The sequence below is a fragment of the Cheilinus undulatus genome, linkage group 10 (assembly GCF_018320785.1).
Source record: "Cheilinus undulatus linkage group 10, ASM1832078v1, whole genome shotgun sequence".
In the NCBI taxonomy this organism is placed as follows: Eukaryota; Metazoa; Chordata; class Actinopteri; order Labriformes; family Labridae; genus Cheilinus; species Cheilinus undulatus.
In genome coordinates this window covers 35,252,115-35,396,293 of record NC_054874.1, presented here as the reverse complement: position 1 = coordinate 35,396,293, position 144,179 = coordinate 35,252,115, and the positions used below count along the sequence as shown (strand labels likewise).

Below are 144,179 nucleotides of genomic sequence, written 5' to 3'. Positions count from 1 at the left end.
TCATGACATTGCTAAATCAGCAGGTCTAATGAAGACAAACTGGTCCCAAATAAAGAGCCAGCTCATTTTGTTGGGCTTAACAAAATAAAATAAGGTTTGCCACTTTTCAGTTCTACCCGTAATTACATTGACCTAGCAAAGAAGATGGATTGGCCAGATTCCATGTCTATCATCAGGCAAATCCATCTTGCAAAGCTCCAATCTGAAATAAATGTGCCATGTCTGAAAACGGGCCTGACCAATCTGTGTGATTTTAGGAGCATTAGGCAGCTACAGGCAGGGTTTGGTTGTGCTTGAAGCCAATAGCAACGGCTGCCACTGATGTACCATTTAGCTCAGATGTAGTTTAAGTATGGTGGCAGTTTTATCAGAACTGGACCAAATTTTTTTTTTATTAAATAAAGAGCAAGAACAACACTGAAAGCTTTTCATGACAGAAAGGATTTTTTCTCTTTTCTCATGACCAGAGGTTGCGTTAACTGAAAATTCTCTGTCATTGACATATTTTTTTGAAGGATGCCAGAGAATTTTGGAGGCTGTCCGTCATTTGACAGACTAGAATGATGAGGATGGGCCTGCATGTCAGTGCACACACAGACAGATGCATAGACCGTTTCCATTTTGCACACATGGACTATCAAGGAGGTTATATAATCTATTAAAAAATCTTGTAGCCAATGGGCTCTCTCACTGATCTCGACCGTGTGGATTAGTGAAAGCACGTCAGTCCCTGTGCTGACAGCACATTGAGAAGCCGCTGCAGGTGCCTCAGTACGTCACAGCAGAGATGGGGACTCAAGTCCGCAACTTGGACTCGAGGCGCACACATCAGTGACTTGAGACTTGACTTAGACTCAGGATTTGGGACTCGTGCACAATCTTCAGTTTTTGATTTTTCAAACATGATCTCTTGTCCCCCTGTCTTTCTTTTCCCCTTTCCTCCCCTTCGGTTTGACGGTTCGTGCGTCTTTTACGCAGTACCAACGGCTGCTCTCCTCTCTTCCTCATCTTCTTTCATGCTGCATAACAATGACACACATACGCGATAATCACGCACACACCTACTCTGAAATGCATGCTAAAATGTTGGTAGTGCAGACTTCAGGCTTCAGTCTGTTGAGGGCAGAGAGCTCCTTTCTGATCACGGAGGATCAGCGTCAGCGCTGTTTGTGTGTGCGCTCCAGCTGTGTGTGTCTCTGTGTTGCCTGCGTGAGCCATGGGTGTGCACAATGTTAAAATGCTATTTGGTTAATATTCCCTTAATATCATATGTTTATGGGGAACAAATTCAATAAAGTAAGTAAATTAAGGAACTAATAATAAATAAAGTAAATTTAGCTTAATTTTACCCATAAAAAGAAATTTACACCATAAGTGACACAAGTTTTGAAGGAGAATAGGGGGAGACATACTCAGCATGCTCTTGTGGAAGATCTGTCTGAGTGAGAATTATTATTATTAATTGCTCATTGAGTTTTTATTTTCTTTCAGAATAAACAGTTTATTAACAGTTAGTGTTTTTTTGTTAGTATAAAATAACTACCATTAAAGAAAAATATCTGACAAATAACAAGAACATTTAATCTCCAATGTCTCAGTGTCTGTATCAGTGAAGTATAACTCATGTCTCTGTGGTGTTTCATATGCACACAGAGAGGAGCTTTATTAGGGGGAGCTGATATTGATCATGTTGATGAGGGAAAAAAGAGAGAGCACGTGTTTCATCTTAAAGCAGAGGTGCATATGATATATAGCACATACATTCCCAACAACAGAACTGTGGCTTGTGGAAACACTGAGTGCCTAGTAATTATCAGTCACAGTGGCTGTTGTGAAAAAAGTTAATGTCAAGCCCTGTTCATATGTAAAGGCCCGAACATACTCGAGCGTACTGTGAGTGGAGCGGACTCTGCGCGGAATGTCCGCAGTCATCAGAGCTTCAATAATCGGGTGCACTGCCCATAGACTGTAGAAAGAATTAGACTAACCCCGTGTGATATCAGCCGTCTGCTTACAATAGGTGGACACAAACGGCTCTTGAAGCCAATCTGTGGAGGCTTCCATGTCTCAACCAAACTTTGGATCAACCTAATGGCCCGCCCACTAAGCTTGACTTCCTGTCAACCTGCTAGCTAGCATTCCGGTTTACAGAAACAGAGCCCCTGCATGACGAGCTATCTGTCAGTCAAATGAGACGCGCCAATCAGCTTTCATCCTAAATATAATCCAAATGATCGTGGTACAAAAAAATTCACCGCCTGTACAGTGGGAGCACAATAAGACACTAGCTAATGAGACACGTTTAGTGTTTTGAACCAGGCTGCAAACCAGTTTATTTTGTGTGTCAAAACTGGCTGTTTAACATGTGGGCGGACGGAACTTCCGGTGTTCCTGCAGCCAGCCTCAAGAGGACACTTGTGGTATAGCAATTTTTTGCACTTCTGCATTGGCTTCATTTTTCTGGACTGAAGGTTGCCGCTTGGCACTGCCGCGTAGTAGTTTCCTGTGAAATTTCTATGAAATCCTACATTTTGCACAATCCTTGCTCATTGTTTACATTTTTCTGTCATGGTGTCCTACACTGATGACGAGGAAGAGGAGCTGCTCTGCCTGCTAGCTTTGCAAAGCAATAAAATTAAGAGACGGTGGTATGTATGGCCATTAAATGCCACAAGAGACGAGGAAGGGGAGTATGCCATGTTGGTGAAGGACATGCGAAGTATTGACGTGGAAAACAAGTGCAAAATGCAGGTCGGAGTCACATTTAATGAGGGTTGATGTAAAAAATACATGCCAGGCAGTGTTTTGTGTGACACCAGTACACGGAGCAGAGTCTGTGCAGTCGTATAATTTGAGTTTTGCATGCACGGGCCTTGCTGACGTCTACTTTGAGTCCACGCAGACCTCCGCGGAATCCATTCCCCCCGAGTATGTTTAGGCCTCAAGTGTTCAGATGCACACACCACGGCGAGCTGGGAACAGACAATACCCCACCCTGCTGATGGTGATAATACTGTACAAGATTTAAATTCCTATAGAACAATGCAGTGGTCTAAGCAGACTGGACATCAGAGGCAGATCAGAGAATGCTCATTACAACCTTCAGAGACTTGAGAATTGGCTTGGACTCGTGACCAAAGACTTGAGACTTGACTTGGACTCGTGACCTAAGACTTGACTTGGACTTGCAAAAAATGACTGTACATCTCTGCGTCACAGAGGGATACAGGTCGGCATGCAGAGTGTTAAGGTCTTTGCATACTGAGCCCCTTTAATGTTGTTCTTATCATGTCTCCGAAATTGTCGTTTTTTTTGTCGTTCTATTTTTTCAGAACAGGTTCAATTCTATGCAAAATTTCCAGGGCTGACAGCCTCAAGTTGATTGGTCGATTAATTGGTCGATGACCTAATGTCCAACCAAAATCCAACTGGTCGAACAATTGCATGTGCTACTTTAATTGGAAGAATCCATTTTTTGCAGGGGTGAGAAGGGAGACGTCATGTGTTTTTATTTTTTCAGTTATCTAGTGTTACAAAATCATGAAACACGGGACGTGATGTTAAACTGTCCGTTGTGCCAATAGGTGGTATGCACTTTACCTGAGGGTTTCCTTAATGTTAAGAGTGATTGGGAGTCTTCCTGGTGATTCCTCCTGGTGGCTCCTCCTGGTGGTTCCTCGATGCCAAGAGCATCACCGGAGGTGCATTTCCAATGATGCTCCCAACATCAAGAGCATCACCAGAGATGCACCTAACTTACCTGAGGGTTTCCTTGATGTTAAGAGTGACAGGAAGTCCTCCTAGTAGTTCCTCCTGGTCGTTCCCTGATGTTGAGAGCGGACACCTCCAGAGGGCTGAACAGTGTTCATAGTGTCCCAGAGCCGCCCCCCTCCATGCCGGCTCTCATGGTAGTGTTCCATTGAGTCCTCCCATGGTACTGTGAGTTCTATGATGTACACAGACTTGAGAGAAGGGGACCAGAGGACCATGTCTGGTCTAAGGGTGGTGGATGCAATCTCATGGATATAATTTACAAAAAAAAAAACTATGACTATAACTATTCAAATACAATTTACTCATGCCTTTAAGGTTTTACAGGTTAAATACCCAGAAAGTCAAAACAACATCACTAGGACCTCCCCACCTCAGAGGAGAGCAAAGCCCGTGAAGCAGGTTTATACTCCATTTCTCGTTAATTGACAACATGTTGAAAAAGTCAGTGGTGTGGCAACATTTTGTTAAAAAGGATTGTTATTTAATTACATCAGGTGGTTTTACTGTATAAATCGTAAGATTTTTAAGTTCATTTTGAATTTCAATTACCACCTAAATGCACTGACTACTACATTGTTAGTGGTAAGTTTGATGTAAAAATAACATAAAGGATTTTTTTTTTTTTTTTTTTTTTTTTTGGTTCCGTCCCATGACCAATCGATTAATTGATGATCTGGTGTGCTTTTAGTCAACCAAGTTTTTCTTTGGTTGACTACAGCCCTAAAATTTTGTATCCGTGCAAGTCATTTAAATGAGTGATTGATGATTCAAAAAATGTTCCAGATGTTTCCACCTCGCTTGCTCACCATCTACCACTAGATGGTAGATGGCAAGACTAACCACTACTAATAGAGTCCTATTGAATTGCATTATATTACAGATATTAAAGTAAACATTATAATGACGGATTGTAAAATGGTATGACAGAATTTTTACGACCCTTTCTGTCAAAATGATGGAACAACAAAAAAGTCCAGCACATCTTCTGCTCCCAACATGCTTTGGCCCTAGTTTGTAACAGTTACAGGCAGGGTTTAGTTGTACAATAATCTGATATGTACAATGGCTGCCACCGGTTTAGCAATTAGCTTGGATGTAGCAATAATTTTGTGGCAAGTTTATCAGAACTGGGCCACATTTCTTTATTGAAATAAGAGCAACAAACTGCACTGAAAGTTTCTCTTTGCAGACAACATGTTTTTGCATTTCCCCGTACTTGCTTCTGCATTAGTTTCATCCTCCACTAAGTTCCACTGTAACCTGCAAAGATCTGTTGAGCTCAGGTTACTACTGGAGCTGTGTGATTAACTGGTGCATAATGAATGTATGTATAATGAATGAATAAAATGCTTTTTACCGGCGGTTTCCCAGATTTCCAATGCAATGGAAATATGAAACAGTCTATCAGGTTATAAGTATTATAACACAGATATTATTCTATAATATATAAATGGTAATTTGTCAGACTACTCAAAGCCATTTTTACACCACAGGTTACCAATTCACTCCACATTCACACATTGATGGTGAAGAATGCTTTGTAAAGAGACCATCATTACTGTCTAATCCCATACATACATCACTGAAGCAGCCCTCAAAGCAATTCTTGCCCAAGGACAGATTGAAATGTTACAGCAGGCGCTGGAGACTAAACCCTTGACCTTCCAACTGAGTCGCAGCCACTCCAAAGCTCACAGAATTTGCAGGTGATCTCCTATACAAGTACAAACCAGGACCAACCCTGCTCAGCAGACTGGTTGTGTGCGTAGTGTAGTGGCCATAAGTATATGGTATCAAAAATATCAACAATTTTGACAACTTTACAATGCATGTAACTTATGTGCAGCATTTAAAGAGAACACACAGGTACTGTACTGTGAGTGTGCATGAGTATGTGGCACATGTGTATCTTCTGCTGGAGAACATAATAGTGTGATAAGTTGATCCATTACATCAACAACATAGAGGTTAAAACACCTCACACCACAGGAAAATATGGCAATATGATGCATATATATATATAAAACACCTATGTAATTTTAAGTTAATATGGAATATAACAGAACAGAATAATACTATTAATAAAAGTGTTTTTAAATTATATATATATAGTAATATGTAATATACATAAAAAAATATACAGTGTATTATAAAATATATGGTCCTGCATCATCTAGCGTTTTAACTCTTTATGCAATCTGAAGATGAGGATTTTTCCCATTTGTTGTAATGAGTTAAAATGCTTTCAGAATTTTCAAAAGAAAAGGGGAAAAATAAGTCAGTATAGAGTACTCAGTCTTTTGTATTTCATGGTACATCAGCTTGTCCGTCTTTAGGTAATGATGAGGTGCTTGTGGAGGGATAGTATAGGAGACAAGCTGATCCTCATGTCCAGATTTAAGGACTGATGGACTGTGTATTGTGAGGAGGGCATGACGTGACAGGCCAGTGTTTTGATTGTATCACGGAAGCCGTCAGTCTTAACGACACTACACAGGTCCTTACAAATAAAAACAAAGTATTGACTGTGTAATTAAAGTTGCATGAGGAAAAATCATCGAATGTTGAAAGAACTTGACAAAGCCTGTGTGATATCAGCCGTCTGCTTACAATAGGTGGACACAAACAGCTCTTGAAGCCAATCTGCGACGGCTTCCATGTCTCAACCAAACTTTGGATCAACCTAATGGCCCACCCACTAAGCTTGACTTCCTGTCAGCTAGCTAGCTAGCATTCTGGTCGACAGAAATGTAGCTTCTGCCTGTCGAGCTATCTGTCAATCAAATGAGACGCGCCAATCAGTGCGCAGTAGGGGTGTGACGAGACTCTTATCTCACGAGACGAGACAAGATCTGGGCCCACGAGACGAGACGAGATTTTACACTTCTTTTTTAATTTTGGAAAAACATAGACAGTGCTTAACAAGTTTATTAGACCACCTGTCTCAGAGACCATCGAGCTTCATGAAGTGCTTTAATGCTTTTATTATCAGTTAGCTCTCCACATTTTACCATTTTGAACAGGAATGAGGAATTTCAAACTGAGTTCACCTTTTTTATAACCAAATTTGAGCCGGCTCACTGGGATTCTCTGAAAAGTCAGAAATTAATCAAGCATAACATTCGACCACTAAAACAAATGTTTCTCTTCAAGAATGCAAGTCAATAACTATAATTTGACATATTAATCAAGAAATAATAATGTGCTTTACTATTTTTTCAGTTTTTTTGTAAATCAGTAAATTTGAAAATTCACGGATAACAATAATAATTATATCTTAGCAATAAAAATACCATTTTGGTTAAAGAGCTTCTACATATTGGTGTAATAACCATTGCAGATACATAAAAAATGATTTTGGTTTTACCAGTTTTTACCAATGCTGTTAATTTAGGGCAGCTGTGGCATAAACCTTACTTTGGGTGGTGTTCTAATAAATTTGTTAAGCACTGTATAAGTGGAAAAAATTTCCTTTATATGGCTGAAAGTCATAATTGCAAAGCATTCAGATCTATTCAGAAATGTTTAAACTAACTCCTCTTGTACTGAATAGGCCATCAATGCTTACACACAGTTTATCTTGTCTCACTCTGATTCAAACTGTACATTATAATGCTCTTCAAATCAAACCTTTCATTTTAATATTCTACCACATCTTTATTTCACTACACTGTGCACCCATTGCTTCAGTTATAGTAATAATAATAAAAGCATTTTGGTTATTTGGAAAGTAATTTAAAAACTATTTACAGCAGACTGAAATATAAAGAGCTGCATCAGTAAAATTAAACTATTTTTCATTCTCTTTAAGGACATCCATATTTACACTCAAAAGAAATATTTCTGTCAATAACACTTTTGTTTGTTTTTACAGTAATTTAGAGAAATAGCTTTAATTATCGTTTTGTGGTCTTTTCTTCTGATAAGAGCTTTGACAGTGTTGGACACGACACACAGATGAGGGTGTATGTTAATGTGTGTGCGTTGGTGAGAGAGTGTTTGTCTCTGCTCTGTCTGCTGTCACACAACAAACAGGGCGCGTTTAACTGGAGCTAGTACTTAGCTTTTTGGAGCTAACAGTGGACTCTGACGTTCAGACTGAGTTTGTTTTGCTAAGTTTACTCCTGCAGTATACAACGGTCCGTTGCGCTACATGTTAAGATTCTGACTGATGATACGCACAGCCAACAACTGATGGATGTGTGACTAACAGACGGTGAGATGAGAAGGATACATGAAGACGCTGCGACTGAACCAAAGTTACAAAGTCACAAATAGCGACACTATAAGTGAGTATGCGTGCATACAAGAACTCATGGAGACTGCACAGCAGCAGCACTCAACAGTACAGTGAAAGGACATGAAAACATTACCTAATGAGACACATTTGGTTTTTTGAACCTGGCTGTAAACCAGTTTATTTCTGTGTAAAAAAACAGCTTTTTAACATGTGCTCAGACAGGACTTCCAGTGTTCTGCAGCCAGCCTCAAGTGGACATTCACTGTGTTGCATTTTTTTTGCACTTCCACATTGACTTCATTTTTCAGGACGGGAGGTTGCCACTTTGTAAAAATTAGCGGCAGCTTTAACAGGTTTCTTTAGCCGTTAGTTGTAATGCTATCACTATGATGTCTAGGTCTCAGGTTCATTGTGTTGTCTAAGTATTTCACTCTGCCTTTGGCAAATCTTAAAAATGACTTGACTACTGTCTAAGTTTGTACTGTCTTCAATGTTCTGGAAGCTAAAATAAGTCCACATATCCACTATGAATGCAGCAGAAGCCGCTCTGCTGGGTAGGCATGAGTGACCGGCTTGCTCAGACTGGAAGGCTAGTGTGATCTCGTTGTTAAGCAGAGGAGAAGAGGGAAGAGTCAAATGCCTGCCGCCAACTAGTGGGCAGGGGGTGAAATTACACCACAAACTACCGCACCAACAATGTCAATTATTCATTAATAAAATATCGATACTGCATTTTAAATGATCAATACAGTATTATGCTGCAAAATATGACAATATTTCAGTGTATCTGTATTTTCTAATACCCCTATTTAAAACCATTTGATAATTTGGCTTTTGTTGCCTTCAGTCAGAAAGGGGTTGTCTGGGGATGCAGATGGCCTGGTGGTTTAAGGTGCGTCCCATGTACATGGTTGGCTCGCTTGTTTCTCCCCCAGCTCTCTCATCCCTGTTTCCGATTCTGTCCACTGTCCTCATCTGACAACAAAAGCATAAAAATGCCCAAAATAAATCTTTAAAAAACAAGGGGGTTATCTGACTTAAAATTTGCAGGATTATCTTGTTGTGTGTGAAGTGCTCACACAGTGTTCTTGAAGTGTTCTTTCTGTACTTGTTTTCACTTGAATAAATATAATAAATGAATTCTCTTGGCAGAGAGCACCTATACATTCGATAATTGATTCTCCCACTCTACCATTATGTTCTGCTGACAATACCTTTACATTCTGGTTCAGTTTGAGTTGTTTCAAGAATCCTATTGTGGCTATTGTAACCAAATAACATTGCAAATATAGATCTCTGAAGAATGTATGAAAAGTCAGTCAAACATGATGAAGTGGCTGATAATAGGGATGTAATTCTACAAGAATGGCAGTAAAAATTGTTGGTATATTCAGCTTTTTTGGCCAAATGGTAGGGAAATTTATCACATTAACAGCCTTAGTCTTTATTTTAAAAAAAGGTCAGAGCAGACTCTATCTGCTCAGGAAGCTGAGGTCTTTTGGTGTGCGGGGGGCACTCCTGAAGACCTTCTATAACTCTGTTGTGGCCTTGGCCATCTTACATGGCATGGTCTGCTGGGGGAGCAGCATCACTGCAGCTGACAGGAAGAGACTGAACAAACTTATAAAGAAAGCCAGCTCTGTCCTGGGATGCCCTCTGGAACCTGTGGAAGAGGTGGAGGAGAGGAGGATGACAGCCAAGCTGTCCTCCATGATGGACAATGATTCCCAACCCCTCCAACACACACTCACTGCACTAAGGAGCTCCATTAGTGATAGGATGCTCCACCCAAAGTGTGTGAAGGAGAGGTATCACGAACTTTTCTTTCCTGCAGCTGTTAGGCTTTACAACAGAAACTGCTCCAAGTAATTCTGCAATAAACCATATTTATATGTATAATCTGTACATGTTTATATATATATATATATAGAGAGAGAGAGAGAGAGAGAGAGAGAGAGAGAGAGATAAAATTGTGTATGTATATATGTGCATTTATGTGTATATAGATGTACATATAAATACTTCTGCCACACCCAGTCTGTAATATTTCCAACCTGTACATAACTGTTTGTAAATACTATTTATAATTTGTAAGTTGATGTTTTTATTTTCCATAATTTTGTATTTTTTTATTCATTAGTGCTCTTTTAACACTACTTTTATTTGTCCTCTATCTCTATTGTGTTTCTGTCGCCAATGGCCTGCTTTGTCTAAGATCCTTTTTGCTGCTGTAAATTGAAATTTCCCCTCGTGGGACTAATAAAGGAATATCTTACCTTGTCTTAGTCAGTATTTGGGAACATTGATGCAGAACCTTCAGGGTGGCTCAGCTGCTCAGTCTTCTGCACCTGTCATCTTTGCATAATGAAGGACACTTAACCTTTTGAAATGACATTTTTCAATCTCCATAAATCCTTAGACAAACAATCGTCTCTTTGTTTTAACCCGCACTGGTCATTGAACTTTCTGTAAGACATTCGTCGAGAAGCAAAGAGGCACTTGAATTTCTATTATGTCCTGCCACAATCACTATGATACATTAACCATGAGCAGTTATGCTGATGAGGCTGAACATAACCTGTTATGTCAATGATGTCATTAATTAGGCCTATTAATTTAAATTTTAATTAGCCGATATTTCAGTCAATGTACTCGTCTTCACCTGGGTGGTGATAAAATGAGCTGGAGGGAGAAAACTCCTGCTGAGTGACATCACCCGCTGTCTTATATTAACTCTGTGTGTTATCAGCTCCTCATTCTCTGCTTCACATGCATGCATACAACTTAACTTTCTATTTCCTATTATTGTTTTGAATGCCACTTTCCCCTATTTAGTTGCTTGGCAACCAAGATCTCATAGTGTATACTGCATTATGCTCCTTGTATACCAGATGAGCTGTCTCTATTATTACCATTGATCCTTTCATGTACATCTTGCATTTGCAAGAGAAAGATTGAGTTCTGTAGATCACAGCTTTGGTTTAAACTGAGCATTGTTGTAGCTTCTGTCCTTTTTCTTGTTACTGCTGGCTTTCAACTCCATTAGGCCGGGTCAGAGAGAAGAATCTTAGAGGGAGAGCCTTCTAAATTGAACATCAAGAGCCCAGTCACAATCCATAAACCACAGGGCCGAGATGTCATGGAGTATGTTTCACTGTGATGGATGAGTGCTCAACCTGCTCATCTCAGCCATATAAAGGCATTAAAAACACTGGAGTGGACCAGATCTCCTGCCTGTTCTCAATTAGCCGTAGCAGCACATGTCAGGATACTGCTGTCTGGTACAAGCTGCCCACCCACCACTGCCCCAAACCTGCCGCCATATGTCAGGTGTTGCCCTGCACGTCCACGCCAGACCAGCGTATCTCCACTTCCACCCAAGAGCACAGGAGTCTTCGGACAAAGGTTTAATCCACACTGCTGTCCAAATGCAGAATAGCCTCCTAGAGGAATGTGTTGGACAGATAACAGACACGGGTCTCCCAAGCCTTGAATGAAAAACCTCCTGACCTTAACAGAATTTGACTTTAGAGCGTCACTCAACCATGTGATTGGTCAGCCAATGGACTGTATGTGTGCAGTTCACTTCACTATTGATCACAATCGCAATCAATTAAAGAGAGAACTCCCAATCACACTGTATGAGCTTATCTCAGAGTATGTTTGGCAGCCTCTGCAAATTTGAAACCGATAAATGCATTAGAAATACAATATTTTCCTCTAGCACATTAGAAAATTAAAGCATTTTGCCGTCAGTGGAAATACCCAGTAGTGCAAACTTGCACTTTAAGAAACCCTGAGCAAACATTTTACAGTAGGAAAAAGTTAAAAAGATCTAAACAACTTCAAATCCTCAATGAAGGTTAAACTGACATCAGGATTTTCTTGTTAGTCTTATGACATGTAGTAACCATAAAACAGCTAAGTTCATTTGATTCCACATATTTCTGTGAAAACTGAATGATTTTAAACTTTCATACAGACGGGATAAATGAGTGAAATGAAGGAGGATGACATTGACAGGAAAAGTGTTAGCAAACATGACCCGATATCTGGCCTGTGCTCCAGATGGCAGTTGACAGATTAAATAGCAATGACTGAAGGACAGAAAATCATGCAAACATCCAAAGGTGGGAGCAGTTCTTTCTTTTTATTTCAATATAGTTTTGGTTTTTCTTAATGATATTATAGCTCTAAAATATCTTCACATTCCCACAAAACATGCCCTGTCTTATTCTGTCGTATTTAAGAGTAAGAGACATATGTGAAAAAATCAAGTGAACAAAGATAGTTTACAAACAGATGTTTAAGACTCTTTCTAGGGTTTCTGCAGCACCGTCTGATTTAAACTCTCACCACTAAATTAATGAACATCTTCATCTTAGCTATTATTTTGCATAGTGTATCACTAATAGACCTCTATTTTTTAATGCTAACATTTAGTTAACATGGACACATATAACACTGATGCTGTGACACTCATCAGACACAGGCCGGATGCACTGCTGGAAGTGTTTATAGCAAAGTGCTCATTTTCAACACCTGTTCAGGCTTTTACAGGTTAAAGTTAGAAATAAAGGAATGTGATAAAAGACAGATACCTAAAAACACAGTGCATTAGCAAACACAGGGAATGTAGAATATTCAAGACAGATAAAATCAAATACTGTAAAATAGAGGGCTGTATTGGAAATACTTCCTTCAGATAAACACACTTTTTTATGTGAGGGAACAATATTGCCACTTCTTCAGCCATGGTTTAAAACCTTTTTAAAATCTTTACGATTATTTTGCATTTTTAGCTCTGTTACAGTACCTGTAACAGAGAAGGCTGATGACAGTTACTTTTCACTGAAGCCTGTGTGTTGGCTCTATTGGAGTCCTGCAGGGGTGGACCGGCAATCTTGCATATGGGGCCTTTTCCCGGTGGGCTGCAGCACTTTGGGGATGGTATGATTTATTTATGTTTTTTTCTGCTAATCAACAGCTCATAGAGCAGAGGCAGCAGCCCATTGGTTGTTTTCTTTATAATGACGGTTGACTGTCATTAAGTCTAATTTGGTAAGGAGGCAATGGAATGGTGTCTATATTTTCACCATATTCGACCCATTGTGAGGGGCCAGTTCAAGTCAAAAATGCCAGGGTCAAATTTTTCTTCCCAGTCCAGCCCTGGAGTCCTGACATCTTGCAACAAATTCACCAAACAGAGATGGAGCCAGACCATTTAAACATTTAGAAATCAGCTTACGATTGCAGTAACCAATGAAGCGGTCAAGCTAAACATGTTGTGTTTCTCTAAGTAAAGACAACAGTGCCTTTGTACAGGTTTTTTGTCCATGATTTTTATTGTCTAGTTACATAATACATGATTGGTTTCAAAGTTGTTTGTAAGGTTTGGGACCAGGGAGTAGGGCATTATGACAGATCTGAAAAATATCATAGCATGCCCAGAGCCTGGCTGTGTTAGAGATACAATCACATGATTCTGAAACTGTTTAACTTTTTAGTCTAGAATGATTCCTAGGTACTTAGAATCACATTAATTATTGATTTTAATCAAAGAATCATTTATCTGATCAGCGACTTTCCTTGCTGATCTAGCAGATGTGTACATAACTGTACCATCATCACCATTTGGCAGCTGACTACAGGGCATATCCCATGTAGGTCACTGATATGCTGTACCTGCTAAAAAGCAATGGACTAAGAACTGACCCCTGGGGTGTCTCTTGCCATTGGGGTGGGACACAGACTTTTGCCCACTGACTCTGCCATATGCCTACTCATGCCATGTCATTAAAAGCATCCACTCACTTTCCACAGCTGGTTTTAAATTAGTGATGTAAAAAGACATAAAAATGGAAGCATCAGGGAGTGGCTAGGGGGCCAAGTACTTAGTGGAATAAGGCATCAACTTATTATATCGTGTAAACATAGAATATTATGGGGTTTTTTTTATACTTGAAAGATATAATCCACCCCTAATTGAGGTGGTTTGCCATCTGGCTTTTATTGCAAAAACTAGTTGTGACTTGTTAAAACAAATAATCCTATTTATTATGGATGTTGAGAGCGTAGAGCTACATGAATCTAAGGCACCGGGAGAGTGGGTTGAGTGAGGGTTTTTCTTCTACTGTCACAGGTAAAAGAAAAAAACACTTCATAGAAAATGATCAATCCATGTCAGAATGCAGAGAAAACCTCTCCCTTTATTAATAAATGGCTTTATTAATAAATGGCAATGGACAGTGAAAGTACAGTGAAGGCCAAGAGGAAGAGCCTGAGTGGACATTTGTGCAAATGTGGAGAAAAAAAGATGCAGGGAAAAAAAGAGGTTGTGAGGGGAAACGCTGCTCGAACATTGAGTGGTCATGCCCACACCTTGGGACTGCAGCCTACATGATCTATTTAGGATCATTGAACACTGGCCTAATTGCCAAAATACCACCCCAGTCAACCATGAATTCTCCCGGTTCTCCTGAATAGCTACTCTTGGCCTGGTAGGGGGCATAAAAACCCAGAGGAAGGCAGGTTAGCTGATGTTTATCTATGTTTGTTTGACAGAAATGTAATTTTAAGGGGTTGTAAAAGACCCCACAGGACTTATTTAAGAAAAAGTATTGTTTGCATCTCAACACTGTGGAAATGCTGCAATTTTGTAGATATGATAGTATAATTAACATGTTTGCAAAAACAGCTTTTTCCATCATTTTTTTTCTCTTTCAACATATTTTCTGGTGTTAAACTCATTTTACCATGTTTCTATTCTTGTAATGAAATGTCGCATGTAGAAAAAGATTTTTCTGTTCAGTGAAATTAGAGGTTTTGAACACATGCAGGAGACCTAATAGTTACAATTTCTTTTAGAGCTGAAAGGTCTTATTCAAAGTCATCTAGCAAAATTAAAGTCATTTCAACCCTTTTTATACAAGAGGTTGTGTCACTGGTCTGCCATCAAAGCCCTGGCTGTCGCTGATAAAATGTTTCTGAGGTTGGCTGCAAAAAGGGATAAAAATTAGTGAAGAAAAACACTTAAGATACAGTAAATGACAATAGCATTGATGTCCCACCATGGCAGATGGATAAAAAGTCGGAAAAATGAAAGACAATACCCTGTAGAGTTAACTAGTCATGTTTTAGACTTCTAAGCCTCACAAGATGAAACCCAGCATCAAAGTGAACTTCAGCATGGTGCCACTTCCTAATTACTGCACACTCACACTGAGCTGAGGGGTCAAACACAATCCTGCTCGGGACATCTGAATGAACAAAAGCTCCAAAAGGCAAAAGTCACAGTTTGTACATGAGGAAATGCACATCTAGTAGCCTGTGTAATTTTTGCCCTTGTTTCACTGTTAATGACTCCAATCTGAACAATACAGGCTGAGTCTCTCAGAGACTGAGACTGTCTTGTTACTCCTCATCAAAAGAAGTCGTGACAGACTGAATCCTACTAATCCATCTTCACAAGGGTTCAGAGGAGTTGTGCTGCCATATGCAGGGCACTGTGTCCTCACTGGGGAATTAGAGAGCTGAGTGAGTATGTGGTGATTAGGATGTAAAGGAAACTGTAGAGGTAAAGGCCCCCTCCCTGGAGCCAGATCTGTGAAACCCGAGCTTTTCTGACAATGAAACAATCCAATATATTATACATCATAAAGGTGGATGCAAGAATCATAAGATCTTTTCTTTTTGCTTCATTTAATTACTCATAAAGAGTGCCTAGAGGCTGAGCAGTGTTCATTACTTTAAAATTATGAAAAAGGAATCAGAACAATTAGACTTGATAAAATATCTCTAGATTAGATTCCATGTTCCATTAACCCTCCACGGACTGATCCCCTCTTGGGTCCTAAACTTGAACATCTTACCTTATGCTTGAAACACTGCCTAGTCTTCTCAGTGCAGTATTAAAAGAAATAAACCACCTGTACCATTTGTTGCATAGATGAATGCTTTAAAGAGGAAATACCCACCTCCCACTCACAGCCTCATCCAAACAGCATATTTTTAGGTTAGCTTTTAAGGTTGTTAATCCAAATCCTCATATTCATTTAGAAATCCTTTGGTCTTTTCATTATTTCCACTCTGTTGGCTCCTGCGCGTTTGTTTTAACACCTGCAACAATGATGTAAAATGTGAAAAAACATGATAAAATAAGCAAGTGAATTTAAAAAAGGCAGCTGTTTCCCTTATGCATCAGAATCTGGTCGATCAACTTTGACATCTATCAGTGAAGTGATGATATCTGCTGCTGTACAGGTGAGAGGTTGTGATCGGGTTATTTAAGTTTGCTCCTAATTAATGAAAAAGATGCGGACAATCAGCTGCTGGTTTTGGCAGAACACCTGCAACCAAACAGCATGTTTATTTCTGAATGAATAAAAATAACCTTTTTTAATACTGAGCTGCTTTTGAATACTTAAAAAGAACGCTGTATTCAAATTCTGAGGCACACCTAATGTACCCAGAGCTCACATCCACTCTTTCAAGTCTATAATCGAGTTAGCACAGACGTAATCATGTTAGCATGCATTCTCTTTCCTGGTTTATTTACATGCCAGGCTGTTGCTGCATACGTTACATATACAGTAGGACACTCTTGTTTCCTATTGGACAGTGTTAAAGGAGAGAATAGTTTCAATCCAGCTGCTATTATATTCCTCCTACACATGCACAGACATTGATTATGATTATATAGTGATTATACATTCTGCATGCCAGCCACGCAGCCGAGGAGTGAAGGGGAAGCATTAAGGGGCTTGGCGACTGTGGGACCTCCTGCTGAGATGAGAGGGGAGGTAAGAGCCAAGGAGAGGGGAGTGTGGAGAAGGCTAACCAATCGGCTGTACGCTGGGAACGGGACCAATCATGGCTACGGCTCGAGGGGCTCTGTTGCTCCCGCTTTCTGTGTAATTCTGCCTTTTTTTTCCTACACATCTCCATCTTATTTACTTCTCTCATCCTAAATCGCACTCTCTCTCCTAATGTTCCCCTTCCTTTTCACTGCCTCATGAAATGTTTGATTGGGCCTAAAACACCTCCCTGAGTCTTACCTAGGGCTGGGAAATATGGGACAAATATCATATCTTAATACTTTCAAGATGAATGTAGGTACAGGATGTATATAAAGATGTTTTTTTTCTGTAAGGAAACAAGTGTTAGTTACAATATCAAATTTATAAAATTTTTCATGATTTTGGGGAAAATCAAACAATACTGAAAGCTATCAAAAAGCATATCAACAAAAAACAGAAGTTAATTAATTAAAAAAAAAACTGTATCCAAACTCCAGCACATTACTGGGGCTTTTCCACTACGGCTTTTGGCCGTGCCGAGCCAAACCAAGCGATGCTGATTTGCATTTCCATAACCAGTTTGGCTGCACCGAGCCGCGCAAAAGCAGGCCTGCCCCACCTTCAAGTGCGCCGCGCTGATGTCGAAGCGCTTTGCAGGGTCTGATTTGCTGGGGGGATTTACCCCCTCGGCTACTGATAACCCCTCCATGATCAGTTTTCAGCCCACGGGCAGAATAAGGGGTGATACGTTTTATCCCTGCCTCTGCTTCGGCTGTCCATGACTCTATTACAGTGGTGTCAGCATTCACTGTATGACTTAAGTATTAAGCCACAAGACCAAAATCTGAGATTTTTGTGCATACTACGGTCAGATAGTTGCACACGGCTTCTCACACTTATGAGTGAAATCAGGAAGGACCAGGCGCAGATCCAGAATACACCTTTTTTTTGCACCTACTAATAACCAAAGTTTGACTCTGTCCCCTTCTTATAGACAGTTCTAGACTTAAAAAAAAAAAAATACTGGAGATGTTGAAGCATTTAGCCCTTGACGGAGCCCGTCTTTAATTCGTTAACTGGCGCTAGTAAAGCATGCTGTTGTCACTGCCCAATCCAAAAATATGATTGCGTTCATTTTCTGCTCTTTAGCGACCCACAAATCAATAAAAAGGGGACTGTTATTAACTTTTATGCAAGAGAATCCTCTCGTTTTGATGGTAAGCGTGAATTATTGTTTGTTTACTGATCGCGGAGAAAGAGAGAGAGAGAGACGGGGAGAGAAGATTTAGATTTAGAATTAGATTGGCATATTACCAAAGGTCATGGAAAAAAACTCTTCTAAAATAGTTTATCCAAAAGTCATTTGGTATGATACCCATGCAGAGGTCTGGTTTCTTAGGGTTTTGTCAATGAAACAATTGAAATTGATGTTCAGCAATCTATCACTTTTTTAAAATTTCTTTTGGTTTAGTAGGGGGCTTGATTTTCTCAGATGCAATGGCATACAGGTCTAAATTGTATGACAACAACAATACTATAAGGTGAAAATTTCTTTTACTCTCGACATCTAAGTGTTTCATGGACAGATGTTTACAAAAGTAAGAAAGCTTAAGCTTGATAAATTTTGCTTTGGCAGCAAGAGTTTTGACCATTTATGCCAATAAAGCACTTTAGAAACTTGACCTCTTTGATCTATGGTCATATTTTTGACCAAAAGAGAACCAGCAATATCTAAATTGCACAAATATGTTGGCAATACATGGGATAGTGGGTCGAATCAGCAATAAGTGAGGGTTTCCCCCACTTTTGCATAAGCACCTTGCACTCTGAAAGATGTTGTTCAGTGTTTGCTGAAGTAATGTAATATTTTGCATGGATCTAATCCAGACTTGTGCTCCAGTAGCTGTAGTGCACTTTTGTGGAATACTTCACCTTGAAACTGTGAGTTGTTCCTTTTATGTAGAACTATGAGCTCAGGTAAAGCACACCAGGGTTACCTGTTATGAAGTACATGGTGTCAGATCCACCCCGCCTGTTCGATGGCCATTTCAGGCCCACATATTTCAAACACAAGAAGACTGTGTGGATTTCATGGTTTCGTTCTCCCAGTCACAGCAAAAATGTCTAACTGGGGTGCAGATGGCCTAGCTGTTAGATCAAGCCCAGTTACATGTCTGATCTGTGGCTTCTTTCCCACATGTCATTCCTCTCTCCCTCATCTCTGTTTCTGACTCTATCCACTGACCTCTTTGACAAAAAAGGCACAAAAAGCTCTCCCAAAAAACAAAAACAAATAAAAAAACAAAAACAATGTCTAAAGCTTTGTCCACACGGAGACGAAAATATTATATTTCCATTTCGTTTTGAAAAAGTTTTTGGTAAATACTGGATTGTTTCAGGAAATGTCCGCATAAGCACAGAAACACTGAAAATGACTGAAAACACTGTAGTATACATGCCAGCCTGTGTGTGGCACTGTAACGCTGCCACGGAAATGCACCAAAATAGAGAAGAAGATTACAGAAAACTGCCAAAAACGTTCTCCTAGATGCCCTTCTGGTTGTTCTCCACAGTGGATCTAGGATCATCTGGTGTATGTTGTTCACCATGGTGGTAAAGGAGCATCAGATTTGGCTGTAAAAGCCAAAATAAGCTCAATAGCTTGTTTTCAACATGTGCATGTGCCGTAAGTGGGCTACACCATGTGTGATGTAGTGGTTTCAAGAAAGATGCAGTTGGCTTTCCACATGTTTATGTGTTGATGTTTTTATATATATATTGTGTGTGTGGGTGTGTGTTTGTGGAGGGGGGTTCTTATAAATCTTTTTACAACTGTAACTGCCACTGCTGTCAGTTCAAAATAAATAGTTTCCTAGATTTATGCATCGACTTGCTTGACCCCTAAACCAAGGTATAAACCATGACCATGATCCATGCTGGGAAATCAGTATGGTGGATGGTTACACCCCTCATAAAAAAAGAAATTGATATATCTAAACGGGATAAATTTCCCAGCCCTAGTCTTACCTCAGTCTCTATACTCCTGAGTACAAGCCTCCAATTTTCCCTCCTTCAACCCCACCCCACTGAATGCTTACCTTCCCCTCTTTAGGCTTCTCATTCAGCGGCCACCCTGCTTTTACACAGTCCACTCCCTCTTTGTCAGATTATTATTCCGTCTGCAGTCACTAAGGAGATGCACACACCATCCATCACAATGTACAAATTCTCAGCGCGCGGATTCGGTCGGGTCCTAATTAAAAAGCCTTTCCAGTCGTTTTCTTCAGAGATAATTAGACTTTCATCTCACCAGGATGCCACATCCATAGATCCATTCTTTTCTTCCAGAAAGCCTATAGGAGAAAAAAAAATAAATTCAAGGGTCTTTAACCACCTCCCTTCAGGGCACTGAGTCAATAATTAAAGATATCTTGCATTACAAAAAGTCTGCTTTGAGTTTAAAAAAAGAAAAAGGACTAATATCTTCAATTCTTGGAGAAAATGAGTTAAATCAAATGGGAATTGTTCTCTCTGAGAGCTCTTATTTTAAATAAATGTTGAGGTTATACCAAGGCTTCAGTAAGCAGTTTAGGACATTGATTTTTAAGTAACAACTCTGGTGCAAAGGTTCACATATACTTAGTCCAGCCCTCTGCCTGGAGTGTGTCTCTGATGTGAGCTTGGAGGCCGTGGAGCTCAGGGCTTGATATGAGACAGCTGGAAGGGTTGAATTATTGAAGAGCACGGACCGGCTCTGAAACATGGGCCATGTCCTCCCAGCTGCTCCGTGTGCTGAAGCCGACACTTCAGCAGTCGTCAGACGTGTGCAGTTAACGGGGTCCATCTGTTATTGAGGCGTAATGAACACAGTCAGAGCGGCGGAGGGAATGAATCACTGCCACTTTATTAACACGCCACAATAGCAATGATTGTGCCACGCGTACAGTCGCAATGGTAATAATTATGATATCTCTGATTATAATGATGATTAGGATGCAGATGATGGCAGTGGAGATGATGATGATGATGATGATGATGATAATGAAGGTGATGTGTTTCTGCTATGATGATGACGGTGCACAAAAAAATGGCAGGCTTGGAAAAAATCGACATGGTGACAAATTTCGCATTTATGCTCATTATGCATGCATGAAACACAAATGATTTGCATATCTGCACCGGACGTGGGGACCTGCAGGGACCGGAGGAGAAAAAACAACAAAACATTGAAGTTATCATTGCTGTAATTGTTGACATTTGCATGCAAACACCTGCCACATTGAAAACTCATCATTCTAATGTAGAACAGGCGGGCGATGAAAGGCGTGCAGGAGTGTAACCTCCAAAATCAATAACCAGCCTGCTTTTCATTACATAAGTGAAATTTGTATTCATCTCAGAGATATATATTTATCCCACTTATACCCTTGGCTCAGCAGCAAATTCATTTAGTAATGATTACCTGACTCAGGTAAAACCAATTTCCATTCACTTGTTACCCCGAGTCGGTGACAAGGGCACAGCCAGGGTCACTTTTCAGCAAATTTTGGTCGCAGGCGCACTATCAGCACTTGATGTCATTGACTTATGTGTGTTGGGGGTGTGTGTTTGTTTGCATGTGTGCAAGATGAAGGGTGGGGATGCACTTTCTATAAGACTGTCAAAGTAGGTACGTTGCAATGACACAAACTGAGGAAGTGCATCTTGGCTTCAGTGCTTAGTTTGAAGGCTGTCAGAGAGGCTGTGTGGGCGTTCGGCAGTCTCACTCCCCTTGAGAACTGCATTCAGATAAAAATACTGGAACCGCTCCTCCGTGCCGAAGGGGTTGTGGTGTATATACAATATGTTTCCACGTGAAACTTGGGTAATCTGTAGAAAAGTATCATTTTCTTTAAAAGGACAGAAAAGGGAGCATGATTTAAGAATCCACATTAACACTTCACAGCCAGGAAAAGCTCAAGTTATTTCTGTCAACATGAAATATCTCAGCCAAAAGGTAGACACCATGGCTTTATGTCATTTTGAAGGAACCTTTCTTCCTCTAGGATACCTAAGACAAGTTATGTGTCTGCAGGTAGAGCAGATAAACAGTTTGAGATATAATGCCATCCTGGGTAAAATCATGGGGTTGCAGTTTTATGCCAAACTTGGACGAAGTTGCTTCCATCAAACCAATAAAAAGAACTGGTGATGAATGTGTTCCGCACATGGAACAAGTATGAGGAGTTTTTACAGGGACATTACTGTTTTCCAAGCTTCTTTTTCTCTTATTGAAAGAAACATCAGAGTAAATGTACTTGGTATACTCCTACAGTATGTCTTTGCCTTGGACTTATTCATGCAAAAACAATGAACAGAGCTGGAAAAAGAGTTGAAGGATAATTAACAGCAGTACACATATGGTCAAAGACAAAAATAAATAGATAAAAACACTATATTGCCAAAAGTATTCGCTCACCTGCCTTGACTCGCATGTGAACTTAAGTGACATTCCATTTTTAATCCATAGGGTTTAATATGACATCGGTCCACCATTTGCAGCTCTAACAGCTTCAACTCTTCTGAGAAGGCTTGCCGCAAGGTTTGGGAGTGTGTTTATGGGAATTTTTGACCATTCTTCCAGAGAACATTTGTGAGGTCACACACTGATGTTGGATGAGAAGGCCTGGCTCTCAGTCTCTGCTCTAATTCATCCCAAAGGTGTTCTATTGGGTTGAGGTCAGGACTCTGTGCAGGCCAGTCAAGTTCATCCACACCAAACTCTCTCATCCATGTCTTTATGGACCTTGCTTTGTGCACTGGTGCACAGTCATGTTGGAACAGGAAGGGGCCATCCTCAAACTGTTCCCACAAAGTTGGGGGCATGGAATTGTCCAAAATCTCTTGGTATGCTGAAGCATTCAGGGTTCCTTTCACTGGAACAAAGGGGCCAAGCCCAACTCTTGAAAAACAACCCCACACCATAATCTCCCCTCCACCAAACTTTACACTAGGCACAATGCAGTCAGACAAGTACCGTTCTCCTGGTAACTGCCAAATCCAGCCTCGTCCATCAGATTGCCAGATGGAGAAGTGTGATTGGTCACTCCAGAGAACGCTTCTCCACTGCTCTAGAGTCCAGTTGTGGCGTGCTTTACACCACTGCATCCAACGCTCTGCATTGCACTTGGTGATGTATGGCTTGGATGCAGCTGCTCGGCCATGGAGACCCATTCCATGAAGCTCTCAACGCACTATTCTTGAGCTAATCTGAAGGCCACATGAAGTCTGGAGGTTTGTAGCGATTGACTCTGCAGAAAGTTGGCGACCTCTGTGCACCATGCGCCTCAGCATCTGCTGACCCCGCTCCATCATTTTACGTGGCTGACCACTTCGTGGCTGAGTTGCTGTCATTCCCAATTGCTTCCACTTTGTTATAATACCACTGACAGTTGACTGTTGAATATTTAGGAGTGAGGAAATTTCATGACTGGACTTGTTGCACAGGTGGCATCCTATCACAGTACCATGCTGGATTTCACTGAGCTCCTGAGAGCGACTCATTCTTTCACAAATGTTTGTAGAAACAGTCTGCTTGCCTAGGTGCTTGATTTTATACACCTGTGGCCATGGAAGTGATTGGACCACCTGGTTTCAATTATTTGGATGGGTGAGGAATACTTTTGGCATTATTGTGTAAATAGGACTGTCAGCATTAATGCATTTATTGTGGTGTGATTGATCAGCTAACATTTTAAAAACGGATTTGCTACAAGTCTTTTTGGGGAAACATCTTTATTTTTAACATACCAGTGCAGTGATATTAGGAATATCAGCAATAACGCAATAATAAGGGTCTGAAATGAACACTTTCATTTTTAGTCACATTACTCATCTTGTCTTTTTATATACAGATGTACTGTAGTTGAGCTACTGTAACTGAACAGATGGAGACTACTCATCACAGTATCTTCCTGCTCACATATCACGAAGAGGTAAATCAGGACACCACTGCTCCTTTGAATGAGTGAGATTTTAAAAAATCACATCAAAAATAATATTCACCATGCGCTATCAAACATTTCACTCTTTTACCATCCATTTATCTATTTTCACTTACTTTTCTTTCCATAGCAGATCTGTCTCCACTGTTAAGCTAATACCCATTAGAAGTTCCTTATGTTCTTTAAAAATTAAAGGTTTAAACAGAACAGGAAGTAAAGTTCTCTTACTTTAAGACATGACAAATTAGAAGGTATGACTAAGAAGAAATTCTTTGTTTTTAATGTAAATATAAACATTAACTGGGTTTCTGACACAGATACACTGGAATTTCTAAAAGTGTAAATGATGTCACATTAAAGGGATATTTTGGTATTTTTGAAGTTGATTTGTATAAGGCACTTGGCAATAGTATTGGCATTAGCCTTCAGTGATTTCAGTAAGCGCTGCCCCTTTAAGAGGACTTACTGGTCGTTCCTGCAGGGAAGATAGGCTAAATAACAAGGCAGACGGGTACACTTCACACAGAAAGACTCTGAGTTTGGCTACCTGTTTCCACCTCAGTGTATCAGCTATTGGGTCTGTGCCTTAGACAGAGATGATAACAACAAACTAATACTACTTATTTCAGCTCAGTTTTTCTACTTCAATGGTAGGCACAATGCTTTTATAAAGTAAACTTATTGTTTCAACTGTCGCTTGTCTAATTATCAGCCATTAGGAGAAGTGACAGCCATAAACTTACCTAGATGACAAATTTCCATCCAGCTTTTCTGGTTGGGCTCAATTTCTCCAATTTATCTTTGGAAAGTTAAAGGTCTGTAAAACATTGGCATACAGTAGGAACTGTGGCAGGCAGGGGACACTGGATGAAGAGTGATGCAGACTGCAGGTGTCTGTGAGCCACTATCCTCTGATCAGAAATGACTAAAAGACTAAAAAGTCTTGTGGAGGCCCATTTTGAGAGCAATAGCCCTCCATGATTATGGGCATGGCCAGACAGTTTCCACACCTACACCACACAGTAACTAACTCTCCAGTTTTCACTGTTTCACTCCTCTCTCTTTCCTTCCTGCTGACTCTCCATCTGTAAAAGTTGTTCCTCTTTATACTCCAGCTCAATGGAACGTCATCATCACTTGATGCTAAAAGACTAATTTTTACTTTTGTTTTAGCTTAGTTTGCTCTTGTTGCCTCTGTCAAAGCTGCATAACAAACTGGCAAATCAGGAGATGATATACTGAGGCAGAGGAACATGTAGCCAGTAACTGCAGTACAAAATAGTGCCGAACACAGAGACTTTCTGTGTGAAGGATAAAACACTTAATGTTGAGCCAACATTGTATTTTTGCCTATTTTCGACTTTAACTCACTAAATTACACAGAGAAAGTGTACCTGTCTGCTACACTGTATAACCTAGCTCTTTTTACTAGAACGACCAGTGAGTCCTCTTTAAGGGGCAATGCTCTGAAATCACTAGAGGCTAATGCCACGACTATAGGCAACTACAAAATGACCCAACTTCAAAAACACTGAAATATCTCTATAATGGAGATCATTGAACATCAGTGAGTCATTGTGTACATGCACTCTTGCATATTTAATGAATAACAGTGTCAGACAGTCTCTCAGAATAACAACTTTGAGGATGTCTGCATCTGTAATTTAGAGTAGTAGATCTAAAAGTCAAGCTCATAACACAGATTGGACATTTTTACGTTTTTTGCTTTCATTAGACAAGGGGCATCATGGCCACATTTAATTACGATTACATTACCCTGTATTTCTAAGCAGCATGCCTTTTTACAAAAGATGACTCCATAACATAGTTACATTGCTTTTTTAGAGGAAATAGAACAGGAACAGGGTTAAAAGTCTGTTATAAACTACAACAAATGAGAGTCAGTCAGTTTAAGGACCTTTAGATGATTTATTTAAGAAGTCCCTGTGAACATAAAACACTTCACAAAGCTAAACACATAACTGTTTTCCAAAAACTCAAGGCTAGAGCATAATAGTAATGTTAAGTTTTGAGTCAGGATCAGGGCAGACTGGCTGATGGAAGGTTTGAGTACCCACTCTCACTCAGCACTCAGAGGTTTTGAAGGGCAGTAGCTGTAGCAGACCCTCCGCAAGATCACGCAAATGGAGTGGAAGTGGGTAGGAGGAGAGTGAAGGAAATAGTTTTAGAAAGGCTCTCTGCACTGTGGCAGAGTGAGCATGTGTTACGCAGGGGAAGTGACGTAAAGGGGGACAGGGAGGGGGCAAACTGAAGCAAAGGTGCAACATTTTTGGATTTTAGAGAAAATTTGTACACATTCATGATTTTGTTATGGCACCAGTTTTTAACCAGTACACCTAAGAAGTCTTCCGAGAGGAATCAAGGACAATTGGAGCAATGATGTGGTGTACAGACACGTCACCAATTAGAGTATGATTCCCAAACCATGAGACCGACAAGCATGTTTCACATTGTTGATAAAGGCTTCTAAAACGTGTGTTGAATAAAAAAATATTTAAATTCTGAATATGTGACCAAAAGCAATTGAATACTGAAATTTTGTATGGAATATCTGGCATGACCTCTATGGGACTGTGTACAGCCCACTCTGAAAATGTTTTTCAAAAAGAAAGAAAAAGACTGCATATCTGTCAAGGAGGAGGAGAGCAAAGTTAGGATCAGTTTTTGACCAAGGCTAACAAGCATTTTCTGCCTTGTCTCTTTCAGTCAGTTTTATCTTCTTGTCTTCAATCTTTAGCCAGTTCTCTTCTTTTTATCTCTTAGTCAGACCTATCCTTTAAGTGTGTATTCACTCTGGGAAACCTCCTCCTAATTTATCACTTAATACCAAACTTTGCCAATGTACGTTTAAACCTGTTTCTTGACATTCATTGCTTTGTCTTCATAAACAGGCAATAAACATGGCTGTAACAGCGCTTCACTTTGCTGATTACTTCGTTGGCATTTAGAGGTAATTAAGTGTTATCCGTTTTTTGCCTTGAGACCAGTTAGAGGCAGCTCAAAATAGATATACATGAGTAGATACACAAACCAGTGGGAAACTCAGCCATTGTTTTCTATTACAAGTATTAACCCTTAGAGCTCACAGCTATTTTTTCAACATCTTGTCTCGAAAGGCCTTTTTGTCTTAAAAAGCTTCTAACACATGAAGTCTGTGATGCACAGGCAAGCTCTAAACATCCTTTTTTTTCAGGACAACCTGGGCTTTAAGAATATATCTACTACAGTAATGTCACTTGATTTTTTTAAAAAAAGTTATAGGACTCGAAAGACAAATTAAAAAAAACAAATAGGAATTTGAAACTCAGAGATTTCTATTTATAACACACAGAAAGCGTGAGTGACTAAGCCTTTTCTTTGTACAGACTTGTTCTCTTATCTCTTTGGGACACAACAGTGAAAAAATAAACATTCTGCGACTAACGGTTTTCATAATATCCACATAGAAAAAGTCCATGTGCTTTCTATGCAGTTCCATTCATTTGTGCCATTTCTCAAAGCAGTAGAGGCGCAACTGGTCAACTACACCTCCCACAATGCATTGCTGTAAACATCAGGGTGATGCCCTGGACAAAAAGCCGAAGTAAGTGACCGAAAGTGGATTAAAAATTGATAAAAAGACGCTTTTTTTTGGATCTAACTATTTGGATTCCATCTGTAAAGACCCTGGAAAAATCACCGAAGTTCTGGGCTTGCTAAAACAACGTCCTTTAGGACTATGGAGACATCAAGGGTAGCAAACGAATGACAAGAATGTCAGCTTTCAGAGGGAAAAAAAAGTGTCAATGACCTATGGTTCAAAAGTTATCAATGTTTTTTTAAACTAGTCAGTTCTTGTTATTTATGACAACACCGTCCCAGGAGACCCCGGAAAGTCAGCCAAGTTCAGGGCTCACTAGAAAATGTTCTGTAAGAGCTATGAATGCATGGAGGACATGATAATGTTTGTGTCTACGACTTACGGTTCAAACTGACCAAGTGATTTATAAAGGGATGTGCCTGTGGTACAGATCCGGCATGAGTTCTTAGGGTTAAACAAAGAACAAAGAACAAAGAATTAGAATAAAAAGCAAAACACATCTTGGAAGGTGAAAATTTTTCACATGGATTGAGTTGTTTTCACACAAGCATTCCGTTTAATGTGCAGAAAATTTCAGGACTTCTTATCCCTGAAATCTTCCTGAATTATTCTCCCCATGCAGCTAGGTCTCTGGAGACAATACATAAAAAGATGCAGGGGAAAACCAAGATGTGGACAAAGCCACCCAGCCTGACACAGCAGTGACAGTGTTTTGTTTTTATCAGTGCTATGTGGGATTGGATTCAGTTTATTAACAAGTGTAGAAGAACAAACTGGTAAGCAGAAAGAAATAGGAAGCTGTTTGCACAGGTTGGGCATCTGTTGCATGATACACGTGCCATCACCCCCATCATCTCACTCAATTTGAATTTTCCAAAATATCTCCTGCTGCGTTCACACGTCAGATAATCACAACTTCACACTGAAGTTTTTTTGGGTGGGGAGCTACCAGGAAAAAGTCACTGTGTTGTGGTGATAAATTAGGCTGTTTGCATTCACACATACAGCTCACTCTTGAAAATGTGGGGAAACTTGATTGAAATTTATGCATGATTGAAAACAATGATGGCTCAATAATATTAGATAGATGTAAAAGCTTTGGCTCCACTTTCCATAAATGCAGAAACTGTAGGATGTGTTTCATTCTCTGGCTAATGGACCTTATAAAGACCCTCTATGTCTGTGTGAGTGTGTTTAAGAAACAGATCATGAGTCAGGTCAGCGATGTCAAGATGTTATCATCAGGCCAACTCTTACATGTAAATGTACAGTCCTTAGTGTACTGTTTGACTGAAAGGTTAAGTGGTATTATATGGGCATTAACCTCTGTCCAGCTGGTGTCAAAGAGGTCTTCAAGCTACTCTTAAGAATACAAAGGTTATTTTTGTTCTTGAAATAACCAGTTTTTACACTCTTTTTTATATTTTCACAGGAGAAAACACCTGAAAAAGTAATGTGGACCTCGTTCTATTAATGATGGTTCCTGAAAACAAGCTGACAAGTTCACATTTATTACATTAACAAAGACTAGTTAGACACAAGGCAATTTTCATATTTTAAATTATTTTAAATTAACACATGAGACCACAAACATAAGGACTGTTTCAACTGTTTTTAGAGTATAGTTCTGTGAATAGACAATACATTGGAACACATACATGAGATCTCCCTGAAACCTGTAAGATCAATGTGACAAAAACAAACAAAAATAAACGGGGGGGTCATCACTGCTGTGCACGTTCACAGAATAAGCAACATCTGGTTAGTGATGCTAACTTCCTTTAGCACAGTGCTGTGTAATGCATTGATATGTATGCCCCTGTAACCATGCACCATCACAATGAATGTTGTGTAGGCAAATTAGGACAATGAGCTGACAAGAAGTAAACTTCTATTTCAATAGTTTGATTATTCACGAGTTACATTAGACAACTGAGAGTACTACAAAAACATGAATAAATCTTTCTAGAATGTGAACTTGTGGATATTAAATCAATGTAATATTTAAGAAGATAATTTAAGACACTCACCATAAAAAGTAAACAAGAATACAGGAAATGAAGGGTGTGGCACACACTTTTCTAGGGGAGATGAGTTTGAGTTAAATTGAGAGATGTTCATGTGACCTGATGCAGTTTCAAAAAGTTATTTAACATCTATTTTTTAAGTTATGTGCATGAAATTTAATTTCATCAGATTAAAGGCAAGGTGCAAAAATAATTCATTTTGCTGTCATTAATTGTGTTTTGAAGAAAGTAAACTGGTATTGACAGGGAAAAATCTGCAAAATTAAATTTTATCAATACATTTCTAAAAATCAATATTTATCCATGCATCCATCCATCCACTGTACACTGCACTGCTTATCCCCTTCAGGGTCAAGGGGAGCTGGACCCAATCCCAGCTGCCTTGAAGGAAAGGCAAGACATCACCCCACACACACACACACACACACACACACACACACACACACACACACACACTCCCCCAAGTGGTCCCAAGTAGTAGTCTGATTAAGGCCTCAGAGTTCCTCCCACTTAATTAGAAATTTTATGTAAAATGACTTGTGACCTCATTGACACCCATTACATTCTGTGCTCATTTTCCCCTTAAACAATACAAATCTAAACAAAAGACCAGACCAGTGAAGACTATGGCTGCTAGGCTCAACACCAACCCCAGGAAACCTGAAGTCTCATTTAATCCAAACAAATTCTCCAAACAGAACAGGAGTGGGCCAAAGGGAATTCACATTTAAATACAGATTCTGTTTTTTTTATTTTATTTTAACTGGGGCGCTGATTTTATTGCAGGGTAAAAGTGTGCAGGGGAGCAACTTTCTGCTCCTGTAGAAGTTAAAAAAGGGCTTAATGAAGTTTACTTAACTCCTCGGGCTCATGGAGATAAAAACTGTTAGCAGCTGCACCCCGCAAGGCTACATTTGGAATTTCACAGATCATAAGCTTTGCTCAGAGTTATATTTATACTTTTCTATTCAGTTTGTTTCTCTCCTTTACATAGCATGGACGCCATTGTAGCTGATGTTATCAGTTATCTTTGGGCCCATTGAAAGAATGCATCTTTTTTTCAATAAATAGCACAACTTTGCTGTCAAGTTCATGTGACTATCATCTGAATTAATGGTTCTTAAGCCTACTATCAGATTGCCATCATGTATTGCAGTCATTGAACTCACCATGCTGCCAAAATTATACATTTTACATTCTTGCCGACAGAGCAGAAGTATACCCCGACATTTCTCGCTCCCACACAATTACCCGAGATCTTAGCCCTGTTCATTCAGCAAGGCAAGTGTTTACATGTGTTCAACAAACTTTCATCCTCAGATGTTGGGATCTCATTAGTGTTGACATCAGTAGAAGTAGCTAAGAATCATATGCTTGATCTCTATCAGTTTACCTTTATGAGGAGTCTGCCTCATACACTTTGACTTTAACATCACTTCCTTTGCTTTAATGCCTCTGTGTATTCTTTGAAGCATACACTGTGTTTACAAGTTGACTGAAATGGATGGACATGCTTTTGCATTATTATTAAAACTACCTATGGCAATGTATTGGTTCTCTTAAATCTTATCTCCCTCTAATTAGCGACTGCGGGCATCTGACAAGAACAGCAACATCTTTGTTGCTCTGCAGGGGGTAGAGCAGGAGGTTGGCCAGTGCTGAGCTGCAGAACAACAGAATCATATTCCACATGAACAGAAAACTCAGCTTTTACACTAAATCAACGCAAATGTGGACTCTGGTTTAATTGTGACACATTTTTGTAATAATCTAGAAATGAGCATGTTTCTCCTTATTAGGAACCCCAAGAATCTGCCTGTTGCTGTGTCAGACATGCACCTTTTGTGCAGAGAACATGTTATGAATAATGAACAGTCAAAGACAATTTTGGATATGGAACACTGCGGTGCATACGGTGCATTAGCCTCTGCTTTTGATTCCTGTCCTGCTTTAGGGAGACATGTTCAAAGCTCTTCCACGGCAAAATGCCGCCTGCTTTCAAAGACCCCCTGCTGCTCATGTCAGAGCACCAGCTCTCTCTGTACTCCATAAATTAAAGTTATCCCAAATGTCTTGTGGCATAAATGGAAGCCTCAATCCTCTGCACGCATTAATTAGGACTGTAACACAAGGCTGCTGTACACTCCTAAACAGCAAGGGGTTTTTGTAACAACTGCAATGTCCTTTACCAACAACAAAAGTGTGTTGACCTCAGTTATCTATATTGCAATGTGTGGAAAAGAGCAGGTCTGTTGCTATGAACCAGCTGTAAAGGCAAGTGCACTTAAAATAAAAAGCACTGGGAAAATATGGCAGTTACATCTGGTAGTGGTAAACCTCCATGTCACTGTCTTTAGACCAAAGATTTTTAAAATATTTTTATTCTCTAGTAATACGACAAAACTTCTTAAGTGATGCTGCTCTTTAGAAATCAACATTTCAATAAATGGTCAGATTCAGGCCAATCAGCGCTGAAGCCTGGGTGGCACTGACAGAGGGACTGTACAGCATCACTGCCTAATTCCTGATGTGACTGCATTGGTGAAGCTAGAGCTAAATTATTTTTTACCCACGCTGATGAAATCGGCAGGGGGTTATGTAAAGGGTTCTGTATCTTTTTGTTTGTTTCTATGTGTACAAGATAACTCACGAACAGAAAGTATAAATATCCCAGATATCTGCAGTTTGAGTAAATTTGAGCTCATAAACTCACCAGGAGGCTGCCATGTTTTGGTCCGTGTGATGTCACAGTGCGCAGCGATCTTCGCTGTTGTTATTAACCGTTTTTCAGACGGTTTTTCTGCTTGCAGCTGTTGCTGCCATAACAGCTTTCATACCAGACACGAGTTTACTGCGTGTTGTTTGGTCTCCCTGCTGTCAAAGCTCTGTGACTCTCTTGGTCATTCCTCCTACGTTTTACCTCAATAAAACTCCCTACAAGTGAGATACAGTGTATAGTGGAAGCTTGCCAGGGGCTTTTCAAAATAAAAGTAGTATGTACATACAAGTGGACTTTTACTTTGAAAAGCACAAACCATGAAGAGTAGAAGTTCGGGGAACAACTTTATTAAACAGACGCGTTTAGCTCGCGGCCTTCATCTGGTTCATTAAGAAACTGATTTCAAACAGATTCTGCAGATGTGGACTTAAATATTTGCTACAACAAGGTAAATATGGCTCTGTATTTATTATTTTCCTGTCTAGATGGACAGATAACAGCTCTTGGAGCAAATAAAAAATAAATGAGATCTCAAATTTTAGAATTCTCTGTGCGTGAGACCCGTCTCTGAGATGCAGCCGTAACTCTGGCTGCCAGTCTGCGACAGCAGTTACTACACAGGAACAGTGAGCTCTGTGGAACTGTGACGTCACAGCGCATGGCGGCCTCCTGGTGAATTTATAAACTCAACTTACTCAAAATGCAGATATCTAGTGAGGTTTTTAGTTCAATATTATATGAGAGATAAAAATATATATCCAACAAGATGAACTGGTCTGATCATGCAGAGTTCCTTTTAAGAACCATCTGAACGGCTCTTCTTTGGCCCGCAGACCAAAGCCATAAGACCGAGGACTGAGATTTGAAGACTGATGCGCAGAGACAAATGAGAGCAGACTTCCTGGAACCCTTTTTACTCAAAAGCACGCCCCCTTATTGGATATCACTATCTGATTGGACACTGCTACACAGTGGATGTCAGTAAAACTTCACAACACCAGCAGAGATAACTAATAGAGGAGAAACAGAGTTACTAATAGGCGACTAACGGACTCTCAAGAGAATATAAACATCAGAAGTTTTAAAAAGCTCAATAACTGATGGGCTGGGATTTAAAAAAGTGTTTGAAATAAGCATTAAAAATCAAATATTGAGAATTCATTTAATGAAATTAATAATAAAGAGTGAATTAGTATGGAGTTTAATATTTGATTTGTTTTCTGATTCATCTTCAAACATAAAACATGTTAAAAACTCATGAAATCAAAAGATTCAGATATAAATTTTCCCTTTCCCACCAAACACCTGACATCATTTGGACTTTTTTTTCCGGTTAGATTCTGTCCATCATATTTTAGTCAAAACAGGTCATCGAAAATTGGGCCATGTTTTGTCCATCTGATTTGGTCCAAATTTAGTCCAATAATAGTCATTTAAAATATGACCATATTACAACAACGTCTTTATAGAGATGTCTTTTCAATGATCCGAAAATAACGGTTTTTCACCTTTTACTTTTTCAGTTAAATCTAGACATTGTTAGACATAGTGGAGACATTTTACAAGCAATTTTTGCTGGGTGGGTTAGTATCAGTTATTTCCATTTATTAGATTATGAAGAGAATTAAAGTCAGACATCACCAGGCTGTCTGTCACTAAGAAACACGTTTGAAATCATTGCAGGGTCAATAAAGTTTCTGTCAGTCTGATCGTTAGTGCATCAGGTCGATCATTAGCCTTCACACTGAATAACAAGGATAATAAATAATTTCATAATATAGCATTTGCTGGAAGAAAACGTCTGCTTTTTTTTTTAAAGACTGCAGGTTTTTCTTCATGCAGGTGTTTTCTGATCCCACACTGAGACCAAACAGTGTAAATGTGGATATTTGTTTAGAATAAATACAGTACAAATTTATGTAGAAACAATCAGCTGTTTTGCCTCCTGACAGCTGATTGATGATCAGCTGATTGATGATCAGCCTACACCATCATCATAAACTGATATCGCTTTATGTGACACTGCAGAGTCTCTGGTGGGACGGACTAAGACTCAAGGAAAAGACTCAAGCCAGAGACCCAAACCATATAAAAGTCAAAGTGAGACGCAGCCTCAGAGCAGGCCTGGAGTGGCTAATCTGGAGAACCAGGAGAGATCCTGGTGGGCAGGGCTGCTTTCAGGGCCAGTAGGGCTGCCATACAGCAGCATTAAACAGGCTACCCTACCTAGGATGGACACAGGCAGGAGCAATTATTGTTTGAGTTATGTTTTCTCAAACACCCCCCCCCCCCCCCCCCCCCAAAAAAAAATTTAAAATGCAAATGTATTTTTGTTATCACAAACTCACAGCTCGATGTAAATGACCAGGTGGAGATGACACAGGTAAGGTAGCAGAACCAGGTGTTCAACACATAACAGCATAAACTGTGCAAACCCCTGTCAAGCATCAAGCATGAGAATGGAAAGGTAGGATTCAGTCAATGTTAATGTAAAAAAAAGAGCAAATGAAACTAACTTGACTAACAAATGATTAGAAAAAAGTTCTTTATGAAGGGAAGAATTTTAAAACAACAGAAAACTCATACAACTATGAAACCTGTACATAGAAGTCGTGTCATAGATCATAATGATGAAACAGTGAAAATTATGAAATAAAAATATAGATTTGTATTTTTTCTCATTTAGAAATCTAGTCCAGGAAATATTTCCTACGTTTTTAAATATACATTTTTGTATCAGCAGTAAGACCAGGCCCCATTATGAAGCTCAGTATGATTGTTGCTGTCAGTAACACACAAAGCCCAGGCTAGCTGTAGTATAGAATCCTTTAAAAAAATCCTGAAACCAGATGGTGCTCTGGATCAAAATCTAATCAGTTCTTCCTTGAGCCATTTCTGACATTTCCTGAAAATTTCATCAAAATCCATCCACAACTTTTTGAGTTATGTTGCAAACAAACAACCAAACAAACTAACAAACAAACTAACTAACAAACGATCAAACCCTCCCGATCACATAACCTCCTTGGTGCAGGTAATAAATAATATCCTAATTAAAAAACAACATAATCAGCCTAATTGGCTATACTCAATTCACAATTTAATAACTTTAGTGAAAGGTTGTGAACTAAAGTGGGCCGGTCTGAGCTGAAAATGACTCCTGCTCCGGCCCTGACTCAGAGCAACAGACAGCTTCTCAGGCTTCAGGTGTAAACAGCATGAAGTTATACCCGTTTTTACGCCTCGTCTATGTACAGTCGACTAATTACTTGAGAAAAAAGAACTTAGATAATTTTGAGACAACTCGAAGGAGCAAATGGTTGGCTGCACTTGTAGAATTTTTTTTTGTAGATAAATAATGGTTGGATCATTGCAAATTAGAAACACAGGGATCTGTGGATGCATTAAAACTGTTGGATTGCATCAGTTTTGCTTCCAACATTGAATGTTTTCCTGTGAAGAAGTAACACTCACTAAAGATGCTGACAAAACTTCAACAATTAACTTCAACAGTTAACAGAGATTTTAACACTTTCACCATCCAAAGAAAGTCATACTCCAGCAGACTATTCTGTCTTACACTGTATCTATTTATAGAAACAAAGCTGGTTTGATCATGCCTAGGCTTGGGGCCTCATGCACCAAGGGCCTCAGGTATAGGCAAAGGTGTGCACCAAACATGTGGTACATATCAAAAATGGTTTTAAGTAGTAAGATAAGTACTTAGAATGTAGATAAGGTGCCCGGAGTGAAAAATACCATCAAAATAGTTTTCAGTCCAAAAATATTCACAGGGAAAGACCCCTGGACCCCCTTCTGATTCACACCCTTCAAAAAGCCTTGCTATATCCTCATACTAATCAAATTTTAGCAAAGAAGATCCATACAGATGTATAAAATCAATTAAAAAGGCACTAACTGGCAAAATGGCATTAAATACATTGAAAATCAGGATTTGTGGCAGAAGAACTGTTATCCCACCTGTGCACTTGTACTGTTTATTTCTGTTACACCACAAGACATTTTAACTAGCGAGATGTAAAGACTTTGAGTTACAGTTTTACAAACAGAGGTGATGAACAGGGATCAACAAGTGCTGGTATTCTAGTCAGTGGTGGACTTAACCATTTTGGGACCTAAGGTGAACACAGGCAAGGGGCCCTCCACATCCACTGTGCTTCCCTTTTTAAACTATTTTTTTCTAATCAAAGAGAGAGCTGCTTGTAACTTCTTATTTTAATCAGTCCTCACATAGCAATGATGGAAGGATGTCTGGGACTGTACTTAAAAAACAAACAGATACACAAATATACTCACTATAGAAACTATAAAAATGTAATTTTATGTATTTCTTTGACCTTATAGTCGAATACATTTAGTTTTCTTTTATTTCTTTTATTTCTTTTTGCCGTCTCCTAAGGCTTCAATATTTTGTTTTTACCTTTGTAAACTGTTATTTAGTCATGGCACTGATGTTTTAGCTTAGAAACCTAATGGAGCCATCACCACATGTCTGATCATTTTCAAGTTAAAATTTGATGCAACATGAACCAGAAATACTGCTTAGCAATGTTTTTGTATAGACATATCCAGGCGGATTTCAAAATGTATATTTAGGGACTTTAAATGGAAATCTAGTAACCAAATGACAAAAGAGTTATATATATTAATCAAAAAAAAAATTTGTTCCATTTTGGATTTTCATTGTTTTTGGTCATGAATGCTAAAACCATTCAAAAAGTGGCCAAGATGACTTAGCCTAAACAGGCCACATGATCATGTTGGTGCACTTGTTTTGTTCCTCATAGCCTATGAGACACAGAGAGAGTGAACTTTCCTAAATAAATCAACCCTGTTGGACATGACAAACAGAAACCAAAAACCCTGTATGTTCTGTTGGCATTTTTTGTAGTGCCTTCTATCAGTGATTTTTTGAGTTAGTGTGTTTTTGGGACTTAATGAATTTGCTGTCTGTTTGCTAGAAGCTTTCCTTCATCTGATACCAGGATTAACAGGACTGTACTGGTTTTCAGACCATATGACAGAGAAGGCAGGCAGAACACACCGTGAGTTTGTATATTTCTGTGTTTTCCTCACACTAAAGGGCTAGTTTCTGTTTCTGTGTCTGTGAGCCATTACTGCTGGACTTTGTTCTAACTTTGTTAGAATCTCTAGATTTTCCTCTTTCTAACAGTCTATAATCTCACCAGGTGTTCTTCATATTTTGCACTTGTGATGAGTGTCTTAAGCTCTTAAATTTGAAATGGCCAAAATACTGACTGGTGGAGGAGAAAGGGTTAAGTTTATGTCATCATGGGCCATACTACCGTTGCCTAATGGTAAAGTCCACCTCTGAGCCTAATAGTTATGTCCACATGCTTGATGTGCAGAGGATTTTCTTCTTGACAAGGGCAACCCGGGTTCAGCTCCAGCCTGCAGCTCCTTTTCTGCATATCGTTCCACACTCTCTCTCTACCTTGTTTCCAAAGCTATCTACAGTTCCTGGGTCAGTTTCTCCTTTCGACAAAGTCAGCAAAGGCTGATGAACTGATGGTTCTAGAGATAATCTTGCCAGAATTTCTTATGGTGTGAGGTGTGTTAAGAAGATTTTTTTCTCTTTCCAGTCTTCTTGGAAGATGATCTGAGTCACTCTGACTTGAAATCACAAATATTAAACATGTTCAGCATTTAAATCTTGTAGTGTAGGGGGAACATAGAGAACAGCCAGTCACACACTCAGTGGATTGTTATGTGGAACAGATAGAGAGCCAGTCAGGAGCCAGCTTACTGAAGGAGGAAGCACAGCAAACAGCCATGCCAACAATAGTAAACACAAAGCATGAAGGTAGATGAACTTCAGAAATGGAGGACCAACTTGTGGCAACAGCATGGGTGTTTAATCAACATGTCCTGTACAATTGATCTGACATGGAGAGGAGATGAACCAAAGTTTCCACCATAATGGATGTATTGGGTTGCTGACTGCTTGTTTACTCTAAAGTTGTGTTTGACTGCACAAGATTTCCAGTTTTGAGAGTGGAGACTCTGGTTGATGGTGAATAAATCTGTGCTGTGGTGGACATGTTGTTGCTAACCACACCTGAGACAAAACTATAAATCTGTCATTATTTGTGGGGGTGTGAGGTCTCCAACATTTTCAAAATCAGTGACGAAATTAAGTTCTTTTGGTGTGTGCTAGGCTTTTACTAGATTTAGTCACACAAGGGATCTCTGCTTCTGTTTTTGTTCACCCACAGTCATTTCATTTAATTAGCATTTAACTCAGTGAGAAAACTCCCTGATATTTGATGGAAAATTCTTCAAGGCAGTTTTTCATATGAAGTTGGAGTGTTAGTAATTTTCTCAGTAATTGTCTGTAATTTGAGTATGTTACAGGGAGTGTTTAGAGGAGATTTCACATTTCTTGATGTTTAAAACTGTTAGGAGTGATGATTACTAAAAAGGCTTGGTCAAATAGAATATTGATGAAATCACTGTCCCATGGGGATATACATTATTGCATGTTCCCACTCCAGAAACCCCAGAGGTGAGAGCATTGATTACATTTTCCTGTCTACTCTTGCCCTAATTAAAGATCTAAAGGATAGCCCCTCCTGGGACGACTAACTCAACTGTTTCATCTGTACGCCACGTCGTACTGGCTCATACAACAAGAGCCCACCTCCTCTTTTACTGCCATACTTGGGCTCATTTGTGGAGCCGAGTTCATTGTGATCTGACCACAGAGAGATTCCCACTGTGTGTGAGTGAGAATAAAGCACAGAAGGAGATTCAAAAGCCCACATGGTTTTCTTTCTACAACGTGGATCATTTCATCTCTGTGCAGGACTGGGAATGACACAGCCCTGCAGTGCAAAATATGCTCATTTAGTCTCTAGAAACTGTCAGAAAAATGTGTCTGGGGATGGGAATTATCATAACTTCTTCCCACACATTGATACCACACCACAATAAAACAGATGGCGAAGCACAAATGTAAGTAAACCATTGATTTGGCGACAGGTGCCAATCAAAGTGCTGCCATGGACGACTTTGATGGTGACGGAACGAGGAGTTAACATGCTTCATTATGCTTCCTCATTATTCGGAGTGACGCATGCCGCCGAGTTTCGACAAATGGACCTCTCGCTTCGACAACAGCTTTATTTGAATCCCAATCGATAAATCTCTCTCCAACCTGAAAGAAAACAGCGATCAAAACAAGGACTTGCAGCACTCCAGAGGACCTTTTCTTTTGCTAGGAAAGAAATTGGCCCTAAATTGAATTTGGAAATCGGCTTAAAAAAATCTTTACTAAGCAAATGGGCGAACGTTGTCTTTTGGTATCTGAAGTCAGCAGGGAGAAGGAAGGTGTCCGACTCTGATTGGAAGCTCTATTGTCTGCAAAACAATTCAATTGTGGTGCACAGATTGGTTATTTGTCTCAATCGTCCAAATCATTCCTCCTTCATTCATTCTAATTAACTTCAATTGAACTGGTTGTGTTGTAGGAAGCAATGGGAACAGTGGGAAAAGGGGCAGCAGCGGTCAGTGCTCAGAGGATACCAATGCTGATTTTATTACTTTGCTATAATTTATGATTCAATTTTTCATCTTGTGTGTTTTAAAAAAACACCCATAGTAGTGAGAAATGACTTTGCAACGCAAGACTTGCGCTTTTAGGTTATCTGTGAAGATAAGACAGGGTGAAAATATCCCACAACGGCTGCATTTAAAAGACTCAGCCTGATACAACAGATGACATTATCCCTTCTGTAGCTCAAAAGAGTGTGATGGTCAAACAGCGTTTCACTAACGCAGACAAAATAAAATGTAAGACATTCATATTTCTGGTTTTGGTAATGTTGGCTTCTTAAGGACTTTGAAGGCACAATGACATGAAAATTGCCTTTTAAACAAAAGAGAAGAAAGACATTAAGTAAAATTAGATTTTATAGAACATCAACCTCATGTGTACACTTGTGCGTTACATGCATACAGTGCAAAGCAAGGCTGCCATTGAGGGTGCCAAACGTTTAAGCAAGTGTTTTGATGGGTTATCATTCTCAAGTGTTTATGATCCAGCATTATGAAATAAGAAATATACAGTTCTGCACTCCAAGTTTGGTTCAGATTACAAAAATAAGATACAAGATGTAAAGCAGTAATTTGTAATGCAATATGGTGCAATATAACATGCTACAGTACAATACTATAAGATACAACAAATCTGTGCAGTGCACATTTTGTAAAGGGAAAGTTAGGAAAACTTAATATGTCAGTATTAGCAATATCAGACCCCTGCAAATAATCTTATGAAACATAAATCCAAAGCATTTCCCATAGCAACATCTCATTTGCAGGAAAAGCACTGAATGGGCTAATGCTAATGCTAGTAAACATCAATATTAGGGTTTGGAATGTGACCCTGTTATCCCTGCCTGTGTACAGAGAAACATCTCTTTCAGTAATGATTGGGTGGTAACTGTTTTTAAATAACATTAAAAACCTTATGAAAATGTTTGCATGGTATGTGTTATTACCTGCAATTTTCACATACAATGGCTGCACCATGCTCGGCAGCACCACAGTTTTGCTATGACCGAAGGTGACCGACCTCAATTTTTCCTTGTCAATTGTGCTGTTGTATCACTGTAACCCACTGACCTTCTGATGACCTTTTGCTCATTCTGCAGGAAGAGACATAATGCTCATATGGTGATGATTTGCAATCAGGAGTTTGTGCATCGTATTGTATTTTGAAGTTGACCGGATGCTTTGCATGTTTTTCTGGCTGCTTGGATTGATCTGCTCTATGTGGATTGACATGGTTTGGCAATGGCAAATAGACCTGCAGTGTATCTCCAGTGAAGTGGAGCTGAGTGACACTTTAGGGACATGCAGGAACCAGACTGGAGCACAGGCAGTGGAACTACTCCCACTGACTAGTGAGGGGGTGACTTGCTCCGCAGTGCGATTTGATGGTGGATTGCAGCACGGCTGTTGTATGTGCAAATTAGAGGTTACTGCCTGGTGTTTAAAAACCACATTATATGGGAAGTAGGTTGGACAAATCACTTGCCAGCATGCACACGCAAGCACAGTAAGCAGAGCAGTTGCTGGTTCCTCACAGGTTGTATTTAAATACTCCACGTGTTTAGCCTTGCAAAGCAGATGGAGACACTCATTTCCAAGTTTCTCACTGGCGAATCCATCTTGCAAAGCTCCTGTTTGGGCCCGGTTCCAAAGTGACAGGACCAATCAGCAATGAAGGGCAGTGTCTTTGGGTGCGGTGGAGTCGTGACGTAAGCAAGCAGCAACAAGAGGCTGGTGCAGATATGGCGGAAGACATTAGCTTGGATGCTGCTAAAGCGCCAATTTTATCAGAACTTGACGACATTTATTCATTTAAAGAAGAGCAAAGAACAACATTGAGTTGTTTTCTTTGGAAAAAAATGACAAAAGTTGTGTACTGACATGTCTACAGTTGCCATTGTTCGCGTTATGCAGTTCCCTATGGATTTACTCATCGGTAGCAGCTACATCATGTGTTTTGTTGCTCTGATTGGCCCGTAAATATGTGACAGACAGAACGTTCATCCAATCACCCTCGGAGTTTTTTTTCAAATCCCCTGCCCTTTCCCAAACGCTATGTTTGAGAGGTTTTTCAGATGGATGTGTGAAACAAATCCATCTGGTGTGGCAGGTTACCACTTGTTAATGTCCCAGTGTGAACAGACAACAAACTTGACATAATTATGCTACAATGTAACAAAGCAGTTCATGATTCAAACTGTATCAACTGAACTACGGGTGTTACAGCACCCTTAAATGACCACATAGATATTGTAAATCCTCCTTAATGGTTTAGTTTGCTTCATAGGTCATAAAGAAGCATCTATACATTAATTCAAGACCATTTAACAACCAGCCAAAAACTCTTCTAAGAAGCTTTAAATGTAACTGAAAGGTAAACATTTCTCCCTGTAAAGACCAATCTTCCCTCTCCATCATTTATGCTTTTCAGCTCAGACCAAAAACAAGTTTACACCCACAGATAGAGTCCTTCAGGACAGGTCAGAAACTGTTTAGCAGCACATCTTAAGTCATTGCTGCCTGCCGACTTGAGCTCGGACTGACATTTACAATTCTCCGCTGCAGGATTTCCAGTCTAAGTTGTCAGGAGTCCTGACAAATTGCTTCATAAGCAGGCAGTCAGAAAGCAGCTGTTGTCATGGCTGGTAGGCATCAGCGTGAATAGCAGCAAAAAAGCATTTTCTTCAGTTCAGAACTGTCCAACAGACACAGTGTGGCTTTCCTACAGCCTTCCTGTTGCATTATGATCACTGCATGTACACTGTCATATGTTGACAGGGTTCACACTACACTACTCCTCCAAAAGACCTCTGTCAGGGCTCATACACACTCTACACTTGTTATTTTTTCTGAATGAATGTGCACCACTTGGTCACAGTTCAATATATTACCAAGGCTTGTCAGAAAAATAACTTCTATTGCCATTCAGCTGTAAATGAGTTGTCAGAAATTAAAATTATGACAAAATGTCAATGAAATTTCAAAATATGGAGCAGTAATCTTTATGCTCTTTTTCCAGACATATTTTAAGCCCCTTAAAATATTCAGATTAATGTTTTATATATTTCAAAAGATTTCCCTTCAGCTGAGTGGCATGTTTCCCTTTTCTTATAATTTAAACATTCAGCAGGAACAAAGGTGAGCAGATGCACTTGCTGTAACACTTTCTGGTGATGTGTGCCATGAACTACAACAAGGTTTTTGTTTGCTTCTTTATTTAATATCAGAAACTTTAGTGCCATGGAGCGTGAACATAGTTGTTAAGATTTCTGGCATCAGTAGTCAGACACAAACTAACAAAAGAAATGCCTCTCTAACCCTTACAGTGTGACAGAATCGACCTTGAAGTGCTAAAGAAGAGCATTAAGCTCCAAAGGGCAGAGATTAGATAGCTTTACACTGCCAGTGCATGCATTGTTCTTGCTAATTAGTACATTTTCTTTTGTAATTTTCCCTGAGTAGGTTATTTACAAACCAGCTGATGGTCATTACATTTCCAGTTAAATGGAGAGGAGGCTTTAGAAGGCAAGAGGGGGAGTGATCTGACTGGTACAGATCAAACTTTGTTATGCCAGAAGGCATAATGTTAAACTTTGTTGCATGTTATTTACCAAGATAAACTTCAACTGATGATTTCATTATTACTAGTGATGTAGAAGTATCTCAGGGTACAGTCAAAGGTGACATATCATACCCCATTTTTCACTTTTGAACCCATAACCCTGTCCACTGAGAATGATCTGTGGTAGACCATGAACAAATGATTGAGCTGTCTTATTTCACATGTTGTGGTTTGGTAGTTATCCCTGATACTCAAATATGTGTACAAAGACACTAAAAAGTTGGTTTTCAGGAAAGGTCCCCTTTGAAAATGAAAAATTTAAATTGATATAATTTTAATTCATATCAATTGTATCGTATCACATCGTATCATATTTTGAGTTGGGTGTCATCTTCAGTAACCACCGTCACCCACCAAGCCCATGCACAGAAATGACTGGGCCCCTTATAGGTCCATTTCAAGGGCCCTCCACTGATCTGCTTTAATAATATCAGCACAGATAATCAGTCTTTGTGCTAGCCTCCTTGCTGCCATTTGCCCCCAAAGCTGGGTTTAGATCAAGTTTGAAGGTGATTGATAAAAGTTTGTCAACAAGTCACTGCTGGGGTCACACACACTTCCTTTTCTTCTACTTTATTTTCCAGTGCACAACTTTTATGAATTCTTTAATAAATAGTGTTGAGTATACACATACACACACACGCACACACACACTCACTCACACTCATGTGCCTGGGCCCCAGACACTTTCCCCCATTTCCTCCCTTATGGGCAACCTCGTCACCTCTTGTATCTGATCTGGCACTTTTGAAAATATATCCCCATTTATTAGAACTGCACGCAGCATTTCCCAGTTCAGAATGTGTTGGGACACAAAGTGATGGTGCCACTTGTCAACAGCTTTTCTCCTTCATTGGATTGAAATAATACATTTTATGGTAGTATAAATTAATAAATCCTGTGGATTGTTTATTTGATTTAAAAAGACTTCTCAGTTAAAGACAACAAGTGAGCTGGGAGGGCTGCAGTGTGACTTGAAATTTTCAGTGTTACAGCAGCAAAGAGGATAGCAGCACACAACAAACTGTGCACACAGTGCAAGGTTGGTTATAAACCATATTAATAAATAATCTTCCATTTCCCGAGTCTAGGCCATGAGAGTTACGATGCACATAGTGCACATAGGAAGAAAGTGACTTTAAATCAATTATTATTTATTATTATCATATTTTATTATTTTGAAATCATTATTTTTTCAATTATTGCTGTAGGCATAGAGCTAACTTCTGTACTGAGGGCAAACTTCACACGGTGAAAATATTTATAAAGCTACTATTCAGCTGCACAGGAACCGCATGTTGTAGACCCTGCTGAATGCAGTAATAAAGATTTAAGAAATTATTCTGGTTTTCTGGTTTAGTGTAAAAGTTTCCACTTTATTGAGGCTACTCTGTAAAACTGGGACTTAAGTATGATTTCATTGGCCTTTCTGAGTAAAAATATACAGCTTCCAAATGCCAAACACCAGTTGAAAAAGAGCAGAATTGTCTCATTCAGCTTTTATCTTATCAATCAGTTGTTAACTTAGGAGGATGTTTAGGTTAATGTAAGAAAATACTGGGGTTTTTGTTGTAAGTTAATAAAATAATTTTTTTTTATTGAATTATTGCTGACTTTTCTAGTATTAAGAATAACCATTAAAGTTGTGCAGTGCTGTCATCACTACACATGGTGTATTGCAAGATTTTATGGTGGAGAACAGTTTCAGTACCAAGCACATGTTACACAGTCATATTTTCAGAGACATAACATTAACATTGAACAGCAGAAAGCATTTTCAGAGTTTTAATTCTGTAACTCTTTAAATGTCTTATCATCTTGTGTGAGTGGGCTGTGGCCTAAAACACTGTACATCTCTTTAATGTCATGACTAAAACTCGACCACCTCTCAGTGAAAAACGCATCCATGCACAGTTACAATGAAAAAAAAATATTGATTTGTAATCCATCAATCACAAGTCACCAATAGATCAGGAAAGACAACGTATTGATGTGGCTTTTACTCACTTAGCTCCAGAGCCACTTAGGCCTCAGAGCATTATTTGAAGTAAAGTCCACATGTAAAACGATATGAGCTGCTAGAATTACCTGCTTTTCTCTGCTGCTTATGATAGTTCGACCCTCGGGACTGATAAAAGATCTACTTATCCCTGTGCATGTGGCTTTTTGTACTTTGTAAGGTCATTGTTATTCAAAGAAAAATATAGAAATTAAATTAGACTTCAGAAAAAATTAACGAACAATGAGGCCAGGTGATGTGCAAGTCTGAGAGTGAAAATAAGTTAATGTTAAAGGAGAAACAGTGAAAGATTTAAAGCAAGAAAAATGTTTCATTTATCTGTTTGTACAAGTTCTACAAAGATATTTAAATTGGATGTACTTTTCCAATTATTTGATAACAATCCCTTGTCAAAAAGTCTTCCTTCAGTTCCTAAAATCCTTCAGGAATCAAACCGGCATTTATCTTATTTTTAACCAATCCTCAAAGATTTAAAGCCCATAGACAGATCTTTGGGCCAAATTCTCCTCTGCTCTAAATTCGTTTTTTGGCACTCGGAGGGTTCAAGAGTAATTTTGAGATAACTCTGCATATTAATAAAAGACATGATGACATAAGACCTACGAAGCAATTATTTACTCATTAAATGGGTTAGCAGGTTGGCCTAAAGCTGCAAAGGCTAATTAATAAGGTGGTTGGCTTGATCCCTAATGGGAGCATATATTCCCTCTGTGAGCAGTGACTGAGGGATTCACGGTGTTACCGCGGAGAAAAACACAGATACAAAGTCTTTGACAAAGGCCCTTGACCCCAAACTCAAGACATGGTATCTTTAAGCTCAGAACATTGGTGCTGTGCTCTAAGGATGTCAGTATTTCCAATGCTGAGCTACTGTTTCAATACTTCACTGGCCTCCTCAATCATAAGCAGGTTTCTTTTGGTTGATACTGGTATCAAAATGATGGTATATACTACTCTGTGTGATAATTTCATTGGTTAAATAAACCTGTTTTGTTGCCTTGAAGCACAGCCACAACTGTGTAACAAAATGTTATTTTGCATTGTTCTAGGACTGACTCCTCAGAACTAGAGTCAACACCTGAGGTTGTTACTTTATTTCAGCTTCTTTTCTGCCATCTTCTTTAGCAGTTCTGGTGGGAAGGTCAGCGCACACACTGAAGTAAAGGAAAGGAGGCTATCCTTTATTTACCACATGCGATGCAGCCTATGTACAATCACAAGTTCAATACATCATGCACAGTAATTGTTAAACATGGATAATCTTGTTGTTCTGATCATAGGGATCTCAAATGAATCTTGCAATGCTTATGGATAGGCCAGGTTTCTATCAGTCACCAGGTGGATCCATGTTTAGCTGAAACATTTGTTCTTGATCAGAGAGAATAACAAGACCTTTGTAAAAGGAGAGAGAAGCAGTAGTGGATATGGTTTAGATGTACTGCAAGCCTTTAACAGCTCTGGTGGCCACTTTAACAGACCTGGACAGTATTTCTTGGTGCAAATAAAACAAACAAACAAACAAACAAACAAACAAAAAAAAAAAAAAAAAAAAAAGGATTGCTTTGTTGTTATTAGCCTTGCTGCCCTCCTAATTCATATGACAGGTATTTGAGATTGGAATTCATTTGTCAAAAAAATGCATGTGAACTCCTGCACACTGTTTAAATTTCACAAAAGAAATATGTTATTCTATTGTTCAGTCTGCATTAGTTTGCCCGCAATTATAGATGATTGAAAAAGAAAAAAACCCACACATTTTTCATTATAAAAACCACAAGTGTGTATTGTGAAAAGAGGGACTGAGTCAAGCAGAGTTGAGAGAGGAGCAGGTAAGTAGACAGCCTAGACAGCCTACATTCATTCAGAATGTAGAGCCCCCCCCCCCCCCCGACTGTGTGTAGTGCCCCAGGCAATCACCATTTTGCCGATATTTATGATTCCTGCTGCCCCTATGTACTGCCAATATATTATGCATCCATAAACATTAAATATGTCAGGCTTCTGTTTCTGTGGTATTAGAACAGGTATTGATATTAAAAAAAAACTTCAGAATCATATCAGAGTTTAAAACTCAGGTGATATACAGTGCTTAACAAATTTATTAGACCACCACCCAAAGTAGGGTTTATGCTACAGCTGCCCTAAATTAATAGCATTGGTAAGAATTGGTAAAACCAAAATCATTTTTTATACTTCTGCAATGGTTAATACACCAATATGTAGAAGCTCTTTAACCAAAATGATATTTTTATGCTAAAATATTATTATTGTTGTTATCCATGAATTTTCAAATTTACTGATTTACAAAAAAACTGAAAAAATAGTAAAACACATTAATATTTATTGATTAATATGTCAAATTATAGTTATTTACTTACATTCCTGAACAGAAAAATGAGTTTTAGTGGTTGCAAAGGTTAAAAAGATGTCCAGTGTGATGTACTCAAGCCCAAAGAGGCTTTGAGCTGAAGCATTTGGTCACCAATCCCCAAGTGCTGATGAAGGATCAAAATACCTACTGCTAGGACTGTCACTGCTCAAAACATGCAACTTTCAAACACTAGCTCTTTTTCATTAGACAGGTGCATATAAGAGGAATGACTCCATCAAAAATGGCAGGGAAATCTTGTAGACTGTCTAAATTGCACATAAAACTTGGCACCTATGTTTTTGACTTCTATTTTCACACACAAATCAGTGCAAACATCTGTAAACATGTTTTGGTTCATGCTAGCATCAAATCATAGTTCATAATCCTGATATCATGACAACCCTGCTGTGCTCTGATTCCCTACTAAAAAGAGATTACATGGAAGACAAGAAAAAAGTTAAAGTTTGGTACCAGACATCTATGATGTAACAAAACATTTATGCCAAGGATTCATTTTCTTGAGTTTTTACCAAGGAGTCTTTCTGTAGGCATCTTCAGTGAAAAGGCTCCATAATTATAATCTAATACTGAGAATGCATAAACATTAAAGTGCAGAGTGGTGAAGTGCTCAGAACTTCAATTAAAGTCCATCAAAATTAAACAACCACCTGCACAACAACCCTCCAACACACCATGTTTTATTCACACAGCGTTTGTGCCTTCATCAGGCAGGAAAATAAAAGCCTGGAAAATGAAACATGGTATCACAGAGAGCTGTGCGACTTGCACTTCTATTTATCCTCTTTAGATACCACTCCTTTGAATTTAACCTTTCAAACTGAATACTTTAGGATATACATTTTGTGCTACTCTTTTTTGTACTGAAATTTTGTAGTAACATGGCACAAGAATTTTCTTTAGGATTGGTTAATATCTGTCTTATCATATAAAGTTGTTTTCTTTTTTTTTCTCCATTCAGTCACTCCAAAGGTATTACACTTAATGGACCAAAAAAAAAAATTTAACTAAGTGATCAAACTGAGTGTAATCTCCATGATAGCTTGTTTTCCTGGGCTTTTAACAAAAGAAGAGGAAAATAAACTGACATCATTATGTCACAGGAGACTGACTGTGAGGTACATTAGTTTACATGTTTTGTCTATGGAATTCTTTTCACTGCTGCACAAATGATGTGCTTTAATGGTAATGATTTTATGCATCTGATATGACATCCTATACCCTATACTGCATTAACCCATACTATACCAGCTTTGATATGTTGCCCACTGCTGTTAACATAGCTAGTGGCAATAAATCATCTGTCACTTTGAATGAGAGGGTCATATTTCTAGCAAGTGGGTGTGGCTTCAGCTCATTCAACCAGCACGGCCACACCACCCTAGAGCAGATTTTACCGCCTCCTTTTTTTTAATGATTTTGAAGCTTTATTTCATAAACTTAGAAATGTTTTTCATGACTGACATTTGGCTTGGTGGTTCATTACACAGTGGCCTGTCATACAGCATACCTAAAATAAAGATTTTATTATCACTTTCCAGGGACTGAAATACATCTCTGCAGATATTATTTATCACAACACATCAGTCTATGAGGCATCATGACGATGATTTGGCATCTATTTGTGGCAGTGACAGAACATAATAACAGAGGTGGAAAAAGTAATAAAGTATTGTACTCAAGTAAAAGTGAAGTTACTTTTGATAAAATATACCTAAATAAAAATAAAGTAGTGATCAATAAATCTAGTCAAGTAAAAGTAAAAAGCAAGCTATTATAAAATTTACTTCAAGAACTGAGTACTGAGTAGCTACTTTTGATACTTGAGGGGGTTATACAGTAAAATATTATCTTTTCTTAATATGAATTAACTACAAGAGAACATGAATCTTTAACCAGATTGTTTTTTTTATGAGGTGAGACTTAACCTAAAGTCTAATGCAACAGCTGTTTAGTATGAAGTGTTGAATCATTCTCTCTCTTAAGCTGAATATTTATTTTATTCAGCTGAACTCTCCTTGACTCCTGAGTTACTAATTTATCTGTTAAAGATTCTTATCCATCTTTCTCTGTTTCTCACTGCCTCAATGAACCTTATTTAAAGTGTCAGTGTTCCGATCGTCTTTTATATCCGTTAACTATCTACAAACAGCACATTTATCATAGTCCCTGCAAATGAAGAAGTGTCAAACGTTTAAGTGTTCTCTTAACTACGCAAATGCGGAGATGTTAACATTTATTTGTTCCCCATAAACATATAGTATTAAAGGAATATTTACCAAATATTTTTTTTAACATAGTGCACACTCTTAGGTCATGTGGGCGACACAGACACACACAGCTGGATGCGGACACACACACAGCACTGACACGTTGGTCCTCAGTGGTCAGAGAGGAGCTTTAACAGGAGAAAGTTCTGCTGTTTATCCTCCAGTATTCTGAAACTTTTACCCTCACCAGATAGAAGCCTGAGGTCTACACTACCAACATGTTAGCATGGGTTTCAATGTAGGTGTGTGCATGAGCATTACGTCTGTGTGTGTGTCATTGTTATGCAGCATGAAAGCAGACGAGGATGAGAGGAGAACAGCCGACGCTGCTGCGTAAAAGACGCACAAACGGTCAAAGAGAAAGGGACGATAGGAGAAAGAGTGACAGGGGGATAGGAGATCATGATGGAAAAAAGAAAAACCGAAGATTGTACAGAAGTCTCAAATCACGAGGCTGAGTCAAGTCTCAAGTCTTTTTGCGCCGTGTCCAAGTCAAGTTGCACTTAAGTTGCGTGCCGGTGTGCGTGACTTGAGTCCAAGTCCCAGACTCCAGTCCCCATCTCCGGTTGCTCTCTTCTCTTGTTTTAATAAAGAATTGTCTGGTTTTGACAAAAGTGCTGCTGTGACTAAGTCAGAGCTAATCGCTCCACTAGCAGCCATTGTATTACAAGCATTAACACAAGCGGGTACCCTTTCCCCCTCAACTATCACATAGTCATGCCAAAGCAGGTCAGGAGAAAATGAAAACACACTTCCAAACATGAACAGATTTTAAGGTTGTTTAGAGTCTTTATTTCACACATAAACGTGGTCCAGCTCTGGTAAAACAGATGTAATGCTAAAGCTATATCTGAGGTATTTAGAGAAGTGAAGGCAGCCATTAGAGAGCTTTCAGCACAAGTAAACCCCATCTATAGTGCAACTCTGTATGTAAGGCTCTAGTTAACAAGTGGAGGCAGCCATGACCAACAGCATTCAGTACAAGCAAATGCAACTCTGTATGGTAGGGCTCTGAAAGTAGGATCACTCACCTAGTCATTACTACTACTTTGTCAAAAATATTTCCTAAATAAGTCAAACTTTTAATGGAGCATGGAGACAAAGAATAAACCATAAAACTCAAAGAATGAATACATTTTACATAATGTTCTGTAAAAAAAAAAAAAAACCTAGCCCAAGTTCTTATTTATAAGAAATTTATTGTTACTGGTTGCTGTAAATTTGCAAAGCTACATTTTCCCCTCTCCCCTCTCTCTCTGAGGCCTTATTTACACAACAACGTTTTTCTTTGTTTTCCGTTTTCGTTTCCAAAAAGTTCCACGTTTACACGGGAACGTTTTGAAAACAATCTCCCTCTACAGGAGAACACAGGAAACACAAAATAGCTGTAGTAAGGTGATTTACTGCACAATAAAACTGTCTCTACAACAAGGACAGTATAGCACATTCACTGTTTTTCATTTGTTTTTGCTAACATGTTACATTTTTATCACACATGGGTGCGTGAGAGTAATTCACTCAATCCTCCTCATCCCTATCGTAGTGCGGCAAGAAAAATTTTACAGCACATATAAACACAGAAATGCATTGCAAGACCAGTCTTGTTATAAGGAAGATATCCTTTAAGAATGTTTTGATTTTTCATGGACAAATTTTTCTCCTACAGCCATTAATTTTTCGTGGGTTTCTCAGAAAGTGCAGCGCTTCCTGCTTTTAGCGCAGCAAAAGAAACAATTGCCTTTAATCAGAACACTAGTTGTATTTCCCCTTTCTCAATTTTATCCGTGTCTTGGAAGTGATTACAGTTATCTTTTTTAACCTTAACACGGAAGCTTCAATCCTGTCTCCTCCATCAGCTGAGCACTGATATGCAGCTGATGGAAGAGACAGGAGAGTCTACAGGCTGACGTTTCCTTATTAAAACTTTAAGAAAAAAGATCAAGTCTAAATCATTTCCAGGGCAGATATATAGAAAAATAGAAATATCATTCTGAAAAGGCTCCAGCTGTGCTCATGAGCAGGGCTGCACTTTCTGAGAAAATCCAGGAGAAATTAAAGGCTGTAGGAGCTGAATTTGTCAGTGGGAACATAACTACTCTCAGTGGATATCTACATTATAACAAGACCAACTTGCAAAGCATTTTTCGGTGTCAATATGAGCTGTAATATATCTCTGTCACGCTATGATGGTGATTGCAGTGATTATCATGATAATCGATAAAAAAAGGTAAAAGTAGGCTTATCATTTCCAAAATTAATAGCATGACTTTATCTAAAGAAAGTGGCGTTGATAGCCCTCCAAATGAGAATAATGTGTCCATTTTCTAAATCCAGCTGTCTGTGACTTGACAAGCTGAATCACAGTGAACTAAATCAGACAGCTCGAGTTGAAATGCCACTGCTCGGTTCAGAGTGCTGCGACACTCAGCTGACTGCAGCCGTACTGCGCGTGTGTGTTTTCAGAAACTGCCATTTTCCCTGTTTAGACGGAGACGGGGGCGTTTTGAAAAACTCCAACTCTGGAGCCGGTTTCCAAATTTTTCCATTTTCAGACACCAAAACGCCTTTTTTTGCGTAAACGGACGGCCAAAACGCTACAAAAGTTTTGCGTTTTCACCAGAAAACGTCGTGAAAACAAGGCCTGAATGGAGACTGAATGGTCACGGAGCACTCAGCAACATCACACCCCTCCCCTCCAGCATTTCTGTTATCACATCTGATTGGTTAAAAGTCGTACACACAAACACATGCAGCTACCCACACATATGGTGTCAACCACAGCCTTATGTTAGTGAGGAACTCTCTTCAAGGTGTTGGCTGTGGCAGAATGGTGAGGAGGAAATATCTCCCTTTATTCTGTGCTCTTTGAAGGAGGGAAGGAAGGGCGGGGGAGGAGTGGGCGACTCAACAGTGTGCCGGCTCCCTTCGTTCACACTAAAGAGCCGGCACATAGAGCTGGCTCCTAATGGACCGACACATCACTACTCGCTACTGACTGTCATGTGCTATGAAAGTCAAACTTCTGGCCTTTTTCTTGGCAGAGGGCTAGAACTGCTTCGTTTTGTCTTTTAGTGTTTTTTTACTTTTTTTTAATTTATTTTTTACTCAGTACTCAATGTTTTTTTTAAATTGTAGTGAAGTACAATACATCCCTCAAAATACACTTAAGTAAAAGTAAAAGTAGTGATTTTAATAAGTACTCAAAAAGTACAAGTACAAGAAAAACTATTTAATTAGAGTAACTTGAGTAACTGTAATTAGTTACATCCCACCTCTGATCAATAATTGTACACTGTCATTGTTTGTAGATTTTTTCAGCCACTTCCTGACCTAAATGATTTATCTATTTTCGCTCACAATGTAAAGAACTGTATGTTGATTTCTAAAGAATTTTCTAAGCATTTAAAATGAAACTCATATCAATCTGAATGAATGTCCTCAATTGAAAAATAGTCAAATGCGGTAAGAAAATTGAGGATGCAGCCTACTGTAATGTATTGTGACACTGAATCAAATCACTGACAGGTGAATCTTAAGCTAATCATAAGACGAGTGAAGATGCTCAGCTGTTTCCATGAGATGTCCTTTAAAGCAAATCTCCTCTCAGTAGAAGGATATGTTTGCTTAGATTCCATTCCAGGGCCGTTGGAAAAATGAAGTGTTTTCTTATTAAAAAAAAAAGCATCAATTTTTGATACACTTATACATTTTATTCATTTTAATATTGTACCATAAGTCAAGAAACAAAATGTATAATGACACTGAGTTCATGATGGGATTTTATTATGATTGTTTTTTGAGGTTTCTTTTTTTTTCAGTTATTAGATTTAAGGCAATTTGTAATCGAAAAGGATTCTTTTATTCTAATTCTTTAACAATGAAATTTCAAAATATCCACTTTTTTAATTCTAATTTATAGATAGGAGTCATTTTAGGTTGTAGTTAGTCAACAACTCATATCACTTAATAAGACAAGCCAAAGAAGATGATGCCCTCTGCTAGTTAAAATGTACTGCACGCTTTCTTTCTTTCTTTTTCTTTTTTTTTTTTTTTTGGTCAGATTTTCATTGTATTTTATTTTTAATTATATTTGAAGTAGGGCTGTCTGTACAAATGCATTCGTTGAAATTAATCTAAAAAATCCCTGTTATTGTTCCTTTCAGAACACTTATGTGAAACCATTACCTAACTGTCATCATTGCTGCCACAGAGATGTATAAGTCCACCACTGCTCCTTAATGTCTTATTTCACTTTTTAAAACTCATAGACATCTCAGTAGACAAGTCAAAAGTCATCTGCACCTTTTGAATTCAAATATTTACCTTTTTACTGTTCCCTTGTTTCCTTTTCAGTCCGTAACAAGGATTTTCCAGGTTAAATTCATCTTAAGGCTCATTTATTCACTACATTTGAACTGCATACTGGTATGCACAGACCTTCTGTCCATACTCTGCATTCTTTTCGTCATTTTTCCCATTCTCTTGAAGCTTACAGACACGGACCAAACGTTGCAGTACCGCCACCAGCCGTGGGGTGGTGCTGAGCAATGCTGCCAACAGCTCAACCCAGAGTAGCAAAACACAATGAAGAAGAACCATTTGAAAGAAATCAACCGAGTTTTCTGAAGAGATTCAAATTAATATTGAGTAAGTTATTAGAAAATATAATGATATTAGCGCAGCTGAGCAGAGTTCACCTGAACAGAGGATGGACTTTGTCCATCTTTCTTTAGCCCATGGGACGGATCAGCATTAAAGTAGCTCAGTGGAGACGACGCCCTCTATAAGGCTAAGTTTTTCAATGTCCACTCCAACATACAGTAATAAATGCATGTCAGTATGAGCGTAACCAGGACATTTCATGGACAGGTTTGGGCTGAAAGAGCTTCAAAAGATGGGCAAAGATTTTATACAGAAAAATAACATGGAATAACATGATAAATCACAAAGGTATAATAAATATAAGGGAGTGAGCTGAGAAAGTATTATTGCTTTTAAAGTGAAAATGTAAAACTGACTGTGGAATAAAGAGTTTTTGTCATGAACCACATGCTTTATACTAAACTAAAAGCTTGCAGATAAAAGTTGTTTTTTTTTTAACCACAAATATAATAGTCATTGTTAAATCTGTCCTTGGTCCTATCTCTGTAATTCTCCCATGTACTGAGACTACAAACAAGATCAGATGCTTTAGAAATAATCCTCTGTAAAGAGGAGAGACCTTTACATGGTGGTTTGAGATTTCTGTTAGGTGTGTTTTCAGTGTGCATGTCCACAACAACAGCCCTTCATTCATTTCAAAACAATAAAAAATGTAAATCTGTTTGTCCAAGAGAGGCTAGCAATTATTTGCCTTCAGCTCTTTGAAAAAGCTGTTTTTGTCAGTCCATCGAAAACGTGCATCGTAGTAATCTAGTCTAGTGGAAAAAAATGGCAGCAGAAGCATCTTTTTTAGAGGATGACTGTGACAGGAGGCATCTAACTTTAGATATACGTCTAAGACGATAAAAGGCGAGCTTGGAGATATGAGATGTGAGATGACTTAGACACTTACATCTTCTGTAGGAAACGATGAGCATCAGGCTGAGTGCCACTGACAGAGAGGAGTCAGGAAGTATTAAGAAACAGAGTAAAATGTTGATTTTTGCTCTTTTCAGGTGCTACAGTAGGAAATAGTTTAATATCAGTAACATTTTCTTTTAATTTAAATGGAAACTGTCACTTTCTCTTAAATCTGGCCTTTGAAGGTTAGCTCTAAACGTTAACTTTAACTACGAAAATACATCAATATTTGCTGCTTTGGTCTTTCATGACAAATGCAGCTTAGAGATCAAAAACGGTGTGTTATGTACATTTAAAGGGATACATTTTTTAATGGCACAACTAGTGTGCAAAAGTGGCATCTTGTGAAGAAAGAGGATGTTTTCTAGATGGATTTTAATCGCTGGATTTCTCCTGCCCAACTAAAGTAACGAAAAAGCAAAGTGTTAGTTTAAGCTGCATCATTCTGCTTTAAAAATATTGAATTATAACTTATCCTGTATGTTTATAAACTTTTTTTTTTTTATTTGTGCTATGCATTTGTACTGTAATCCTGGAAAAGTAAGACATCAAAAACATAAATGTGAGAAGTTGAAAATTCTGTGATTTTAAGTTAAATAAACTATACCTAGCACAAAAAGTAAGGACAATTTTGTTTGTTGGTTATTTCTTTGTTGTAACAATGCTCCTTGGCAATAAATCTTATACCATTAGAAAGCCTGTTTATATCCGCTTTAAATGGTACCACATTTGTAAGGAACATGCATTTGTTAGATGAGCAGCAGAGCTGAGCATGTGGGTTGCACCAATGAAAAATTTGCCACATCTTGTCTGCAAATGTCACACTGCTTATTCTGCCATTGACTCATTATCTGACATATTAATAAAATTATCCCATAGTCTAATCATGTCACATTTCCTTTTTGTTGAAGCAGAAATCCAACCAATGCCCCCCTCAGCCGCCTGGAGCAAATGTATGAATACTCATGATCAGCTGTTTGGGTCTGCCACTTTGTCAGAGACAATAATCACAAATTACACTCAAACTAGTTATAACAGCTCAGTTTTCTTCTTCAACAGCTCACACAATGTTTTCATAAAGTAGAAATATTGTGTCAACTATAGCTTGTCTTATTTTCAGGCATTAGAATAATAAAGCCATAAACTCACTTAGATGGCAGATTCCAATTCAACTCTCCAGGTCAGTTTTTCTAATTTATATGTAGGAAGTTGAATAAGGTGTGTAAAAAACTGCTAAGGAGTAAGAACACATCGCTGGTAGCAGAAGCTTGCATTGCAAAATAGTGCCAAAACAGAGGCTTTCTGGGTGAGAAATTAAATTGCTTAAAATTTTTAATTCTAGCCTACAATCGAGCCAGCCTTGTTTTATGGTCAGCATTGATATTTACCTTAAACTCATTAAATTATGCATAGCAACTGTACCTATCTGCAGCTCTGTGAAGGCCAGCCAAGCGTGTCATGCTTGAAGGGGCAACGCATACTAAAATCTCAGGAGGATAATACACCTCCCCACTTTTCCTCCTCCATATGTAAGTGTGTGTGAGCTGCTGTTGGAGGCTAGACCAGTGTGTGATATTTGGAATCTGAAAATGACCCAAATAAGAAAAATATTTGTCATTGTTTGATTTTCAATATAATTATTGGACATAATAAAGGCACTTATTAGGTCTAATTTCATCTTTTATTGAGAATTTATTATATATATTGCACATAGAAATCATATCACAAAGCCAGTTTCTCCAATATCATTCAGCCCTAATCTAGACTTCTGTACGAATGTAGAAAATTAAAGTTCCTTTTCTGAACTCCTCTGAGTACTTAAATACAGCTATTGGACAAAAAGTCCTCACAATCAAAAGATATGCAGTCAAAAGTCATAATTAATGTATTTGAATTCTGCAAAGAATTCTGAGTTCATTTCTTTCTTCTTTAAACATTCAAAATGTGACTTTTTTTTTCAACAGAAATGATTTCTCAATATATCTCTGCCTCTACAGCCTTGAGACTGGCTCTCCAGTTGCTGTCTGCTTGAAAGCAAATTACCAGTCTGCTAGTAATACAATGGTAGGAATAATTTAATCCCTACCGTCATCCACGGTTGCTCGGCAGAAAACTGGAATGGCAGCATCAAAACTTCAAAGACAAGTGTCCCATATCAACACCAGGGAGAAGAAAAATATATAATAAAAAAATCAGTTATCAAGTACTCCATCAAACAATTTGAATCCCACCTCGGCACACTGGGGTTACTCCTCCCCAGATACTCGTGTGTCTTATCAGGGCTTCTCAGGCAGCCGGGAATAGAGTGAGAAAGAGGAGAAAAAGACAAGACATACCCCTGCCAATGCTGGAAAAAGTGCCTCTTCTTGCTCTCTTATGCGTGAAGAGGAATTTAAATCTCTGGGGTAATACCTGTGGTTTTGTGATACATTTACTGAGACATTTTCCCATCTGAAAGACATCTCAAGCCCCCCTCTGAGCGTCTTTTGGTGGATGCTTAGGGATAAGGGTTTGGCAGGATTTGGATCCAGTGCAGTTGGGAGAAATCTGGAATTTTCCTTGTGGTAAAACTGAATTTCAGGAGAATAGTCCATCATCTGCCTTATTTTAGTTTTGTTTTATGCTTTTTCAGTGGCTTTGGAAACATCAGCAGGCTGGCAACTATGCCTCATTCACTTGAAAACCTGATTTAAAGGATACTCAAGTCCTTATTTGAGCTGCAAATCAATTTACAATGAGCCTTGTCATGCGAGCAGGAGTCTGCAGCTTTACCATTAGACACACAGAATCCTAAACAGCAGAGCAGCTCTGTGTGGTTAATGCTTCAGCCCCATCCTCTGGATCACAGGCACAATTACATTGTGATTGACTTAGCTGGATCACTAAAACTACTGATGAGCACAGTCTTTGTCTAAACAGCAGTTTCCCCTCCCAGTAGAGTGACTTTATAGACCCACAGGATGTGGAGTGCATCTGAAACCTTTTACCAAGATGTTAAAGTTTATCACTTGTGACAACTGGAGGAGTGGTGACAAGTGATTCACATAAATGAGGAAAGCAGCCCAGATTCTTTGTAATAGAATTTAGAAGTCTGGTCCCATGTCTAAGTTTGCAGCTGACTTTTAATGTATTTTATTCAAAGTTAACCCCCCTTTCCCCTTTCCTTTTTTCTCTGAGGTGCTCGAGGGCTTTCTTTGTTCAACTGTATTTAAATTGATTCCTGAGAGATGAATCTGCTTTACAGTAAGAGGAAAGGAGAATAAATAACAGTAATTTCCTTTAGCCATTTTTCATGTACTCAGCAAAGAAGCTACGATGTACTGCATCAATTTTCAGAAGACTGCAGCATAGAAAAGAGCATACATTATACGTTATATAAGAGTATAGGGGAAAAGGGCAAGCACATTGACTATGTGAGCATCATACATTTTCCTGTCGCCTTTATTATGGAAAATAAACTGTCAGCTGACAAAAATGCATGTCAGAGAAAATCATGTGTGGACTGCATGTTATTTTTGAAGCATTACTGAAATAGCCTGAAAAACAATAGAGAACATGATGCTGACAAGAACAAATCTGGAAAAATGTTTGTAGCATGATGGAAAAGAGACAGTATCTAAGGCTACAGGCATGGACATATCAAAATATGACAAATAGATTAAAAGACATTGCTGAATGTTACATGTTAAATTACTTTTAATCAGAAAGACTTGATGCTAACACAAAAGGTATTACAGAAGGTGCACTGCAGAATCCATAAAAGGAAAAAGCCAGTATTCACAGCTCAGGAAATACTAGAAAAGATCTAAATTAGGTTAAAGCAAACATTCAGATTTTCACGGTAAAATAAGGTTGTCATGTCTACTGGGGCTGCTAGTCAAAGAAGAAAGAGTAACCCACTACACACCACCAGAAATGCACTGATTGTGAAAACCAGGATTGATACTGATGTGTAAAATGAAAATGTTGCTGTTAACTCATCAGTATTGATTTTAGCCCCTATTTTGATTTTAGTCTTTAGATTCGCTGATGAAAACTCAACTGTAAAATACAAAAATTAGGGCACAGTGTAAGATAGATAAGTAAGAAGTTTCACAGCTCTTTTGAGTTAAGATTGCCAACTCAATACTTTATGTTGCCATTTAGTTAACATAACATGCTCATGGCTAAAAATGTTATTTTGGCAGAACATTTTCCATTGGAAATATACATATCAGTTGGCTTAACTCCCATAGTTGTGGCAACTATTTAAGTTGAGCCCCCAGAAAATGTTGGCTTAACTTGAATTTTTATGTTTACTTGGTGTATATCTTACATAGTTTAAGAAACTGTATAAAATGTTGTCAACCTGTTCAGTTCTCAAAAGTGCCTCGAATACTTCATAATTTGTTTACTTATCATTAATCATGTTGGATTCTTTACAGTGCAAAAACATATGGGTCCAGTTTTAGTCCATAAAAAGTCCTTACATTCAAGTCAAAAAGTTAATTCTATTTTAGACCTGTTTTAATTGGCCAAATTGTAAATTAATATGAATGCGAAACACTGATATTAATGCTTATCAATATTTTAAATTATTTTAAATAAACTATTGAAACATTTACATACATTTTATGGACAAAAGTATTTGGCCACACCTGTTCAGTTATCCATTCAGGGTTTTCAATCAGATCCACAGGTGCAGAAACTCAAGCACCTAGCCATAGTGTCTTCATTAGCAAACATTTGTGAAACAAAATGGGTCTTTCTGAAGAGCTCAGGGACTTCCTTGGCAAAGCAGCTGCATGCAAGCCTACACACCACATCACAGAGCCCAATGCCAAATGTCATATGGAGTGGTGTAAATCACAGCGACACCAGACTGTGGAGCAGTGGAAACATGCTACGCTCCCATTTGGCAGTCAGACAGGCGAGTCTTGTGAAGGACAATCTTAATACCTCAGCATAACCAGATATTTAAACAATGCTACCAACTTTAATAGCAGCAGTTTGTGGAAAGGCCTTTTTTTATTCCAGCATGACTATTACAATGTTACAATGTTACAATGTCATTTAGCAGACGCTTTTATCCAGAACGACGTACATTCGAGAGCAAGAACAACACAAGCAAAGATCTAGACGAGAAGAAACAATGCCAGTAAGTGCCACAAAGTGCTTCAGGTCCAGTTGGACGCAGGAGCTGCCATGTAGAGTTTAAGACAAAGCACCTAAAATATACATTGATTTTGTTTTTGTTTTGTTTTTAAACACCAACAATGAATCAAGCAAAATACGAAGTACCAAGTGCTGGGTCATTCACAAAGAGCTGGGCAAAGAAATTCCAGAAGTAGAGAAGGACAGTGCGAGCCAACTGTAGTTGGGAGACTCATTCAACCACTGGGACAGCAGTGGAGAATAGTCTGGCTGAGACTCAATCTACTACTGGGGCCAACAGCAGAGAATAGTCTAGCTAAGTGCATACTGTTCTCTGAAGAGCTAGGTCTTTAGCGTTCTCTTGAAAGTAGAGAGGGAGTCTGCAGATCGAATGGAGTTGGGTAATTCATTCCACCATTTAGGGACAACAGAGGAGAAGAGTCGGGCTAGTGACTTAGGAGCGTGATGCGCTGGAAGTACCAGGCGCCTTTCGCTGGCTTAGCGTAGTGGGCAAGAAGGAGTGTAAACCTGGATGAGGGACTCCAGGTAAACAGGAGCAGTTTTAGTTACTGCTTTGTAAGCAATGATTAGAGTTTTGAATTTAATGCAAGCTGCAACTGGAAGCCAGTGTAGAGATATTAAAAGAGGCATGACATAAGCTCTCTTGGGTTGGTTGAAAACCAGACTTGCTGCTGCGTTGTAGATCAACTGCAGAGGTAGAACTGTGCATGCAGGTAGGCCTGCCGGTATTGAGTTACAGTAGTCAATGCGTGATATTATAAGAGCCTGTACCAGGTGTTGTGTAGCATGCTCTGTCAAGTAGGGTCTGATCCTCTTGATGTTGTAGAGGGCGAATCGGCAGGACCGAGCAATCGAGACCACATGAACCTTGAAGGTTAGCTGGTCATCAATCATAACACCCAGATTTCGGCCTGACTTAGTGGGCAAGAGATTATTTGATCCAAGCTGATCTGCGGTTCCACAGTGGGACTGGCTGGGATGATAATAAGCTCAGTTTTGGGCAGGTTGAACTGAAGGTGATGTTCCCTCATCCATTTCGAAATATCAGCAAGGCAGGATGAGATCCGAGCTGAGACAGTTGTGTCATCTGGTGGAAAGGACAGGAGTAGCTGTGTACTGTCTGCATAGCAATGATAAGAAAAGCCATGGGAGTGGATGATTGCACCAAGTGAGGTGGTGTACATTGAGAAAAGTAGGGGACCAAGCACAGACCCTTGAGGCACCCATGTTGATAAGCCATGCAGTTTGGACACTCCTGCCTTCCATGATACTCTAAAAGATCTCCCTGTGAGGTAGGACTTAAACCACTGTAGGGCAGATCCTGAGATACCAAGTGAACACAGTGTGGAGAGGAGGATTTGGTGGTTTACTTTCTCAAAGGCAGCAGACAGATCCAACAGTAAGAGAACTGAGGACCGACCAGCTGCTCAAGCCAAACGAAGTGATTCTGATACAAACCCCGGTAACATGCCCCAGTGCACAAAGCAAGGACTATAAAGACATGGTTAGAGGAGTTTAGTGTGGAACATGTCGACTGGCACCGACAGAGCCCTGACCTCAACTCCACTGAGCACCTTTGGGATGAACTGGAATGGAGATTGGAGCCAGGCCTTCTAGTACAACATCAGTGCCTGACTTCATAGATACTCTACAGAATTATTGGGCACACATTCCCACAGAAACACTCCAAAATCTTGTAGAAAGCTTTCCAAGACGAGTGTAGTCTGTTAATGCTGAACAAGGGGGGCAATTCCTAACTAAAGTACATGTATTTTAATACAGTATCATTCTAGTCCTTGCTAGCTGAATACTTTTGCTCATATAGTGTAATTTAAAAAAATATGTGAAATGGAACAGTCCACATTTATTCCCTTATTGATATTGTATATGTGTGTATATGTAAGTATTAAGGTATTACATAACTATCAAATGCTTTGTAAATATTTTTTGCTTATTGTTTTGTTTAATTTTGTTAAACAGTTGTTACCATGTCCATTAAGCATCTTAAACTGAAATTGATACTCATTAACAACCCAGGTTTTTGTTGTTTACCTCAATACTTTAACATTTGGTGGGAAGATGAGACAACAATCTGTTTTTAACCAACTCCTTTCTGTATTTTATCACTGGGAGATCAAATGCATCTCTTTTTAAAACAACTGATTTTTTTTATTCAAGTTTATTACCAAAAGCTGAATTTCTCCTAGAGTTACTTTCAAACTCATCAGGAAGATACTTTACCTTCACCTTAAAGTCATTTAACTAAGCCTGCCTTGAATGCATCATAATGAAACAAGTTCTTCCTTTAGTTTGTTAATTTATTTTAACCTGCTGTTTTCCACATGGATTTCAACAATTGATAAATACTTTTAACTGATGGGACTACAAAGTCTGGATGTGTTTGCCACAGCTGCTGTGGTTCAGGATGATGAAGATGACGGTCCTGCAGCTGCTGCCGATGTATTTTGGTTTATCTTGATGTAAATATTGCCCCTGGCATACACACAAGGGTTACAGACTCAGGCCTTGTCCACATTGAGACAAAAACTATATATTTCCATTTCGTTTTGAAAAAGTGTTCCATAAACACGGGACCATTGCAGGAAATATCTGTGTAACCACGGAACCTCTGAAAACAACTAAAATCGCTGTAGTTCAGTGCTTAACAAATTTATTAGACCACCTAACCCTAACCAAAGTAAGGTTTATGCCACAGCTGCCCTAAATTAACACTACTGATAATTACCAAAATCATTTTTTATATTTCTGCACTGGTTAATACACCAATATGTAGAAGCTCTTTAACCCAAATGATATTTTTAATGCTAAAATATAATTATTTTTGTTATCCATGAATTTTCAAATTTACTGATTTACAAAAAAAACTGAAAAAATAGTAAAACACATTAATATTTATTGATTAATATGTCAAATTATAGTCATTTACTTGCATTCCTGAACAGAAAAATGAGTGGTTGAATGTTATGCTTGATTCATTTCTGACTTCTCCGAGAAGCCCAGTGAGCCTGCTCAAATTTGGGTGAATTCAGTTTGAAATTCCTCATTCCTGTTCAAAATGGTAAAACGTGGAGCTCTCACTGAAAATGATAGAGTCTGCGTTAAAGCACTTCATGATGCTGGATGGTCTTTGAGACAAAAATGACAGGTGGTCTAATAAATTTGTTAAGCACTGTGTACATATATGCCAAGCCTGTACGTGGCGCTGTATTGCTGCCACGGAAATGCACCAAAAGAGAGAAGATCACAGAAAACTACCACAAACTTTCTTCTAGTTGCTCTCCTGGTTGTTCTCCGTGGTGGATTTAAGAACATCTGGTATCTACTGTTTGTGGCAGTGGTAAAGGAGCATCAGATTTTGCTGTAAAAGCCATAATAAGGTCAATAGCAGTACGAACGCACCCCCGTAATCTGTCGTTGTTTTGGTTTGATGCGCATGTGGGGTAAGTGGCCTACGCTAAGTGTGATGTAATCGTTTCCACACGGACACAAAACGTTAAGTGTTTACAGATTTGTTCACTCTGGGGCCTGGTTTCAAAAAGTAGCGTTTACGGCCTCCCAAAACGCCATTTTCGTGTGGATGAAATGCTGACACGACAAAAAACGTTTGCATATACTCCTGAATTCGTCTCCGTGTGGGCGGGGCCTCAACCTACCTAACAGCTCATGCCCTCTCTGCATCACACTGCTAGAACAAACAAAGACAAATGCCCCCCCAACCCTTTTTGTGTCCAGATTACACACAGTGATGAAATATAATGGATTTTGAGTTTAACTCTCTCTTTGATGAAAACATACTTTCCTAAATGAAGTTTTTACTCACCATCCTGCCACATGGATACCAAAGGTTGACAAACATTGTAAGTCATATTTTATTTAACAAAACTCTGTTGCTGATATCAGTACCGACTGTTGGTGTAAGACTCATACAATGATGAGTTTACCATGCATTTTGCCATAAAATCAGATCCAGGTTTGTTTAATGGCTATCTTCCTCTGCCCAGCAGCAATCGCTTCTCTTAGTCAGCAGTTAGGCATAATTGATGCTAGCATTAATTAGATGTCACAACAAATACACATTGGCTTTAGACTTGGCTTATGCTACATTATTTGCTGTTTGTCATTGGGGCTTACAACAATGTTGACCAATGCATCTGTTCATCCTTCCCCAATACTTACTTTTTCAAAAAGTTGTTTTTCACTGTTGAAAGTTGTAACATTACTTTTGCATTACTCCATAACGTCAAGTGTACTGTTGCTTAAGTGCCAATTAACTACAAGAAGTTAAACCGTACATATCCAGATCAGCACAAATCCTAATTTTAATGAGGAGGGCATACACATTATATCTATCATGCTCTTTATTGCAATAAAGTTGACACTAAGCCTGTTTATCTCTGCTTGTTGTGAAAATTAAGCCTCAGCTGCTTGGTTGGTGTCAGCATCATGCTCTTATTTAAAGTGTCACTCAGGGTGTAGGATCTTCAGCTACTAAACCAAACATACAGCTTTGTGTTGGCATGTTGACTTTTTGTTGTTGAGTTTGCAGCAGTGGAAAGGTGTATCTGGCCAGAGCACAAGTTATATTTTACTGTCATATTCCTGTAAACATGGAATGTCTGTCATCAGTAAAGATGCAGACTGAAATCTGTTTCCCTAAGGTCAAGACTCTGCATTTCTCAAAGCATGACTATCAATTATAGTTTAGTTTATCAATACTGCTGTCACATCTGTGATGTAATGTCATTCTGTATATCACTTGTGCAAAAACATCCAGCAGTTCTTGCAAGATGAAATATAAAGCACATTGGCATTGGGAAACAAGTTCAACCAAAATATCACATTTTGACCAGCTGTTTGGAAAATATAAACAAACATAAATCTTCCATATGCTGCTGGGAGTAGCATGTACCAAAGGATAGTTATCCTGAAGAAAAACAGTCAATTAGCTCACTAAACAAGCTGGCAGACAATTATATTATGATGTGTTTAAGGTCAGCTCAGTAAAAATACTATTAGACAAAGGTTAATAAAATTTTACAATAATTTGAAAAGTAACATCATCATCCTTCAGTTTATACCACTTCTGTGAAAAGTTTATTCTGGTGTTGTCTTTCCACTGAATGATGGACAAGTATAGAAGTATCGATAAGACTTGGTTCAATGAAGTGTCCATAAGGGTGCTGATATCATAAAATCAACAATCCCCATCCCTATACAATCACCCTCAGAGTTTTATTACTTCCGCCAAGGAGGTTATGTGATCGGGTGGGTTTGTTCGTTTGTTTGTTAGTTTGTTTGCAACATAATTCAAAAAGTTGTGGACAGATTTTGATGAAATTTTCAGGAAATATTGGAAATGGCAAAAGGAAGAACTGATTAGATTTTGGGCTAATGGCGGAGGTCTGTGCTCTTCGAGTGCTTTTCTAGTTTTCAAAGGTTCCGTACATCTCAAACAACATCTAGGGCTCTTGCCCACATGGATGGGAAAAACATCCCATGCATGGCTATGTTTGGTTTTTTTGTCCTACCATTCTGCAGAAATGTAGAGATTGTGGCGGTCAAGTTATGGAATAAACAAGATAATTGATGAGTAATGGTAATGTGATTAGCACAGTTGCTAATAGTAATGAATGAGATTACTCTGTCACAGACATATGTGGTCAGATGACAGAAATATGTTAGTACTTTATAACATTGTACCCCAACTGTCATTATTGTGATACCAGGATATTAAAAACTCGATTTGATACTAATAAAACTAAATTATTTCAATTCCTTTTTAAATTTAATGGTAATCCAATCCAATGATTGGTGATCCAATGTTTGGTCTTATTTTTATTTTAGTTACAGAAAATTCAGGGGAGGGTCCTGCATATTGTTAACCTGACATGCCAGATGGATGTGTGAAGCTTCAATAGGAAACGTTTGAGAAAAGGCAGAGGCTTTGAAAAAACTCGGAGTGTGATTGGGTGAACATTCTGTCTGTCACATCTCTATGGGCCAATCAGAGCAACAAAACACGTGATGTAGCCTATACTGAGGAATAACGCGAAACATGGCAACTATGGACATGTAAGTACTCGACTTTTGTCATTTTTGAAAAGAAAACAACTCACTGCTGTTCTTTGTTCTTCTTTTAACATAGAAAGATTGTCAAGTTCTGATGAAACTGGCGCTTTAGCAGCATCCACGCTAATCTCTTCCTCCATAACTGCACCAGCTGTTGCTGCTGCTTGTTTACATCATCACTCTGCTGCGCCTGAAAGTACTGCCCGTCGTCGCTGATTTGTCCTGCCACTTTCTAACCGGGCCCAAATGGTTCAGATGGGAGCTTTGCAAGATGGATTTGCCAGTGAAAAACAAGGAAACGGGCGTATCCGTCTGTTTTGAAAGGTTAGCATATTGTCCAAGTTTTTCTTAAACAGTGCCTATAAAAAGTTATTACTCCCTTACATGGTTTTTTCCCTTTTTATTGATCTTATAACTCAATTATAGTCAATATTAATTGAAAATGGCTGTTCATACCCAATCCCGTTGCAACCTGACAGAGATTGAGCAGTTTTACAAGGAAGAATGGAGTAAAATTGGAGTGTCCAGATGTGCAAGCCAGACTGAGACCTATCCACACAGACTCAGAGCTGTGATTGTAGCCAAAGGTGCATCTACTAAATACTGACTTAAAGGGGGTGAATATTTATGCAGTCACTTATTTTATGTTACATATTTTGATTCAATTAACATTGCTTTGTAGAAATCTGTTTTTACTTCAACATTATATAGGTTTTTTGTTTGTGGTATCAACAAGTATTTATTTGTTGAATATTTAAACCTTCCTGTAGAATGTAATGAAGGTAGAGATCCAAGATTTGCAGCTAAGGGAATATAGGTATAAAACCAAATAAAGTTCAAGAATCCCACTTTGGCATTACCTTGAATGAAACTTGAAAGCAGAGTACACTTTGCCCACTGTTCGAACATAAAAAATCTCTTTATTCCTTGAGTATTGAATTTTTCTAAAAGAAAACTGGAGGTACAGCAGGTTCTAAGTTTCTCCCGAGTATTCATCCTCCCACAGACAGGATGGGATCAGGACAACAAACCAGGATATGTTCCTCTCTTTTCTTTTGCTATGAAACCTTGCCTATTTTCCCCCCCGGGGCTGCAGCCGCACAGAGCACATGACATCTAACTGGGCACTGCCTCCCTGCTTGTTAGAAGTCTCACTGTAAGTTCCAAAGTGCATGCATGGATTTGCTTTTAATCCGGCATGTCTGACAGTCTGTTCAGCAAGCTTCAGCTAAGTGAAAAAGCAAACATTGAATGGCCTCAAATCCTAGTTTTGCAGAAGCCTAAAACATTCAATCACAAATAATACAGCTGTATCTAAGCTTCTCAAGCCTCTGTTGATGGCTGACTGAATATATGCAGATTTGCTGACATGATCTCAAGAGCTGACATGACAGGATGTGAAAAAACTTTTTTTTAACAATGGATCTGTTCAAATGTGCTCTTGTTACTAAATGACAGACACTTTTAATATATGTGCAAAGTAGGTAAAATTCTTTATGCATTTTCTTGAAAATAGTGATTTCACATTCAGAAAGATGCAGTGTGGGCGTTTGTGTGACTTATTTCAAAGCTGCCTGAAAAGATGAGTGTAATGAAAAGCCATCCCCCGCTGCTCTGCCACAGAGCCAGGGGGCGCTTTAATCCTTACCCTCAACATGAATTTAAAAAAATCAAAGGCAGAGGTTAATCACTTCCTTTCCAGACTTACTTTACTCGGCTGTGCTCTGGCAGTAACCTCCAGTGTTGAAAAACGAAGCCAATGCGAGGTGCAAAAACCAGAAGTTCCTGTAGTGTCCACTTGAGGCTGGTCCTGAGAGTCCCATACCCTGGGAATACAGTGATACCATATCTCGGGGTATTTAAAAAACAGTGGTGGTATTGCTTTAATTACTGTCATGAAAATGGTGCTGTGTAATGAGCACATGTTTATAATAAATGCCTTAAGAATGTTGGTTTTTTTGTAGCAGCAGCACCACTGTCTGTGTGATAAGATGCTTAAACGATGATGACAGAACTCCTATAAAGGATGCATGAGTATTTGTCAACTACTTGTGCATATATCGCTGAAATTAAAAGGAAGTTGTTGGTTGTTTTGGACATTAAAGTGGTATGTTACTTTTATAAGCTGCCCTCATGGATGAATAGAGCTTGTCATTTATGCACAACGTAAAATAGATAATGTTTATGAGAGATCTTTATTTGTTTAAAATCACACTGAACATTTCTTAACATTCCTGGATCCCATCTGATAAGTTTAAGATGACTTTTTCCCATACTCGCTTAAAACAAGGAGGAAAAGAGAGCACAAATGCGCCATAATGCAGAGAGAGGAAGAAGAGAGTTTAACAGTGAAGTGTGAAAGCAGTGCTGCAACTATGAATCACTTCCACCACACGTGATAAACATCCTTATTAATTTTTCAAATTTGAAGAATTTTGTAAAAGGACTGAATGAAACATCTGTAAAGATGTGTGCCCTGATCGCTATGCCTGTGCATGTGTGGCCGCGCTCCAAGTAGGCCAAATTACTCATGTTGAGGAAACTAACATATAAATTTACCCCAAAGGCACAATTTCACCTTAGACACTTATGAGACAGCAAATTGGCAGCAAGCAAATCAGAGACAGACAGGATTGGCGCTCAAACAATGTGGTTTATTTGAACAAATTTTGAAATGAGCGACAAGTCAATATTACTTGTAGAAAAAACACAAGATTTATTATGAGCTCTCTTTAAAATATGCAAATGTTAAAACACCACAAAGTTATCTTGATTAGATAAAGATTTAAACCAAGCAAATTATTAGAGTGAATATTGCAGACAAAGGGTGTTAGATACTCGCTAGTGATTGGGGTGGGGTGCAGACTACTTACCATACACACTGGTGCCCAAACTCTGCACTCACTCACAAACTGCAACCAAAACGAAAGAAAACATGCCCAGTGAGAAGAATCAAAGGTGCCAAGAACCACTCACACAATTAAGGGGAGGTGAGGTGCAGGTGGTGAGGCCTATGCCAGCCAAATACCACGCTGCCAAATACATATTAAAATTTCCGCAATATACTGACTAGGGAAACAATTTATATACCTTAGAAGAGCAGCAGTAACTGTTTTATCATCAGCTCCAACACTACAGCACCAGAATCTGTGACACACACACACACACACAAAACATCATAAGACAATGTAGGACAACAGGTATGCTGGTACGCTAGTAGTAAAATACCTGCATGTAAAGTGAGGAAGTGGGAGGTGCCGTCACAGACTGAACCGCATGACTAAGATTACGGGAGTTGAGTAGGGACAAAAAGGCTGCCGGCCACACATGAATGCCATAGAGTTCTTGATCCACCTGCTTCTTCTATTATGGGACTTTTAAACACCTGGTGGTAATGCAATAGACTGCAGGAAGGTTTTGGGATGGTTTAACGGTATTAGATGATGGTTACACCCAATCCTATGCACTGATTCAAAAATGTCCATTTTTAAAACAGAAAGGAAGCAATAAAGGTTGCCCCTAGAGCTCCCATGCCATGGATATGTGGAAAAACCAATCTGACATGACAGTTTATTAGGCGAAAATGAAGGCAGCACTTTGTTACAGGCAGTAGCAGACCCATAGTGTCAAAAAGGACACCCACAATGCCTGGTGTATGCTGGCTGGTTCTTGTATCCCATGTTCAAAGGCTACAGTCTTTAAAACAAGTAGGCCCTAGATCTATATCCAAATGTAGTTCCTTTTCTGCATGTTATTCCCCACTCTCACAACTCTAACCAGTGGTGCTGCCAGGATGACAATTCAACGTACGCACAATAACCATTTCAGCGCATGAATGACACCTCTAGGACAAGAGCGCACCTACAAACAGGTGCAGAGAAAGAGAAAGAGACACTAACGCTGCAAGTACTGCACCAAAACTCAGAATAACCACGCATAGCCAGAAAATTGCCCCTTAAAACATCAGATAGCTTTTGGAGCAGCAAAGAGAAGAGCAGCTAGAGTTACAAGAGAAATTGAACCAGTTACAAGAAACGTATCTGTCAATGTAAGTAATGAAAAGCCAGAAGATGGAAAAATCAGAGAATGGCGCTGCCATTGTATTCCACATGTAGGTCCCACGTTTTATGAACATTGTTGTGTGTTTCCTGCTCTTACTATAGTTACATCCGATGTTTTAAACTTGCGCCAGCTCATCCCTGGCATAAAAGGTTACACCATGTCATAACATAAGAGCAGCTTAAGTCCAGCTGGTGCACAGGGTTTAACTTTAAGTCAGTCATAACTTCACACTCTCTTCAGACATAACTCTAAAATCAGCTGCTGTGCTCGGCTCAGGACAGGATGAGATCATGTGCGTAACTGTCAACCAACACATCTCCCCTGTTTGGATTCAATATGGAGAATCTGCGCCAACACACACAAATGGGCCCACAAACACACACACAACTAAATGATGTGGACTGCTTCCACAGTTCACAGCACACATGCCCGCATTAGTAGCTGCGTGACTTAACATTAATCATATCATGCCAAATACGAACGCAGAAAGTATGAAACCAGAGCCTGCATGGCAGAATTCACGTACTTCAGGTGTCACTGAATGATCTGCTGACAGCTTGTTTTTATCTTGTAATAAAGCTATAAATGCACCCAAAAATAATTATGGGCAGCGAAAATAAAGAGTTCATGTTTGGCATGGCGGCCAAATTTATAATTATACATCGTCTTACCTTAATACAGCAATATGCAACACTTTGACATGGATGAACTGCTGTCTGTTTCTCTCAGGTCTGTCCTGTTAGTCCTTCTGTGATTCGGGTACCCAATGATAGCATCCTGCTTGCGGATGTTGCTAACTTCATCTCAGCTCTCATCTGTCTGTACAGATGACCAGTAACTCAATGTCAGCAGGTGCATCAGCTGTTGTTTCAGAGTCATGACTGCTGCTGATGACAGCTGATTTTATCTTTTGCCTTTAAAAATGTTTGTCCAATTTGTTAGCTGAAATTAACTCTCGCTGCTAATGTTGATTTTAGCTAATTAGCGCTTGATTGTCTGTGACTGGTGGAGTGTTAAATGGTATAATGCTTTTGCGCACAAGTCAAGATATGATACGTGGATTTGACGATTGTTTAGCCTGCCTACCCACAGGCTGCAATATACAGTCACACAGTCAGTAGTCTATTACCCTACACAGTAGAAAACGAACACGCAATTTTACTTTTACACACACGCGCTGGCAGCTTCATGACATTTGTGAGACGCAGCACAGACTGCAACTCATGAACAGGAAGAGGAGAGATACTGAATTAAACTACCATCAGCTGTTGTCAAGCTTTTATTTTCATTAAAGAATATGTATATTCTGGCAAAAAACTGTATGCACAGTGTATGAAGGATTACAGCTGGTGGTGCCACGGACTCTAACCACTGTCCTAACCTGACATGCCAGATACGCAGGCAGGACTTTTCAAAAGATTATTGGGAGGTGATTGGACGAATGTTTTGTCTGTCACATTCGTGCAGGCTGATCAGGACAAAAGGTAGTAGGCACATGGAGCTCTGGTAAGTAACAAGAGCTCAGCTGTGTTTACAAATGGTGGAGGTTGTCGGTAACTTGACATGCCAGATGGGAAACCTTCAATACTAAGCGTTAAAGGGCAGAGGATTTGAAAAAAACTCTGAGTGTGACTGGATGAACGTTCTGTCTGTCACATCTTTACGGGCTGATCAAAGCAATAAAACAAGTAATGCAGCTGCAACCAAGGTGCACGTGCACAGATACCGAGGAATAACGCAAACCATGGCAACTGTAGACTTGTCAGTACACGGCTTTTGTCGTTTTTGAAAAGAAAACTACTCACTGCTGTTCTCTGTTCTTCTTTTAACAAAGACATGTAGTCAAGTTCTGATAAAACTGGCACTTTAGCAGCATTCACGCTAAGCTCTTCCGCCATAATTGCACCGGCCTCTTGTTGCTGCTTGCTTACGTCTCAACTCTGCCACACCTGAAAGTACTGCCCCTCGTAGCTGATTGGTTCTGTCACTTTCTAACCAGGCCCAAACAGTTGAGATGGGAGCTTTGCGAGATGGATTTGCCAGTGAGAAACATCGAAACAGGCGTATCCGTCTGCTTTGCAAGGTTAGGTTGTCGGAGGATCAAGCCCATTCTGAGGCTGGTTGGGAGAAGAGCCAAAACATCCTCACTAAGAAAAAGCTCTCAGTGTGGTTCTTTGTTTCTCATTTAATAAAGAAAGATTGTCCAGATCTGATAAAAACTGCAGCTTAATATACATCCAAGCCAATTGTTTCACTGGCAGCAGTCATTGCTACCAGCTTGCAATACAACAAAACCACATCTTACTATTGCAAACCCATGCCTAATCAGGTCTGGGAAGGAGCAAAAACATCTTTTCTGCCATGAAAAGTGGTCAGTATGGTTCTTTGCTCTTCATTTAATGAAGAAATCTAGTCCAGTTCCAAGCTAACTGCTACTACAGCGGCAGCCATTACTTCCAGCCTGCAGTACAACTAAACCACACGCATAGCTACCACCTCGTTCTCCTCAAATGACACTGATTGGTCCAGACTTAGATTGGAGCTTTGCAATATAGATTTGTCTGATGACAGAGATGTAATCTGGCCAATCCATCAGCTTTGTAAGGTTACCTCTGTCCTGCCCAATAAAGGCATAAAACCCTAAATAAATGCGAATTTGTGTGTACTTTCATATTTATGCTAACATGTTGAGTTATCACTTCTGTGTGTACTAGAATCTGTTTCAAATCAGGTATCTCTGCTTTCTTCTTAATGTGTCAGAATGCTTGTACTTCAGCTGCTGATTCAAACACCTTTATAAAATGTTTACCTATTAAAACAAGATTTTCTCACTGACTTAAATTTCAAAGCCTCTCAGTCACAGTCATTTGAACAGCTGTTTAATGCATGGGAAATGAATGGCACAGTTGGTCATTAAATGACTGAGAGAGAAGGTGTGTACATAAATTTGCAATTAGCTAAGTAACCAGGATTCTTGGCTATACGTTAAAGAGAAAAAATGGATAATTCCCTAAGTTTCTTTGTGACTTAATGTAAAAAAATCTGTGTTGTGAGTACTTCATTGACAGATGTTGTTTGATAGGTTATATTTTTCTCTGAACACAGATCTGTTTAGCTGAATTCTTCTGTCTATGCCAGCCAATAGAGTTCTTTTCTTGTTCTTGTGGCTGACAGCTGGTATCCCATCTTACCTCACAGGCAGTTTACCCTTTTTATTGCCTTTGAATGTCACCTCATCTTCCAGCAGCAGACCTGTCGATCCTTCTGTCAGAACGTCTTCATTTGTGATCGTGTTACAAAGTCAAGTTGTTGGACAGACCTTCGAACCATCTGTTTTGGACTCAGTGGAAAGATGGACAAAAAGAGCTAATTGACATTGCTGGCATTCAAGGTGACAGGAAACAAAGTGTTTGTTTCTGTGTTCAGAGGAAGAACCAAAAACTGCTGACTAGTCAAAAATCTGGGTATAAAAAGTTTCACCGAGATGGTTTTCCCCAAAGTAAACACTGTCATAAACTGCTCTTTTAGGTTTCTGCAACAGACCCACAAAGAAGTTTGAGTTCAGTAACAAAATAAATAATAATAAATGATTAAATGTTGCTGCCTTTGAACTCACATCATGCTGGTTTTGTTTGCTGTCAGTGTTCCCAGTTTGGTTTGCATGAAATAACAAAAATTGTCCAAAAGAATCCAGACTTTAAGGAGGAGATTGCTTAAATTCTGATAAAATTAAAAATGCTGTCGTTCCCTAATTTATCAAGAGGAGAAAAATAGCTTAAAAAGCTTTGTGATATGAGAAAATGACTCTATATCTGTCTTCAAAGTAAAAATTGGTCCAGCTGAGCAAAAAAAAAAAAAAAAAACAATAGCTCATTTGTTTTTACACTAATATTGATAATCATCTGGAACTTTTCTGTATCATTTGACAACGTCAGATAGAATAGTTTCTCATTCTCAGTCTTGGAAATCTTCCATGTTCAGTGAATAGGTTGTTAAAATATATAACTTGTGAATTACCCAAAAATGTTAAAATTTGACCTTTAGCTGTTTGTAGTGCACTTCCTGTACATTTCAGAGCATGGTCTCATGAGACTTTTTTTTTTTTTTTTTGTTACTATGCATATATCTACTGATTTTCATGCATGTAGCTCTTACCCAGTCCCCTATCAAAGTTTTGGGGCTAGATGGACCTGCACAAAATACACCAAAATACCTAAATTTTCACTGAGGGACAAGTTTGGTGAGTTTTTGAGTTTTTTAAAGCCCCCAAATTAGCGATTCTACTGACAGAAAAATGAGGCATACAGATACAATTGGGTTCTCTCTGACCATTGGTGCTTGGGCCCTAAAAAGGATATATAATGTAGAAATGTTGACCTTTTGTGAAATTATTTATGTACTCCTTTTGCATGAATTACTGCATCAATGGGACTTGGCATACAACCAATCAGTCTGTGGCACTCACTGGCTGTTAGTGAAGCCTGGGTTGCTTTAGCTGCATTTTCATCAGGTGGTCTGGTTTGGTAAAACAGTTTGCACTTCCATAGACACCCTTACCCTCACTTGGTGGGTCAACTGTTGAGGCTATGCATGTGACGACACATATACCACCTAATTTTGTATAAAGGATGTAATTTTTCTTATACTTATATCTGCAATTTATCATCAACATGCCCCTTTTCTTTTAAATTCAGCCTTTGTGGTTAAAAGAAAATAGCAGAAACTGAATTATTTTAACTTTAGTTATGATCATAGCACCCCTAGTAATGTCTGAATCACTAAGACAACAAACACTTGACATTTTTTAAAACACTCCCCAAATTCAAAGTCAGTATTGATCATGTAACAATCATATTACAACGGGTGTGGTAGGGAGCCATTCATGTAACTTAGAGGTATTTACATCAAGGAAATATGTATTTATTGTAAAAAAAAAAAAAAAAAACGCATATGAGAAATCCAATTTTTATGTTCATCCTATACATGAAAATGGCAGGTGGTGTTATTCTGTTTCTTTTTAACTCTTGTGTATCTACAGGTATATTGGTTGCAGCATCAGAAATATTCTTTGACTCTGGCTGTAATTTCAATCTCCTCTGCTATATTGCAACCTTAGTTATTCAGCAGCTGTCAGTCTGTAAGCAGACTGTGTGAGATATTCTTTACAGCAGAGCAGTGTATTGAATATCTAAACCTGTTTTTTAAGGTGACACACTGACAATATGTTTGCCCTCTGTGACTATCATAAAGGATAATGATACAATTCAAAAGGACATCAGTGATGGATGAAGTCATTATTTAAAAGCTTTTCTTTTCTCTGCTGTTCTCTAATTTTGATCAATAACACCAGTGAAAGTAATAATACTCCATTTCTTTGTCATCCGTTTCCTCCCTGTCAGACACCCATGCCAAAATCACACCAGGACTTCCCATTGTTTAAGGAAAAACCAATGAATAAAATATAAGTGAAAATTGTATTTTTCATATGAATAATGTAAAAGAGGGCATGCTGTTGGCGTCCACGTCTCAAGGTTAGACTATATTGTTAGTTTCTGTGCCTGGCCCCTGCTTTGTTCTTGTTTGGTATGAAATGAGAGGATCCAATTCTATTAAGTTGTCTGTTCTGAGGGACACTTTGCCTCCTCTGCAGGGATGTGTTATTCCAGGAACTTGAAAGACAAATTCCACACCCAGCAGGAGATGTGTCATGTCAAGGCAGCGCCATATGGTACGACTTGGAGAGTATGCCAAAACTTTTCACCCCAGCCTGTTTTCATCACTCTGTCACAATCAAGTGCTTCAAACCAGGAGGTAAATCGAAGGAGATGCAGAGAGGACTGATGAAACACTGGTATAGATTCATATGTGGATATGATTCATGATGGCATCTAACTGATTACTGCATGCCAAAGGGATTCTCCAAGGAAATTTAAGTTTGATTTGTGACTTGTAATCAAAAGACAAACTACTTACTCTAAATGTTTAAATTCATCATTATTTAAAAAGACTAATACTCTGTCTGTGAGCAGCAGCCAGGAGCAAACCGCAACTGCAGTTATGCAATTTGTTTTTATGAACAGCATGAACAATAAGTTGTAAAGCACAGTGCTGAAACGGATCTGCCACTATATGATACATACACAGCAGAAAAGAATAGTGTAGACTCATCTGGGCTTCAGTATTGATTGTCTGCCCCTTATTTATAGCTTTCAGACATATTACACAATCAATCATGAAACATTTGGGTTACAGTACACTCAATACAAATGGGTCATCTCTTTTCTGTGCACCTTTGCAGAAAAAAACCCTCAGCTATTTTCCTTTTTATGTTATTTTTTGTTGTTCTTTTGTTTTGATGATTTATATCCATCTGACACTTTTTCTTATGCCTTCCATACACAAGAAGACAGAAAAAAACTTTAGAAAGACTTAACATCTGACACCCTCTCACATCTAGACAATGTTTCAACAGCTCACAGAGCTGACAAGATTTCACAAAGACTAGGGGTACTGCAGGGTCACTAACTGCAAGAATACAACTACTTTAGATTTCTTAGGAGATTATTTTACATTATGGACCTGGTGGAAACTCCGTATCATACCAAAACAAAAAAAGAAGGATAACTGGCAGAGTTTTGGAGACAAGCCTCTTTGAAGGGCCTTCGACTTTGTATCTAGAGTGGAAATAAAGAAGTGGATGAAATTTCTGCAGCCCTCAAAATAGCCAACGAGAATGCTATAGCTCACTAGCTAATAAGTTCTACCTTGCTATAGCATACTAACTGAGGGATACTGAGGGCCACAGTCATTTCTGTCCACGTTTGATCCTTCTCCACTTTATCTCAATATAAAGATGAGTCCAGGAGAACTAAACATCCTTTCACCTATTCAACTTATTACGTTGCAGCTTCCTGCAAAGACTGGCCTATTGGTTGTTGTAATGGTCGTGTCATTGAGCAACACTATGCTTGGCTTGGGAGATAAGGTAATTTGTTTGATAAATTGTATTCATGTATTTCCAAGATTTTGTAAAATTGAAGTTTAGATTTTCCCTTGAACTTCCTTCCCTGCTGCCCTCAGGCTTGGTCTGGTTGAGTACAGGACGGACTGGTCAGAAACAACATGTTACTGTTCAATCACACATCAACATCTAAAATCATTTTATCTTTATTGAATTAGAATAAGCACTTTCTTCAAACACAGGGAGGGTTCCACAGCTCCGCCATCTTGGATTTTTGCATCTTGCATGCAGTATGATAGAAGGGACCAAAAAACAAATACACATTTGTTTTTAATTCCACTGGTTGCCATTTGCAAGAAGAATCTGAATCTGACCATCAGATGTCACTGATATTCCCAGTTTTACACACTGTACCTTAAAAATAAGTTTCACAATAAGCCAAATTGACAAAATAAAAAATCTTATCAATAAAAATGGGGTAATGTGGCCTATTTTTTACATGATTGTATCTCTCCTATTTTATATGTTGAATAGCTCCGTTGTTTGTATGAAGAAAGGACTAGTATAAATAACAAAGGTGAACTTTGTCCTTAATAGTGACAGATTGTATGATACAAATATTATGCCCATGCTACTGCTAATATTAATCTTAACTAAAATTACATAGTGCACTATTAAAGACAAATTTGTAGCTCACAATCCCAAAATGGAAATCCAGTTTATTTTTTTCAATTTTATTGCCAGAATAGGAGAAAAATGTTTTTGTTAAATTATTCTAATCTGTTTTTTTTTTTTTTTTTTTTTGTTTTTTTTTTTTTAATGAAGCAGGAAACAAAATTTATTAAAATCATGAATCCGTTTAGTGTGAAAAGATCTGAGATTTTATTTTCATGCCATATCACCCAGCCCTACACTTTGCATAAGACAAAAGTAAAGATCTACCGTAACATGAACCACATCTGGTTTTCATCTTAATACAGAAAAAAGGGGAAAAAACAGCATTATTATTATTATTATTAATAATAATAATAATAATAATAATAATAATAAACTTCAATTCAGCTTCTTCACATTTTGGCATCCAGAGATAATGCACTTGCTGAATTAAGGCTACCAAAAATTCAGACTGTAATACTGAATCTTGAAGTTACTTGTGATCAAGTAGATGGACCAAAGATGCTGATGCACTCAGTCATTATGCCGTTGTAACTCTAATTGGTGGGATTACGCAAAGGAACACTAGTGCAAATGTCAAGACACCTGTTTGTCCCTATGTCAAGCACAGTACTCAGTCTTTTCACATATTTACAGCAACCTTCTTTTCTCCAACATACATAGTGTGTTAAAGACTTATCTGATTTATCCTTTACATGGACTTTAAGCTGTAGAAAAAAAACTTTAAGGAAAATAGTCCTGGATAAAAGTACTTTCTTAGAATACAAATAGGAATAATCACAATCCAACTAACAAAAATAGTTTTTAAGGTTTTGTGAGGTCTGCCAAAAAGAAACCAAATAAAATGTAGTGGCTTGTTAGAGAAGAAAACAAGGGTCTTATGACATCAACTATTAGCCAATCTGCAGAACAGTCACAAAGACTGCACAACAGTCTCATGAATTTAACGAACGGTTTCTGTATCAAACACAGCAGAAAAGCTTAAACCAGACTGAGGAACAGCCAGCAATAAGGGCAGCTTAGTCAGCTTGCTAACATTTGCCAAGCACAAACAGAATGCCCTGAGCCAAGACATCTACTAAAAGCACAAGCAGAAAAATACATACTGAGGTTTCCCGGCACCTCTGCAGTGAATGAGCCCCCTGGAAAAGTCACTGTGGTCCAAAGCTGCCAGCAGCACAGAGACGCATCAGCATGTTGCCCTGAAGTGGTGAAGTCTGAGCTCTCTGGTGTGAATAATAAGGGCAGGCAGAATAAACTGTAAGGTTGCAAAGGTCTCTGCACACCTGTATGATAGACTGGATGTTGCTTTCAATGAATAGGTGCTGTCCAGTCACCTACTCCTTTTAGGTAAATGCTCATTCAGCTCTTCAGTGAAGATATGTTGAAAATACAAACTCTTTGCCAGGAAAGGGGATTTCTCAGAGATCTAAAAGGCAGAAAAAACTGAATGTCACACACAAAGCACAAGTTACTCTGAGAAGGTAAAGGTGATTTCAATTAAAGTCAATTTTCCTGTCTGACAGAGGCTTTTCCATCTGTCACAGCAGGAAAAGACCAACTGACGTTAATTTTCTTAAGGATGGTCCTGTTCCTTTGACAGTCCTTTAAATTATACAGATGAGTTGGCATAGCAGTACTATGAACTGCTTGATGTTACATAAACCAGCACTATGTGCTTTGTGAAACTTCATATCAGATTGCCTCCTGGATTTGTACTTGTCCACTGGCCAGTGCTACCCACTGTGGTACTTTGATTAATGGGAGCATACTGTTATATAGCATAATAGCTGGCATTAGTAAATGCCTGCATGTCACATAGAGCATGTTTAGTAAGATCACTAAATTCATTGCAATGTAGCTGATGATAATTTGCTGATGAGAACACTTACCGGTACAGATGAGTTATCTTAGCTTGTAGGTAAATTACCATTATCTAGTAAGAAAAGAAAATGCAGATGTCTAAGAGCACATTTTACATTCCTCAGACAATGTGGCTTTTAAATTCCTGTATCTTGCTGGTCACTTTAAGTCGCCGTCTCCCAAGAAGGACATTAAACATGACTGCAGGCATTAATCTGCCTACTTAACCAAAAATACACATTCTAGCACATTGCAAATACATGTTTAGAGAAACCATAAAATATATCTCATTGATGCTAATGGTTTGAGGCTAATGAAGAGACTCATTTGGTTCAGTCAGGCACCACTTATAGTACCAGAGTACAGCCTGTAGTTGGCAGATTGTCCAGCTGGCAAACATTGTGCACAGATTTCATTTTTAGAGAGCCTTTTCATTCTTGATATAATGCAGCTTTATGTAGCCTTCTGAGGTAGGCCTATAATGTTGGTTTATATATATATATATATATATATATATATATATATATATATATACAGTTGAAACCAGAAGTTTACATACACTATATTAAAAGGCACATAAACTTTTTTTTGTCACCATCTAACATTAAATCGGATTAAATTTTTCCTGTTTTTGGTCAATTAGGATTACCAAAATTATTTCTATTTGCTACATGCCAGAATAATGAGAAAAGGATTTTTTTAGACAATTTTTATTACTTTCTTCAAAGTCACAAGTTTACATACACTAAGATTACTATGCCTTTAAACAATTTGGGAAAGCCCAGATGAGGATGTCATGTCTTTGGAAGCCTTTGATAGGTTTATTGACAACATTTGAGTTAATTCTAGGCACACCTGTGGATGTATTTTAAGGCACACCTGAAACACACTGCTTCTTTGTGTAACATCATGGGAAAATCAAAAGAAATCAGCCAAGATATCAGGAAGAGAATTGTGGACTTGCACAAGTCTGGTTCATCCTTTGGTGCAATTTCCAGATGCCTGAAGCGGCCACGTTCATCTGTTAAAAAAATTATACTCAAGTATAAACACAATGGGAATGTCCAGCCACCATACCGCTCAGGAAGGAGACGGGTTCTGCGTTCCAGAGATGAACGTGCTTTGGTCCGAAAAGTGCATCTCAACCCAAGAACAAAAGCAAAAGACCTTGTGAAGATGCTGGCTGAAGCTGGTAAGAGTGTGTCATTATCAACAGTCAAACGAGTCCTGTACTGACATGGGCTGAAAGGCCACTCTCCCAGGAAGAAGCCATTACTCCAAAAGAAACATAAAAAAGCCAGATTACAGCTTGCAAATGCACACAGGGACAAAGACCTTAATTTTTGGAGACATGTTCTGTGGTCTGACGAAACTAAAATTGAACTTTTTGGCCATAATGACCATCGTTACATTTGGAGAAAAAAGGGGGAAGCTTGCAAGCCTGAGAACACCATCCCAACTGTGAAACAGGGGGGTGGCAGCATCATGTTTTAGGGTTGTTTTGCTGCAGGAGGGACTGGTGCACTTCACAAAATAGATGGCATCATGAGGAAAGAACATACTGAAGCAACATCTCAAGACTTCAGCCAGGAAGTTAAAGCTTGGGCGCAAATGGGTTGCCATTTGCGCCCAAAGTCAATGTTTTGGAGTGGCCATCACAAAGCCCTGATCTCAATCCCATTGAAAATGTATGGGCAGAGCTGAAAAGGCATGTGCGAGCAAGGCGGACTACAAACTTGGCTCAGGTACACCAGTTCTGCCAGGAGGAATGGGCCAAAATTCCTGCAAACTATTGTGAGAAGCTTGTGGAAGCATATCCAAAACATTTGACCCAAGTCATATAGTTTAAAGGCAATGCTACCAAATACTAATGAAATGTATGTAAACTTCTGACTCTCAAGAAAATAATAAAAAATTGTCTAAAAAATGGTCTCTCTCATTATTCTGGCATTTAGCAAATAGAAATAATTTTGGTAATCCTAATTGACCAAAAACAGGAAAAGTTTAATCTGATTTAATGTTAGATGGTGACAAAAAATGTTTATGTGCCTTTTATATAGTGCATGGACTCTTTCCTTTCAGTGAGCTCTCCAGGTTCACAACATTTTGAACAGGAATGAGGGATTTCAAACTGAATTCACCCAAATTTGAGCCGGCTCACTGGGCTTCTCTGAGAAGTCAGAAATTAATCAAGCGTAACATTCAACCACTAAAACTCATTTTTCTGTTCAGGAATGCAAGTAAATGACTATAATTTGACAATTTAATAAAGAAATATTAATGTGTTTTACTATTTTTTCAGTTTTTTTGTAAATCAGTAAATTTGAAAATTCATGAATAACAAAAATAATATTTTAGCATAAAAAAATATGATTTGGGTTAAAGAGCTTCTACATATTGGTGTATTAACCATTGCAGAAACATAAAAAAATGATTTTGGTAATTACCAATGCTGTTAATTTAGGGCAGCGCTGGCATAAACCTTACTTTGGTTAGGGTGGTCTGATAAATTAGTTAAGCACTGTGTATATGTATATATATATATATATATATACACAAACACACACACACACACCCACACACACACACACACACTTATTAAAAAAACAAAAATAGTAGATAAAAGGACAAAAGAATAGTACACATCAACCTACTTAGTTATAATTTACCTAAGTTAGCATGATTAGATTTTGTTCATTTGGAAAATATCCCAATGTCCTTAGCAAATGAATAATAAATAATAAATAATAAATAATAAATCTAGCTCTTAAAACGTTTTTTTAATGCACCTGCAGCTTTGATATATATATATATATATATATATATATATATATATATATATATATATATTTTAACTTCTTAATCACTTCAAAACAGTGTCTCTTCAAACTACATACCAACATTATGATAACCGACACAAACTTGTTAAAATCTCTTTGGAGTAGGACACAGCTGCAATGGTTGCATGAATGGCACTTGTTTTATCAATGAACCTAATAGTATTGCTTTCTAAAGTAAATTATATATCTTAAATCCACCTGATATAAACAAAAAAGTCATTTCGATGCATTACAGATTACACTTCTCACATATTGACGCTGTTCCTTTAAGGAAGACTCCGCCCACTAAGCACATGACACAACAAGGAAGTTTGAATGTAACGTTACACTGGGTCGAAGTGTTTCTTTTAATACACTGGAAAAACATTTTAGAAAATATAAAATTGTCAAAGCTGGCTCTATTTGGCAGGCTTCCAGAGAGTAAACATCAATAGAGATTCCGGTGATAAATTAGAAATGAATAGGGAATAATGTCAGAAGTTATCTGGTTGTTGTAATGTAGACGGATCGTTTCTGAAGAAACTATGTTTTCACCACTGCTGATTTCTATTTTAACTCTACTTTTTCCTCTCGGACATGCATCTCTACCTCTCGTTATCAATACGTGGCCATTCAAGAATGCTACGGTTGCAGGTAGGCTGTTGTGCAGTCGTTATACATGTTACACGAATTATTCAGGCTAAAGTTCAATCATGTGACAAAGTTGCGAAAATGTGCAAACCCATGTAGATACTTGATTTTTAAACACGCGTGCGCATCCAGACAAAAGCGTAATTGTAGAAGAAATTAAAAATATACTAATATGAGCACAATGGCATTAAACCAGAGATACAAATTGAGTAAGTACAGCAGGGGTCAGCTGTGATATCCTTAGAGGGAAGTAAAGCCCTCTTCCCTCCTTTTGACAGCATGATTAATACCTTGGCCCCGCGGTTCATAAAAAACCGATACAATATTTATTATTAAATCATCAGCAGCATCGAAAATGCCCAAACTTTGACCCGTTTTATCAGATAGGTGCAGGGAAAGCAATGAGCACATCAAAATTGCAAGTAAACCCCTGCACAATGTCTGAATAGCACCGAAATGGGCATTTTAGTATTACATTATTGCACTTTGCAAATCAGGCAGACATTTTGTTATCATGAAGAAATAATATGATAACCAGTACAAGACTGCCAAGGACTTAAACATGATCACTGGATTTGCCTAGCATCACAACAACTTTTAAGTTTTATTTTTCATGACAACCCTGTAGAAGAATGCTTATTTATATGTTTTAGAGGCCCGATCATTGAAGAGGCAGTGAATTCAAATATGTCAAAATTAATTATAAGTGTGGTATTTAACCAAAGTTTGTAAACCAAAGCATTGCAAACACATAAAAACGAACAAATATGTGTAAGAATAGCTATACAAACCATTAAATTAGACAGGAAAATTACAGTAAATACAAGTACAATGACAGTATCATCATAAAAATGTTCAGTTGTCAAGCTTGGCTGACATGATGTGACCAAGTGATTGGTCTTGAGCAAAGATTAAAATATTTCATGAGTTTGTGAAGTTCTGATATTCATGAAAATATGTTTTACATAAAACTGCAACGAAAGAATTAAAGACTGGGCTGTGATATCCCAAATGAAAAACGGAGGTTGATTATCATCGTCTTCAACTGAAGTTTAATATAACATGCTATTTTAACAATGTCATTAAGGATAGGTTTTTGCAAACTACAAACCAAAGGCAGTTTTAGTGATTTGGAGGCCCCAGGTAAAGAGCAATATAAAGCCCTTCAGTAGCTATGGCTGATAAAAGCAATCACAGGTACTGAAGACAGTAAAGACGCATCTCTTTTTAACTGACAAAGCTAGAGAATAGCATAGAACCAAATGGGAAAAAATGATACTCATCACTTTGTAAATGAGTAAGAATATATGTAATATTAGGTTTCCACATCTCAACAGATTAATGTTCATCAAGGTGAGGTGCAATTTATGGAAACCAACTATTGTACTATAAGAGTAATAAATGTTCCACTGCCACAAATGCAGATTTTTTTTTTTTTTTTTTTATGTTATTGAAGGTGATTGGACAAATGTTCTGTCTGTCACATTTATGACCTATCAGGACAACAAGACAGAATCAGGTTGTAGGTATGCACGGCTCAAGAATTAACATCAGGCAAACTCTGCCATAGTGCATGAACAGTGGAGCATGATGTGTAGAAAAACTTATGCTGAGGCCAGTTGAAGAAGATTGAAAACATCTTCTTTGCCAATACGAGCTCATGGTTAAGCTCTTTGCTCTAGCTTTAATAAAGAAATGTTGCACAATTCTGATAAAACTGCCACTTTTCTATTGCTTACCCCATCAGTGATTGCTGCTATTGTATACACCAGCTTGCAATAGAAAACCCCCATAACCATCACAAACCCATGCTGAAGCAGGTCAGGAGAAGACAGAGAACGCCTTTTTCTATCATAAAATGCCAGTCCATCTGCTCTGTAGGGTTAATCATTCTATTCTATTTTCTATTTTGTTTCTTTGTAATATGCGTTCTGGGCACCTGAGTTATACTAAAACACTGATTTTTATGACTAAAATCATTTTGATGTAGGTCTATACTCCATGTATGATTACTCACCTATAATGACTATGCCTCAAGGGAGCATGAAGGCCCCGGCCTTTGCTGAATGGTAAAGCCACATGATTACATCTATACTACAGCTTTGACTAGATGCCTTATCTATACCTCACAGTCTCTGTGGTTGAAGAAAATACATTAATATCAACAACCATTCTATGATTCACCGTGCAGCTCAGTGCTCTTTAATCTTCTCTCAATGACTTGTGGTGATGGTATCAGAATAATGAACATGTTATGATCTAAGCTTAAATGGCTCTTATACCACAGTGAATTCAGAAAGTATTCAGACCCCCTTCACTCTTTTCAATTTTCTTATGTTGCAGCCTGTTGTACAGTTTAAATTCATTTTTTTTCTCATTAATATACACTCAGTACCCATCATGACAGTGAAAAGTAAAAACAGAATTTTAGATATTTTTTGTGAGAATTTTTGAAAAATGAAAAACTGAAATATCCCACTGACAGAGGTATTCTCACATTTGCAAAAAACACATGAAATTTAGCTCAGGTTTAGTTTCCACCTATGGTAAATTAAATTGATAGAACTTGATTTGGAAAGACCACACACCTTTCTAAAGAAGGCCTCACAGCTGGCAATGAATATCAGAAAGAAAATAAGCCATGAGGTCAAAGGAACTGCTTGCATAGCTCAGAGACAGGATTGTTGACAGGCACAGATCTGATGAAGGCTACAAAAACATTTCTATTGCACTGAAGGTTCCAAAGAGCACAGTGGCCTCCATAATTCTTACATGGAAGTTTTGCACAACCAGGACTCATTCAAGAGGTGGTCCCCCAAACTGAGCAATTTTGACCAAGAACCCTATAGTTACTCTGACTGAGCTCTGGAGATCCTGTGTGAAGATGGGATAAAGGTGCAGAAGGACAGCTATCACTACAGCCCTCTACTAATCTGGGCTTGTGGGAGAGTGGCTTGAAGAAACCCTCTGCTCAGTGCAAAGGTGCTCTCCTATAAACCCAGATCAGTGGAGGGCTGCTGTGATAGTTGTCCTTCTGGAACTTTGTCTTATCTCCAAAAAGGATCTCTGGGGAGGTGACCACTGGATTCTTGGTCACCTCTTTTGCTAAGGCTCTTCACCCCGATTGAGTTGGGCAACCAACTCTTGGAAGAGTTGGTTGCCCAACTCTGGTTGTGCAAAACTTCCATATGAGAATTATGGAGGCCACTGTGCTCTTTGGAACATTCAATGCAACAGAAATGTTTTTGTAGCCTTCATCAGATCTGTGCCTGTCAACAATCCTGTCTCTGAGCTATGCAGGCAATTCCTTTGACCTCATGGATTTTGCGCTGATTGTCAGCAGTACCCATCATTGTCATGAAACAATTATAGCATAGTGAAGGGTGTCTGGATACTTCCTGAATGCACTGTATGAATATTTTGTTTAATACAGCTGTTTTTCATTACTAATAATAATTTAGATAAAAAATGCTGAGCTGCAACACACAGCTAATTAACAGAACATTGATAAGCTCCTACAGTGATTCGATAAACTATTAACCATTGACGTTATTTTGTCCATCTTTTAAAGCTGTTTTTTATATCTTCATGTGTTAGAAGTAGTTTTGTGAAGGGGTTAGACAATGTTTTCTTTCGGCAGTGTTCTTACACCACATCTTAACTGCACACATGTATTAAACCATCAGAGCTGTAGATGGACATATTGCAGAGCCTGCTAAGCTTCATCTCTGCCTTTGCCAGCTCTGCCTCCTCTCTTTTCGATTTCCTTCAGGATGATACATTGGGCATGTTCAAATTGAAACTGAAAATATTTCAGCATTGCTTGTGACTAATCTGTCAAGTGGATTTCCACCAGATGAAAACCGTACCAGGGAAAAAAAAAGGATAGAAGTGGTGCTCAAAACATCTCAAGCAACACATCAAACCTGAAGTTCACTTAAAAATCTCACCAACTGATGGATGGATACCCTTTAATTTATCACATAGATATCACCTCCTCTCCCCCGGGTGGGTCTGAAAATGAAAAAACATTTCCAGATATCTGTTCTGCAGGTAGATCTTTAAAAGTAGTCTGTGAGTCCAGGGTATTGATCCGCCCATGCAGATCTCTTCTCCTCTGAGGGCTTACAGAAGCAGCTGACAATAGCAGACTAATCTCCTCTTCCATTCTGCTGCTTTTACTCATTGAAAAAATGTAATGCTGAGTTTTATATTTATAAAAACAAATTATCTATATCCAGAGACAATAGCACTTACCAAAGATGGTAGATGGACAGAATTTCATGGATGGATAAATGAGAAATAGTAATAGGAGGAATTAGTATCCTGCTGAACACAGAGCCATGGTCTGAGAAATTGATGGCAAGCTGGTGACAGTGCTGGCAGTTGGTATTTTGATCCCCCATGAGCACTCGGGGGATCAGTGACCAAATGCTTCAGCTCACAGCCCCCGTGTCCTCGAATACATCACACTGGACATTGTTTCACCCTTTAACCCATCTGCCCTGTTATGCAAATCAGGAGCTGAATTGATTACTATACAGATTGAACACAAACACAAGCTGCAAAAAACATGAACATACACTCGACCATAAAAGCAGAACTCTCATGTATTAGGACAGCCTCTGTCCAGATTAGGAGTAAATGTTCTGTTACAGAGAAATTCTTACCATCACAAAAGGAATTTAAACAACTGATGAGAGCTGGAGGTAAATGTACCACAGGGTTTATGAATGATGTCCTGTTCAACAATATTAATCTTTGCCATTAAGATCATTCAGTAGGCTTCCTTAAGATAATTCATGGCATCATATAAACCTTCTACTTTAATTTCAAATAGTCAATAATAGATGGGCCAGAACTTGTATTAGAGATATTTTAATTTGTAAATATTGGAAATCTGTATTTTGCAAAATCAGCCCTCTTTCTCAGATGTTTTGTATACGTATGGTCCACGACACGTCACGTTACACCACATTCCAGTGCTGGTGCTCTTTCATTTGCTTTCATGCTGTAGTTTGGCCCACCTTGTCCTTCAGTGCTGGGGCCATGGTGCATTCTGTGCTCTCTGTCATCATGGGATCCCTGCTGTCTACAGCTGAGAGGCAGAAGAGCTACAGATGCATTGAGATGTATTGTTTTGATGGATTTACCCACAGAGGAGAAACATGGATTTTGACAGTCCAGCGAAAACTAAATTGCATTTTAGTGTAGTTTACATCTCCTTGATGAAAACTAAACTTACTTTAAGTCAAAGTTTTAGTCATCAAAGATCTATTTTTAGCTAGCATTTTACCCTATTTGTACAGGACTAGTATTACTCAGGGACCTCTGGTAATTGGTAGTAATTGTGCAGGACATCTGTGTACATCCCGTACACACTCAACCATGTCTGTAATTTGTTGAGTCAAATTTTCAGCGCAAATTGCTGACCATATTTCAGCGCAAAGAGGTCCACAGGTAAAACTAATCTCATATGAATCTGCATCTCGGTTATTAAGGGGGGCAATAATGTTTTTTTTTTTTAACTGTCCATGCAGCTTTTTCTGTTCCTTTTTATGATCGAAAGAAAAAATAGAGGTTAGTAGATTGTTAACAAAGTTACATATATGCTATTCTCTTCAGTTAAAAGTAACAGGAGAGGCTCATATATAACATCAATCATTCTCCCTTTCTCATACATTAAGGGAGGGATGCTTGACTTTCTTCTATTCTCTGTTCAGCTGCAGGGCTTTCAGAATGCAATTTGCACAACACTGCATTTTTGTATGAATTTTTGAAATAAAAATTCACTGTGCATTTTCATTGCTGCAGCAATGCTGCACCTTCATGTTTTCCTCTAGAAATGTCTGTAAATTTGTGCTTATCCTGTGTGAATGCACCACACCAAACTCTGAGGTCTTAAGTTATTCACACATTTCAGAGCATTTTTAGTCATAGTCTTAGTTGACTAAATTGACACTGATATGGTCATAAATATGTGATACTTCTGAAAAAAGATTAATTGCAGCCACAGAATGTGAAGCCTCTCCATGCTTTGCTAATTATCAGTAACTGCTAGCTTCATGGAGCTAGCTATTTTGCTGACTAAAATGACAAATAACTGCAGCCTTTATAGCCTGGCCTATAATATAGTAAACCTCATCATTAACCAATAGGGAATGAGTCTGGCACCATGGCAAAAGCTTTATTTCCTTAGTAAAATTTCTTTTTTTTTGAAGCAGCTGCCATCTTGAAAATGGACTAAGACACATTCTTGACTTAGGGCATTATACTAAAGGGGTAGGATTGCATGGTCCGTTCAACTGGGGATGTTGGTGATTTTACCAGAGGTGGCCAGCATCATAAAGAGCTGACTGAGGAAAAACTCATTTTTGTCAAAAAATGACTTAGGCCAATATTTTAGGAAGGTGACAATTTGCTGCTTAAACTGCTGTAAAGTAGGATGTGAAACTTTGTCAAAGCAGACTTTCAAAACTTTCTTTCTCAGCCTGGAAGAGCATCTTTCTTTAAGGAAATCAGGATTTGTAGTACTTGGTGACCTTACAGTCTGTCTCCAGATAGAAGGTCAAAATGCCAAGTTTCGTACATCAGTGTGGCCTGAGCTCACTCCTACATTATTGGACTAGCTGTGGGTGTAAAATTCATACCCTGGGTGCAGTGTTTATTTTACAGTATTTGGTATATTGAATTTCTGACTGTTTTCTGTTTTAATGTAGCGTGGAGTGTCCTGCAGTCCGGAGGCTCAGTGTTGGACGCAGTGGAGAAAGGCTGTGCTCGCTGTGAGACAGAACAGTGTGATGGCAGTGTAGGCTATGGTGGGAGCCCGGATGAGACAGGAGAAACAACACTGGATGCAATGATCATGAATGGGTAAATCATGGATGTTAAATGTGTTGTGTTTAGGAAAAAATAAACATCTGTGATAAGCGACTGTGTTAATGCCAACTACTAATGTAAGATCCTCAGTCAGAATTAAATCAATAGATGCCTTGAGTGGGGGATAGGAGCAGTGGTCAATTCAGATTCATGGGTTGGCAAATGCTGACTTTTTTAAGTCCTATGGGTTCATTTGGTGTCCTATGAATATGCAAATATTATTATATTGAAGCAGAGATCCTTTGGTAATAAAAGGTGCTTTAAACCTAACTTACATGGTTAAAACAAAACAAATTTGGTTTTCCAAATTGGTGTGGTTTGTTTACACTGGCATGACAGCCAAATGAGCTTCAGAAATAATGTCAAGCTTAATTTTTTTCCTTTTCTCTTTTTTCCTTTTTCACACTCATCAGGCTGTCTATAAGAAATATTACAAAGGTAATTGACATCCATCATATCCTATACAGTCACTAGAAAAAGTATGTGAACCCTTTGAGATTTCTTGGATTTCTGCATAAATTGGTCATCAAATGTGTTCCGGTCTTCATCTAATTCACAACAATAGACAAACACAGTCTGCTTAAACTAATACTGCACAAAAAATGATATGTTTTCATGTTTTTATTAAATAAAACATGTAAACATTCACAGTGCAGGTAGGAAAACTATGTGAACCCCTAGGCTAATGACTGGTTGACCCTCCTTTGGCAGCAATAACCTCAACCAAATGTTTCCTGTAGTTGCAGATCAGACCTGCACAACGGTCAGGAGGAATTTTGGACCATTCCTCTTTACAAAACTGTTTCAGTTCAGCAATATTCTTGGGGTATGTCTTGATAAAATTAGGAATTCATTTTTCCGTCAATGACAGCAATCCGTCCAGGCCCTGAGGCAGCAAAGCAGCCCCAAACCATGATGCCCCCTCTACCATATTTCACAGTTGGGATGAGGTTTTGATGTTGGTGTGCGGTGCCTTTTTTTCTCCACACATAGCGTTGTGTGTTCCTTCCAAACAACTCAATTTTGGTTTCATCTATGGACAGAATATTTTGCCAGTAGTGCTGTGGAACATCCAGGTGCTCTTTTGTAAACTTCAAACGTGCAGCAATGTGTTTTTTGGACAACAGTGGCTTCCTCCATGGTGTCCTCCCATGAACTCCATTCTTGTTTAATGTTTTACTTACTGTAGATTTGTCAACACAAATGTTGGCATGTGCCAGAGATTTCTGTAAGTCTTTAGCTGACACTAGGAGTCTTCTTCACCTCATTGAGCATTCTGCGCTGTGCTCTTGCAGTCATCTTTACAGGAGGAGCACGCCTGGGGGGGGGGTAGCAACAGTGCTGAACCTTCTCCATTTGTAGACAGTCTGTCTTACTGTGGACACATGAACATCAAGACTTTTAAAGATACTTTTTTAACCCTTTCCAACTTCATGCAAGTCTACAATTCTTGATTGTAGGTCTTCTGAGAGCTCTTTTATGCCAGGCATCAGGCAATGCTTCTTGAGAACAGCAAATTCAACACTGGTGTGTGTTTTTTTATAGGGCAGGGCAGCTTTAACCAACACATCCAATCTCTTCACATTGATTGGACTCAAGGTTGGCTGACTCCTGGCTCCAGTTAGTTCTTGGAGAAGTCATTAGCCTAGGGGTTCACATACTTTTTCCACCCTGCACTGTGTGTTTAAATGGTTTGATCAATAAAAACGTGAAAACATATCATTTTTTGCACGATATTAGTTTAAGACTGTGTTTGTCTATTGTTGTGACTTAGATGAAGATCGGAACACATTTGATGACCAATTTATGCAGAAATCCAAGAAATCTCAAAGGGTTCACATACTTTTTCTAGCGACTGTATATAGACTTTACCTGGGCATTACTCCCAGGTAGGCCTATAAAAATTGTCAATTTAGTTGGAGATATAAAAAGTTAAAGCACAATCTCTGTTCGTCCTGCTCATTAATGTGCTAAGCAAGAAGCAATTTTACCATTTGGCAAAGGTAGGTAAATGCCATGGGCATCGTGCTCCAAGGGATCACAAGATATAGTCATTAGAGGTGTTCAGCAAGGCAGGGCATAGTTATTTATATTGCACTTTACATGCACTAATGCAAAACAAAGTGCAAATACAAGGTATAAATATAAAATTACTAGAGCTTTCAGCATGAATGCATCAACCATAATATAAGTTCCACTGTTAATGTATTTTTTAATCACATTAATCTCATGCTTTATTGTCCCTTTCAGTACACTTTGGTGCCATACAAACATCTCCCTGCAGCCACAGAAATGTAAAATAAGTCCACCACTGCACCTCACTGTCTCATTTCAGTTTAAAAAGACTCACATACAGCACAGTGGACAAGTCAAGAGTCATCTGAACCTTGTAAACATTTATCAAAAAGTACCGTTTTTATGGCTGAGTTCATGTCATAATTTTCAGTCTACCGTAAGTATTGAGTAATCTCTCAGAATAAGTTTAGTATTTAATATATGCTACCAAATACTAAGGAAATGCATGTAAACCTCGGACTTTGAAGAAAGTAATAAAAATTCTCTATAAAATTATGTCTCTCATTATTCTGTATTAAGCAATTAGTAATAATTATGTAATATAAGTTACATAAAAAGTTTAGTCCAATTTAATGTCAGACAGTGAGGGAAAAACAAGTTGTCATTTTAAACAGTACATGTAAAGTTCTGGCTCCAGCTGTATTTATGGTCTGCTTGCAGATGACTCGGTGTGAACACAGAGCAACGCTGGCTTAGTTATGCTGCTGTGTAACAAATTATCTCATGATTCAGATCGGAGGAAACAAACCATTAGGGTGGAAACACCCTAAAACTAAAAAATGACCCAATAATGGCTGACTAGAAGTCTAGTAATCTGGTGCCATACCAACCATATTAGATATTTTAAGCCCAGTTATTATCAGTGATCTGGTGTCATTACACTGTTCTAGGAACCTCAAGCACTGCTAGGATTTTGAAATTGAAAGCAAGAAATAGTTTAAAATAAACAGCAGTTTCTGAGAAATCTTGAAACCACATTTTAATGAGCATTTAAACCATACCTTTATTTTCCTGAAGATGACCTAAATATTGACCTCCCTCATTAGGCACCTGAATTTGTCAACATATTGTATAGCTATCATATCATTTTTGCTGCTGTTTGAAACATTTACAGCCATAACAGGTTGACCTTTTCCATCCAGCCTGTCTCTAATGAAGCCCTAATTAAGACTCTCATTAGACTCTGAAAGGTAGCAAGTTATTAATACTGCAAGTACAAACATTTACGTGCTCAGAGGTTGTTCGGAAAGGCAAATGTCAGCTCATAATGATAGACAGAAAGCAATAAGCAAGTTGTGTGTTGTTCCCCTATAGAGCCTTCCCTTTTCCATTTTGCAGCTCTGTTTTTGGTTACACAGTCATGAATACATTGTAGCGAGAGGAAACTCTCCCACACACAATCCAATAGAGCTGCATAAGTGATACAGAAGCTACACCGGCACACTTTGATTGAAGCAGAGAATCGAAACACCTGCACAGTTTAACAAAATCCTTCAGAACAGCCCTGCAGTAAATGCCGCTTCTTTAAAAATGTCTTAAAATCTTCTGTTTTGTGTGAGGGAGTTTAACCCTGTGGGCATTCTTGAGACTTCTTTTTTTTGGTGGTGGATGAATATTAGAAAGAACTACTCCTCTAGTACTATACATGACATCCTCCCCTCTTTCACTAGAATGATGCATCAACATAAAAATGTCTAACAGCTGTCAAAGAAATGCTTAATTTTAAAGTTGTAACAGGATGTGTCTTGACTGCCATGACAGATACGATGTTTATCGTTGCTGGGAAACACCAGATGTTACCTCAAACACTGCTATATAAGGAAGAAGGAAGCTGCAGTTCTGTTTCATTCATCTTTTGTGCTGCTTACTTGTGAGGGACTACAATTATTCTCCACTATTTCCACCTCTCCTTTGTCCTGACTGGTATATTTGGAGTCCATCTTCATCAGGAAACAGCATCAAAGCTGTGAAGACAATATTTGACATGAGAAATGGATGAAAATTTTAGTTATCATTTTCCTGTAAAACAAAATTTAAAATGAATCCCTAAAGACACTAGATATGTTTAAATGAAATTGCTGTAAACATGCGAAAATACGAGAGCTATGTGTAAATCCCAAAACACATCGGCGCCGCAGCATCTCATCATGTCATGTGACAGGACTCCACTGCTGCCCCTAGCATACACTGGCAGCAGCACAAAAATGGTCAAACTCCATATCAGCCTCAAAATCATGAAAAATGGGGCAGTAAATCTGCTCTAGAATGATGTGGGCGTGTTAAATGAGCCAAAGCCACGCCCACTCACGAGAAATATAATCTTCTTGAATTTAAAAAAAATAATACAACCAGACTGGAGGAATCATCTGTCTGCTATGCTTCTTTGTCACAACTCCTTTCTTAAGCCACCAGAGAAACAATCACATTTGTGTGATGACAGGCAGACAATTAAAAGCTAAAAAGTCTAAGTTTCATGTTCTGATTCTGTATTTAACTATTCAGGTATTCCTCATATCCCATTTTCTGAGTTATGTGAAGTTATGTCTCCCCCAGGGGCACATATTTTTGTTAGAAAAGCTTGAAAAAGTGATTTTTGCCACAACCATTTCCTGAGTGGGGTGTATCCAGGGGTGGAGTCAGACAGCTCAGTAACATTTAAAGCTACCGACACAGAAACAGCTCCTTCTGAGCAAGGCTGAAACTGTTTTTTTTTAGACATGCAAAAATCCAGTATTGGAGTGTTTTTCACAGCATCAAACCTCACTGGCATATTTTAGGGACCTCTGAGACCAATATAAACTTGTCTTAAAAGGGTAAAATATGTGACCTTTAACTTTCTTAGTACCTTTGCCTTGTGATGTCACCATATCATTATTCTGTCAAAATTCCTTATTCCTCTTTTCTAAAATCTCTGAATGGCTAGGCTCCAATTGCCACTAGAAAATAAGAAGATTTTTATAACATCTGTTTACCTGTTCAATCTGTACAGGTCACTTATAGAACATATAGTAGATCTGAAGCCTTTCCCCTACTCAGTGTTCTTGTAGACAAAGTAATGTTTATATGCAGTGTTGCTATAAAGTGTTGTATTTATCCTTGCGGTTTTATATTTTTTTCTTCATGAAATGCAGCAAAGCCAGATTCCTACAAAAAGTTAAGGCCTGTTTTGTTTACCCCCCTTCATGCTCCTCCACAGGTTACTTTTAAGCAGATAGATCTTGTATCCATTAAGCCAGTGCTAATGTTTGTTTTCTCTGTGCTCAGGGATACAATGGAGGTGGGTTCAGTTGCAGACCTGAGGAGAATCAAGAATGCTATTGGAGTAGCAAGAGCTGTGATGGAGCACACTGAACACACAATGCTGGTAGGAGAGTCAGGTATGTTTGGATTAGACTCAACTAAAAATACACCAAAGCACTGTGATAGTGACAACTGCAGAACCCTTTGGCAGTCATCATCTACATCCTCTGATATATATGATATGTACCGTATGCCTCTGGGAATGGATGCCACTTTGTAGGTCATGTTGGTGAATCCAACAGTAAGCGTCCAGGCAAAACTTACTTTGCTGTGGGTGATTATGTGTTTGTCATTTCTTGGCCATTAATTCCACCAAAGTTGCACCCACTAATGTCTTTGTACAAGATCTTCAATGGAAATGTAGAATATGTGCAGAGGAGTCTGGATTTTCGGCATGAGCAATGTTCTTGTTTCTGTTTCTAGTATATTTGTAGTCAAAGTTTTATTGACCAATTATGTATCAGCAAGCTACAAGAGAAACAATCTGTGTGGACAGCAAAAACAAGGCAGAATGTAATAAGTGCTAATGACATAGTAGCTTCCAACAGTGATAATCAAACAATGACAGGATATCTGTTTGTTAAAGCCAATCAGCCCTTAGATTTCCCAGCCAACAGAATCCATCAGAAGTGATCGATCTGATCTCTATTTAACAAAAAGAAACATTCTAAACTTTGTTTTCCTGTTCTCTTGGGGACAAACCTAACTAAGCTTTACATTTTACAAATGTGCATCATGATGTCACTTTTGCAAACCTAATCCATGTTAGTTGCAAGTAAACAAAAAAAATGGTTTCTCTTATGGGCTCATACCACTGAAGTGAGCCAGAGTGAAGCTGCAGTTTAGCTTGAAGACTATTGTTGCGCCACTCTGGGATATTATTGACAAAGAAATGAAGGCATTTCTTGGAGCCTATCCCAGCTGTCACTGGGCGAAAGGCGGGGTACACCCTGGACTGGTTGCCAGTCAGTTGCAGGGCTGACATATAGAGACAGAACCAAGCACACTCACATTCACACCTTCAGCTAATTTTGAGTGATCAGCATGTTTTTGGTGGTGGGAGGAAGCTGGAGTACCCAGAGAGAAACCACGTTTGCACTGGGAGAACATTGCAAACTCTGCACAGAAAGACCCTGACCGGGAAGCGAACCAGGGATCTTCTTGCTGTGAGGCAACAGTGCTAACCCCTGTGCCGCCGTGCAGCCCATGTTTCGGACCATCAAATCAGTTTTTATATTTCACAAAGACAACCCAAGCAAATAGAAAATGCAGTGTTTGATTGATTATTTAATTTTGGGGGGGGAAAAAAAAATCCAAACCCACCTGTGTGAAAAAGTAATTGCCCCACCTTGTTAAATCATGAATTAACTGTGATTAACCCCAGTTTTTGGAAAGCTGAGTTCAATTTCACTGGCCACACCCAGGCCTGATAACCGCCAGATTTTTTGAATCAAGAAATCACTTAAATAGAACCTGTCAAAGTGAAGTAGACTACAAGATCTCAGAAAGAAACACATCATGCCACAATCCAAAGAAACTCAAGAACAAATGAGAAACAAAGTGATTTAAATCTGTCAGTATCTGGAAAAGGTTACAAAGCCATTTCCAAGGCTTTGGGACTCCAACAAACCACAGTCAGAGCCATTATCCACAAATAGAGAAAACTGGGAACAGTGGGGAACCTTCCCAGGAGTCGCTGGCCAACCAAAATTACTCTAAGCGTGCAATGATGACTCATCCAGGAGGTCACAAAAGAAACCAGAGCGACATCAAAGAACTGCAGGCCCCACTGGCCCCAGTTAAGGTCAGAGTTCATGACTCAACCATAAGAAAGACACTGGGCAAAAATGGCACCCATGGAAGAGTTCCAAGGCCAAAACCACTACTTTTTCAAAGCACCTTGTAAGTGCTAATATCAGCCAGCAATTATTTATTTTTATCCTTAATGATACTGATACAATCATTAACATTATTTCTTTATTCATCCCCACACAGAGTTAATGCAGGATATTGTAGTATCCTACTGTTCACATACAGATGAAACCTTTTGCACTTGATCTCCCCTCTATGCTGCTGTCTGTCTGTTTGGCTTAGTCACATGCAGGAATGTAGTAAAGATGTGTTTTGGTCCGATCAAAAAACAATAGCATTCATGATCACTGGGTCACAGACTGCATCAACAATACAGTCAGGAGGAGGAACAGGAGGGATGTATTACCCCCAGAAAAAAAGAAATTAAAGTTTTGTTTTTTTTTTTAAGATTTATTTTTGGGCCTTTTCATACCTTTATTTGATAGAGGAAGGACAGTGGATAGACTTGGAAAGAGGGAAGAGAGTGGGGAGAGACATGCGGTAAAGGGCCACAGGCCGGATCCGAACCCGGGCCGCCTGCGCACATGGGTAGCGCCTTAAACCACTTGACCATCTGCGCTCCCGAAATTAAAGTGTTTTGAAACTTGCATTACATCAAGTGGAGCACGTTTACAACAGTTTAAAACAGTTTGACTCTGGTTTGGTGGCATCTAATGAAATGCGAGTATAGCTGAGCACATGCTGAGTCAGACTTGTTACTGGTTCCTTGTTTGACAAATTAGCCCAGCATTATGGACAGGAGTTCTGTCATCACTTGTAGAGCATTCACTCAGTGGCAGTGGTGCTGCTGATGGAAAGGAACACACACTCTGAAGGCATTATTTTAAAGATGCTGTCATGGATTGTTAGCAGCTATTTTATGCTGATTTTTGTGTATAGAGACTTAATATATCATCTTTAGAATACCAAAGGGAGTTGGAATATCATTAACACTAATAACATTCAACCTACTTTTGCTGTCCATGCCAAAGTTTGCTGATATGTTATTGGTCCGTACAGGTCAGACTAGAAATGGAAACAGAAACTCCATGGAAACTCTCCATGATACAAATCCTCATCCCTGAGAAACACATCCTAAATTGTACAGATTATGATAGTGATAATCTTCTTCTAAAATTAGCAGCATGCAGCATCTTATTTAAAGTTGCGTGGGAACAGAGTTTTGTCATTTTCTCTGGGTTCTTTTTTTTCACTTGTGTAAAGTTTCATAGAACTAGAATTAAAATGTTCTAGAAAAACTCCAATCACACACATTTACATTAGTCATCATCCTCATACTAGGTACTTGTCATTTTAGTGCAAAACCCTTTTAAACACTCAGTGTAATGTGTCTTTGCATCACTTGAAAAAGCTTCAATCCCTACATTACTGAGGTTAGTGATGCTTGCATGGATTAAAGCTACAGGAAATGCTGTGAATATAAATAGAGTGACTGTATAAATGCTATGTGCTCAAATAAGAAATATAAGAAAGCTGTTTTGGTATTTTTATAAGAGCAGAAAGAGTGTAAAGAGGGAGGAAAAGCACATCTTTCTACAAGTTATTTAAAGGAAAGTGCAGGCTAATATTCAATATTTACATCTTCGACATAAAAACATGCTCATGTGTCAAGAAATTCAAAGACAACGATTTATATATTTTGAGTATAAATGTAGTTTTTCTCAAGTTACATATTCATCTTAACTGAAGCATTATTCTTATATGGAGACTTTGAGGTCACTATTGTTCAAAACTGTATCAATGCAAGCCTTGTCCTCCCTCACAAGCCAAAGCAACAAGCCTAAACAAGATGAGGCATCCTCCAGCTGCTTATTTGTTTTGACCCTTTGTTTTCTTCTCAGCCAAGGTCAGCGTGGCTCAGAAGGTCTAACTTGACCTGAAAATATTCCTTCTCTTTTTTATAGCGTCTGTGTTTGCTGAAAACATGGGCTTCGTCGCAGAAGACCTGACTACCAACAAATCTATGAATATTTTCTCACAGTGGCTGAAGGGCAACTGCCAACCTAATTATCGAAAGGTGTGTATTAGAGTGTGTGTTTTCCTCACTTGTGTTGGCTACGGGCGTGCAGCTTCTAAAAGATTGATATTAAGCAGGGAAATTGACAGGCATACTGAAGTAGTTCATCAAAAGTCAGCTCTTGCTGCCGAGGTGGTGCCCTGCAGCTTAGTTCTTGATATTCTTTAAAAGTAACGCATTCATTTCCCCAATAACGCCTAAAAATCTCCAGACCAATGTTTCTTTGTCCTTTTAAGTCAGCCTTGTTGTTGCAGGGAGAGAATGCAGGGATTTAGTGATGGAATTCAGAATATTTTACATCAGGGGCTCCCTAGCACAATGACAAGACATAGACTGTGTGTTAAGAAAAGACTTATGTAAAGGGCCAACATGACAACACACTACATATGGTTTAGTAAAAGACTTTTAATTCAGGTGTCAGTTAGTTATTTAAGCAGTATATATATATATACCATTTTCAAGGTTTTTTGTTGATATTCAACAGGCGGATATTTCTAAACCCATTTTAGTTGATACTGATAGCAATATATAAAAACCTTTAGAAAAAAAAACCCTCCAAGTGTCTCCAATACAAAGAGAGGCTGAGTCAAGCAGAGCTGAGAGAGGAAGTAAACAGTCAGGTAGTTGTTTTGCATTGGGGCTTCATTCAAAAGGTCCAGGGCTCACGATGGGCCATGACAGTTGCACATTTTGCCATTATCTAAGGGCAATAAAAGAAAAATACCACTAATATCTACAGCAGATATATATTAGCTGTAATATTATATGCATTATACTTTATTTCATGTCTGCTGATATCAATGTTTAACTTTTACGTCATCTGCTGCCCAGCATGATATTGTATCTGCCATGATATCATGCTGGTAATTTAGTGCATCCCTAGAAAACTTTATGCTGTTTCTTCATCCTGGTTGACAACTTGTTAATCACAAGAAGCCATGCCAAAAGCACATGCTGTTTCACCTTGGTAACTTCAAATAAGATCATATTTAGAAAATTAAATTATAACAGTGTTTAAAGGAAACATTCATTTAGTGTTTAAAAAAGTTATTTTATCAGAAAATGATTTCGAAGACAGTAAACTAGTAGAGTACAAGAGTACAAGTACAAGCATTTTCTCATCTGCCTGCATGCGAGCCGAATTCTCTCTGCAACAACAGTCGCACCCTGCTGGATGCTTTAAAATAATTGAGAATAAATATGCAACATTCTGAGTATTACTATAGCAAAAAAAAAAAACTTAAACCTCCACTGTGTGAATATAATGTATAGTAATGTCTTTCTAAAAAGAGAGTTGAGTCAAACTCAGCCTGTTTGTTGGTTTTAGCTTTGTGTTCACACTAACGGTACAGTGATTCCTGAAACATGGTTGAGGCTGTAAGTGGAGTTTAAAAACTCCACTTACAGCCTCAACCATGTTTCTTGCATGCTTTTCACATGAACCCCATTGCCTCAAAGTATAAGACTCACACTTGTGTAGGAGTAAAGCTGTTCAGCCAACTCAGGGCTCTGTTTCTAACTAAACCAAAGGAGAAAACATAATCTCCAAAACTAATAAAAAATGTCTTTGGCCTAATAAGTCATGCAGACAATTAACTTTGAAATGTATGTTATCACTGGAAATTGACCACAGAATCTTGTTTTTTTTTTTTTTTTAGATTTTCAGCACTTGTCGGCCACTCTGTTGTACAGACACTTGCTGGTAAATCAGAGTTTGAGGGTCTGGGAAAGTGTGGGGTGAATGGAAAGGTGCTGAGGGATGAGGGAAGTGAAGACCAAAGAAAGCTTTTGTTTTAATCTGCCTTGAAAGTTAAAAGTAAGCTTTGAGGTTCTTCTGTAAGCTTTATATGACCAGAATAAGATTAATAAAAAATACACATTTCTATCTGCCATATAATTACACTAAATAAAACCAATGTAAAGTTAATATTCAATATAATCCACCCAATGTGACTGTTATACTTGATGCCTACGTGCTGAAACACTGCTCATTGCACTTCAACACGAGGAGTTGATGCACACTTTTTCAAATCAGATTTGAGACTTTTCAAGAGCTTTTTAAGACCCAAATGAAGAAAAAAACCAGTACTTTTTATGCAACCTTTAACATTGGCGCTTTTCTGTTTTCTTGGCTTTGATCCCTTGTATTTTTCATCTTTTGGCCAAATAGCTTTGAACTTGCCTTTTATCTTCTTTTCCTTTTCTTACTTGTTCACGGTTGGTAGGTGTAATCATAAAACACTAACATTAAGCTGCAGTCACAGCTGTGAACTGTCAGATGAACAAGCAAATCCACAAAGACATAAATAAAAAATTACAAGACACTTACTTGGCAGTGTAGATTTGATAAAGCATTTAAGCATGTCTCAGTGAAAGTGTCATCAAAAATTTAAAACCTCTTTCATTTGAAGATATTTAAAAAATCTAATTTTAAGATGATTTAATGATCTGTGTAAACACCGGAAATGTTGACGTTATTACACAAAAAAATACATATTTCCAATGTTATGTATTTGTCTATTTTACTTGTCTATTTTTTTTTATTTTTTGTAGTAATGTTTCAGTCTTTTACTGCCAATCTGCAGGAGCAAGTGACACATGAAAACCTTGGCCTTAAAGTTTTTCCCAGAATTTTCTTGAACTACTCATGCCAGTAAATGTTGTTTAGCAAATACAATGAAGCAAGCAGAATGTTTTAAAATGGTATAAAGAGGATACTCAGCGGTACTTTTCATAATGTCCAACAGTAAAAACCAGAAACTATGTAAGGTAGAAGTCTTAATCTACAGACTTTCAGCTAGAAGTACTTCAATCAGTTGTTTTATCCATATGGAAGTGTGGCTTTCAGTGTCATTCTTTTGTTAAATTTCAGATTGTTGCTAGGGTCACTGGAGAACAACTGCAGCTGAATTTTTTATAACTCGAGAAACTGTTTTCAAGGGTTTTGCCTTCACCTTCATGAAATGGAACATAACAGAGTCTGCTTCATGAATAATGCACAGGGACCTTCATGAAGCAGACTAGTTGATCCAAACTTTACTTTATTGAAGACACGATTGAAGTTCTTTTAAAAGATAATGCTGAGACAGATACTTTCTATATGAAAAAAAAATCTCTGTTTTAACATTTAGTATGTGTCAAAGTTTTCTTGACTGTGCAAATTTATCATAGATGTGACATTCTCTTTAGTAAGAAAATCCCCCTATTGGTTAAAATTTATCATCAGTTTCAGGTCAGAATATACACCCAGTTGCTTAAAGGAGTGGAGATGACGCCTTAAGGGAGCAAGACAAAGAAGCCTTTTTGTTAAATTACAATAGACTCAGATACAGTAGGCTGTTGGTCTGAATGAAAATAAGTCATGACTGCTGAAGGAAAATTCAATCTGCATCAGTAGATCCAAACAGAACAAGGCTTCCTACTGATTATTTACTCTCTGGCTGATTATTCTCTCTTACTTGGCGTCAAAAGTGCTTAGATTTATTTTATCATTGTAGCTGCAAATCAAGCAAATGCCTGCAATTTACCATATACTTGTTTTTTTTTTTTTTTAAATAATAAGGTTTTTTTTTTAAAGTAAATTATTAACCTCAAAAGAAAGTGTTCTGTTGGAGCAACTCTAGCCTGGCACATAGAGTACTAATGTGAGACACCCCAGACATGAGGGCAAATTAGAATACTTTTTGAACAGTTTAGTTCTGAAAAATGTGGTGTTGATTACATGACCAGAAGAGCGCAAACAGATTCACTAATTGATTTGACTATTGCAGCTAAAACAAGTCAGGATTAATCGTGCTGAAATAGAAGGAGAGTATGAAAACAAATTTCTTGGTGTGACGATTTATGGCAAACTTTGTTTGAAGCCACATCTAATTAATGTTAAAAGTACTGCTGTTCTTTACCAAAATGAAATCTTTAATCAGAAGTCTTTATACACCTTTCATTGTTCTCTGTTAGTTCCATATACAGTATGACTTACCATGTGGAGATTTGGGGTAACCATGCTATTTTTAGTTACAGAAAAAAGCTTACAGAATTATGAATTGATCAAACTTCTTTGAACTAACTAATGCATTGAATATTGATTCAAATGGCCTGAAATGTAATGATTTTGTTTTATTGAAAATGACAGATGATGTACAAAGTATACAATACTCTGACGCAGTATTCAAAGGGTTGTTTGTAATTCAGAGGGAGTCAGTATGAGGGAAACAGGTTCTCTTTATTTCAAACCTTATTCTTGTTGTATTTATGTTTGTTGTAAAGGTGAATCTCTAAATATCACTGGAGGTACATTTTGAATGCTAATCGAATTAAAGCATAACTTACTGTAAAAATTTGGACTTTCAAACACATCTTCAGAGTAAATTTGCCAAATGAATCTACCTGGTGCATCCATAGCATTAGCAATGTCAGTTCAGCTTCTCTCATTTCCAGTGGGATTGTGGTATGTTTTACAGGACGCATTACAAAAACACTCATGTTGCTGCCACAAATGAACAAGTTGATCCTTCATTTCTAACTTCATACATTGAGTTTATTATCATCGCCATGGCTGTGTTTATGTGCTTCCTTTTTCACTTTTCTTCCTGATTGGCTGTCATTCAGTTCCATGTAATAATCCACACAGTCTGTGACCTAACAGGATTTCTGATTCTAAACATTAAATGTGTTTAATCTAGAGAGCTTTCAGACCTGCTGCATGAGCGGAACTCGGCTTGGGCCAGGGCACGCAAGTCTGGAAGTGAATCTGATTAGCTCTGTTTTAGGCAGCTGAGAAATAAATTCACGTCTGTTGTTTGTGAATCCAAAGCTGAATTCTATTTGTCTTTAACAACAAATAACCTTAAAAACCCAAAAACCTTCTGGAGCACAATTAAGTCTCTTTCAAATAAGTCCACATCTGCTAACCTTCCAACTAGCATTATCATGGACAGCCACAAGATATCAAATAAAATTGACATGTCGAATTCTTTTAATAAACATTTTATTTCCTCAGGATTTATATTTGAAACTGATACACACCCCCAGATTTCTTCAGTTACTAAAGAAACCAGATGTGACACTCCTGTTTTTAACTTTGCTCCTTTTAGTGTATATGATGTATTGGCAGCTCTGAAAAATCTTAACACCAATAAACCAGCTGGCCCAGACAATTTGGAGCCCTTCTTTTTAAAGCTTGCTTCTGAATTCATTGCTGAACCACTTTGTGACATTTTTACACATTTTTTAATTTATCTCTTAGTGAAAATAAAATCCCTGCGATATGGAAATCGGCTTTTGTTGTCCCTCTTTTCAAAGGAAGAGATCAAACTGTTTTAAATAATTATCGGCCAATATCAAAACTTTCTGTGCTGTCAGAAGTGCTGGAAACTCTGGTCAGTGATCAAGTGAAAGAATACCCGGCTACAAATTCTGTTCTTTCTAGCTTTCAGTCAGGATTTAGAAAGAACCACAGCACTACCACTGCTGCTATGAAAGTTTTTAATGATATTCTTGAGGCCTTGGATAAGAAACAGTGTTGTGTGTCTCTTTTTATAGATTTTTCTAAAGCCTTTGACACCGTGGACCACAGAATTTTATTGGAACGTCTTAAAGCTTCTGGGTTCTCAGAGCATGCCATTGGGTGGTTTGCAGACTATCTTAGTGGCAGAACCCAGGCTGTTCAATCAGAGGGTGTCACATCTGAGTTTTTACAGATTCATAAGGGTGTTCCTCAGCGTTCAGTGTTGGGACCGCTCTTATTCACTTTGTATATTAATTGTCTTGGACAAAATGTTCCAAACACTTATTTTCACTTTTATGCCGATGATACTGTCATCTACTGCTGTGCACCTACGCCTGCACAAGCTTTTGTAAATCTTCAGCATGCTTTTGATTTAGTACAAGATCAAATTAACCAGCTGCAACTTGTTCTATATGCAGATAAAACTAAACTTATGTTCTTTACATCTTCAAGAACAGCTAAAAGATCTCTGTCTGAGAAAATTGTTACTAAAGACGGTCAAGAAATTGGACTGGTATCCTCGTTTAAATATCTAGCATTCTTACTAGATGAAAACTTGTCTTTTAAGGAGCACATTCAGTATGTTGCTAAAAAGCTGAATGTTTTACTAGGCTTCTTTTACAGAAACAAGTCCTGTTTCTCTTTTTATGTCAGAAAGAGGCTGTTTGAGTCTACTTTTTTTTGCCTGTTCTTGATTATGGTGATGTTTTGTACATGAATGCTTCTACTCAGAGTCTTCATTTGCTGGATGGTGTTCATCATGGAGCTCTGAGATTTATCACTAACTGTGGATTTCTGACTCATCATTGTACTTTATATTCTAAAGTCAACTGGACTTCTTTATCTACACATCGCCTTGGTCATTGGTACGTCTTTATTTTTAAAGCTGTTCTTGGCAGCATTCCAGACTATCTTTCCTCTTTGTTGATCTTGAAGGATGGATTGCACAACCTGCGTTCGTTGGACTTTGTGCAGTTTGATGTTCCCAAAGTCCGAACTGAACTGGGAAAGAAGGCTTTTAGGTTCTCTGCTTCTTTTGCGTGGAATAATCTGCAGACTGAATTTAAACTGCACAACTTGGTGACTCTGAATGTTTTAAATCTTTAGTGAAAACTCTTCAATTCAAACTCTCTGAATGCCACTGTTTCAACTGATGATTACTTTATTATTGTTGTTTATATTTATTGTGTATTGTTGTGAGTTTGAGTGCATGTACTGTTGAAACTATGCATTGCTGTCATTCTTGGTCAGGTCTCCCTTGAAAGAGAGATCTTTGATCTCAATGGGACTTACCTGGCTAAATAAAGGTTAAATAAGTAAAAAAAAAAAAATAATATTAACAGTTTCAAATCAGGGCAGCACTGATAATCTTGCAAGCAGATCAGTAAGTGCAAAAATCACTCTAAATACACCTCACCCCACAGAAATCTGGCTAGATAATCTTTAGAGCCATTAGATGATCTGACCTTTATTGGCTTTGGTCAGAGAGGGGGAATCAGGACCATCATCAGCCCAATTATCTTGGAGTGTAAACCTCACCTTAGCAATAAGAAAGAAAGAAAGAAAGAAAGAAAGAAAGAAAGAAAGAAAGAAAGAAACAAACAGAAAGGAGGAAAGAAAGAAAGAAAGAAAGAAAGAAAAAGAAAGAAAGAAAGAAAGAAAGAAAGAAAAAAGAGAAAAGATGTTTAGAAAAGAAACACAACAACTTTCACAATAAGTGTAAACTATATTTTTCTAAACACATATAAATTTATAATGCTATGCTTATAAAGCAAAGTTGAAAAAACTTATGAAGTGAACTTAGTGCAAAGAATACAATATAAATGCAAGTATACTGTAAAGTTTAAAGAGCAGTTAAAGATCGGATAACTCTAAGGAGTTGGAAAGTTGTGTAAGTCCAGGCTAGGGTGAGAGGGCTTGCATAATGTAAGAACACTTTGACAAACAGCTCAGTTTTCTTTTTCTCACTTCTCAAAAGAATATGTTTCCAGATCCCTCAACATCCTGTGGACCCTACAAGCCCAGAGCGATGGTTAAGCAGAGCAAGAGGGCACAGCATGCCAATATACGCTCCCATGACACCATTGGTAGGTTTTATTATCTGTTAATACTGACTGTGTAATCATCTACCCTCAGGCATTTCATAGAGCTAAGTATTTTAACACTTTATGGAGACTAGATAGAGGTGAGAGGAGGTTTAACAGCATCATGGTACAGAAAGGAACAAAAACAGAACTCAAAGTAGGAACAGTTCACTTTTGAGGACTTTAATTTATTCCTACTAGATTTTAAAATGTACCTGTCTCCTTTTTTATGTAGTCTGAGCTAGATTTATGAACTGAGCAGGGAGCCTGGAGTTGCCTTATAATGATGCTCACAAATATCTCAAGCAGCATTAGCACTACCTCTAGGACACCCAAGGACAAATGACTTTTAAAACAACTTGTTTTTTTTTTCAAACAGGAATGATTGCTCTTGATCAAAGTGGACATGTGGCTGTTGGCACATCAACCAATGGACTGACACACAAAGTTCCAGGGTATGTATATTATTAAATGATTTAGTTAACAATATACAATTAGTTTTTTACCAGATAAATAATTATTGGTTGTTCTTCAATCAGAGGGTTCAGAAGCATGGAAATATGTTTAAATCGGATTGGTTTGCATAGATGGGCATGTTACATAACATGTTACGACCACTTCACTGCTCACAACACAATGTGTTATCAGACTAGCAGGGGTAGGTGACGAGAAAAGTTCGGCAGCTAAACACCGATGTCAAGGGGAAGTGGGCAACATGTCTGTTGGGCTGTTTCTACTTCACAACAATTGCTGCAGGCTGAAAGCTCAACTACTGTATCATAGCTAGTAGATGTGCAAACTCAGCAGCAGATGATGCTGAAAGACCAACACAGCTGCACAGTACTGAACATTGTCAACTTTACTAAATACAGTAGAAATCATCACACATGGAGACTGTTTAAATCTTGTTCCGTAAGGGGAATACTGAAAAAACAGACTGTGGCTTATTTACCAGGGTGACTTATATTCTGGGCACATATTGACTATGTGAATGTGGTGTGAATTGGTGAATGGGGCCTGTGGTGTAAAAGCACTTTGAGTCATCAGAAGACCAGAAAAGTGCTATACAGTACATTTAAGTACATTTACCATTTAACTCTTTGAAGCTTTTTAGCTACTTTTTTTAATACTTTCAAGACTATTTTTGGAAATTGTTTTCCTCCCTCAGCTGTGTATTTTGTATTCTTTGCTGAATATTTGTTGATGATGAGTTATAGATGTGAGGTACTAGGATGCCCTCTGAGCTATCACTGCTGTCATAGCTGATTGGTGTGTAGCTGTCCATGGTGCTGATCATGTGACTGTTGTGATTTCATGGCGTAACCTCTTAATTATGCACTAACACGCTGCTCTCCAGGTGCTGCAGCAGATCACAGGTGTATCATAATGTGTTGTCATGTGTAAAGGCAGGTAAACCCGTGGTACACGTATTAATTTGGGCCACATGTTGTGTATCGGTACATGCAGCAGAGAAAGACAGAGAGAGAAAAATACAAATATATATTATATGCACATTATTAAAAACTCTGCTCATGTCACCTGCCAGGCTCAGTACAAAAAAGTGCAATACAAGAGTGTCATATGCAATAATTTGGTTTACCTGAGAGGGAGTGGGAGGAAGTGCACACTTATTCCCACCCCTTCTTCCATAATTCACTGATTGTTAATTATCACACTTCTTATAGATATAAATAAAAATAACAAGTATAATTTCAACTTTATTCAAATCTATAATAACACATTTATATCGATCAATACAGAATTTTCCTGCTAAATGAAAAAATAGTCATTAAAAGTGTGGGTTACATTGATTTATTTTATGGTAATAAAGCTTTTTCATATAATATAAAGGCAAAAAAATGTCATGGTGTAAAAATCTGTTACTCCTCTTTTACCTCGGTCTTGCCTTCTAGGAACCCCTACCCTAAGGGAAAATGTCACACTGTAAAGGAAGTGTGCAAATAAGCTGCTCAGGCTTGTCTGTAATATTTTGGAATGCATGTGTGAAGACTGCTTTATAAACTTAAAGAAAACAATGCTTCAAATTTGAATGTTAGAGCTTAGTACAAAACTTTGCTTTTGAAAAGTTTAGTTATTTTTATGTAACATAATTTAACATTTAAATCCTGGTCCTAAATTCCTGTTCTGCAGTCGTGTTGGGGACTCTCCTTTTGTTGGAGCAGGGGCCTACGCTGATAGCTTGGTTGGGGGTGCTGCTGCAACTGGAGACGGAGATGTCATGATGCGTTTTCTTCCAAGGTAACTTGCCCATTGTCCTTTTATAACAAAGAGTTCTATTAAAGTACAAAAATAGCTTTCCTGTGTTTTTACCTTGAGTCACTGCACTGTAGCTCTGGATGAATAAAAGCAAGAAAATTTTAAAGCCATCAAATCAGCCGTTTAAAAAAGGAATGTGAAGAATCAGTAGACTTATGCTTTAAGAATTTTCAATTGTCTCAGGGGGAAAGGATCGATTCAAGTTTCAATAATGTGAAAAATGTTTATTTTTCAGTAGAGTAATGGAGTGTGTGCCCTTTAACTTGTACACTTTCCGTTCATAATAATTTTTCCATCAAGACTTCTCAGCCAGTGCTGTATTTAAACAAGACATGTTGCATTACGACTTCTTCCTGCATGCTACCAAGGGATTATTTCTCAGACACATTTTCTGACTAATAGGACTGTTACATGCCTTTTTTCTTGACAGCAAAAAAACTGTTTCAGAGAATATTGACATCTGTGACACATGTAGTCTTTAAACAGCCAATTTTCTTGAGTGAACCTCTCGCTAGGAGTGCAACAATGGTATTGTAGAGAGTGGAGGCGTGACTGCATTGCCCCAAAACTGTCATTTGTACATTCCACAGAAGAGGCGAGATTTCACTTCAGCTGCTGCTGCTTGTTTCCAGGCTGTGAAAATATGGCAGTCTCATAGGGGTTATTTTTTCCCTATATTTATATATATATTTTATCCATGATAGTCTGGTGTGAAGACTTGTGCTGTTTTATTTTTTAGTTGCGTTCAGCTTTACATTCACAGTCACACACAGGCACACCTCAGGGCTGTCTATTTCAATCATAGCTATTTGAGTCACTTCCTAGAACTATTGGGGGGAGAGCAGTTTTCAAGAAGACCTTTCTACCAGTGGACTGAAAAGTGTTTGTAATTCATTCTTCATGCCCATGTTTTCCCTGGCAGTCTGGCAATTTTAACTTAAAAGTATGTTTACAAGCCCTCCTACACAGCACTGTCAAAATGTAGAAGTAACAGAATATAATCAGCAATGGCCCTTTGAAAAATACATCCAATATTTATGATGTAATAGTCAAAAATTCTGACTCTGTTTCTTATCAAATAAGAGGGAGCCTTATTATAAGGCAACTCCAGAGGGAGTGACTTAATATCAGGGTTGCTGTGATATGGTCATAGGCAAAAGGCTGCTGAGTGATATTGATTTAAACTCATCAAGTCACTTCATTTAGTATACCTGTTCAACTGCTCATAATACAAATCTTTAATAAGCTAATCACATGGCAGCATCCAATACTTTACACATGTAGACATGATAAAGATGATCTGTGGAAGTTCAAACTGAGTATCAGAATGGGTAAGAGAGTTAATTTATGTGCCATGGTTTGGGGTCCGGCAGGGTCTCATGTTTAATACATCAAATTGAGACCCTACTATACAAATGTCACAGCAGCCTCATCAGACCAAGCAGCATTCTCAAATCATCCATTATACAATTTTAGTGAGTCTGTGTGAATTGTAGCCTCAGTTTCTGTTCTTAGCCCACAGTGGCACTCGATTTGGTCTTCTGCTGCTGTAGCCTAACGGCTTCATGGTTTGACTTGTGCATGCAGAGATGCTCCTCTGCTGCCTCTATAAGCTCAGACCAGTCTGGTCATTCTCCTCTGACCTCTGCCATCAACAAGGCATTGTGGCCCAGAGAACTGCCACTCACTGGATATTTTGTCTTTTTCATCATTCTCTGTAAACCTTAGAGATGAGTGTGTGTGGAAATCCCAGTAGATGAGCAGTTCGTGAAATACTCAGACCAGTCCATTGGGCACCAGCAACCATGGCACGTTCAAAGCCACTTAATTCACCTTTCCCATTCTGATGCTCAGTCTGAACATTATTGTCTCAATCATGTCTGTATGCCTTGATTGATTGCTGCCATGTAAAATTCTTTACATTGATGACACATAGTGGGAAGTCCAAGTTCTAATTGTACTCTATATAAGCACTCATAGAGTGCACACAGCCCAATCAGAAGACTTGTTTACTGGCTGTGGTTTGATAGGTGTTGTGAGGCTCACCCAAAACTTAAATTTTGACTTAATAAGAGGGAAATTTTATCCTTCACTCATTCTCTTGCCTTCTTGTGTTTCAACAAAAAACTAACACCTGTTTGTACATGTTCTCTCAGAAATATTCACGGAGAAGTTATGTTGTCGCACAATTTTAACTTTAGAATTACTTTTTAAGGAACTTAATTATCAGGCACATCATTCAGTCAGTGCTGCTTTTCAAATTTGATTAATGTAATAACCATCCACGACACAATTACCAGGACCTACCTCAGTTTGAAATGATGGTTTATGGTCATGTGGAAGACAATTTCATATTTTATTGGCCTTGTTTAAAAAATAAAAATAAAAACTATTTAAAAACAGGGTTTTTTTGGGATTTCTGTCAACAGTACTCAGAACCAACAGTACCCACAATTCTAGAGTGCCACAGCATAATTTTGTCGGGCTCTGCTGCTTACAGTGAATTTAATGGTATTGTTTTGGACAGAAGCAGGTTTAAATGGTGTAATGAGGATATTTGATTCAGTAGAAGACATTAGCTTGTATATTATCCTGGTTCTACTAGTGAATTTAGAATTTTTTTTCAACAAAAGAATGATTAGATAGGGAAAAGAAGAGCTATGATCATTTAGAACAGTGGTTCTCAACTGGTCTAGCCTCAGCACCTACCATCACATCTAGCAATTGCGACCCGCATATCTGAAATTTTTCTAGAATTTAAATGTATTTAACAAACAGTGTTAAAGTTTGTATCATATTTGGACCAAAGCATGGCTGTACAACCAGACCAGATAAGTATGTCATTGTAGGAACCATAGACTGAGTACACTGTATTTTATTTTGTTCCCTGTGATAAGGTGTAGATTTTGGTTGTTTTCTTGATATTTTGAAAATAAATTAAAATGAGAAAAACTGTTGTTTTCTTCAGAAACGGAGTTGAATAAGTATTTTGAAAAACAACCAGATTATATTTATCTCAAAGAAACAGAATAAAATTAAATGTATGGATTTAAGTTTTGCCTAGGCCATCACTGACGACCCACTCCCAGCCCTGTGACCGGCTTTTGGGTTCCAACCCACCAGCTGAGAACCTCTGATTTAGAAAACTAAAGCATGTGTATCATCCACCTTGTTTAAGCAAGAACATGGTTTATTTGTAATCTCAGGCAGCAGCATTATATTGCCCACAATCTTAGTGCCACAGAAATGTGGTAAACTGTTGACCTCTGTGGTGATGACAGATGACCTTAAATATGCCACCAGATCAGCCGGTAGAATAAAAATAAAATCAGTAGACGTTTAAACCTGTAGAGAACAGTTACCACAGTATACAAGTCTGAATACAAAATGAAAATGTCTAGATTTGGACCTTAACTGATCAACAGTATTACTCCATATACATCTAAAAAAAGGGGTCAGAGGGTTACGTTACTAATGAATTTAATTATAAATCATTTTACAACTGCCAATCATCACATTTTTGTTAGATCATGCAATAATATCCAGTTTAATCTGTTAATTTCTTTAAAAAAGAGGTACGACATAGCTTCATTACTAACAAAATGCAGCTGGATTGTATCATTAATGGAAAATAATTTGACACTGAAATAGCATCATACCAAGATGACTCTCAGAAGTTTCACAACTCACATACTGTACATAAAAACAGGCATATTTGTCAAACTGAACTGATTTTTTTTAGATAATACAGGCTTGTTGGCATCTGCACTTATAAGTAAATATTTAGGAAACTTGGTTTGGTGTGATGAGGTCCATGGTCTGAAAAGATTTGCCTGATAGAGCCAGTAATCTGCAGCAAGGACATCACTAATTATTCTTCACACTCGTCAGCATCTAATAAGCTTCTGCTTACCTCCTGCTCACCATGGAGTAAAGCTGGAAAAGTTGCTATTTTTAAGTCCTATTTAATTAGTATATCTTAAAATCAGATTTATCCCACGCCATAACCACAAGCACATCCCCATCATCCTCCTTGTTGGTGGCCCTGACAGCCCTCGTTAGTTTGCCTCATGTGTGCTGCATGTTATCCTGCCAACAGTTACTTGGCTGTGGAGCTGATGAGGGCCGGGGCAGATCCCTCGGCAGCCTGCAAGACGGCCATTTCCAGAATCAAGAGGCATTACTCGGGGTTCTTTGGAGCCATCATCTGTGCTAACACAACGGGCCATTATGGTGAGTGTTTGGGTTCACAATGACAGACCGTTTAGCAGCTGCCAAAGAAGAGAGGACACACCTGGCACAAAATATAAATGAGCAGTAGACAAGTAGACGCATACTCACGGACCATGGTGAAGGCATTTTTGATTGGCATTTGCTATTAAAATCTATAGATAATGTTTTTTCAACTGGAGTGTACTATGTATTTAAATGTGAGAGTGATAACAACCATTAACTATTTATTTATTCTTAACCACTGTCTCATGATTAGCTGTGCCATGATAGAAAATGCACTTTCAAATTCGGTATTGTGGTTTTATAATTAGGTAGACTGTGCATATCTCAGTATCTTTCAACTCATTTTGATTCTTTAGATCACAAAAATCCTGAATTCACAAACATTCCCATTTTGTTACAAAGTGCTTTTTCAGGAACTAGTTGAGCCTGGTGTGCACTAAGAAGCTGAAAATCATTATTTGACATCAAAAGCAAAATAAAATGTGTTCAAGATAGTAAAGCATTTACAGTTTATTTGTAACAGAGAAGAAAACCACAAAACAAACATTTATTCATGCTTAAATTGAAAATACTTCAATATGAAGAAAATGTGTGGGCTTGAAGCAGCAGAAACTTTTCAGTGGAAAAAAATGTGATCATAAAATCTAAAGCCTTTAGATGACATTGTAGGCAAGCAGCATGTCTTTGAGGTGAAACAAATAGTCAGAATTGGCTGCAGAACAGGAAAGTGATGCCATTTGGTCAGTCGTTGTCAGCTGATGTTTCACTCCAGGTGGTGGCGTATGAGCTGAGGTATTCAAATAGTTTAAGTTCTTTTCTTTCATTTTACAGACCTTACATATTGAATATGCTAATATATACCGCGTTCCACATTATTATGCAAATGATATTTTTCTCTGATTTTCCTAAATATTAATGCAAATGACAGTCAGAATATTTTTCAAGTCATCAGCCATTAGAGCATAATTTAAATGTTTTTGAACAAACTTCATAATGACAAAAATTATTTAAAAAAAAATAAAAACCTCAAAATGTACTGTTCCACATTATTAAGCACAACAGCTTTTTAAAATATTTTATAGGTTGTAAAGAACTGAAAATGGTCATTTGTAGAAATTGCAGCATCAGGGGGTCATATTTACTGAAATCAAAGCTATTTCAATCAAAAACATCTTAACAGGACAAGTTCCATGTTAACATAGGAGCCTTTCTTTGATATCACCTTCACTATTCTTGCATCCATTGAATTTGTGAGTTTTTGGAGAGTTTCTGCTAGAATTTTTTTTGCAGGATGTCAGAATATCCTCCCAGAGCTGCTGTTTTGATGTGAACTGCCTCCCACCCTCATAGATCTTTAGCTTGAGGATGCCCCAAAGGTTCTTAGCAGGGTTGAGGTCAGGGGAGGATGGGGGCCACACTATGAGTTTCTCTCCTTTTATGCCCATAGCAGCCAATGACACAGAGCTATTCTTTGCAGCATGAGATGGAGCATTGTCATGCTTAAAGAAAATTTTGCTACAGAAGGCACAATTCTCTTTTTGTACCATGGAAGAAAGTGGTCAGTCAGAAACTCTATATACTTTGCTGAGGTCATTTTCACACCTTCAGGAACCCTAAAGGGGCCTATCAGCCCTCTCCTCATGATTCCGGCCCAAACATGACTCCGCTCCCTCCTTGTTGATGTCCCGGCCTCATTGGGACATGGTGGCCATCCACCAACCATCCACTACTCCTCCATCTGGACCATCCAGGGTTGCACGGCACTCATCGGTCAACAAGACTGTTTGAAAATGAGTCTTCATGTATTTCTGGGCCCACTGCAACCATTTCTGCTTGTGAGCATTGGTTAGGGGTGGCTGAATAGTAGGTTTATACACGACTGCAAGCCTCTGGAGGATCCTACACCTTGAGGTTGGTGGGACTCCAGAGGCACCAGCAGCTTCAAATACTTGTTTGCTGCTTTGTAATGGCATTTTAGCATCTGCTCTCTTAATCTGATGTATTTGTCCGTCAGAAACCTTCCTCATTATGTCTTTATCTGCACAAACCCGTCTGTGCTCTGAATCAGACACAAATTTCTTCACAGTACGATGATCATGCTTAATTTTTCCTGAAATATTGAATGTTTTCATTCCTTGTCCAAGGCATTACACTATTTGACACTTTTCAGCAGCAGAGAGATCCTTTTTCTTTCCCATATTGCTGAAACCTGTGGCCTGCTTAATAATGTGGAACATGTGGAAAAGTGCATTTTGAGGTTTTTATTTTTAAAAAAATAATAGTTATCATTATGAAGTTTGTTCAAAAACATTTGAATTATACTCTAACTGTTGATGACTTGAAAAATATTATGACTGTCATTTGCATTGATATTTAGAAAATCAGAGAAAAACGTTGTTTGCATAATAATGTGGAACACTGTGTATGAATAGTCTTTTCTGAAAAAGAGGCAAGCTGAATGTCTTAATGCTTCAGACTGTGAGGGCTAGAGATGCACCATACGTAAAAATCATGGTTGAGGCTGTCAATGTGTAAAATAACAATTTACCTAATGGCTGATATCAATGTTTTGTCTTCTTTTTCTGTTTGTTTGTTTTTTGATGCAAGACTCCTACAGTGCCAATATTTTCTCCCACTTTGACAAAAATCCCCAAACAAAACAGATCAGCATGTGTTCAGCAGGTCACAACTTCTGCTCAACAACACATTTCTCCTCTGAACTAGCTTTTTGGTGTGCTAAATGCCAGCATAAAATCCACACAACAAAACAGATAGATGAACATGTGCTACTGATATCAGTTCACACCCTCATAACGTTCCAATAGCTGATGCTTGTGAAAAGGGCTGATAATGACCAGTTCGGATCTTAAAATGATTCAGGCAGTACATTAGTATGTCTGACACAGCTGTGCATAAGTGGTGCCAAGAGGAGCCAAGGCGGACTTCTGCATTGTTGTTCCAGGCAGGTGATGAGGGTAAAGGGAAAAATCCCAGAGGCTTTGCTCAAATCGGCTGTTGGTGAAAACTTTGTACACAAGACAGTAGTTTTGAAATCAATTCAGAATTGTAAAAAATTAAAATTCTGACATGAAACCCTTTTTCCCCAACCCCTCTATAATTAGGTATGGTAATGTTGGAATTTTCATTCACATTTGAGAGTTCTTTTTATACAGGTTAAGCAAATCAGTTAAGAACATGCAGTTTAGGTTTTGAAAGGTCTGAAATTCCTAGAACTGATGATTTTCTAAATAAGAGGTGAATTTGTCAACTTTTCATCCCCATTTTTTTACCCCAACTGTGAAGTTCCAAGTTTCCTTAAAGTTGCATTAAACTGTCTTTTGATCTAAAGTTTGACATCCCATCTGCAGAGGAACTGAAGCACAATCTGTTCCACCAAGTGCACGCTTTGTTCTCCTGACAACAGCTACAAAGTTTAAAATAAGTGTGGCAGCAAAAGTGGCATGCCATTTCCTCTGCTTCCCTCAGAAAACTCATGAAAAGTGCCCTGTGGAGTTTTTCTTGTGAACAGTGAAAAAAATGTTTACATTCATCTTTCCTGAAATGCAACATGCTTTGTGTGCATCCTTGAGGTCTAAGAAAATGTCTTGGAAGCTTTTCCATCCTAAAAAGAAAAACCCTCTGCAAGCTAGATGTTGAAATAGTATGAAACCATCGACAGGTGTGAGTAAGAGAGACACCTTTTAGAGCTACTTTAGATTAAAAAAATCCAGATTACTTAAAAAAATATCCATCAAATACAAGTTTTATATCTGTTAACTCTTTCACAAAATTGTCTTGACTCATTGAGATGCACTGCTTGTTTCTGGTGTTGTTTTATAGCCTAAATTGTTCTATAAGGCAGAGCTAGATAAAGAAAATGTCTTAATTGAGGCCTTGAAGCAAGGGTAGTTAAAATGTCTTATCTGTATTTTTCTTCTCTTTGATCTCTTCAGGTGCAGCCTGCAATAAAGTCCCTGGTTTCTCTCAGTTCCACTTCATGGTGTCAAACTCTGAATCAGACACGCCACTCCTCAAGTCTGTTGACTGCTTTTAAATGCAGTATTGCCGATTGAACTGTCTCCTGGAAGTTTTCTTATGTCTGTTTTTATGTTATTTCTCCAATAAAATGTAATAAGACTCATTTTCTCAAAAGAACTTTGATTTTTGCTGCTTTGAACTGTTTAAAACCTTTATTTATCAAAACTTTGTTTAACTGAAAGGCTGACAGGATAAAAAACAACAACATACAAACAAAAAAAAGATCAGTGATAAGGTGTTGTCGTTCAGATAACAATGAGTTTTCTGTCTATAGCTTACATATGTATTGATAAAAAGTGATGTATGTAAAAGGAAAAAAAAGAGATTAACACCCAGGGAGGATGGAAATCCCTGGTCCGTTCTCTGCCCACTGGAAAAAGTCACACTGTTTACCCTTTTGAAAGCTGCAGGTGTAGAAATTTCGGCCATTGTTGGGTCCTAGTTTCAGAACGGTCCTCATTAAACAGCGTTTCCCATGGTGACAAAAGGGAAAGTGCAAGTCAGCCCACTGCAACAGAGAATAGTTTCTTTAATTCATCTGTCAACTTTTATTTCAGGCTCTGAAACTTGATGCAGAAAGTTTGAGCATGCTTTAAAACTGAAACTACTTTGAACACAATTTAAGTTTGGTATTTTTTCAGGCTTCACAATGCTGCCGAGATAAGTTGCTTTTTATTTTCACCTCAAAGAAGTCACACTTAGTCTCTCTGGGAAGGGAGCAGGAGTAAAACTGCCGTCCCTTGTTCTCCCCGTCCTTGTGGACCGCCCTGAGGACAGCTGGACGGCGATGGGATGTACAACAAGGAGCGCTGGGACTGGAAGACATGGAGGGGCTGCTTGTGGATTCTGTTTTGTTCATACTGACAGAAGTAAAGAAACAATCCTATTAGTTTGGAATAAATTGAAGTTAACACACAAGCACACCAGTCACATCAACCCTTATTAGGGAGCAAACAGCCTCGTTTCAAAAGTGTGTGAGGATATTTCAGAAACAATTGTATTTGCATGGTGTCCTGCTATGGCTAGTCATCATTTGTGCTTTTTTAACAATGTTGCATTAAAATTCCAAAGCTATGTACTTTTTTTTTATCCCACTTATCCCCCTGAAGTTGCAAAAACTTCTCTTATTATAAACTTATTCATGAAAAGCTAGGCAAGAGATTCACTCACCGTGAGTTGGGGGTTCCATTTTGAGCATTGTTACTAGGAAAGGGGCTGCGATCAATTCTCATTTTCTTGGATGGGTGACTGTAGGAGGCCAGTGATTCCCTACTGGAGCGTTCGGTACTTTGCTTCTGCCAGCCACCAGAGGCATAATTGGGGCTTGTTGTCCCTTGGCAGACGTTGTATTTATATAAACCTCGCTCTGTCGCCAAGGAATTCAAATGACTGCCGGCTGGGGACAGAGGGGAGTTTGCAGGCTTTGGCTTCTTGCTCAAGTCAGAGAAAACAAGCGTTGTAGTCCCTAGCGCAGACCTCCAGTTGACTTTGAGCTCCTCTTGTGGCTTAGTGAAGGCGATGCAGGGGTATTTAATCAAATCAGCAGTGAAGGGTGATGCTTCAGCACTAATGTCGTCTTGGCGGGCTGTGGAGAAGGAGCCAGAGTGAGAAACTGATTTCATGTTCAGCAGCTGCAGCTTGTTCTCATGAAGAGGCTACTCTCATGAAATGTAGCTTGTTGTTAGCTTAAGTGGTTAGCTTGCCATAAAAATTTACCAGTAAGAATCAGACTGCTGCGATGTGTACTCTGATAAGATGCCACAATCTGCTGTGATAAAAATGCCCTTATGCAAAATTCAAAGACCTGAGCCCCAGCACAATGAAACTCAAAAAAAAAAACTACTCTCCCATCACACAAAGCAGCTCTAATATGTCCTTAAGCAAGGCAGTTTCTTGACTTTTTTCAATATTATTTTAACCCCTTGTTCTTCTGTACAAGCAGACACACAGAGCTCTGTCTATCCAAAGTTCCTTGTGACTTTAAATTCACTTCATTTGTGCTTCTTGGGAAAATTTGATATTTACTTTGTACTGTTATTGGGATTAATAATGCTAAGGAAGTTAAGAGGAAAAAGGACGAACATGTACCAGTAAAAAATCATTTTAATATTTATATCCCAGTTTATGTCAAAGTAAGACACCAGGGTGTGATGAAAACAATCTTAACCATAATTTCATAATGTTAGCACAGGAGGCCTGGCATTTAGTCTGTTTTATAAAAAAAAATCAAATTAACTTAGATTATTATGAAATTATCTTGTTTTCCCCTTTTCTTGCTAATTTCTGTTAAAGCAAAGTTATTTTAATTCTATAATCAGATTGTACCGAATTGAATCGGACCAAATCGTTCTGAATTGAATCAAATCGTAGTCTGTGAATCAAGATTCGAATCGAATCGTCCTGTGAAGAGGAAGTGAGTTTAATTGCTGCATACATTGTCTGACACTTCTGGGTCTTACCTCTGGCAAAAATCTCATACTACAGCATTCCATAAGTATTATTTTGATTATTTTTATAAAGCCATGCATGTTGTTGTGAAGCACTTTTTAAGCTCAGTTAGGGAATGTGTCTTCTACATCACACCACGATGTTTAAGCAGAAGCTTACTCTCAACACTAACATAACCGTAAAGCAAGCCTTCTTCATTTTCATTATGCTTGTCAGTTCACCTAAAACTGTGAATGAAGTGTTGCAATCTGCAACCTTACAGTTTGATGCCACTCAATCCAAAATCAGAACTTAATCAGGAAAATAAAATATATTTGCAAAGTAAGCAAAATATGTTTAGAATAGAAAAACACAAAAGCTTTTTACATGTTCTGCAACTGCAGCCATGTGCTTGAGATTGCAGGTTTCTATCCTGCCTTAAATGTGGTTTGTATGATTTGAGAACATTATGGCAGCCAAATCCGTGGATCGATGCCCAAGTATATGGGGACATAAGATAGTCAGTTATTTACTCATACTTGGAAAGCTCTGCATAAAATAGACCATGGGAAAACTGTAGTCATAAGCTTTAACCTAAGCTATCATTTAAAAAGAAAGCATGACACATTTAAAATTTGATGTATATTCCTAATAGATTGACAGCTTTAAATACAACAATACCAAGCACATAATACAGCTGTGCTTAAGGGGCTACAAAAGAGCGATAGCAAGGACATTTCTTCATACATATCCTCACTACTGCCATAATGCGTCTCAAAATTGTCAGAGAAAAAAATGACAGTCTGGCTCATTACTGGAACAACAATTTCACACACACAGAACTACTAAGGCAGTCTGCTTGAGTGCAGTGCCACTCCGACAGCACTGTCATTGGTGCCTTGCTCAGAAGTACTTACACATCAATTTCAAACAATACATGGAGTTATTCAGCCAAACTACAGCTCCTTTTATTTCATCTTCTGCTAACAAGGACGTTCTGACGCCCCATTAAATGCTGTGACTGTGAAAAAAATAACACTCACCCTCAGGTCTGGGAGTGAGGCAGGCATCACAGGCTTTAGCAGCTGGCTGGTTGATGAGCGTGCAGAGCTGACAGGCCCAGTCCTCTTCCTCCTTTTTAGCCACGCTGTCATTGGTCCTGTCACTGTAAGCCCAGCCAATCAGGCTGTTTCTGACTGGAAGCTTACTGAAGGAAGAACATACAAGAGTGACAGCTGTGATCCTAATGAATCTGTTATGTTAATGAATAAATGTGTTGCTAATGAATAAAACATGCATACTGAAGTGGAAACTTTAGCTGTTTCCACCAAAAGGTCCAGTTCAGGATGGTATCCAATTACTTGTGTTTGTTCTGTCAGAAGGGGAGAAAGGTTCCAGAATAACCTGTACTGTCCTGCTTTTTAGTACCCTTCTGTGGGTGTGCCAGGCATACCTCAGCTGACCCCAATAGGTGGAGCTAGACACACTGCACTCTGCTGACTGGTTGAGAGAATATCATGTCCCGTAACACCGTGTCCTAACAGGACATGACGCAGAGTGTCAGGAATATAATCAGCTTAACTACATTGATTCATATTGTAATGTCCTGACAGCATGTGAGCAATGTTTTTCCCCCTACTTCCCTATTCCAATTTTTGCAAAAGTAGGCCAGGAACAAGGAAAGAGGTAGATGACAAGGCACAGAGTGTCCAACAGGAGTATCGCCCTGATTTTCTTTCACTTTCTTTACTTAACAGAGGTCATTAGCTTGCTTTACAAAGTGGAGATAGTTGTTAATAATATCCATGTCTGTGTCCAAAATGTTTTGTGCTCTGACTTGTGTCAGCATAGAAGCAAAATTATTCAGCTCAAAGCTGTCAAAGGCTTGTGAATAACACCACACGACTGTTTTTTGCCCTAACATAAAAGCTCTAGATGTCATGTTTTCACAAGGGGAAACTAAAATTAACAGAGCAGAGAATTCAAAATGTAATGGATACAGAATGGACAGTGAGCGTGCAATGCTGTGCGATAGGACCTGATGTCTGATGCACACATGCAGTATGGACAAGGAGTTAAACATAAATTATAATGAATTATTACAAAAACAAAACATTTTTGGTCAGTGCCAAGAGGCCAGCTCAACTCATCAATGGTTTTCCCCTTATTTTGTCATTAATTTGCTTTTAATGCAAACAGTGAAACAGTGATATGTTTCTTAGCAAATAAACGTTATAGGGTGCTGAGTAAATTATAATGACAACTCATTAAGACGAGTAGCGGACGAGCAGATTCTAACATCCTGCTTTTTTATGTGAGAACAGGTTTCCTGTTTTCTTTTTTTGTTATTTAATACACATTTTGTTGTTAATCTATACAAATTGAAACAGTAAAAAAATGTAGCAAATGAAGTGCCATTTTGTAGCTGAAAAACACTCTAATAAAGGGCTGCTAAAAAGACACTACCATCATTGTGAGCAAGGCTGGATGGACACTGGCTGTAAAAACACAAGCAAGATCAGGGTATACCATTAGAAAACTGCACTAAACTGCGCTGGACTTCCTGTTGAAAATACACCAAATGTTGCTGAGTAAAACAAAAGAGGGATGCACAAAGTAGGGTATTTGCCAATATCCATTATGTGGATATTTCAAAACTCATTTTAGCTGATACCATTACCAATATATCTATATTTATTTTTAATCAAGAACACAAAGTAATTCCTATAATAGAATAAACCTGTTACCCTTATTGTAACAGTCTGCTTTTGAAACAAATGTATACATATACATATGTATGATTCTACCATAAAAACAGTGCATCTGGAAAGTATTCACAGCGCTTCACTTTTTCCACATTTTATGTTACAGCCTTATTTCAAAATGGATCAAATTAATTTTTTTACCTCAAAATTACACAATACCCCACAATGAAAAAGTAAAAAAAAATGTTTGAAACTGTTTTTAAAAAATCAAAAAAAAAAATGTACAAACATGTACCTAAGTATTCACAGCCTTTACTCAGAAGCATCTTTGGCAGCAGTTACAGCCTTCATTCTGTTTGAGTATGATGCTACAAGCTTAGCACACTTTGTTGGGCAGTTTCTCCCATTCTTCTTTGCAGAACCTCTCAAGCTCCATCAGGTTGGATGGGAAGTGTCAGTGCACGGCCATTTTTAGATTTCTCCAGAAGATGTTCAATCGGGTTCAAGTCTGAGCTCTGGCTGGACCACTCAAGGAAATTCACAGAGCTGACCCGAAGCTACTCCTTTTCTGTCTTGGCTGTGTGCTTAGGGTCGTTGTCTTGTTGGAAGACAAACCTCCATCCCAGTCCAAGGTCCAGAGTGCTCTGGTGCAGGTTATCATGAAGGATGTCTCTGTACATTGCTGCATTCACCTTTTCATTGACCCTGACTAGTCTCACAGTTCCTGCTACCAAAAAACAACCCCACAGCATAATGCTGCCCCCACCATGCTTCACTGTAGGGATGGTATTTGCCAGGTGATGATGAGTGGTACCTTGTTTCCAGACATGATGCTTGGCCAAAGAGTTCAATCTTTGTTTCATCAGACTAAAGAATTTTGTCTGGCCACTGTATGTGCAGGCCTGATTGGCGGAGTGCTGCAGAAATAGATGCCCTGGAAGGTTCTCCTCTCTCCACAGAATAATGCTGGAGTAAAAGTGGCCATCAGGTTCTTGGTCACCTCCCTGACTAAGGCCCTTCTACCCCGATTGCTCAGATTGGCCGAGCAGCCAGCTCTAGGAAGAGTCCTGGTGGTTCTAAAATTCTTCCATTTATGGATGATGGAGGCCACTGTGCTCACTGGAGCCTTCAATACGGCAGAATTTTTCTGTACCCTTCCCCAAATCTGTGCCTCGACGTCATCCTGTCTTGGAGGTCTGTATACAGTTCCTTTGACTTCATGGCTTGGTTTGTGCTCCGTCATGCACTGTCAACTATGGAACATTATTTAGACAGATGTGTGCCTTTCCAAATCATTTCATAACAACTGAATTTACCACAGGTGGACTTCAATAAAGTTGTAGAAACATCTAAGGGATGATGGGTGGAAACAGGGTGCACTTGAGCGCAATTTTGAGTGGAAAAAACTTTGAATACTTCTGTACATGTGAATTCTTTGCTTTTTATTTTTATTATAATTGCAAAATTTTCAAACAAACTTTTTCACTTTGTCGTTATGGGGTATTGTATGTAGAATTTTGAGGTAATAAAATGAATTTAATCCTTTTTGGAATAAGGCTGTAACATAAAAAAAGTTGATAAAGGGAAGCACTGTGAACACTTTCCAGATGTACTAACATTGTTGGATTTTCTTTTTTAAATACAGACCCAGTCATTTCTTTGGATTACATGAAATTTATATTCCATTTATATTTTTAAACAGTAACAGTCAAACCAAGCTTCATCTGCCTTTTACTTTTGTGCTCTCTAATGCACAAAATGAAAATGCGAACCTTTTCTATGGAGCTTATAACCTGACATGCCAGATGAATTTGTTTCACACATCCATCTGGGAAAGCTTCAATAGGAAATGTTTGGGAAGAGGCAGAGGATTTGAAAAAAACTCGGAGTGTGATTGGATGAACGTTCTGTCTGTCACATCTCAACGGGCCAAAAAGAGCAACAAAACACGTGGCGTAGCTGCTATCGAGCTGGACATGTGCAGCTGCCGAGGGATAACATGAAACATGGCAACTATAGACATGTAAGTACTCAACTTTTGTCAATTTTGAAAAGAAACTCACTGCTGTCCTTTGTTCTTCTTTTAACAAAGAAATATTGTCAAGTTCTGATAAAACTGGCGCTTTAGCACTATCCACACTAAACTCTTCCACCATAACTGCACCAGCTCTTGCTGCTGCTTGTTTATGTCACAACTCTGCCATGCCTGAAAGTGCTGCTCCTCGTTGCTGATTGGTCCTGTCACTTTCTAACCGGGCCCAAACGGTTCAGATGGGAGCTTTGCAAGATGGATTTACCAGTGAAAAACAAGGAATCTGCTTTGCAAGGTTATGAAGCTTATACTTTACAATTAAAAATTAATTTTCCTGATCAAAAAAACAGATATTTTGGGGGGGGGGGGGCTGTTATTCCATAAGACAATTCTGACAAAAAACAACAGCTAACCCCTTTTTGTATACTGCCGACATATCTGCAGAAGTATTGGCAGAAATATTCATATACTATGACACAGATGATATTTCAAGGTGATATTTCAAATGACATTTCAAGGTATTATCTGTTTACATAACCTTGCAAAGCAGATGGATACGCCCGTTTCCTTGTTTCTCACTGGCGAATCCATCTTGCAAAGCTCCCATCTGAACCGTTTAGGCCCAGTTAGAAAGTGACAGGACCAATCAGCAACAAGGGGCAGCACTTTCAGGCACAGCAGAGTTGTGACATAAACAAGCAGCAAGAGCTGGTGCAGTTATGGAGGAAGAGATTAGCGTGGATGCTGCTAAAGCGCCAGTTTCATCAGAACTTGCCAACATTTCTTTGTGAAAAGAAGAACAATGAACAGCAGTGAGTTGTTTTCTTTTCAAAAATGACAAAAGTCGAGCACTTACATGTCTATAGCCACCATGTTTCGCGTTATTCCTCAGTAGCTGCTCACGCGCAGCTCGATAGCGGCTACGTCATGTGTTTTGTTGCTTTTACTGGCTTGTTGAGATGTGACAGAATGTCCATCCAATCACACTCCGAGTTTTTTTCAAAGCCTCTGCCTCTGCCTTTTCTCAAATGTTTCCTATTGAAGCTTTCCCTGATGGATGTGTGAAACAAAACCATCTGGCGTGTCAGGTTACTGTTTACACCCATATTGTGCCAATAATATCATGCCTCCCTATAACAGAACTCAGTTTCTTAGTGTTTGGACATAAACATGCATTTGTTTCATACATGATTAGGAGAACTTGACACAAACATGAACCTATTAGAATGTACAAAATGTTAAAATATTTTCACACTATTTTTCTACCCTGTGTTTTTTTTTTTAAATCAGATTGTAGATTTCATATTTGCCACATCTTAAAGCATAGCACAATACAATTAAAGTGCAACTTTCATTGCTGAACATTAAAACCTTCACAAAGAAAGGAAGGTATGTTTTATTACACTGTCATGGTTTTAACAGGGTGAACATCATTAAAAACTAACCGGGTAGAAAATTTATTCTAGGAATATAACTACCATGCAGAGAAATATTACACAAATTATTTTTTCTTTTTATGAATTCAGTTTATGCTTTGGGTGACGTATAGATCCAAATTATTTACAATGTGTGCACAATTTAAATTTTCTTGATCACTTATATAACAAGCAATTAGTGCTTTGAACTGCAAGTGCAAAATAAGCTATAAATATAAATAATTCAACAGCTATTATTGTGAGTGGATTATAGAAAATACAGGCTAAGAAAAAATTTAACCCATACAAACATTTGCAGTTTGAGAAGAGGATGAGAGATGTGTTTCCTGTAATTGCTCAGAACATACATGTCAGTGCTCTGACATGAAGCCTGGCTATGTTTGACAAGAATGCAAATCTGCAACACCAACAGTCAGAGGAGGAAAAGTAGCTGCGGCTTTCAGGAAACTTTCCTCGCAGATTGCTTTATCAGCTGTGTAATGCGTTGTAAGGGCTTTAGGCTCTAACCCCTTGCAAAGCTCTGCTCAAACACAACCCAGGAGGTGTTGAGCCTGTGCCCTGCCTGGCAAACACAGCCTTATATGCGCATTAATTTTCCCCCTTCATAACACTTCCCACTCCCTGCCAAGCCCATCTGCCTGCAAAGATGGCCTCTCGAAATTTGAACACATTATCTGAAAGGGATTTAGAACTTTCTGCAAAGACTAGGTGTGGAAAAGTGACACTCAGCTTTACTTTGTTACATCCTGGTATTACATTTAAATAAGTACAACAGGTATGGAAGAATTAAAGGCCTTTACAGCAGGTTTTTTCACTCCTATGCTGAAACATTTTCTTGCCAAAAATGTAATAAAATGAAGGTTGGATTTTTTCAGATATCAGAGGAGAACAGGCAGACTGGTTCAAGATGATAGAAAGGCAGCACAAAATAAAATAATCAGTTGTTACAACCAAGGTATGCAGCGCAACATCTCTGAACACACAACACGTTCAACCTTGAAGCAGATGAGCTACTGTAGCAGAAGACCACAGCAGGGGTCAGCTAAGAACAGGAAACTGAGACTACAATTCACACAGGTTTTAAAGGGTTAGAGCAATGAAAAAAGAGGCACAAAACCACCCTGGTTGTCAGGTGTTGTTTTTTCATTGCAACGCTCTCAAGTGCTCTCAGTTGATAAAAGTTCAACTTTTGCAACAGAACCACACTTCTGAATGTTATTTCTCCCTCACTGACCTATATAAATCAAGACAGGAGGGATTTGTGGCACCAGGTAGGTAAATCTACCAGGTCTGTAACTGCTACCAATGCCATGACAGGATTCCTTTACATTATTTCCATGTTAACGTGATTATAATTTGTTTGGAAATAAAAGAGGGAAATATTAACTACACAGAGTGGATATTACAGAGTAAAGTACAAGTCAACGTTCCTAACCAAGCAACAATAAAATGCAGGTGAAGGTACAGGAGAGACGATGAAAAAAAATGTATGTGTATAATGGTATTGCTACAGGCTAAGATGAGTTTGAAAATACTGGCCTATCAGATATTGGGAAAAATCCAGGATTGTGCATACTATGTAGAAATAGGTAATAAAGGCTGTCGATTTATGTATTCAGTTTCATCTAGGATTGACACTTTGTACATATTTGCTTTATAAAATTAAGAAGTGGATGGGGGGGATAAAATGTATTTCAAATGTATTAATTCATCTCTGTATTTCATTAACATGCTTTAAATACATTACCTAAAGCAACAATTGTTGTAATGATACATTTTATGCATCACCAAGGCAAAACTTTCGACAACAATAGTCTCTACAGAAAGCAGCACAACAGCTTTTTCAGTCAGAGTCACTAATACTATGAGGACGTCTACCTGGTGTCAACCCCGCTGGGATCTGCCTTCTGACAGCGCTCGCAGAAGTAAGTCATCCTTCCGTTGTCTCCAAGACGACAGACTGTGATGACATCAGAACACTGGCCACACTGGGGACGCTTGTAGACTTTGTAATGTTTGTAGAGAGGAGAGCCAGATTTGCGACACTGATAGAGATGAGAGTGAATGAAAAGACCAGGATAAAGAGAAACATCTACCTCTTCTTTTCCCTGTTTATTATGCATAAACAGGAATGTTTGTTTTGTCTTTCCTCTTGGCAGTAGTGCTTTGGCTTCTTACTTTACTTCCTAAGCATACAGGATTTCTAATAAATCCACATTAAAAGTCAAATTAAATGTGCAAATACAGTTGTATCCAACTAAATATTCACACACACATCAACAGTTACCTCCAAAACAGTTTCAAATACATACATACACTATTGATATTCAAACCTTGTAAAAGAGAAGAGTAAAATCACGTGTCATCTTCACCAAGTGATGAATCTGCTCGTCTTTCAGCTGCTGAACCTATGAATAAAGCAGCACTGTTAGTTACAGTGCACAGCCAGCAAGTGAATAAACCTTATTTGTATAGCTTTTCATTTCAAAACATAGACGAAGGGCGCTTCACAGCGAGCAAATCAATAATACAAGCATATCAACAAAAAAATGAGCACCAGACATGAATGAGAAACTAGATTTAAAATGATGCAACAAAGAAAAATTACACACAAAGTATTCCCAAGAGTTGCAGGCAGGGTAGCAAGGACCTGGCTCTGGCTCAGAGAGTCTGTATTAAAAAGCACACAAACACTTGTAGCTCTTTCAGGACACCTAGGGGCTCGATAATGCTGGAGAGGCTCATAAAGTTTCAGTGGTCCCTGAAGATAGGGGGCAAAAATCATAGATTAACATTTGGCCCAGCATGATATATTCTTAGACCCCATCTGACACTTTGAAGAGCCCCTGGTAATAGTTGAGTAATAGAAGTTTCATGTCACAAAGTGTCTCTTATGGCAGTGGCTAGGTCACTTTAAAAATCCCTTTCTTTAATGTTTTTTTAACAAAAGTATTACCTAAGGGCAATGTGGAGCATTAGATTTCTAACAGTTCCTGTACTGCATTATCGGGTCAGGAGTAGAAACCTTTACGTGTTTTTTCTATAATGTAAATTCAAAGCAAAAAAAAACAACCTTATTTCAGAGGAAAAACATTTTTAAAACCAATGAAAAAAATTTCCAAACCACACAGGGAGGAAGGCATATCTGTGCCGCAATGCGCTTGTTTGTCTTCTCCATGTTTTCACCCTCCTCATTGCAATGCATCACTCAATAATACAAAGGGCTTAAACTTTTTCTGCGAGAGTTGTCTTGCATTTTTACCCATTTTTTTTCCCTTTGTTCCTCTGCTGAACACAATCCATCATCTTTTCCATACCTTCACGGCTGGGTGGAGGCCTGAGTCAAACAGGGCTTCGTTTTTAATGATGTTGCCGACTCCTGGCATGACGGCCTGATCCAGGAGAACGTCGCACAGCATCCTGCCTCTCTGGCTTTGCACAGCCTCCTCAGAGCGGGAGAAGCTGAACTTAGGGGAGCAGACATCCAGACACTCCATAGCCTTCACCCTTTGCTCGCAGTCCTCTGTTAACCTGCAAGTATACAGTGTAATAGTCCTGGAGGTATTAAGAAAATACATTGCTGCTGTTACCATGTGCCACAAGGTCAACTGGTGCATTCTTGGGATTTCAAAATTGTTTCTTTCATTTATTCTTTTCCAGTTTGTTTGTTATGAGATGGGGCAGCATAGGTGAAATTTTCAGACATTTGAAATAAATGTCTGTCTGGCTACTGAACAACACACCAGGACCTTGCAGTCAATGAACAGGACAAATGTCGAGCCAAGACGGCTGTTTTTCATGCAACAATAGCCACTGTGCTCAGACACCACCTAATGTAGGACACAGTCTCTGAATGAGACTCACACCCCAAGGTGAACTTCTGTCACCTCAATCTATCTGGGCTACGCTGGCGTCCCTGTTACCTTATTTCCACAGTGCTGTCAAAGAAGCACACAGTGTCGTTAGTCAGGTGTATTTCCAGCACTGGTAAGGATCCGGTCCTCTCCTTCCTCACAGCAGGGTTAATGCGCATTGATCCGTTCATACCAAAGTGGACTCTAACAAAGGAAGTAAGCATGAAAGAGAGGGGAAGAAAAGACAAATTCCATTTAAAGGTAGCATGTCGTGATTTGTGTAATACTTGACAACAAAAGGACAGAAATGTGGCCTTGAAGATGGAGGCTCTATTAGAATAGTCTGAGGCTTCAATGAAAAACTCTGTTTAACAATAGCTAGTGTGTGTGTCAGTCAAGTTCCATTAAAACAGCTCAGATGTTCTGGAGGTCACATTTTTGTGACAATGTAAGAAAGTTCTTAGATTTAATTGGCACGTGGCATGTGATATAAGCTGGAAACCAACATTTTAGTTATTTTTTGGTAAAAAAAAAAAAAATCTTTCTTAATAGACTTTTACCTTTATTTCTCACAAAATGTAGCCTATTTGCACTTCTGAGATGTGCAAAACTATAGTTCATGAACCTATTGTTTACACATTTTATTTATGTTAAGAATACAATTATCTAAATGCCTTTTTTTTTTATTCCTCTTTTTTCTATTATGCATCAACACACCTGTCCAACTGCCCATCAACACAAATATCTAATCAGCCAATCACATGGCAGAAATAAGTGCATTAACAGGAAAGGTTGAGACAAACAGCTGAAAATCAAACTGAGAATCAGAATGGAGAAAAAAATGTGATTTAAGTGACTTTTGAAAATGCAACCGCTGTAAAGTTTCATGTTGCTTATACCAAATTCTATCCCTACCATTTGAATATCACGGCAGAAATCGAGACTCATCAGACCAGGCATCGTCTTGCCAATCTTTTTTTGGCAAATTTTGGTGAACCTGTGTGAACTGAAGTCTCGCGAGAGAGAGAGAGAGAGACGAGACTAAAATGTAATTTTGTTTTTGTCAGACATTAAAAATCCCTATTTCTTTTCTGTGTATTTAAGGTATATCAGTATTTTCATTTGTATGTTTTAAATTAATTAAAATATTGTTAGTTCATTAATATGAGTGTTTTACAGTTGTATTACTTTTGCTATCTGGCAGATAAAATTAGCTCAAAGAAAATTAATGTCTTGACCTAAGGTAAAGACTTAAATGTAAGGACTAAAACATGTTTTTGAGTTTTCATTGAATAAAACCAGACTAAGACTTTCAAGAGTGACAATGGCTGATATATGACTAAAGGCATTTTAATCCAAGGACTAAACATAAGACTAAATTTTAAAAAGCTGCCAAAATCAACATTGGCATGCAGAGATGTTCCTCTGCATACCATGGTTGTAAAGAGTTATTGTTGTTACTGTAGACTTTCTATCAAACTCATCCTGCCATTCTCTTTGGTTTTCCTGGCAGTCTGTCCATTTTAACTTAAAAGCAGGCTATGTTTACAAGCCCTCCTACACAGCATTGTCAAAATGTAGAAGTAACAGAATATAACAGACATGGCCCTTTTATAAATACATCCCTTTTTTAAAGATTTATTAGTCAAAAATTCAGAATCTCCTTTTCGATTAAGCACCATCAAACCAGAGGGAGTGATGTACTGAAAATCAGCACTGCTGTGACTCAGTCATAGGCACAAGGCCACCATGTGATATTGTTTTGCACACATTAAGTCACTTCATTAGGTATACCTGTTCAACTGCTCATAAATACAAATATCTAATCAGCTGGATACATGGCTGTATCCAACGAATTTAGACATGTAGACATGATGATCTGTGGACGTTCAAACTGAGCATCAGTTAGGGAACAAAGGTAAATTAAGTGCCATTGTTTTTAGTGGTCGATTGTTTCTAGTTGTCCATTGTCCAATTTTAGTGAGTTTGTGTGAATTGTAGCCTCAGTTTCTGGTCTTAGCTGACAGCAGTGGCTCTTGATTTGGTCTTCTGCTGCTGTAGTTTATCTGTAATTTTTGTAAGGTTTGACTTGTTCTACATGCAGAGATGCTCTTCTGCATACCTGCTTTGAGTTATTGTTGCCTCTCTATCAGCTCAGACCAGTCAGGATATTTTCTCTTGTTCAGACAATTCTCTGTAAACCTCTGAGATGGTTGTGAGTGCAATTTCCAGAAGATCTGCAGTTTGTGAAAGACACGACAACCATACGACACTTTAAAGTCACTTAAACTATCTTTCTTTCCCATTCTAACACTCAATTTGAACTTCAGCAGATTGTGTTGCCTTATGTGAAGTTAGACAGGTATACCTTATAAAGTGATCAGTGAGTGTATATTTTTAATGCTTTCTTTTTGCAGCAACAGCTCACAAGCTTCCCTCAGGATAAATGACGTATTTCTGATTTTGTATTGTATTGCTGCCAGTCCTTCTCCTTTAAACAAAAAATCTAAGATGAAAACCAACAATGATGTGTTTTTAATTTTATTAGTGCATTACAAAAATATTCTGAAAAACTAAGTAACTTTTGACAGTTTTGTTTCCAAATGGCACTGAACCATGCAAAACTAAGCATAGTGGCAAAAATTTCTCAGGGTATGACATTCAAATTTTTTTCAAATCATGCATTTTCTTTCAGTATTTTAAAATGTCATTCTGCATTGATCTTCAAGTATATCTTTAGCTGTTTTTATCTTGATATGTATATATTTTTATCTTTTTCATCATAGTCTTTTGTATTGATTTTTTAATCCGTTTATTTTGAGTCATTACAAATTTGTGATTTGTTTTTCATCAGTTTTGTTGTCTGCTATCTATAAATTTTTGCTTTCTCATTGTGCATAAATTGGTGGGTGTGGTTACTGATTTTGATTCTCAGTCTTTATTGAATGAAGCAAATTGCTTTTACATGTGTGAATATAAATAGTGCTATACAAATCAAGTCTGGCTTATCAAAGTTATGGGAAAATAAGAAATGATGGGTCACTGATTTTTGGGTTGACTGAGAGTACCACTATAAAAATATATGACCATTTATAGCTTTAAAAAGATTATGAGACAACAGTATTTGATAAGGAAGGGATATTAATATAAAATATGTACGCCTGGCTAAGTTGAAGCAGTAAACGTACAGAAAAAATGCTGCACAAGCATGAAGTAAATAAAAAAAAAAAAGGTCATATAATCCTACAGGTAACAGAATAAAGTGAACCTTCAATCCAGGGCACTGAAAAGGGGAGAATAAGGAGAAGGATTCTAGGGGCCCATGATTGACAGGGGCCCAGAGAGGCCCCTAAAACAATTATAATACTGACAAAAAAATATGACACTCAATGAGCGTACAATCACATACATTAAGTTTATTTGTTTTGGAAACATTTCTCAACGCCCGCCCCCCTCTCTATTTACGTAAAATGGTTCAGTCCACCTGCTCCATCAGACAGCCTGCAGAGCGCTAACTTTTCACAGACAGCAAGTGGAGGCAGAGACGACAGGATGCCTCAAAAGTCAGGGAGTTAAAAAAGAAAAGAAATAAAGCTCAGACAGGAGGAAGACGCAAAGGGTCGACAGTACACACGGACAAAATTGTTGGTACCCCTCTGTTAATGAAAGAAAAACCCACAATGGTCACAGAAATAACTTGAATCTGACAAAAGTGATAATAAATAAAAATTCAATGAAAATTAACCAATGAAAATCAGACATTGCTTTTGAATTGAATTGTGGTTCAACAGAATTATTTTAAAAAACAAACTCATGAAACAGGCCTGGACAAAAATGATGGTACCTTTAACTTAATATTTTGTTGCACAACCTTTTGAGGCAATCACTGCAATCAAACGATTTCTGTAACTTTCAGTGAGACTTCTGCTCCTCTCAGCAGGTATTTTGGCCCACTCCTCATGAGCAAACTGCTCCAGTTGTCTCAGGATTGAGGGGGGCCTTCTCCAGATGCCATGTTTCAGCTCCTTCCACAGATGCTCAATAGGATTTAGATCAGGGCTCATAGAAGGCCACTTTAGAATAGTCCAATGTTTTGCTCTTAGCCATTCTTGGGTGTTTTTAGCTGTGTGTTTTTTTTTTTTTTTTAATTTACGTTTTATTGACAATCAGCAGTACATGTAACATATGTATATATTTCACTTTAAGTCACATCATATCATCTGAATGTCCATTTTTCTAGATAGAAAAGCAGAACAAAATAAAATAAACAAAAACAAACAGACAAAAAAAATAATCTCCTTAATAAGAACCTTAGTACATAGAGAGTGAGACCTGATTAATGCTACAGGCACTGTATATTAATTAGAATCAACAGCGATAACGTCTAGTCTGTGTGGTGTTACATAATTTATCCATTTCTTCCAGCGTGATTTGAACAGGTCCTTATTATAATTCACATCTGCTGTTATTTTCTCCATCCTGTAAATGTCCATTGTGATGTCCATCCACATTTTCAGTGTTGGGCACTCCTGTGAGAGCCATTTTTTTGTGATGGCCTTTTTAGCCGCCACTAACATAATATTAAATAGATATTTGTCTCTCTTGGGCCATCCTTCAGGTATGAGTCCAAAGAATAAGGTTTTACTTTCCTGAGGCAGTTGATTTTCTAATATTTCTTCCATTGCCTTATGAATTCCCTTCCAATAAGCTTTAATAACCTGACAATCCCAAAAAACATGATAATGATTTGCATTTGTATTTCCACACTTTCTCCAACAAATTGGTGAGTTATTTTTATAATGAGATTTTTGATACGGTGTTATAAAATATCTTATGAGGCTTTTCCAACTGAATTCTCTCCAACTCTGTGAACTACTACATTTCCACTGATGTTCCCATATTGTTATCCATTCGTCTTCCGTTATGTTTATTCCTCCTTCCTTTTCCCATTTTGTTTTAATATACAGGGTTGAGTGTGTTTTCATACTTATAAGCCCTTTATATAGACCTGAGATAATACCTTTATCTTTCTTCGAATCGTATGCCCTTTTAAACAGGTCTAGCAGCTGTTTGCTTGCCTCTGATACACCTTTCAATTTGTCCCCAATGAAATGTCTCACCTGTAAGTAACGATAGAAATCTCTTGCTTCTAATGAGTATTTCTCTTTAATCATTTCAAAACTAAGTAATGAATTTTCCTTTACTATCTTACATAACGCTGTTATTCCTTTTTTCGTCCATTCCTTGAATCTGGTATCCAATTTGTTTGGAGAAAAATGTGTATCATATGCACACCATTTAAGGATTACTATATCTTCTCCTAAATTGTATTCTGTTATTACTGTTTTCCAAATTTTAAAAGTCAGCTTAATCCATTGGTTTTCTATATTTTTCAGGTCTTGTAAGTTACTGTCGGCAATATGCGCCTGTATGGGAATTGAAGTCAAACCCTCTTCAATGCTTTTCCATTGGGCATCATATGAAGGATTACACCAGTATATTATGGTCCTTATTTGTGCTGCCCAGTAGTAATCTCTGAGTGACGGAAGACCCCATCCCCCTTTTTCTTTCACCAATTGTAAAGTTTTAAATCGGATTCGAGGCCTTTTACCTTGCCATATGTACCTGGATAGTATTTTGTCCCATTCGTTAAATTGTTTTTGGCTTATTTCTATTGGCAAAGTTTGAAATAAATATAACAATTTGGGTAGGATGTTCATTTTAATCGATTCTATCCTTGAATTAAAACTTAAGTAAGGGATTAGATTCCATCTCGCTATATCCTCTTTAATTTTCTTTTGTATCAATGAGTAGTTGCGTTCTGATAATTCTATGAGGTCCTTTGATATTATGATTCCCAAATATTTAATATGTTCTGTTTCCCATGTTAAATGGTACTCACTCTTGATTTCTTCTGGTGGGCTGTAATTGTATGTAAGCAATTGTGTTTTACTTATATTAATTTTGTATCCTGATAATTGACCAAAATATTCAAACGATTGCATTAGTTTACGTAGAGAGTTTGTTGGTTGCCCTAGAAAGACCAATATATCATCTGCATAGCAGGCTAGCTTATGCTCTTTCCCCTGAATATTAATGCCATTTATCTCTTTGTTTTGTCTTATGTACTGAGTAAATGGTTCCAAATATAATGCAAATAATAATGGTGAGCACGCACAACCCTGCCTTGTGCCTCTTTCCAGATCAAAACTTTTTGATAACCCACCATTAATTTTAATTCTGGCCGTGGGTTTGTCATATAGTGCCTGTATTGTTTTGATTATTGTTTCGTTCAAGCCAAATTTATGTAGAACTCGGTAGAGAAAGCTCCAATCTACTGAATCGAAAGCTTTTTCCGCATCTATACTAATCACCATCGCTGCTATTCTATTCTTTTGAATGTGATTAATAATTTGTAATGTCCGTCGTATATTATCTTGCGTCTGACGCTCTCGGATAAACCCTGTCTGGTCATTATTTATCAAATTAGGCATGAACTTCTCCAATCGTCTAGCCATGATAGAGGTAAAAAGCCTATAATCTGTATTCAGAACTGAAATTGGCCTGTATGATCCACATTCCAATTTATCTTTATTTTCTTTTGGAATAGCAGATATGATTGCTTCTTTCCAGCTTGGCGGTATTTGTGCCTTCTTTAAAACCCAGTTTAATGTAGGAAGCATCACTGGTATTAACTCATCTTTTAACCCCTTATACCATTCTGCCGAATAGCCATCTGATCCTGGTGATTTATTTGATTTAAGTTTACTTATAGCTATTTTTAACTCCTTTTCTGTTATGTCCTCGATCATTATTTTGTTCTGTTCTTCATTTAACACTGGTAATTCCAATGAGTCCAGAAAATTATCTATTTCAGTTATGTTTCCCCCTGTGTTTTTAGTGTACAGGCTCTTATAAAATGTTTCAAAGGCTTCTTGGATTTCGTTTAGTTTACTTTTTGTTATTTTGGTAACTGGATCTTTAATTTTGTGAATTGTGTTCTGTGCTATTTTCTTTTTAAGTTTCCAAGCTAGAACTTTCATTGATTTAGATCCACCTTCATAATATCTTTGTTTAAGAAACATTAGATTCTTCTTTATTTCATAGGTAGCCAAATCATTAATTTCATTTCTTGTTTTTGTGATTTCCCCCAATAACTTCTGTGTTGTTTTCTTTTTATGTTTCTCCTCTAATTCTTTCAATTTTTTTTGAAGTTCTTCTAATTTCTTATTTCTCATCTTTTTCTTGTAAGAACATATTGATATAATTTTCCCTCTGAGGACAGCCTTTAGGGCATCCCATAAAATGGGAGGGGATGTATCATCCTTGTCGTTCTCTTCCAAGTACAAATGAATCTCTCTTTTAACCTGTTCCTTAAAATGAGGATCATTAAGTAGGCCCGAATTTAGTTTCCAGTTTTTCATTTTTGGTTGTAGAGCTAGATCAACGGACAGATATAGAGGTGCGTGGTCACTTAAGTCTATTGTCCCAATTTCACAGGTGTTTATTTTGTCTTTGTCTTTTCCAAATGTAATAAAATAATCTATTCTTGTATATAAGTGGTGGGGTGATGAGTAATGGGTATAGTCCCTTTGTTTGGGGTGCAGACCTCTCCATATATCAACTAAACCCACCTCCTCAAATAATGTTTTAATTTTCTTCACTAGAGACATCCTATTCTGTGCCCTCCCATTAGAGGTATCTAATTGTGGCATTAAATGTATATTTAGGTCCCCCCCACATATTAGAAGGCCTATTGTCTCTGAAACCATCATATCAACAACTTTCTTAAAGAAATGGATGTCACTTCCAGGTGGCGCATATATATTTAACAATGTAATTGGATTCCCCTCAATGTTTCCCCTTACTAATATAAATCGTCCCTCCTTATCACTTATCTCCAATGTTTTTTCAATGTGTATTTTGCTTGATAAGAGAATGGCCACTCCTCTCCTTCGTCCATTTTTGTAGGAAGATGAAAAAACATTTGTAAAACCCATCCTTTTCAATTTCTCATGTTCCTTAGAATCCAGGTGGGTTTCCTGTAGATATACTATTTGCGCTTTTTCCTTTCTCATTTTAGCTAGAATTTTGCTGCGTTTTATTGGATTCAGCAGACCATTTACATTATATGAAATAATTTTTACTTCTTCCTTAACCATGTTCTGACTCTCTAAATGTTTTTGGAAAAGTTACACCCTGTGCAGTCCATTCACTCCCTGAACGTACATAAACAAACATTATATAAACATTAGTGCTGTATGGAACAACAGCTACAAACCGAAACCTTAATTGTCCTTGAACACAAAAAAAACAAAACATGTTGACTTCCCACTGTGGGGTCTCCGATATGACCCTGAATAAGCCCCGGTGAAGGGGGGGCTTTGAGGGGGGGCCTCTCTCACCTGCTGGTGCTAAAGGGCCTTCCTTTGCCGTCCGGCCTGTGTCCATTCTTTCTGTAGCATAGGCTGACGCCCGACCGTATTCCTTATCTTTATTGCCATATACAGTTTGTATTGTCTGTCTTATAAAAAGAAATCTTAACTATGTGACCTAGATCTTCATGGCCGTTTTTTCCAACAATAAACAGCTAGAAAATGAGGAAAAACTCACCGTAAGTCCCTTTTATATATCAGATTTTCAAGACATACTATTATTCCTTGTCTTGTCGTCTGTATGCTTGGAGTTTGTCCTTGTAGTCCTGGGTCCTATCCTTATTCTTCTGGCTCTTGGTCCTTCTCTCTGTGCGCCACGACAGGCGTCGGATCTGCTCCAAAAGGGTCTCTGGGCGTTTGATGATCTTTACTGGAAATCCTCTCTTTGCCAAGTCACCTGTCGCCTCCTCCGCTGAGTTGTATAATACCATTCCCTCCGGAAAAAAGACTCTCATCTTAGCTGGGAACGGGGTTTGGAACCGGATTTTCTTTTCCTTTAATACCAATTTCACCTCTGCATATTCCCTCCGCTGTTTCAGAACCTCAGGTGCATAATCATGATCCAGGTTAATCTTGTTTCCCTGATACTCAAATCCGCGTTTCTGCCAGGCTTTTTTTAATATTTCTTCTTTCGTTCTGTAGCTGGCCATTTTGGCAACAATGGATCGTGGCGCCGCGCTCGGTGGTGGTTTTGGCACCATAGCGCGGTGCGCTCTCTCAACTCGTAGCTCCGCTGAGTCTGGTAACTCCAGTTTCTGTCTCAACAAATGTTCCACAAAAGCAACCATTGACTGTGCGTCATCTTCCGATCCTTCTTTAATGCCATGAATTCTAATATTGTCTCTCCTGGACCTTCCCTCCAGGTCCGTTAACTTGGCGTCTATTTCAATTTGTAGCTTGACCAACTCCGTCACTGCTTCCTGGTTAGTTCCTATCCGAGTTTCGGCATCCAGGATTCTTTCTTCGGCCTCTTCTACTCTTTTATTTGTTTTCTTTATATCTGCGCGGATGCCCTTGAGCTGTGCATCATTATCTTTTCTGAATTCCCTCAATTCTTTGAGTATGAGGTCCAGGCTTGCATCGCTAGCTTGTTCACCTTCGTCTGTTAGCATGTCGTTATCCTCGATGGCGCTACTAGCAGGGGAGGTTTGGTCCGCTCCGTCTTCGTCTTGTAACTGAAATTGTGTAGATTTCTTGTTTTTTCCTCTTGGCATCTTAAAGCCCTCTCTCTTATATCTTACTTTAGCAAAAGTTGTTACAGATTCGGGTTGTTATGGGCTGTTTTTGACTCAAACGTCAGGAGCACGTTCACCTATGCTGCCATCCTCTGGTTTGCCAAACCGGAAGTCCTTAGCTGTGTGTTTTGTGTCATTATCCTGTTGCAAGACCCATGACCTGTGACTGAGACCAAGCTTTCTGACACTGGGCTGCACATTTCTCTCTAGAATACCTTGATAGTCTTAAGATTTCATTGTACCCTGCACAGATTCAAGACACCCTGTGCCAGATGCAGCAAAGCAGCCCCAGAACATAACAGAGCCTCCTCCATGTTTCACAGTAGGGACAGTGTTCTTTTCTTGGTATGCTTCATTTTTGCGTCTGTGAACATAGAGCTGATGTGCCTTGCCAAAAAGTTCCAGTTTTGTCTCGTCTGTCCATAGGACATTCTCCCAGAAGCTTTGTGGCTTGTCAACATGCAGTTTGGCAAATTCCAGTCTCGCTTTTTTTATGATTTGTTTTCAACAGTGGTGTCCTCCTTGGTCATCTCCCATGAAGTCCACTTTGGCTCAAACAACGACGGGTGGTGTGATCTGACACTGACGTACCTTGACCTTGGAGTTCACCTTTAATGTCTTTGGAGGTTGTTCTGGGCTCTTTTGTTACCATTCGTATTATCTGTCTCTTTGATTTGTCATCAATTTTCCACCTGCGGCCACGTCCAGGGAGATTTGTTACACTCCTGTGGATCTTAAATTTCTGAATAATATGTGCAACTGTAGACAAAGGAACATCAGGCTGCTTGGAGATGGTCTTATAGCCTTTACCTTTAACATGCTTGTCTATGGTTTCATTTCTAATCTCCTGGGACAACTCTCTCTTTCGCTTCCTCTCGTCCATGTTTAGTGTGGTACACACCATGTCACCAAACAGCACAGTGACTACTTGTCACCCTTTAAATAGGCCGACTGACTGATTACAAGTTTGTAGACACCTGTGATGCTAATTAGAGGACACACCTTGGTTGAACATGTCCCTATGGTCACATTATTTTCAGTCTTTTCTAGGGGTACCATCATTTTTGTCCAGGCCTGTTTCATGAGTTTCTTTTTTTAAAATAATTCTGTTGAACCACAATTCAATTCAAAAGCAATGTCTGATTTTCATTGGTTAATTTTCATTGAATTTTTATTTATTATCACTTTTGTCAGATTCAAGTTATTTCTGTGACTATTGTGGGTTTTTCTTTCATTAACAGAGGGGTACCAACAATTTTGTCCACGTGTGTATGTCACCCAGTTCTTTCATAGGAAAGGTGGCTCTGTTAGTGGTTCATGTGGTGGAAAGTTGTGGAACATTAGCCTGTTGTCTATTCCTAACTTTGTACATACTTTATAAGCTAGCTCACTTTTCTCCCCATATTAGCTCATATTTCTGAAGAAAACTCTGGATTTATACATTTCACTCTTGTTTTAGTTAAATAATCAATGCAGGCAAACATTTAGCAAGCTGCTCTGCACATATTCAATCAGTCAAAAAATGATGCATGTTCCGAACAGACACGTCAAGAGCAGCAGCAGCTGTCAGTCCACCCCTGCCCCACCTGAACAAGCCCAAGTACCCCCTGAGGAAGGAGGTGAGCGGCTGTGTGTTAAATTAATTGATTATTATGGAGAAAACATTAAACATTAAAGAATAAAAAATCATTCTGAAATTTAAAAAAAAGTCTATAGTCTGTATTTATTTCAGAACGATTTTAATGGTTTAAAAAGCACCAGCTATCTCTGAAATATAATGTTTGGTCAATAGTTTGGGACTCTTAACCCTTGCTTTGCAGTAGGAACAGAGAACATTTCTAGAGTGTGCAGACTGGGTGACTGGTCTCGATCCAATCAGAGAAATGTTTACATTTTGTGGAAATTGCAAGACTAAATAGCAACAACAATATAGCCTCATATATGTATTTTTTAACCACAAATCTAATGCCATCACCTGTAATACAATACACCATGTGAAGTCCTGCAATTTTTTTGTTTATATGTGAGCCTACTTTACTTATTTTAATATCTGCTGCTGATTTTATTTATTATCATTATTGTTATTATTTATTTTTATTGTTTGCTTGTTGCATCTTGTTCTATAGATGATAATGTTCAAATTACAATAAATCATAAATGGCAATTGGCCATTTTGTTTTTGATTTTTTTTTTTTTTGCTAAGATTCTGTTTCTCCACAGATTATAATTGCATTTAATTTTAATGGAAGAGGTTATTTTGTATTTAAGTTTTGTATTTTCAGGTAATTAATCTTAAGAGAATTTTATGTTCAAGTAGGCTATTTAAAGAAAGAGATGGGTTTTTTATTATAGAGTAACAGTCTTGCAGCAAACAAATAGATCTAAATGACTTTCATTGTATTTTCGGTGCTTCCCCTACCAAGTAACTGTCATGTTGTTGTTTTCACAAATATGGGAATGAAAGTCAAAAATATCATTAAAATGCATAGTTTTATGTAAAACAGTATCAAAATTTTCCGCCGGCCTAATCGCCGGCTGTGGGAGGGCCCAGTAAGATTTCTTTTCATGGGGTCCAAAATCCCTGCTGGCGCCCTTGCCTCCAATACTGTGTTCTACACTGAAGTATAAGTTTCTTGGTAGTGTAACGTCACCTCACTAAAATATTGTCTGTATGAGTGAAGTGTACATTACCTCAGCGCTCTTCGACCAAAATACATGAAGAGCTCCTTGCCCAGAGTTTCCACCCCGGTGTATTGACACCCATTCAAACACTTAAAGGCATTTCCCTCAGGGCTGTTTTTCTGTGAGTTTAAACAGAAACACAAAACGTATGATGAATTTCAGTTTCCCTCACAAAAAGTACTCATAGTTTACTTATCATAAGCTCAGATACTAATTGCTAACTAACGACAGCTTGTCACTGGTCAGTGTATTACATTGCTATCAATGTAAGGCTTCTTACCGTGGAAGTTAACAAAGTGCCTTTCAGCTCTTTCAATTTCTGTCCTTTCTGGATTTTAGCGCGGATTTTCTCTCCGTTCAAAGTGCACCCTGGACCTTCAACCATTTTAAATACACTCTTTTACTAGTTATTTCTCAGTAAACTCTAAACAAGCATCGGAAATGTTGTCGTCTCGATATTCCGCGAGGCCGCCACAAAATTTAATGTTGCGCATGCGTAGTAGAGTTTGTATCCGGAAATAGGCGTTACGCAAATAAGGTCCTTTTAGGGTGTACCACTGCTGTAGAATTTAGTCTACTGCTCACCGATTTATCATTCGTTGTTGTGACTGCTGTATTTCATCAGACTGATTTTTCTCTGGAATGTAAACAACGAGCAACAGACCACTTGTACCTTTCGTCGAATTTTTGAGTCAGCCTAAAACTAGCTTTACTGACTTTGTTTTAATGCTCTCTAACAAAAAAGCTCTTGCAGTTTAAAGTAAAAGAAAAGTACGAGACACACAAGATGTTTGAAGATCCAAAAGAGGTTTAAATATCCATAAATGTAACAGTAGTTACTCTCAAAACATGATCTGAAAGAATATTTGGTTATTATTTTTAATGGAGGCCTGACTTTTGTTGGTCGAATAGGCTTTTATTCTATGAAATGTGCAAGTCTACGCAATAAATGCAATCTGTCAAGTCAAATCAAGTGATTGGAATACTTTAGAGATTTTTAATATTATTCTGGTTTATTTCATAAGGTGTGGAAAAAAATGTACCAAAATATTGAAAGCACATGCATAATTTTGCTCCAAACCAAAACATGAATTTTCCTTGTAAGCTAGTATGAATATTATGTTCCTTATGATTAATGACTGTATGGTTCTTTGTGAACCACTTCTACAAGACTAAGTAGTTTCTCTTAATTTCCACTTGAGGGCGCCAGAG

The 144,179-nt window shown here is 38.3% G+C and overlaps 2 protein-coding genes across 2 annotated transcripts; one reads left to right on the top strand and one right to left on the bottom strand.

Annotated features, from left to right (window-relative positions):
* The first annotated feature begins 83,550 nt into the window (after nucleotides 1-83,550).
* On the top strand, nucleotides 83,551-118,264 carry aga (aspartylglucosaminidase). The gene is made up of 9 exons (XM_041797303.1): nucleotides 83,551-83,879; nucleotides 90,596-90,749; nucleotides 96,096-96,208; nucleotides 99,908-100,020; nucleotides 107,505-107,613; nucleotides 107,990-108,065; nucleotides 109,762-109,869; nucleotides 113,987-114,120; nucleotides 118,077-118,264. The coding sequence occupies exons 1-9, from the start codon at nucleotides 83,771-83,773 to the stop codon at nucleotides 118,175-118,177; spliced, it is 1,017 nt and encodes a 338-aa protein (XP_041653237.1). The 5' UTR covers nucleotides 83,551-83,770; the 3' UTR covers nucleotides 118,178-118,264.
* A 34-nt stretch (nucleotides 118,265-118,298) lies between these two features.
* On the bottom strand, nucleotides 118,299-143,466 carry neil3 (nei-like DNA glycosylase 3). Its single transcript, XM_041797302.1, has 10 exons — nucleotides 143,248-143,466; nucleotides 142,977-143,086; nucleotides 130,685-130,819; nucleotides 130,079-130,292; nucleotides 129,095-129,169; nucleotides 128,640-128,806; nucleotides 121,632-121,795; nucleotides 119,332-119,746; nucleotides 118,844-119,021; nucleotides 118,299-118,669 (listed from the first exon to the last, which is right to left on the bottom strand). Exons 1-10 carry the CDS (start codon nucleotides 143,350-143,352, stop codon nucleotides 118,487-118,489), a joined length of 1,746 nt encoding a protein of 581 aa, XP_041653236.1. The 5' UTR covers nucleotides 143,353-143,466; the 3' UTR covers nucleotides 118,299-118,486.
* Nucleotides 143,467-144,179: the final 713 nt, after the last annotated feature.

Bases quoted from the DNA above. Each gene is read 5' to 3' on its own strand.
- neil3 (XM_041797302.1), bottom strand. From the start codon at position 143,352: ATGGTTGAAGGTCCAGGGTGCACTTTGAACGGAGAGAAAATCCGCGCT. The intron at 130,820-142,976 runs GTAATGTACACT...TTCCTTTGTTAG, and splicing joins TTTGGTCGAAGAGCGCTGAG to AGTCCACTTTGGTATGAACG. The intron at 121,796-128,639 runs GTAGACGTCCTC...TTCTTCCTTCAG, and splicing joins CCCAGCGGGGTTGACACCAG to TAAGCTTCCAGTCAGAAACA.
- aga (XM_041797303.1), top strand. From the start codon at position 83,771: ATGTTTTCACCACTGCTGATTTCTATTTTAACTCTACTTTTTCCTCTC. The intron at 96,209-99,907 runs GTATGTTTGGAT...TCTTTTTTATAG, and splicing joins AATGCTGGTAGGAGAGTCAG to CGTCTGTGTTTGCTGAAAAC. The intron at 109,870-113,986 runs GTAACTTGCCCA...TCCTGCCAACAG, and splicing joins ATGATGCGTTTTCTTCCAAG to TTACTTGGCTGTGGAGCTGA.